The sequence below is a fragment of the Solea senegalensis genome, linkage group LG8 (genome assembly GCF_019176455.1).
Source record: "Solea senegalensis isolate Sse05_10M linkage group LG8, IFAPA_SoseM_1, whole genome shotgun sequence".
NCBI classification, from domain to species: Eukaryota; Metazoa; Chordata; class Actinopteri; order Pleuronectiformes; family Soleidae; genus Solea; species Solea senegalensis.
The window spans coordinates 6,772,903-6,894,247 of record NC_058028.1 but is presented as its reverse complement, the minus strand read 5'-3'; the positions used below and the strand labels follow the sequence as shown (position 1 = coordinate 6,894,247).

General features: G+C 40.7%; 12 protein-coding genes across 19 annotated transcripts; 6 read left to right on the top strand and 6 right to left on the bottom strand.

Annotated features, from left to right (window-relative positions):
- Positions 1-948: 948 nt before the first annotated feature.
- On the top strand, positions 949-16,540 carry st14a (ST14 transmembrane serine protease matriptase a). Its single transcript, XM_044032879.1, has 19 exons — positions 949-1,346; positions 5,065-5,224; positions 6,604-6,734; positions 6,847-6,917; positions 8,179-8,345; positions 8,439-8,474; positions 8,963-9,197; positions 10,225-10,367; positions 10,502-10,605; positions 11,251-11,363; positions 11,457-11,593; positions 11,677-11,781; positions 11,863-11,970; positions 12,502-12,618; positions 13,046-13,177; positions 13,350-13,533; positions 14,170-14,441; positions 14,838-14,974; positions 15,196-16,540. Exons 1-19 carry the CDS (start codon positions 1,305-1,307, stop codon positions 15,352-15,354), a joined length of 2,553 nt encoding a protein of 850 aa, XP_043888814.1. The 5' UTR covers positions 949-1,304; the 3' UTR covers positions 15,355-16,540.
- A 100-nt stretch (positions 16,541-16,640) lies between these two features.
- dhx34 (DEAH (Asp-Glu-Ala-His) box polypeptide 34) lies at positions 16,641-26,640 on the top strand. Its single transcript, XM_044032099.1, has 16 exons — positions 16,641-17,608; positions 17,690-18,001; positions 18,629-18,883; positions 18,973-19,075; positions 19,192-19,409; positions 19,497-19,671; positions 20,462-20,655; positions 20,736-20,837; positions 21,572-21,835; positions 22,028-22,201; positions 22,426-22,531; positions 22,707-22,813; positions 22,929-23,195; positions 24,099-24,290; positions 25,057-25,201; positions 25,290-26,640. The coding sequence occupies exons 1-16, from the start codon at positions 16,904-16,906 to the stop codon at positions 25,418-25,420; spliced, it is 3,450 nt and encodes a 1,149-aa protein (XP_043888034.1). The 5' UTR covers positions 16,641-16,903; the 3' UTR covers positions 25,421-26,640.
- A 3,924-nt stretch (positions 26,641-30,564) lies between these two features.
- spred3 (sprouty related EVH1 domain containing 3) lies at positions 30,565-38,635 on the bottom strand. The gene is made up of 6 exons (XM_044032100.1): positions 38,538-38,635; positions 35,288-35,453; positions 33,955-34,123; positions 33,791-33,852; positions 33,540-33,698; positions 30,565-31,942 (listed from the first exon to the last, which is right to left on the bottom strand). Exons 1-6 carry the CDS (start codon positions 38,546-38,548, stop codon positions 30,926-30,928), a joined length of 1,584 nt encoding a protein of 527 aa, XP_043888035.1. The 5' UTR covers positions 38,549-38,635; the 3' UTR covers positions 30,565-30,925.
- A 2,452-nt stretch (positions 38,636-41,087) lies between these two features.
- On the top strand, positions 41,088-45,943 carry psmd8 (proteasome 26S subunit, non-ATPase 8). The gene is made up of 7 exons (XM_044031323.1): positions 41,088-41,239; positions 42,724-42,796; positions 42,906-43,008; positions 43,107-43,272; positions 43,763-43,863; positions 44,231-44,342; positions 45,238-45,943. The coding sequence occupies exons 1-7, from the start codon at positions 41,135-41,137 to the stop codon at positions 45,373-45,375; spliced, it is 798 nt and encodes a 265-aa protein (XP_043887258.1). The 5' UTR covers positions 41,088-41,134; the 3' UTR covers positions 45,376-45,943.
- A 3,022-nt stretch (positions 45,944-48,965) lies between these two features.
- Positions 48,966-56,583, bottom strand: ehd2b (EH-domain containing 2b). The gene is made up of 7 exons (XM_044031653.1): positions 56,202-56,583; positions 54,635-55,092; positions 54,362-54,538; positions 53,281-53,378; positions 51,674-52,086; positions 50,824-50,988; positions 48,966-50,343 (listed from the first exon to the last, which is right to left on the bottom strand). Exons 2-7 carry the CDS (start codon positions 54,853-54,855, stop codon positions 49,789-49,791), a joined length of 1,629 nt encoding a protein of 542 aa, XP_043887588.1. The 5' UTR covers positions 54,856-55,092; positions 56,202-56,583; the 3' UTR covers positions 48,966-49,788.
- Positions 56,584-57,034: 451 nt separating this feature from the next.
- Positions 57,035-69,806, bottom strand: bicra (BRD4 interacting chromatin remodeling complex associated protein). Of its 6 annotated transcripts, XM_044031648.1 has the most exons (16): positions 69,727-69,767; positions 67,881-67,915; positions 67,215-67,260; positions 67,078-67,123; positions 66,527-66,592; positions 64,179-66,272; positions 63,812-64,000; positions 61,967-62,584; positions 61,391-61,583; positions 61,182-61,279; positions 60,930-61,064; positions 60,771-60,829; positions 60,530-60,678; positions 60,342-60,436; positions 60,141-60,261; positions 57,035-60,046 (listed from the first exon to the last, which is right to left on the bottom strand). In XM_044031648.1, the coding sequence occupies exons 3-16, from the start codon at positions 67,253-67,255 to the stop codon at positions 58,176-58,178; spliced, it is 5,775 nt and encodes a 1,924-aa protein (XP_043887583.1). In that variant the 5' UTR covers positions 67,256-67,260; positions 67,881-67,915; positions 69,727-69,767; the 3' UTR covers positions 57,035-58,175. The 6 variants fall into 6 exon arrangements, with proteins under 6 accessions (XP_043887583.1, XP_043887582.1, XP_043887584.1 ...); XM_044031647.1 differs by lacking the exon at positions 67,881-67,915 and having other exon boundaries at positions 69,727-69,806; XM_044031649.1 differs by lacking the exon at positions 67,881-67,915 and having other exon boundaries at positions 60,141-60,246; positions 69,727-69,806.
- Positions 69,807-70,662: 856 nt separating this feature from the next.
- napab (N-ethylmaleimide-sensitive factor attachment protein, alpha b) lies at positions 70,663-78,140 on the top strand. Its single transcript, XM_044032588.1, has 11 exons — positions 70,663-70,891; positions 73,700-73,779; positions 73,883-73,999; positions 74,306-74,352; positions 74,439-74,516; positions 74,632-74,687; positions 75,052-75,136; positions 75,242-75,346; positions 75,473-75,541; positions 75,675-75,725; positions 77,043-78,140. Exons 1-11 carry the CDS (start codon positions 70,794-70,796, stop codon positions 77,142-77,144), a joined length of 888 nt encoding a protein of 295 aa, XP_043888523.1. The 5' UTR covers positions 70,663-70,793; the 3' UTR covers positions 77,145-78,140.
- Positions 78,141-79,347: 1,207 nt separating this feature from the next.
- On the top strand, positions 79,348-84,344 carry b3gnt2l (UDP-GlcNAc:betaGal beta-1,3-N-acetylglucosaminyltransferase 2, like). Of its 3 annotated transcripts, none has more exons than XM_044032585.1 (3): positions 79,348-79,470; positions 80,047-80,201; positions 82,622-84,344. In XM_044032585.1, exon 3 carries the CDS (start codon positions 82,753-82,755, stop codon positions 84,004-84,006), a length of 1,254 nt encoding a protein of 417 aa, XP_043888520.1. In that variant the 5' UTR covers positions 79,348-79,470; positions 80,047-80,201; positions 82,622-82,752; the 3' UTR covers positions 84,007-84,344. The 3 variants fall into 3 exon arrangements, with proteins under 3 accessions (XP_043888520.1, XP_043888522.1, XP_043888521.1); XM_044032586.1 differs by lacking the exon at positions 79,348-79,470 and adding an exon at positions 79,536-79,888; XM_044032587.1 differs by lacking the exon at positions 80,047-80,201.
- A 2,239-nt stretch (positions 84,345-86,583) lies between these two features.
- On the bottom strand, positions 86,584-92,710 carry bckdha (branched chain keto acid dehydrogenase E1 subunit alpha). The gene is made up of 8 exons (XM_044032851.1): positions 92,375-92,710; positions 90,562-90,738; positions 90,381-90,467; positions 90,176-90,284; positions 88,769-88,930; positions 88,466-88,672; positions 88,231-88,372; positions 86,584-87,502 (listed from the first exon to the last, which is right to left on the bottom strand). The coding sequence occupies exons 1-8, from the start codon at positions 92,495-92,497 to the stop codon at positions 87,160-87,162; spliced, it is 1,350 nt and encodes a 449-aa protein (XP_043888786.1). The 5' UTR covers positions 92,498-92,710; the 3' UTR covers positions 86,584-87,159.
- Positions 92,711-93,409: 699 nt separating this feature from the next.
- LOC122773629 lies at positions 93,410-95,858 on the bottom strand. Its single transcript, XM_044032432.1, has 3 exons — positions 95,704-95,858; positions 94,711-94,870; positions 93,410-94,562 (listed from the first exon to the last, which is right to left on the bottom strand). Exons 1-3 carry the CDS (start codon positions 95,704-95,706, stop codon positions 93,778-93,780), a joined length of 948 nt encoding a protein of 315 aa, XP_043888367.1. The 5' UTR covers positions 95,707-95,858; the 3' UTR covers positions 93,410-93,777.
- A 455-nt stretch (positions 95,859-96,313) lies between these two features.
- exosc5 (exosome component 5) lies at positions 96,314-99,856 on the top strand. The gene is made up of 6 exons (XM_044031299.1): positions 96,314-96,448; positions 97,706-97,819; positions 98,301-98,422; positions 98,541-98,681; positions 99,308-99,397; positions 99,604-99,856. The coding sequence occupies exons 1-6, from the start codon at positions 96,352-96,354 to the stop codon at positions 99,697-99,699; spliced, it is 660 nt and encodes a 219-aa protein (XP_043887234.1). The 5' UTR covers positions 96,314-96,351; the 3' UTR covers positions 99,700-99,856.
- Positions 99,857-102,069: 2,213 nt separating this feature from the next.
- tmem91 (transmembrane protein 91) lies at positions 102,070-117,286 on the bottom strand. Its single transcript, XM_044031436.1, has 4 exons — positions 116,804-117,286; positions 108,823-110,421; positions 104,680-104,826; positions 102,070-102,921 (listed from the first exon to the last, which is right to left on the bottom strand). The coding sequence occupies exons 2-4, from the start codon at positions 109,255-109,257 to the stop codon at positions 102,766-102,768; spliced, it is 738 nt and encodes a 245-aa protein (XP_043887371.1). The 5' UTR covers positions 109,258-110,421; positions 116,804-117,286; the 3' UTR covers positions 102,070-102,765.
- Positions 117,287-121,345: the final 4,059 nt, after the last annotated feature.

Here is a 121,345-nt window from a genome sequence, read left to right as displayed (position 1 = left end):
GTCATAAAATGTCGGGGGGGAATGTAGTTGTGCAGGAAGTACTGAATTTCTTCATTAACAGATTCTAATGATTCGGTACACTGAAAACAACTGCTTCACTCGTCACTAATTTGCATATTTGTGTCATATAACACAATGTCTGGCCATGCCGAGCCTTGCTACTATAGTGGGAAAGTGCCATATGGAGTCTTCAATTAGCAGCAAAATTGGAAAAAAAAAAAAAGATTTTACCTACAGTGTGTTTTACACACTTGACCTTTAAGGTGTTTCAGGTCAGGGGTTTATTTTGAAATGTTTCAGGTGTACAGTGTACATGTCCTGACAAGATGTATCACTCTGCCTGCGTCAGACGCATTTATACATGATATTGCAAAACATGGATGGGTTTAAATTCCATGTAGACTGTTGTGGGGATTTCCTTTACGGGGGAGGATGTCCTCAAACAGAAACCTGTGTCTCATCATGACCAGGGTTGTAAAAAAAAGAATGGAGGTGAATGAGTCATCATTTTACTCCCCCCAAAAAAACCAAACTGTCAAACAAATCACATGACTGATACTAAAAATAGGCTACACGAAACCTTTACTAAATCGGTGATAGTTTTCTAAAAAGTGATGTTTCTTCCGTTCTTTTCTTTTACTTTTACAGTTTTTAAACCTGAGTGCAGGCCTTAATTGTGTCCCCCCCCCCCAAGCTTCTTCATATACGCAAAAACAAACCGTAAATGTATCTCACTGTACGCCTAAAAACGCAGTTACTGTTTGTTTGTTGATTTTTGGTACTTTTATGAATATTTTCTCCATGTGACTTCGCTTTCAAAAGGTCGCTCTCATCTGTAAACAGGAAGTGCTTGTAGCTGCGGGAGACACGCCCGTAGAAACCTGAAGCTCCCGGAACACCTTTTTCTTCCCCCCCGCCCCCCTCCTCGGCTAGTTTCCCTCCGTTGTAGTTACTGGTAACACGTACAGCGACAGGTAGGCGACATATCCAGGTGGGACACGCACCAGTGAACAGCTGAAAAAGAGTCTTCATTTAACAATTCCAGAGGACTGCTTCCCCCTCCTTTTAATCTCTATTATACACTTCTGTGTCGTTTTCTCTGAATTAATTGACAAAGAACGTTACTAATCTCTTGGCGACAACGGCCTGCAGGTGCACCTCGGAAAACAGCCTGAGGGAAGTTTCAAAACTACCAGAGGTCGAAGGAAATAAAAAAAAGACAGAGGAGTTCAGGTGGACGAGAAGAAGTAGATAGGTGTTTGTTCGTTTTTTAGTTTTAATTTTGTCGCAGGTGGCAAACCCTGATGGATTACATGGATAGTGGACTGAGATACACCCCAAACTCGGTAAGAAACTAGTGCCTCTGCACAGCCTATACTTTCTTTCTGTGAGATGTTTATTTGTTTGTGTTTGTTTGTTTCAAATGAAACGGTTAAGGCTCCGTGGGCCTAACAAGGACGATTTTAAAAGTTTCAAATCAGTAGATGTTGACAAGTATCATGATAAATTGAGTTTTGCTTCTTTTTGACAATTGTTGGTACATTTATTTGAGGTTTTACATATATGGACAGAAATACTTGTTAAAAGCCAAGTGTATAGTTGCTGATATGGGTGAAAATTATCTCCCACTATGTATTGTTATTGAATCATTTCCCAGCTCTAGAGTGACTTTAACACCGATTGCACATTTGTACTTTTAATCCATGAACAAACAACAAAAGATGACACAACATGTATATAGAACATGAGATATGGGGCGAAACATAAGTAAATAAAGAGACGATAAGTATAATAATAAGTCTTTAAACTGCGATAATGGGACCAAAGAAGCAGATTAAATGTGTATGTATAGGCAAATAGGTTTGTCTTAAAGCGAGCCACTGATGTAATTAAAGAAAAAAGAAACGACAAATAAAATCCATCCAACTTTCCCAGCAGAGTAAATCGATATGTTCTGTCACTTTGGCAAGCATATTTTACCAGACTGAAAGGTCTCCCACCCAGCATGATAGCAGCCTGTATCCATTTAATATTTATAATATTTCAGGGTAGATTGTCTCCCAATAACTAATGCAAAAGCAGAATTTGTGATCAAAAATTTGTATACAGTCGGGAACTTTTCTCCACACGTCCTGCACGTTGGGGCACACTGTACAACTGTAGAACATTCACTCAAGCAATCCCCAGTATGCAGGGTCACTTTTAATTTTAAGGTAGTTCAATTTAGAGGGTGTCCATTACGTTAATGCACAAATGTTAGATCAATAATTTATAGGCAAGAGAACTTTCTCACACCAGCTTTACACAGAATTAAAGTCCATCTACTTTAATCAAATTAAAATAGGTTGAGTATTGCAATTCTAGTCACATTACGTGTCAATCAGATTATAATTTCTAAAAATACATTTTATATATATATATATATATATATATATACATATATATGTGTGTGTGTGTGTGTATATAATATGGACTTTGAAGCCTCCACCTTAATATGTTTACACATTTATTCAGAATGTTTTACAAAAACGAATGACAATATTAAAGTCTCTGTGGTCATAATGTAGTTACAATCAGACTATGACCTGTAACATGTAAGCAGGAATATAAATGTAATCCTCCATAAGGAATTCATTCCAACATCATGACATGTGTATGTAGTCACTCTCAACGCACTATTGATTAAAGATCAAAACCAAAATGGAAAAAAACACAGCTTTCATTTCTTTCTTCTGAATCAGTGCAGATCAGTATCTGTGTCATAGAGTTTCATGTGGCACTTTCAAGGTGAACTCTTAAACTTGTTTTTCCAGCCATTTCTTCATTCTGTGCACCTCTAATTCCTGTGCTGCAAAAATAGTGGTGCACATTACAGCAGGCGTTTTCACGATGCATACTCGAGCCGTTTTTTATTCATTCACGTCATAGCTATCGTTCGCAGGGGAAATGGCAGAAATCGTCAGAAAACATTTAGTTTCGTGGTTAAACCTTCAACCCAATGCCCTTGTGTTTGCACCAGGTTTCTTCCCACCTGCAGAAAAGAGTCAGTAATAGTCAAATTCTCTGAATAAACCATTCTTGACACGGTTATTTTAACATATCTATGGAGAATGCATGTTGGGAAACCACTGAGCTGCTGCCTGAATTCCTCCAGGTTCCTCCACCCTGTTGCAACTTGTTCAGTTGAGTCCTCCTGTTGTGTTGACTAACAGTCATTCACTATACATGTATTCACGGTACTACAAGGCGAGGTTAACGGTGCTAAAGTCTGTTTATGGTCACTGACAGGAAAGCAGGGCATTGATTTGCGCATGATTGCATGACATGTATTTCTCCTGTCCTCAGGAATGAGAAGCTAAATGAGATATTTAGCTTATTAACAAGGAATATTATATGATTAATTCATAGTGTTATCATAATTAAATTGATTGAAACATGGGCAATCACAAAGTCCCCATAGTGTCACAAAATATGGACACTTTGTGGCTTATTTCACACTTCATTAAGCTTTTCAGGAGCTGTGACAGTATTTTAGCAATTCTTGTGTTTTTAATAAACAATACAGCCAGGAGTCTTTCATCTTGTTTATAAGGAGATGCAGTGTTATGGCATTTTTAAAATAGAATCTAATTTAATTGAATTTGCAGCTTGTAACCTTTGCCAACAATATTTGGTATACAAACAGGTCAGAGCACAAAACAGAGGACAGTTGTCAAAATGTTTTCCACGCTGCAGTGAGAATTGAATGTGACAAATGTAAAACTGTCTTGTTTAATTTTTTGAGGTGATTCAGCAGTTGCCATACCCTCATACAGTTAATGTGCAAGTCATTGTTAGTGTTGGGTTTAAACGGGTACAAAAAATCAAAAAGTGCCACAATAATTAGTTAGAATATTTTATTTTTAGAAATTGGCAGCCCTAAAATCAAAGACATTTTAAATCTTTGCAGTCTTTCTGTGAACTCTGCCATGCAGCCGAGCTCAGAAACTTGTTGTGTTTCCACTTCAGCTGTGTGAGTAGTTTGGTCACAGCAGGTTTGACAGGATTTTACATGGTGAAACCTTGGTCCTCCCTCCCCCCTCTCCCGTGTCTCCTCTTAAAGGTAACAACAGAGCTCTGACTCAGACTTGACGTTTCCTTTTGATTCATAAACGGCAACAAGTCACTGAAACTCTCCTCCGGGCTTTTCGTGACTGGATTTTGAAGGATGATTCATGACTATTTATTTTCCATATAAAACCACTTGTCCAGGACATTGGTTTGAGATTATACCAGCAGCTCATCTGCTTTAGAATAAAGCTGTGTAGTTACTAGTTGACCATAGGCTGAGGGCATTCCTTACATACACAAGTATCTACTTGCTGTCTGAAGCAGTCACTTATCTCTAGTTGATTATCTACTCGGGTAAAAAAAGCCACAGCATTTTCATTGTCGTTTTTACAAGAATAAAACTGATTATACTGTCGATATCGTAGATGAAAAAGCAGCTGCATGTCTAGAAAGAGCAACACATTTCTCTCACCCTCCTGTGAAATTGATTGACTCAGGGCTGCAACAATTCTCATTAACTATATTGATAACCAAATGATCAGTTTCAGTGTTTAGGTTCTCAGATTTTTTTATTAGATTGATTTGAAGTGAATGATTGTGGTTTGTGGAAAAAACAATACATTTGAGAACATCTTCATGTCACCATTTTCCGGAATAAAGAACTCATCGATATACGAAGAAAGCCCTAGTTTCAAACAATATATGGGGATTTAAAGCAACACCATGTGACATTTGTTGTAGCAAACACAGCAAAATGAAAGTCTTATGTCATGAGTAGTAGTATTAAACTTGCTGGGCATGATTCTGGCCGTTTGAGGTGACATCCATAGTGCTCTGGATGTGGCTGCCATCCACATTACCTCAGTTTGCCAAAAACATCTATGGCTGCTGCCTTCATTTTATTTTAAAAACTAAGACGCAGCATTTAAGCCTGGACAGGCGAAAATTGAGACCTTTAAAAATGATGAAAAAAAATATCAGCTGCATGATCTTGTTTTTCTTTCTCTCAACCAGGACAAAGACTGGGACACGTCTGTCCAGTTCCTGCCAGCCTCTGATAACAAAAAGCTTGAGAAGAAAAAGGGTCCGGGAAAAATTGGGGCTGTGATCGGTGTGGTCATCTTCGCTGCCGTGGTTGCGCTTATGGCTGGACTGCTAGTCTGGCATTTCCACTGTAAGTAGCCCTTCGTCTTGCCTCAGTCCACTGGAGTGATTTTATGTACAGACACAGAAGTGAAGAAGAGAAAGAAAACTGACGGTCACTGAACTCAATTGTGACACCGTGACACCAGTAACAACACTATTATTATGACTGCAATTATGAAACTGACTCGACAACATGTTGCAGATAGAAACTTAACTAACAGCGTTGAATTACAACACTTGAATTACAATTAAAGTGTGTCCATATAGGTTACCTTCCTTTATACTTGTGAACTAGGGATGGGCATTGTACCCAATCCCCTTTGCTCGCTGTTAATTGAACATTGTGATGAAATTTAAGAGGTTTCTTCAATGCATCTTCATGCCGCTCCTCTAAGCTCAACGCGCTGTGGACCCAGTGGAAGAGACGGAATTTGTTTTCTTATAGTTGAGAATTTCCCTTTGACAAAATTATATTATCTAGTGTTGAAGTTGCGTAATTTAAATTCAGTCTTATTTCGGCTGGACCGCTGACACTTCTTGAAGACCATGGTGAAGTTAGTTTGAAGAAATTCAGTGTATCTATAAACATAGGGCAAAAGATTCAGCTATCACAAAGAATTGCTTCATTTGAAGAAACATGTTGATTGTTCCTCCTTAGTTTTGTTTGGTTAAACACTTAACATAAAGGTAGATAATTTATCATTTTATAGTTTCTTTGTGTTGGGACATTATCAACTACTTGGTTTGGCAGAAAAATAAAGAAATGATAAGAGAACTGGTTACACAGTTGCAATGAGAAAGATTGCTGTTGGGTTTAAAGTATAATTTTTACATTTAATTTCCATTTAATTTCATGTGTGTGGTTTGGTCAATGTTGGCAATATTTGTTTATTTATTGAAAGTCATATTGTGATATTCAATGTTTCCTAGTATTACAACATCAGATGTTGTGTATCAACTTGCATTTGAAATTGCCCATACGGTTTTCGTTCAGACTAAATTGTTAGTCATCTTAGTCTAATTGGACAAAAAGTGTTTCAAATTAAATAAATTTTTCTTAGTCTGCGTTTTACTTAAATCTGTTGACAGGCTGTGAAAAACTAAATGATAATTGACTTTTGTTATGGAGGTAAAAGATGTAGATTAAAACAACCTGTGCATTAACTTCCCTTTACATACAAATATGCATGGTTTGAATGAACTTTGAAAGCTTCCTATACAACAAGTTTGAGCACCGTCTTTCCCTTTATTTGCACATGCAAATGCCTAAATCATAGGAGGAGATATTAAAGGTACATGCAAACATCAGAGGGACTGAAAACATCACACAGAACACAGAAGATAAATCTATTAAAGACTAGAATTTAAACTAAACTCAGAGGTAATTGTCTGTGTGTTTGCCGACAGTCCGTAAAGATGTTCGTATCAAGAGGATGTACAGCGGCTCCATGCGGATCACCAACCAGGTGTTTGAAGAGGCCTATGAGAACTCCAACAGCTCAGAGTTTAAGGCACTGGCAAGGCAGGTGATCACACAGGTGAGACCGCTGCCCACTTCTCTGCTTCACTGCTTTACATCTTCAGATTATTCAACTTTTGACTGAATTTAATTTAATTCATGCTCTGTTGTGGTTATGTTCCCGACTTCAGCTCAAAACCATTTACTCCAAGAGTCCACAACTGGCTAAATACTACGTGGGTTCCACAGTTCAAGCTTTCAGGTAAGGCAGTGAGCACCGTGTGTTTGTGTTGGTTTGTAGGATATCTTAAACTCTCATTTAAAGATCCTGTGTGTATAATTTAGGGTATATTTATCAACAGATATTGAATACAGTGTTTAAAATGTAGTTTTCATCAAACCAATATTGTACTATGAAGTCACATTGTGTGAAACGAAAGTGTTCCAGAATAAAGGATGATCAAATCTCATGTAAGGCCTCACCTCGTGTACAAAAGTTTGAAATCATTGTGGACTCACAGTGCAGTGTGTGGCTGTGTCGGAGTATTGTTATTGTTATTGCTTTTTGGTGGTGATTTTGAGGTTCGACCATTATTTCTTCATCTTATTATAAAGAATTGTTGTTATAATCCTTAATTATATTATGACTTGCAATATCATGGATGTATAAATGAAATATTTAATGCAATGTCAATGCCAATGCTTCTGACTGTCTTTGATCTTAGGTTTCAGGCATTTTCACATCTATTTAAGTCTTAAAAGTTTCTCCTCTGGGTCTTTTTTCTCTGATCCATCTATAGTGAATGTAGATGGATCAGATAATGACAAATGAGGGCTACTTAGATTAAAATCTCTTTTACACTTATAAGAAATAACAAAAAAAAAACATAAATTCAAATATTACAGACTGTAAAACCAAGCACAAGACAGCAGTCATTAGTCATCCATTTATCAGTTTGTGATATCTACCTCCTGTATTCTACCTTTAAATTTACCGTCACCTAAATTTTTTAAAGTCTTGTGGTTTTCATTACATTGGATTTACGTTTATGTTACACGGGAGTGGCCCCAGTCCACCAGTAGTTACTGTCATGTTTGTACAGTAGCCCAGAAAGGACAAATCATACACAGGTTGTCACAGGAAGGGCTTTTTGTTTCAAATGCTACAGCACAGTGTGAGGCAGAAGTTTTCAGATAATGTCACTAAACCTGACACACTGGTATGTAAAAAAATAATAATAATTGGAGCAGAACATTCTGATTTAATAGCACCTATGTAAATATTTTAAAACATAATCTAATAATGCATAACAGTACATTTGTGTGTAATAAAATCCTAAAAGCCAAGTTTAATTGTTGAGCTGTGAAACACAAAAATTTGATTTTGAAACGCAAAAAGGTAATTAATATAAAGTCATGTGTAAGTGAAATCAAAGGTTTCCCAGGCAACATTGCATCAGTTTGAATTTATTTTATTTTATTTTATTTTATTAATTAATTTTTCCTTACCTCTTGCATTCTAGTGAAGGAAGCGTAATTGCTTACCACCTCTCTGAGTTCAACATCCCTTCAGGCCAAGAGGCAGCCGTCGACAGCGCCATGGCGACAGTGGACAGGCTCGTGGAAAAAGAGCAGCGTGCGCTGAATAGACCTGGCAACGCTCTGGTCCTTGATGATGTGGTGTCTGCAGGTAGAGTAGAAGCAAATCTCATTTAACCTAATTTTGATCGAGGTATCAAAGGTATCAAAAGGTATATCAATAATGTCTGTGTCCTTTTCACAGCACTGGATACCCGTCTGGTTTCTGGATCGTTCAGCAGTAAGTGCTCAGTTTGTTTTTGTCATCAGTGAAATAATGTAAATAATGTTGTGTGAAATACCTACAGTACATGTTATTTCTCAGTTTTATATCAAAGCATAGTTTGAACTTAGGGCTGCAGAAATTAATACATTGAATTAACTGTTTTGATAGTCAATAATGCATTTTCTCAGATTTTTCAGCCTCATCAATGGGAATATATTCAGATTTCTTTGCTCCATATAAAAAAGTATTCATTAAAACTGAATAACATTGTATTAACTTTTAAGAACATTATCATTTCGATGATTCAAAAACAGCAATCATCATTTTATGGACCAAACAAATAATCCTTAAATGTAGAAATATAATTGTCAGATTCATTGATTATGAAAATAATTATTAGTTGTAGCCCTATTGCAATTCATTATAATATGAAACTACACATTTGAACCTCTATGCCTAAACTTTTGTGGTAAATAAGTTGTTTGACATTGTTTCTCTCTCAGGATTTTTGAAGTTTTCCGAACACACAAGGTCCAATTACATCGGGCAGATCCAATCCCCCGGCTTCCCCAACAGTCCGTATTCCTCCAACACCTTCATCCAGTGGCAGCTGAGAGCCGACCCAAACTACGTCATCAAGTTGGACTTCGACACCATGAACCTGGAGGACGACTGCAGGAACGATTTTGTCAAAATCTACGACTCCCTGGTGGCCATCGAGAGTCGCGTTATGGAGGAGTGAGTTTGGCTTTTTTGCTTCATTTGTTTACAGCTCTTTCCCTGATACACAGGTTCACTGTACATACATGAACTATACATGAAGCTGCAGATCACATGCCCAAAGTTCAGGCTTGTAAAAGGACTAGGAGTTAGAAATGTGAGAATGTGATTGGCCTCTTCAAACTAGGAAAATCACAAGCTGTTGAGGTCATGAAATTATTTAACATACAATATTTACATACAATAATTAACATACAAGTTATCTGCTTTAGTTTGTAATAACTAATTACAACACTAATTATTATAATTATAAATAATGTGTTGATTATCAGTGCATAAAGAAGAATAACATGCGGCAGTCAGCCACAACATTAAAACCACTGATCTTTTTGGCAGACAAACTTAAATCCATAGCTTTTTTTAAAACAAAAAAGAGAATTATAAGTTTTTTTCCCTGGTTTTATTTTTGTCAAAACAAACACATCAGCAAAACGTCACCATTAGGATTGCATAGATTAGTCGATTCTAAATCGATTGCTAAATTAATCACCAACTAATTTTTAATCTGCCATCGATTCAGATATTTATTAATTCTTATCATTATTATTATTCAATTATAAAAACAAGTTCTTTAGTTTTTCAGCATACCTGCCTAAATATTCAGGTTACTTTGCTCCATATAACATACAAGAAGTCATTAAAGCTGAATTATTTTTGTTTTGAAAATTTATCAACATTTTTCACATTTTATGGACCAAACAACTTATAGATTAATGTAGAGACAAAATTGTTAGGTGCAGCTCTAGTCGCTATACATGTTTTACATCTGTCCCTTATATGCTATGTTATTATATGGCATATCTAAACAATAAAGACAAATGCTTTCACCAAGGGTCAAGTGTTTTTCACAACATGGATGCTTGTTATGACACAACACAATATCAACTCTGAGGAAAACTACTGCTGTATCTCAAAGAAAAGGCCACACCATCCAGTCAGAAAAACAGTGCACATAGGAAATTCATTTTCATATTTTCCCCTGCAGGATGTGTGGATACTATTCACCCAGTGAACAACTCACATTTCTGTCCTCTGGTAACGTCATGCTGGTGACTATGGCCACGAATGATCGAGAAAATTACCCAGGGTTCAGAGCAAAAGTGTCACAAGTCCGCCGTGGAACTAAAGGTAAGAACTTAAGTTTGCAAGATTATTCACTCACTTTAGCCTGCGTTCTAAGACGTACCATCCATTTAACTATAATTACAAATACACTGTCTTTATTTATGATTTGTATTTGTTGTTTTTTTGTTTTTTTACAGGCACCACATGCGGTGGTCAGCTAACTGGCCAAAAGGGCACTTTCTCTTCCCCCAATTTTCCAAATTACTATCCTCCTCGTCTCACATGTCAGTGGTCAATTGAGGTGAGATGTCAGTCCAAACATTACTCTGCCATTTCCTGAATGTATTTGATTCCGATTCACAAGGTTCAGATTCAGTTTAATTTCTGATTTTACTCAACATTGATTCATTTAGAAATATTTCAGTTTCCACGCCAATTTCGCTTGGTTATAAAAGAGGTTTTCACAATTTGCACAAATTGTGCAAATTGTACAAAATTCACAAACTCTAATGTGGTGCATCAATAAAAATATTAACATTGGCTTTAAAATTGACCCATAGTAGTTACATTCATACACTCTTTATCTAAATGACCGCACAGTGCTAAAAAATCAAACTCAAAACCTTAAATACCAGCCTACATCCAGCAGAGGGCGCTGTGAGGGGAGCTTGTCCTGTAGCCGTTTCCTTCTCATTTCATCAGAAAAAGAAAATGTTCAGTTGTTTTGCAGTGACAATGGTGGACACAAACAAATTAACCATGGCACCAAATCATCAAAGCAAACAACTCTGCTGACTCAGCTGTTATCTTAGCTGTTACCAAACAGCTTACAGTTCTCGCAGAGGATATAGTCTCAAAGAATCTTTGTTTTGTGTCTGTTATTTATTGCACGTCAGGTCATTGCATATCCATTTTCTTTCTTAAATCATGTCTGTCAATCTTTCAGGTCCCTGCTGGCAAGTCAGTGATGTTGAAATTCAAAAAGTTCCTCCTGTCTGAGCCCGGGCAGGACAGCAGCAAAGGCTGTTATAAAGACTACGTGGAGGTCAATGGAAAGAAGTGAGTCCATGCTTGTATGTATAAAAATCAGATATATACGGTTTTCCCTTGAAGACTAAGCATTTCAATTGTGTTTGTACGCCTCACCCTCAGATTGTGTGGCGAACAACCTGATGGAGTATTAACAGAAACGAGCAAGTCAAACACAATGTCCGTGGTGTTTTACTCTGATTCCTCCTACGTGGACCGAGGCTTTGACGCCGAGTTTGAGGCCATCGATGTAAAAGACCGTAAGTGAATCAGTTTCTCCCTGATGACGATTGTTCACAACGTTAAGCAAAAGTGTATCTCATGTTCACTTTGTAATCTACAGCTTGTCCAAAGCAGTTCCAGTGCAACAACCAGCGTTGCATTAAATCTGAACTCCAGTGCGACGGCTGGAACGACTGTGGAGACATGAGCGATGAGTTAAAATGCAGTAAGTAAATCAGATCAGACTCATGATACTCATGATTTGATTTGTAACATTTCATGTTTTTAAACTGTGTTTTCCCTCCAGAGTGCCGCTCGGATCACATCAGTTGTAAAAATGGACTGTGTAAGCCGTCGTTCTGGAAATGTGACGGTATTGATGACTGTGGTGACGGCACAGATGAGCTCGACTGTGGTAAGAGAATTTATTTCACATAACACCGTGCAATACTTTGAGTTCAGATACAGATATAGACACATAAATCTATCCCTGATGGGAAGCCAGTGGACAAGTGGAAAAAGGAATTGGGCTTGCTTGGGTTGCTGCTTGAAGTTTATGGAGGGATTTTTGAGGGAGACCAGGGAGGAGAGAGGTAATATGGGACCATCATCCATATTTGTACAAGATAAAAATTGAGTCATGTACATGTACAGGATACATGTAGAAGTAATACCAAAATAAATAAAGCCATAGTAGTTCTGCTGTGTTTTTAAATGAGAAGTTACCCCTGCATTCAGCAGTTTAATGACAGAAGGAATTAATGACTTGGAGTAGTTGTTTGTCTTCCTGGGTGGCGGCAGGTAATGTCGTCCTGACAGCATCAATAAAAAGTCACCAGACAGGATATTATCATGATTAATGTTACATTCAGTTGTCTGGAGGACACATTTCTCACAAAGAGGTCAAATCAGCTTTCTCACATTTGCTTTTTTTTTTCTTTCGAAGGTGGATGCAAATCTGGACAAATCGCTTGTAGGAATAGCAAATGTGTCTCTGAGAAGAATCGCTGTGACGGTAAGGACGACTGTGGGGACGGATCGGACGAGCTCGACTGTGGCAGAGGTGAGACCAGTTTTGTCTCCTGAAAAGTCAAAGGATCAGTTCACACCACCTGAACACCTATAATGACCACCTATGAAGTTATAAAGCCTCAATTAGTGCAGCTAATGCATGGCAACGTTTTGAAAATCATCAGGGTGACAAATCAGAAGTGAGGTGCCAACAGGATGTAGATAGACCAAGAGAGGAAATGTTGATTATAGATTATGAAGCGTAGACAGTTTGGTTCAGTCTTAAATGGTTTGCAACGGCAATCCACACTGCTCTGTGTATGAACAGGTTACTGTTAACGTTATATAAAGTTATATTCTGTAGCTTGTTGTTGTTGTTTTTTTTTTTAAACTGCAGAATAAATGTGCACATTTGAGAAGAAAACGTATTTATAATTGTCGTCAAATTTAAATTCTTCTTCTCTCCTCTTTCTCTGTAGGCTCTGCAGACACTGACACACGCTGCAGTGAAGTAACCTATAAATGTAAAAACAACAAGTGCATCAGCAAAGTGAACCCAGAATGTGACGGCACACGGGACTGCGAGGACGGGTCAGATGAGGAAAACTGCGGTATGTCTGCGTCAGATCATAACTGAGCCATTATCTCCCGTCTGCATCGATTTGTTACTAGCGTGACAAAACAAACCAGAACCTCCGCCTGCTTCCTGACAACAAGCTGCTACAAGTCGGCGGTGTCGATGATTGATTCATAATGCTCTTTTCCTTGTTTGCTTTTTTTTAGACTGCGGGAGGAGCATGTTTAAGACATCGCGTATTGTGGGCGGTCAGGACACAGAAGAAGGGGAGTTTCCCTGGCAGGTCAGCCTCCATGTGAAAGGTTACAGTCATGCGTGTGGAGCTTCCATCATCAGTCCACGCTGGCTGGTCACCGCCGCTCACTGTGTGCAAGATGACGGCAAGACAAGGTAAAAACCTTTTTGTGCTGCACAATGGGATACACTCACTGGCCATTATATTAGGAACGCATGTTGGGATTGGCGCGTGGCGTTGTCATCTGCTGCTGTTAGCACTACTGCAATCAGAGACATATTATTTGAGTTAATTTTTAAAGTTACCGTTCCCTTTTTATCATCTTGAACTGTATTTTTACCCAAAGAACTATTGCTTATACCTAGAGTTTTATTATGTTTGAAAATCCTGCTAGATCCGCAGGTTCTGAAATCTTCAGATCAGCCATCTGCCACCAAAAACCATGTCACGTTCAAAATCACTTAAATTAACTTTTATTCGTCGCTCTGATGCTCGGTTTGGACTAAAGCAGGTTGTCTTGACCATGTGTAGTGATGTACCTAATAATGTGGCCAGTGAGTGTAAGTTAGGCAGTCATTCTTGCTCTCTGTCAATATAAGTGCCTTTATCCAGTAACTGTAAACAACACACAGAGCTTGGTCCATAGAGTTGTGATGCTCACATTCCCCATCTTAATATTTGCATTCTATTTATAATCTTTTTCCTGCTTCCTGATATTTATTGAATGGGCTTTGGACCATGAATAGTCTTAAATATCTTGTGGTCTTGGTTTTTTGTGCGTGTGTCCTCAGATACTCTCAGCCCGGCACGTGGGAAGCTTACCTCGGCCTCCACACCCAGCGCAAGATTGGAGGTGCGGTGGTGAAGAGGAACCTCAAGCAGGTCATATCCCACCCCAACTACAACGCATACACTTACGACAACGACATTGCCCTGATGGAGCTCGACAGTCCAGTCACCTACTCTGACTATATCAAGCCCATCTGCTTACCTGCTCCCCAACATGACTTTCCGACTGGTAACACTGTGTGGATCACAGGGTGGGGTGCCACTCGAGAAGGAGGTGAGTCCTGATAAAACAGTTTATTTCTCATTCTGCTGAATATCTTTAGCCAGTAATACTGAAATGACAGTTTGTATTTTTGGATTTGACCAGAAGTACAATTGCACCCCCTGGAGGTCAGATAGAATAACTCAAGTCTAAATTCATCACATGACCTAAATCTGTCCTTGCATTCTCTGCTTATAATTGTGATCATTTATTGTAACTGTATTATGCTTTGTTTACTCATGCTTTGTTATTTATGACTGATAACACACACACATCACTCCTCTGTGGACCTGTCAATGGAAAATATCACTCTTGCAAAGTTAATTAGGTGTTGAATGACCTGTAAGAGCCTTGAGCGGGCTAACGTGACATTTAGACCTAAACAGTGCTTGTGTGTTTGTGATTCAGGATTTGCTGCATCAGTGCTCCAAAAGGCCCAGGTCCGAATCATTAACCACTCTGTGTGTGATAAACTGATGGGAGGGCAGATCACCTCTCGGATGTTGTGTGCTGGAGTGCTGACCGGAGGAGTCGATGCTTGTCAGGTAAGGAGACTCAAACAACTTTGAATGTTCAGTTCTACTTCAGTGCTGTTTTCACAGAAAGTCGCAGACACAGAAGGTTGTCCATTTCTCCTGGTTTAATTCAGCCTGGACTGGGAAAGAAAATAAAAAAGTCAAACATCGTTAAAATAGTATCTGCATGACTTGACCGCGCTGGACCACCAGTAAAAGTATATATATATGTGTGTGTTTGTCTGTTTCAGGGAGACTCCGGCGGTCCTCTTTCCAGTCCATCCGGCAGTCGCATGTTCCTGGCCGGTGTGGTGAGTTGGGGCGATGGCTGCGCCCGCAGGAACAAACCTGGTATCTACACAACTGTCACCAAATTCCGTGGGTGGATCAAAGAAAAGACGGGAGTTTAGACGACTGTGAAATGGTCTGACAAGGCCAAATGTAAGGACATGAACACATGCTGATGAGGAGGCATCATACAGATTGTTGCCTTGAAAGAACACTGATTTGTTTTTGGGATTCTTGTCAACAGTCAATGTAGTGGCCCCCCAACTCCTTGTCTGGCTGGAATGGAAAATTGTTTCAGGAGCAATTGCAACACTTTTTCCACTGCAGTTTTTATGGGCAGGGTTTATGAAATGTGTAAATAAGTCTGTTATTTTTGTGATGAATTGTTGTTTTTTGTTGTTGCTGTTTTTAGTTTCTTTTAATGGAGAGCGAATGTTAGGTGGTGCACAGTAAATAGATTTCAGTTGTGATCGTGACACTCATTTGAAATATGCATCCTTTTACTCTGTTGTTTTATGGAAAGAAAAAATAATAATTTTTCTTACTGTCTTTGTTTTAAATTTTATGAATTGAAAACTAAATGACAGCAAGCTCCTTCCATCTTACCTCCTATGGCTTGGTATTTTATGCATTTTATAATTGATTTTTAGTCCAGCAAAAATCTCTGCCTGCCACTGGCCTCCTCAATATGGACGGTATTTTACCTTTTGAATGCTTTTCTATTGGCATAAAACACAGAGTAATGTTATGGGTTTTGTTTGAGTTGAATCGTTCGTGTTATTATTATGCAAATGTGACCTTTCACCCTAATATTAGAACGTCTGTCTTTTTAAATCTGTGTAAATGTGTACATGAGATGTTTTTTAAATAAAATATTTCTAATATAACTTCCAGCCTATGTTACATTTCTCTTTTAATAATGTTTTAAACAATACATTTCCATTGCATCTAAAATAAACTTAAATAGACATAAATATTTAAAGATTGTTTTAACTCTTTTCAAAAGCATCCAATATATAATAAACAATCAACTTGCTCATTATTTTTGGCTTCATTGTATATACATATAGCAACAAATGCAAAGAAACTGACCGTATGTAACACCTTTTAAAAATTCTGATCTGTACATATACCTCAACACAATCTCAAATTTAAGAAGCCCTATTAATGTATTACAATTCTACAATTCTTTACAACTGAATGTTAGACTATTTTTTTATATACAGAATGTGTGTTATGCTATTCTTGTTTTCTGTGTGATAATACTATGTTTGTTATTGTGTGGTTACCAATAAAGATTTATTAAAATTAAATAAATAAATATTTTCTTGAATCGACTCGAATCTACCTACCGGACGAATTTAGAAGACGGAGCGGAAGTGGTTCCACCGTATTATTGTTCCCCCGCCCTCCAGAAATCCTCAACCCTTTTTCAGTAGCGGGGATTTATTTGTCTTTTCTTACAGTGAGTGATAACATGTTATCGTACTAACTAGAGACAGTATTGAGATCGTGTTCTCTCTCTGTTTTATGGAAATGAAATGTGAAAAAGACGCGTTTCCGCTGTGAAAATTGAGCTTTTAATTTAGACACCGGCCAAGATTATGAAGTGTACGTGGAGTCGTAGTCGTGTGTATTTCGCTCGTGTGCGCTGAATAAACTCACGTGCGTATGGATTCAGACGGAAGGAGAGACAGGTGGGACTGGGACAGCCCGCATTGCAGAGCTCAGCTGGACGAGGTCTTCTTCCGCAAAAATGACTACATCCAGACGGGCAGCCCGGAGCACAGGGAGTTCTGGGCTTTCTTTGACCGCTTCCAGAGGTTTAAAACAAAGAAGGACATGTGTGGGTCGGTCGGAGCCAGGGGGAGAAATGGTGACAGGGACGAAGAAAGAAAAGTCAAGGGAAAGACTGCAAAGGTAGATCTGGGCCTTCCTGTGGAGTATGATGCTCGCTACCGGATCAACGTGTCAGTGTGTACAAGAGATATTGAGGAGCGAGTAGGTAAGTCAGAGCACAGAAGCAGGCAGAGATCTTCAGGACCAGGGGATCAGGAGATCTCGGATTGCCGCCTGGCTCTACTTCACTTTCTGGACTTCAACCAGAGGCAGAGTTTTGGCAAACTGGCCAAGCTTCGCCGGGAACAGAAGAACCTGCCCATCTTTCAGTATCAAGACAAAATAGTGGAGCTGGTGCGAAGACACCCCGTGGTTGTAGTGGCTGGTGACACGGGCTGTGGGAAATCCACCCAAGTACCTCAGTATCTCCTGTCAGCCGGATTCGACTACATTGCCTGCACACAGCCTCGACGAATTGCCTGCATCTCCCTCGCAAAGAGAGTCAGCTTTGAGAGTCTGAATCAGTATGGATCAAAGGTTTGTTAGTAAATGTTGGAACACCAACCAGATCACAGACATGTCATGCACTCATACCATAACCGTAGATTTCTGTTTCAGGTTGGATTCCAAATCCGCTTTGAGACGACACGGACCATAGCCACAAAACTGCTGTTCCTCACCGAGGGGTTGCTCCTGCGACAGATCCAGCAGGACAGGACTTTGGCTCAGTACCAGGTAGTGATCGTGGATGAGGTCCACGAGAGACACCTTCACTGTGACTTCCTTCTTGGGGTCCTGCGCACTCTGGTCGCCGAACGGCCAGACCTGCGTCTCATCCTGATGTCGGCCACCATCAACATCAAACTTTTCTCCCACTATTTCAGTAGTGCTCCTGTGCTGCAGGTGCCAGGCAGGCTGTTTCCTATACAGGTGAGCAGAAGGACGAGGATGAGAGCGATGTAAATAACAGGGTTAATAAATGTATGGCACCATTTTAAGATGGTACCCTGACTGATGGAGGCACCAAAATTGCCACAATTACTTCAGGTAAAGCAGTCAAATTTAGTTCACTCTTTGAAAGAATTTACATAGGGAGTCAAAATGACATCACTTTTTTGTTTGATTTAGGCTTGGGAGTTTATTAGTTGGTCTTAAAGGTCTAGTGTGTAAAAATCACAAGTGAAATTACTTTCATGTGGCAGAAATTGAAGTTTAAAACTATTATACTTTTTATATATAGATAGATAAATATATGTATATGTACATAAATGTAAATGTATGTAAATAGTATATATGTATATGTATATATATGTATATAAATGTAAATGTATGTAAATATTATATATATATATATATACACTATTTTTTAACAATAGCCCACATTGGACAAACTTATTTTTTAGTTTTGATGCCAGCTGAAGGCTACATAGTCTCATTTGTTGGCCAACATGAGAAAATTATGAATTGTGAAAAGTTGCATTATAGTGTTTTTAATTTATTAAATCATATTTTTTGCACTGCATCCAACATGTCCTCTTTTTTTCTCCCTTTTCTTAGGTGATTTACAAGCCCATTCCACCTGAAGAACAGGCCTCACGTTCTGAGAAACTGGATCCCAGACCGTACCTGCGCATCCTGCAGGGCATTGACCAACGTTACCCGCCAGAGGAGCGCGGCGACCTGCTCCTCTTCTTAAGTGGCGTGGCAGAGATTTCTACCATCCAGGAAGCGTGTCAGGTTTATGCCACACACACACAACGCTGGATAGTGTTGCCGCTTCACAGCACGCTCTCTCTGGCTCAGCAGGATAAGGCACGATAAGATTTGTTTGCATTACAGTTCACATATACAGCAACATTTGCTATTGGTTCTTAATTGTTTGTTGTGGTTTTTTGATTCAGGTATTTGACATCTCTCCTCCCGGGGTGAGAAAGTGTATCATCTCTACCAATATTGCCGAAACCTCAGTGACAATCGATGGTGTTCGCTTTGTTGTCGACTCAGGTATAAAACTAGCACATTCACAGCTGAGAATTAACCATAAGAGCTTATCATAAAATTGTAATTTCATTAACTTGAACAGCAACAATATAAGTAGATTTTGATTTGTTCTTTTCTAGGAAAGGTTAAAGAAATGAGTTTTGATCCTAAGGCCAAAATGCAGCGTCTGCAGGAGTTCTGGATCAGCAGAGCCAGTTCTGAGCAGAGGAAAGGTCGAGCCGGTCGCACGGGTCCTGGAGTGTGTTACCGTCTTTATGCTGAGTCAGACTATGACGCCTTTGCACCTTATCCCGTTCCTGAAATCCACAGAGTGGCTCTGGACTCCCTCATTCTCCAGGTCTCTGGGACAGCAATTCATTTTCAATTCAATATCTACCTCTGTAGTTAAATTCTAAAATGATTTGATCTTGTATTGCTCTTGCAGATGAAGAGCATGGGTCTCGGAGATCCGATGTCTTTTGTCTTCATTGATCCACCCCCAGCTGCTAGTATTCAGACTGCAGTAACTTATCTGAAAGAGCAGGGGGCGCTTGACAGTCATGGTGAACTGACTTCTATTGGGACGTTGCTGTCACAGCTTCCTGTGGATGTGGTCATAGGTAAGATTCACTGTGACAAAACCATTTATCCTGTTTGTTTATTCATAATTTATTTATTTATCTTTTTTTTTTTAAACAACAAAACATTTACTGAGGTGCATTTTGAGTGATTTAGTGAAGCTCATTTATTAGGCTTGTTCTCTTTCAATCATTGGTTTCACTTACAATTGCAGTTTTAACCTGCCAGCTTGTGGTTTAAAGGGATAGTTCAGGTTTTTTGAAGTGTGATTGTGTGAAGTATTGATATATTATCAAGATGCTGTATGTGCCATCGTGTGCTGCCATTTTGGTGCACCCACCTGAGATCCAGACACTCACTTCCAGCACCAGAGTCAATAGAGAAAATCAGCATGTTTACATCATGGCAGACAGAGGTTGTTAATCCACTGCTGCCTCAACTTTAGGTTCAAATATGTAATCGTGTGACTTTCATGGTTTACAAAATTACCAATTGACACACTCCTGTGTGAGTTTTCTCTATGAACTTCAGCCATGTTATCAGTTAGAGCAAGTGTCCGTGTCCCATGGGAAAACCTGAACTATCCCTTTCAAACTGGTATTGACAACCTTTTCAATCATTAATTTCATTATTCCTTGTTTAAAACACTACAGAGAAGAGGATTCCCCTCAATATCTACATACAGGCATATTTGTATTGACAACACCATTTCTGAGGAAAATCACCTGTGTCCTCACTGCTGTCTTTTTTGGACAGATACTAAACAAGAACAGCTTGGGATATAAACGTTGACTGTTGCCCCTCTAAATGTGTCTGTTTGTGTTCATGCAGGGAAGATGCTGGTCCTGGGCTCTTTGTTTAACCTTGTGGAGCCTGTGTTGACTGTGGCAGCAGCCCTCAGCGTTCAGTCACCGTTCCTGCGCAGCTCACAGAACAATCCAGACTGCGCCACTGCCCGCCAGCCCCTGCACAGCAACCAGGGAGACCCCTTTACCCTGCTCAATACCTTTAATGCCTGGGTGGAGGTCAGCAAAGGAAACGTAAAGTGGCTTTTTTAATGTCAGCATAGTAAACACAATAACGGCTCATTCTTTGAAAACAACAGGTAAAGGGGGAACGAGGAGGAGGCTCAAGGAAATGGTGCCGGAGGAGGGGCTTGGAGGAGCAGCGCCTGTATGAGATGGTCAACCTACGCAGACAGTTCAGGGTACAGACACAGCAGTTCACACTTTCATAGTAAAGCAAAGTAAAGCAAGTGTGAGGAGATAACTCCTCCTCCTATAACATTTGTGACCATTTTACTGACATTTTAATTTACAAGAGATACATCAATCAAAATTGAATTTTATGCATGTGTTATTTAACAAATCTAAAGTAAAAGACTGGAAGACAATTCAGCAAAATGTATTGGGTGACCCAAAAAATATCTCCCATGACACATCTGTGCGTCTTGACCGAGTCCCTGGTAATGATTGTGTTAGAAAATAGTGGCTGAGAATGTGTGGGAAAAATTACAATTTACAATGGAGAAAAGATTCTATAGGCGTGTGGAAAATATGTCTTGATGACACACAGGAGCCATCGTTAATATAACTCCTCCTTTAACAGTGTGATGAAATAAAAACTCTCAGTGACATTTATCCGCACTTTACCCGTTCACTTGTGTGCAACTGCACCTGCTCCTAATCTACTGCGTTCTGCCACTTAATTTAAAATTCCTAAAGATGAGGAAATGAAGTAGAGAAGAAGAACAGACTCTGCTGTGATGCTGATAGAGAAAGAATGATTTGAAACCTTATTTTAAAACACTTGGCGACTTTTGTATTCATCCAAATTTGGCGAGGTGATTTGTAAGTAACAAAGTCAGAATAGATATCTTTATCACTTTACTTAGACAAGAGTTTTTTTTTATTTTTCAACATCTTCCTTTGTGGTGAACAGGACTTGCTGAAGAGCCACAGCCTGCTGGAGTCGGAGAAAAATGCTGCCTCTGATGGCGATCGTGGGCAGCGCAGGATGAGGCTCACCGAGAGGAAGAAGCTGCATCAGCTGAAGAGAGATCACGAGCAGCAAGAGGGCAGCAAACGTAAGGTCCTAAAGCTGGAGGAGGGCCACGACGGAGACATGTCTTCAGGATCAGACACAGAGGAAACGAGCCGGCGCAAGAAGGACAAGGACGGGCCAGGACAGAATATGGACATTCAGGTTGTACAACAACATTAAAGAGTTGAATGAAATAGAAAGACTGATTCACTGTGTCCTGTCTAGACTGAGAAATGTCATGTGGGTTCTGGCAACATCACATCATATTATCTTTGTATGAAGAGTAAAATAGTTGGTTTTTTTTGTGTCATATTTGAGATACTGACCTTGATGATGATGTTTGGTCTGCAACAGGAAGTGAAGTTCAAGTTGCGTCACAACATATCTGAGCTGCAGGAGGCCGTCACCGTCAGTCAGGACATGTCCTCGCGCCACCAGGCCTTACTTAAGCTGCTGCTGTGCCGAGGACTCTACCCTCAGCTGGCGGTGCCCGACGAACACAACACCAACCGCAAGGACTCAGACCAGGTCAGGCTTCCTGCTGCACCTCTCACTGTATCGTCAAAGGTTTTAAAAGCAATCGTAAATGATGAAGATATGAGTCAAAAAACATGTATGTAAATATGGATTTTTTTAACAATTCTGCCTGTTGCTGCTTCTTCCAGAGACGATAAGGGTCAAATCCATGTGTGGTTAAAGCAGTTTTTTTTCAGTAGTGATGAAGAAGTTTGATTTCCTTTGACTTTGTGCAGGTGTTTCACACAAAGAATAAGCAGGGTGTGGTGATCCATCCAACCAGTGTGTTTGCCAGCGACCCAGAGGTCCTACTTGTCCCAGATGATGGTGTCAGCGAATTGGGTAACACCTCATTATTACTTCTTGTAACCGTGGCACCCATTTCATTCCCCTTGTTTGGTATCACAGCTACTTTTGGAAAGATGTGAAACCTTTATGATAACACTTAAAATAAAACAGATAAGTTACTTTCTCAACATTTATGCCAATTTCCCAAACCATTTTCCCCTCTCTGCAGGGTCTGATCGTAGGGACAGCAGCAAACATCAGCTGCTCGCTTTCGTCACTCTGCTCGAGACCAACAAGCCATATTTGTCCAACTGTGTGCGAGTTCCAGCGCTGCAGGTTAGTACCAGATGAGGGACATTTCTGTTTCTGTCCCTTTTAATTTATCCTGGATTAAAACCCCTCATCTTTTACCAGAATTCACAGTTTCTTTCTGCCTCTGCTTGCTCACCAGGCCCTGCTGCTGGTTGCCAACTCCATGGACAGCAACGCCGACTGTGCACGTCTCGTGATGGACGGCTGGCTGGAGGTGGAGCTGAGGCAGCCTGAGGAGGCATCGAAGCTGCTCTCCACGGCGCTCTCTCTCCGGGGTGAGTGGGAGCGCCTCCTGCTGGCCCAACTTGGACAGAGCACAGAGATGAGATCAGCAGCCCAGGGCGTGTCCCGTAAAACCATGGAGAAGCTGAGCGATCGTCTGGTCCGCTTCCTGCTCTACACTGAGGTACCAACACTCTCGATGGCTCAAATTTCTCATTAGAGCACAGATACCAGACACATCAACTGACAAGTTCTTTCAGTGAAAAACAGTGTAGGGTAAATTTAAATGCAGTTTTTTCTTACTTAAAATATGTTTTAAACTAGGGCTGAAACAATTACTCGATTACTAAATTAAACATCAATTATTTTGATAGTCAATTTATCAGTTTGAATGTTTTTTTTTCTTACAGAATTAAAACAAGTTTTTTGATTTTTTTAGCTTCTTTAATGTCATTATATTCTGGTTTATTTGTTCCATATAACAAAGAAATTATTCAAACTGAATAATTTTACAAGACGGAGAGCATCATCATTTCCAGGTTTGGTAAACACTGATAAACATTTTCTGACATTTTATGGACCAAGCAATTGCTCCATTATATAAGCGATTAGGAATGTAATCGTTTATTGCTGCCCTATTGTAAACATTTAATAAATACATATATGACAAATAAAAATAACACATTGATTGCACCACACAGGCTATTGTAGCCATTCACAATGGATGCTGTTCTTTTCCTCTACAGCAACTCAAAATAAACTATGATTGTTGGATTATGTTAATAGTTATCAGCGGTTATAGTTCAACAAGGGTTAGTTAAGTGGAATTGTTAATGGTGGGTCTAATATTTATTTTATACTCTCATTATACCTGCACTTATAACTCATAAGGTGTGATCTGTGTGTGTGTGTGTGTTAGTAGTTGTTTACTCCTCGCTGTAAAGATAACTTTTATCATCTTCCATAACAACCGGTTAACAACATCCTGTGTTGGGTGTCGCGCTCTCACAAAACTCTAACTCTCATCCATTTTGTCTTATTTAACATTCTACTCCCTGTTTCTTTTCACGTCTCCTCTTTCTTCCAGGTCAGTTACAGCCTGCGGCGACTCACAGCTTTCCAGACCCAGAACCTCTACATCGGGCCTCAGCCTGAGTCTGAGCTGTTTCAGGGCAAACCTCCTGATCTGAACTCACTGTTTCCAGGAGCAGAGGTCAAGCCACACCCCATCAAAGGAGGCCTGCGTGTCACCAGCTTCTTCACCTACAACTGTCTGGCTGTGAGTCTGTCCCTAAAGTGATGGAATTTTGAACTATAACCCACATATTCATGAAAATATCATCTATACGGAAGGTGTGAAAACACATTAAAATGAAACACTTGGTGCTGGGCAGGATTCATAAAATGATAAACCTTAGAACTTAGCATCATTGAAATAGTCTCTATCCTTCAGTTTTCTGCAGACAAAAACTCAAAAACAGGTACTTATTGTCCTTTTTCCTCAATCCTTAAACATCACCATGAACACGTTCTTCAGAAGTCTTGAATTTAATTTGGTTTTCATCGTAGAAGACTATTCAGACTAAGAGACTAAAGAGATCAGCTTCCTAATGCCTGAAATGAAACAGGGAGTTTGTGAATAAATAAAACAGAAATTGATCTTTTAAAAGGTTTACAGTGTAGTTTTAGTTGTGTGTAGGGCTAAGGATGATTTTTTTATAATCATTTATTCTGATTAGTTGTCGATCCTTAAAATGTCAGAAAATGTTAAAAATTGTTGATTTGTGTTTCTCAGACCTGTCACATAAATGTCTTGTTCTGTCCTCAAACCAAATGACTGCATTTGTTTGTTGTATGGAGCAAAGAAAGCAGAAAATAGTCACATTTTACAAGCTGAGAAATCAGAGAGCTTGTTTTAATATCCGTAAAAACCATTAAAAACCGATTTAGTAATCGATTTATAATTAATCGTTCAGTAAGAAGTCAAACGTGTTCAAGTGAATAAGGAGTAATTTGTCCTCCATCCTTGTGTTTTCCCTTTGCAGGACTCCAAGGATTTGTACAGTGAGTGTTTACGCACTTTCTGGAGTTGTCCCAACTGTGACCTTTACATGCCTCTAACTCCACTGGAGCGCATGCAGCACGAGGCCTCCTGCAGGCCAGCCGGAGAACAGCAGCAGACGGGGGAAGGTCAGGAGGTTTTTTCTTTTAAATCAGAATTAACTTGCACAAAATGATCACATGAACACCAACCGAGGGTGTGTGTTGTGTTTTTCAGAGCCTGCAGAGGGAAAGCCCGGCCCGTCGTCGGTGTCCAGTCTCAGCAGAGTTTACCACTGTGACGTCTGTAACAAAGACCTGACCCTCACCTCCACTGAGATCCTCAAACACAAAAGGCAGCACAAGTAGCTCACACCACTACACGACCACAGTTCTGCTGAGGATAAACTGAATTTTTTTTTTTTTTAAATAGCATTTGTGACACTCGCTCTTTCTTCTGTACTTATAAAACATTCAATTAAATTGCTGTCCCCTGCCCCTGGTGGTCACTGGATATATTTCCTGTTGCTTCCTGCTTGGCAATAATCAAAAAGTAAACAAGACAAGTGATGGAACAAGAGACTGTTTTTTTAAAATATAGAGTGAGGGTTTAATAATGATACAAACCCACGATATGTAACACCTCAAAGCAGCACATTGGCACAAAGTCAGAAGTAAGACAGCACGGAAGATAAAAACCTGTCTCCAAAAAATAAAGAATCAGAATAAATATCTCAATAAATAAATAAACAGGTAATATCTCATTAATTACTTTGAAACTAATAAATACGTACAGTTGGAAAATATGCACATTGGCAGAAATCAATAACGGAAAAAAAAGGAAATAGTACTGAATACAGAGTTACTTAGAAATCATAAGTTATTGATTACTCAAATCAAAAGGCACATTTATTAAGATGTAAGGATGGGGCCTGCAGTTGTGATCACATGACTGTCAGTGCTGTACTCTAACACCATTTCTGGACCAGGAGTAGCAAACTGTGTGCAATGGCTTTACTAGTTCTGTGTGTCTGCACCATCGAGTGAACGTGTGAATCTGTGTGTGTGTGTGTGTGTGTGTGTGTGTGAACGTGAACGTCTATGCAGTGCAGATCTGTGTGATTATCGCGTGTGTGTGTGAGAGACGTGGGGTTAACGTAGGATCAGGTGATGGCAGTCGAGTGACTGAGTTTGTGTTTCCTGTCCTTGTGACTGGATTTTTTGTTTGTTTTTTTTTAGGTTTTTTTAAGACGTTGGACCAACATTGTTGGCAGGCTGGCCTAGTACACAAGTGCTGAGTGTCCCATAGCGCAAAAAAGTCAAGGGTGGTGTTGATCAGCAGTTGTGTTTTCTCCACCTGTTCACTCACTTTAAGTCACTTTGGATAAAAGTTCTTGGCGAAACCTAAAAACGGAAATAATCTGGCGAAGCTTCTGAAGTGGTTCATTCTGCCTGTGACTTCAAGATCCTCCATTTGAGATATGAGATTATTGTAATAACTAGTAAACACTGGTTCCCCCTATGATTACCACTTAATTATTTGTACTAAAGGACAATGCCTTTTGGAATTAAAAGAGAAATTCCCCCCACAGATTCTTCTTATTCTTATTATGTCATCTGTCAGTGATGCTCAGTGCATTTCATTAGTTATTTTGTGGCAGTAAGTCATCATTTTATTCCTTTTTTACTCAATAAAGCTTGTTGCGTTCTACATTAACAAAGTGTCACCGATAACGACCGTTCTAACGATCGATTCTGGTCCTTTTAAGGAAAAAACTTTCTTTTTTCTCTTGTTGCAATTTGGTCAAACTTCCCCTCTTAAAGGTCCAGTGTGTAATATGTAGGGAGGGTTTGAATATATACGACCCATAAGGATGTTGTGGGTTTTCATAGCCTTGTAATATTCCTTTTTTAAATGTACCTGAGGCAAAGGCGCTCACTTTCTTGTCTCTGCAGACGCCCGAATGGACGCGCGCTTGGCCGTTTAAAGCAGAAGCTTTTATATGCAAACGAGGAAGAAGAGGGAAACAAGTCGGGAGAGAGGAGAGCGTTGTAAAAGACTGTTTACATCCTTTCTGGTACGTGAAGGCCACTGTAGTATCCTGGTACACTTTGGAGAGGGAGGGGTGAGCATTTAATCTTTAGACCATTAGATGCCAATATTATTTTACACATTGGACCTTTAAAAAAATAATAAAGAGTACAGTAGGCAGGAGTTTTTTTAGAATATTTCCATGGAAATCATTTAACTTGATGTAAATTTACACGTGTGCACTTTCTCTGACCTCTGTTTACGGCCTTTGCTAAATCTGACCTGTTACAGGAGACGTTGACCGATCACAGGGCAAAACCAAGAGAGAGGCACACTGAATGGCTCTTCTACTTTAGCTACTCTGTATATTCATTAGCAACACCAGCGAGTTCTTATCCACGCACGGAAATAGAACCTTCTCTGTACGATATTTTTCTTTTTTGTTCTTAAAAAGACAGCATTGTTTCAATAAATGTCTCCATACACACACACACACAAAACCCTCCAAAACGACTCTAAATGCAGTAGCACCGTGGGTTCTCAAACTGTGATACGAGCTTCCTGTCTTGGTACTGGAGTGGAGTTGAGTAATTTTGTCTAGAGTGTGTGGAAAATGAAACGTATACTAATAAAACCTTGCTCCATCTTAATCTAATGTCACCATACCACGTGAGGAAGAGGAAGATGATGAGAGAGTTAATTATCTTACTGGGAATAAATCTGCCTCCTGTGAAGAGGCCGTCGCTGAATTCACAACACTGTATTTTAAAGTTGGCGATAATGGTGTCACTTTCGAGCGCTCCATGTTTTCTCAGGTACAACAAGTTTGAGAACCAGTGCTGTAGTATATATGCCAGGACTGTAAGTGGCGCTGTAAGGAGAAGAAGATGTGTGCGCATGTGCATGAAGCTTGTCCACTGTCCACTCCAGTCTTCAAACACAAGAAGACAAAAGATGGTGACGGCGGATGCAAGAGGTGAGGCTGTGACATTAACTGTTTTCCACAAATAGCATTTTCCGGCTCCCAAAAATACTCGTTCACTGGGGATGGAAAAGAAACGAAATGTTACAAAATTTTGCTGAGAAAAATGAAGGGGGGCTGATGCCGATAAAAACCAAATCTGATTTAAACCTGGGATTAAGTAGGTTTTATATCATGGGGTTCTCAAGCCTGGTCCTGGGGAGTCACATGTTCTAGAAGTTTCCTCGCTCCAACACACCTGAATCAAATAAACGGGTCGTTATCAGGCTTCCGCAGTACTTGCTAATTAGCTGAGCATTTGAATCAGGTGTGCTGGAGCAGGGGAATATCTAAAACATGCAGGGAAGTGGTTTTCCCGGGACCAGGAACACTGATTTATCAATAATATACTGCATAAAGAAGCATCTTTATGTAGTATGAAACAACTAATAGTGTTTCTACTGTACATGTGATGCTAGTCCAGTACAGAGGACTTTCCCAGACAGGCTGTACGAGTCACATTTCATACCTTTGGTCTGACATTTGGTCTGAATTTTTAATACTGTGCAGAGGAAACAATCCTGCCTACTGTAGCTTTAACTAGACTGATTGGAGTTCAGAAAAATACTCCTCCCATGTGCAAAATCGACAAAGAAATGCGAATGACATCACCAGAAGTGTTTTCACAAAAATGACTTGGGGGGGAATTTTTTCTGTGTCCAACTGTACATTAAGAAAACAAAAACAAAATAAAAACCCACATTAGTATTTAGCACCCACAGAGTGTCGGGGTGGGAGGGGTGGAGGATTGTTTTTCGGCCACTTCACAGACTGTTGAAAGGCAGTGGGGAAAAGTTTGGGGGGTTTTGGGCGTAAAGTAGCAGCTTTTAAAGACAAAAACAAACTTCATACTTAAAGCAACATTCAGCAAACAAAGACCTTCCCTCTATTTACCTTTTTTCTTCCTTTTTTTTAAAAGTGATGTGTCTCTTTTTCTTATCACAGGGTCAACAGTCTACAGCACACACTCGTCGGTGTCGCACACACGTTTATGTTCCTATTCATCTTTTCTGCTCGATATGGAAACACAACAACACACTACAGTATTCAGTTCTCAATTTCTACTTCAGGTTTCTTGTTTGTTTTTTTTAACGTGACTGGTACAAAAATACTTTTTTCATTGCACTTAATTCTTGTTGTTAAGTTTTATGTCTTTTTGGTGGTGTCGCATTCAAAGGCCCTGACACATGTCTGGATTAGTTTGCATGGATTGTTGTTTCTTTGGGGGACGGACTGTTTGCTCGTTAGGTAGAATAATACACTCATTCAGAGGCCTCACTTTTAAGCAGCACCTTGACTGATTCAACAAGTACAATGTTTCTATTAATAATGTAGAAAATAGAAGGAAAAATAATTTGTATGGAGCGCCAAGTTGCTCATGTTCAACATTTTGCCTCATTTTACCCCCAAACAATGCCAAAATGAGCTTTAGTTAACTTTATTTAAGCCAAAGGTCACAAACTCATAAATTGATTTAGTTATTTTTTTTAAATAATAGATTCATTTTGCATCATAAATACATTTTTATCGTGAAATATATCTTGTTTCATGTCAACACAGACACTTTTATTTTGAAATTCTGGCCCCTACCGACCAGACTAGATGCTCGGTGGCCCCCAAGGTCATTTGAGTTTGAGGCCCCTGATTTAAGCCACTTTTAACTAGATTTAACTAAATTCTTAACATAGTTTAAATCTAAATGTAGAATTCAAAGATTAGAATCTAAATGTTTAGAAAACATGTTTAGAATACCGCATGGCTCACAGCTCACCTCATGTCCACTGCTCACAGTGGGCGTGGCCTGAGAGGATAATACTGGAGCATAAGGCTCATTTAATTTAGATTGAAACACTAGAAGTACTTTTCCTATTTGATTATGTTTTTATGTTATTCGTGTTTTTAAGTTTCAGTGAGTTTAAGTAAATCTGGTTTAAACAGTGATTGGAGTTAAATGTGCAACTTTACAAACATCATTTGAAATAATCTTCTTGCATTTGGTTACAAAGGACCATTAACGAATCACACTTTGACTTTTAAGTCTCTGTGGTTGTCATTGCAACTTCCCTTAACAATAATTGTCCCTTTGCGTTTTGATAACCTGTCATCCGCTGTGGTCCACTGCTCTGTCATTGTTTTAGATGCTGATACTTGCTTTATTTTGAAGACTGCGCTCACTCTCTCCTCCTCCTCTTTCTTTTGACCAGGCTTTGAGGAACATGTGAGGTAAAAATTAGAGGTAAAGGGTGATATTTCTTCATCTGACATGAAACAAATAACTTGCCCAAGAATCTTTGTGTTCGTGAATACGCGTTGGTGTGTGCCACTGGGGGTGGGTGGGTGGTTGTTGGTAGTGGTGGTGGTGGGGTTCTGTCAATGTTTTACATTTAATAAAATATACCAATTAAAGTTATTACAATCATATATATAAACATCTTTTGTTTTTGTGTTTTTCATCCTAAATTAAAAAAAAAAAGTCGGACATTTGAAACAGTGTACACATCATCTTTGCTCCTGCCACTCTTCCTGTCGTTAAGTCTCTGACTGCTAATTCTAAGGCTCCAGATGACTCCCACAGAGCCTGGTCTGAGTGCAGCGCACCGTCAGCAGGTATGGACCAGTGAGGAAGGCCCCAGGTTGAAAAGAGAAAGAGTGGAATGCAGTGGAAGGCCCAGGGGCTTTGGAGGGAACATGTGAGAGGTCTGGGTCTACTGAGAGCACCGTCCCACTTTTTAGGCTCCACCTCCTGCATCACTACAGATGCTCTCTCCTTTTACCCAAACCCCCTTAGTCCAGGGAACCCCTCCCACCCCCAAGCCTGGCCTCATCGGACCGCCTTGTGCTTTCCCCCGCAGCAGCCACACCTCTCCCCACACCGCAGGCAGGCGCGCAAAGGCAGGTAGCAGCACATGCAGGGCACGAAGAGCGACAGGGCCAGGAGGGCCAACCAGCGGGCACAGCAGAGGGGGTGTGGGTGGCCCCCCATCGAGTCATCACATGAGCAAGGCTCCCAGAACTCTCCCTCAGAGTCCGACATGCAGTGGTAGAGCAGACTCTCTGCACACCACACACAGGTCCACTGGCGCAGGCAGTGCAGGGCCGGGTCCGGGGCGTCTCTGCAGCGGCCCCGCCCATTTTCTGAAGCGCTGAAAACAGAGCGGCAGTACACACAGCGAGACGAGCATGACGAAGAGGCCTGAGGACACGGGCTGTCATCGTCGGGGGAGATCACGCCTTGGTCACCGCTGCTGCTGCTGGCCCCTCCTCCTCCTCCTCCTCTCTTACGAGTCCGTGAGCGGGGCGTGGCCACGGAGGTGTGGATGCAGCACGGGGAGGGCGAGCCTTTGCCCGTCTCCTGGGGCGAGCCGGCACCTGAGGACACGCCTGACACAGCGTTGGGCATGGACATGCAGGTGGGCGACGACGAGGACAGTCGCTGGGAAGCTTTACTGTCCAAGCTCACTGTCACGTCGCAGCCCGCCGTCCCCACACCTGTCAACTCCTTCTCAAAGCGAACCACACACAATTCTGACTTGTCCTGGTGGCTCCCTCCGCTACCGACGACCACGCCCCCAGTCAGTCCCCCGACCATAGTCCTGGTGGCCCCTGCCCGTCGGTAATCCTCATAACCTCTAGAACCCCACAGGTCTTTGCAAGGGTCCACGCTCCGAAGGTCCCCCTCTTCCAGCAGAGAAATTGTAGGTGAGAGGGGGGACAGAGGCGAGGAGGCTGGGGGACCCACAGGAGGAGTAGGTGGAGCAGGAGGTGGGGGTGGGGGCACCGGGGGATTCAACACAGCCGTCATTTGAGGGAGCTGGTGCTGTCCCGGCCTCGTGTGGATCTGTGGAAAGGGTATAGGATTACAGAGTGAGTCAGGAACAACATGTACTGTGGCAGCGGTTACAGAAGGTTTTTACCTCAAATGGGCGCAAATAGAAATTTAAAACTGGATAAGATTTCTTTCCATGTCAGATGGTCATTCTGAAGGCTGAACAAATGTGTCTCTGCTGTATGTGCAAAGTGAAAGGGACATTGTGGAAAAATGTATGGTATTGTCTCATGAAACTACCAGTATATGTTGTCAGACTTAAAAGAAACAATCTGAATCTGAATCAATCTGAAATACTGGCTTCAGTCAATAAATTCACAATTTAAATTTTCATTCACAGTTGATGCAGCTCATAGCACTTCGACGCGGGGGTCATCAGGAAATTAGTCAAACACAGCAAGCTCCAGCTGTGGATCTCAAGCATGTAATGTTAGCAAACCTAAAAAGCCTCAATACCCCTCTCAAAAACATCTCAACCTGAGAAAAAACTAAAAACTGCTTTAGGATTGGATTTAAAAAAAATTTGGCCAGTATTTTAAGTCTGTGCTGATGTAGTTACTATAACCAGCCATTTCTGGCCCTCATTAACGTCCTGGTGGCAGACGTTTGTCTTTACTCTAAGCACACAACGCCGTTGTTTCTTCTATTGTTTCTGCCGTGCTTTGTTTGGTTGGTGAAACGTCGCCAGTGGGTGCGTTAGATTGGTCAAACAGACTCATGTGACCGCACGCTAGGAAGAAGTCTCTCTGACAAACCAAAACAAATAGATAAAAATAAAAGTAGCAAGTGGAGTGTCACTCAATGTAGCGGAGTGAAAGTAACGTTTCTTCTTCACAAATATACAAGACAACTCTTGCAAGTACAATTTATCCAAAAGGTTATTAAAGTAAATGTAACAGAGTAAATACAGGGCGTTACTGCCCACCTCTGTTAATTGGATGCTCTAAATGGGAGTGCGCGAGTAAAGGGTTGTCCAGGGTCGATGTGTACAGGGTGGGACCCCCGCCTTTCACCCTGTGTCAGCTGGGATTTGCACCAGCAGCCCGGGACCCTCATGTGGAGAATAAAGTGATAAACAATAGATGGATGTTTCAACATTTTCTGTTTTAATTCTCCAGTATCCATCCATCCATCTTCTACCGCTTTATCCTGTACATCCTGGACAGGTTGCCAGTCTATCACAGGGCCGAACCAAGAGACAAACAACCATCCACTCTCACACCTACAGTCAATTTAAAGTGTCCAATTTATCTCCATATTGCATGGTTTTGGACTGTGGGAGGAAACCAGAGAACCTGGAGGAAATCCCCACACACACGGGGAGAACATGCAAACTCCATGTAGAAAGACCCTTGTTTCCGACGGGGTCTCGAACCCAAGAAGACCCAAGAGAGTGCTAACCACTACACCAACTGTGTGGCCCTTATCCAATATCAATCCAGTTATTTTGGCCAGTATATGACCAGTTACGACAATGATTGTTGTATCGGCTCATCCATAGATCCTTCAGTAACTTCCCGTCAACCATTGCTCTCCAATATTTACACAGGTTTACATATTTTACACTTAGTTCCTTTGAAGGTGGCGACAAAGAAAAAGCATGTGCTACCTGAGCAGGTGTCTGAGTGGTTACAGCATGGCTGGATCCAAAACTAAACTCCTCCGATCTCACGAAGCAGGTCGACGACGACTCACTCGTTACTATGGTGATGGGCTTGGGAAGCATCTCCTTTCTGCTGTTGGACGACGACTCACTTCCTGTATGGGACTGGCAGAGACTGCACGTCATCCAACACGTTAAAAAACACCGATAACTGCGTTGACTTTTTTCGTCAGACAGAAACCGCTTTCGACACTCACAGCTTGTCCGTCGTCCTCAGTGTCGGCCTCTTCTGGCGTGGAGGATGAGGGAGAGTCAGAGCCTTGGTGAGCAGAGGAGGAGAAGAGAGAGAAGGCTGAAGATTTTTCAAAGCTAATCAAACACAGCGAATGAAAAGCGTTTCCTTACACTACTGTAACTCTACCTCTGTCGAGCTTGTCGATGACAGTCTGCAGCCCCTTCTCAAAGGAGATGGCGTCAGCAGGACTCTGGAATGTAAGGCCAAACTTTCGATCCTCTACTCGCCAGTGATGGAAGATGGGGTTCACCTTATTGTACACTAACCCCCTCTGCACTGCACACTCCAACACCGGCTGAAGAACACAAACGGCAGCCACAGTGACATAGTTATTGTACCCTCCAAAGACATGCAGCGTCCCTCCCTGAAACCCCCACCCTCACACTCCACACGCATCTGCACAGTGGACAGTTATCACCAACACGCAGTCTTCTATAAAGTACAAGTATCTTACCAGAAAATGACTCTGGTGGAAGTAAATGGTTTGTATTTATATAACACTTTTCTAGTCTTGATGACCACTCAAAGCTGCTTTACACTACAGTTTTGCCATTCACCCATTCACACACACTTTCATACAGTGCAGCTACGTATGAGCAGCACATTTTCCATCACTCATCTTTCATACCCATTCACACACAGCCGTCAGGTTAAGTGTCTTGCCCAAGGACACATCGGCGTGTAGGCTAGCGGAGCCGGGAATCGAACCCACATCCCTTGCGTTGAAAGACGACTCGCTATTACTTCAGTAAAAGTCTTGACATTTACTGTACTTGTAAGGAACACTTTGCTGATTTGCATTTAGATTTGTATAACTAGAATAGGGGTAGTGTTTTTGAAAAATTGTGCTTCCCAACCTCAGTTTCCCTTGAGTTGAGAAATGTCTTCGTTCTTCTCTTTGTTACGTGCCCACCAGTGACACTTGGTCCTGTTAGCGTAACTGTTAGCAAAGATGGCGGACACTCTTTACATTCTGGGATTGAGGTCCCGTCCCCCTACGAGTGGGTCTAAAATTAGCGTTGCAGTTTCAATCCTCGGACCAAGGCTCGGACCAAGTGTCACTGGTGGGCATGTAAAAGTAAGTAAGTTTTAGAAGTAAAAGTATTTAAAAAGGTGAGGAGGGCAAGTTGTCTTTCAACTGGAAGGTTGTAGGTTTAATTCCTGGTTCTGCTGGTCTACATGTGTCCTCGAGCAAGACACTTAACCCGATGTTGCAGCGTGTGAATGGAAATGAAAGATGTGTGAAAGGGTGAAAACTGTAGTGTAAAGCAGCTTATCAAGACTAGAACAGCGCTATATAAATACAGAAACATAATACCAACTCTTCTTCTTATGTTCTTATTTGGTAGTAACAAGTAACAAAGATAGTTAGAGGAAATGTACTGGAGTAAAAGTAAAAGTTGCTAGAAATACAAAGTATTGTTACATTACAACACTGCCCACACGCGCACACACTCACCGCTCGATCTCGTAGCCGCTCCCCACGTATGATGTACTCCCTCCGTCCCCTGCCTTCGTGGCTCCGCCCCTTACATATGACCACATGACTGAGGCCGCCACCTCCAAGGGGCACCCAACCGCCACTGGAGTCATCACGTGTCATCACCACTGCACGAACACGCACACTATCAGGAGGAGAGTGAGCAGAGCGCCCCCGGGGGCCGATTAGAGAAACACAGTGACACAGAGACCGACTTCCACAGCCAGAGCACAAAAAGGAACACGTACTAAATTTCACTGAGATGACGATAACGTGATTAAATTCACACAAAGATGATGGAACAGACAACTTATCATAATGATTTTTAAATCAAAATAACACTCACAATAATCTATAGTAAAAACGGTTGATGTAAAAACATATAATAAACAATATAAACGTAGAGATAATGTGGTTGTTTCAGCCACTACATATAAAACTGGTATGTTTTTTGTAAAATCTACACATGGTTTTAACTATATATGAGTTTCCATACCATCACAAGTCTTTGCTGCAACTGTAAATAATGCTACTTGTGTATTTTTCACTGGAACTCAATGGCCACTTTATTAGGTACACATGATGTTCAGCTGCTATATCTGGTTTGGACATCAAAAATAATTCTTCATTTCGTTTGTTCTGGTCTGCGTTTGGGTCTGTGGCCAAAAACAAAAACCAATGAGATCAGCCACTTTATTTGGTACACCTGTTCAACTGATTATTTCAACAAATATCCAGTCAGCCAATCACAAGCCAGCAGCTCAGTACATTTAAGCATGGAGACAACGACCGGCTGAAGTTCAATCAGAGCATGACAATGAGGTAGAAAGTTGATTTAAGTGACTTTAAATGGAGATCCAAACCTGGTCCTGATCAGGCAGAACCTCATTTCTGAGGAACTGGTTACGTTTAGGGCTAAGATTTAAATTGTGACTATAGGTTAAGGTTAAAGTTATGATTGGGCATTAACTGGTTATGGTTAAGGTTGGGGATGACAGTTTGTTTAAGGTTGTTGAAAGGAATTAAATCAATGAAGTGTCCTGAGAAGAATAGTTACGTAAGCGTGTGTAAGTCACTTTATGGGGAAAAAAATTGTGTCCCGTAACATAAATTATTACATTACAAGATTGATTTGATTGGTTAGGATTAGGATTAGGATTAGGTAGTAATAGTAGTAGTCATAAATGTATGTAATAAATACAATACTACTGAAAAATATGCTACATCTCCCATTCAAATGCTGCTGGTATTTATGGTGTTAAACCATCTTTTTATTGTTTTGTTTTTTTCATATATATCTTAGTTTCCTTTAATCCAGATTATTCTAAATCCTGCACAGTCATATCCTACAGGGCTACTGTGACGACTGCACATGTTCAAACAGAAGCCTTAATTATAATAGAGAAGTTTAAAACCTAAGTTATCTGGTTAGTTCAACTGTCACTCAGCAGCTACATGAATGATTGAATAAATGAAACCTATATTCCCTTCTTGCACTGTGAGCATACAAACATTTCAAAAATGAGACAACATTGGAACATGGCATGATTTTAGAAATATCTAAATATCTTTCTTGTGATTTCTGAAATCATGCTAAGCTTTAAAAGTTTAAGAAAAAAAAACATAATTAAAGCACAGCAACAGTTCATGAAGGAGTATTAAAAAACACATTATATTAAATAATTATCTGACATTTATCGCGATAATTATCAATATAATTGCGATTATATTTTTGGTGTCTGGTCTGAAGTGTGTTGCCCTTTGTGAAAGCAGATTTTAGCCACACTAAAAAAAAAAGGAATGGAAGCAGAGGCAGCACAGAGAGAGTGAGAAGGAGGGAGGGAGGGAGGGAGGAAGAATGAGTGTTTCCCAGATAGAGATGTATCAATGAACGCACCCATTCTCCACCAGAGGCCCCTGAACATTCCTGCAACAACAAAATCAAACTCTGCCCTCTTTCACTCGTGCACCAGAATAATTCAGCCACATGTGAAGCACAGCTGCTGCTGTTGTTGTTGTTGTTGTTTTGACCAAATTGTTTACTTATTTATTATGATTGTCATGCAGACAGACGCTTCTTTTCTCCATTCCGCCCCTGCTGACCGCGCTCATTAACACACCCCGATATCATGTTAGGGTTTTTTTTTTATGAATGGGACACAGGAAGACGGGGCTCGATTTATACATATATGTGTGTGTGTGTGTGTGTGTGTATGCACTGTGCTTTACATATATATATACATATATATATATATATATATATATATATATATATATATATATATATATATATATATATATATATATATATATATAGGCCTATATATACACATTATTATATTTAGATAAGTATTATGATGATGAGGCCTAAGTGCACACACACACACACACAAAGGAAGAAAAAAAGGGAACGAGTGGGTGAGAGAGGATGAAGAGGAAACGAGAGATGGGGGGAGGGGGTCGATTAGAAAAGGGAAGGAGGAGAGGAGGGGGTGAGGTTGAGAGAGAGAGAGAGAGAGCGAGGAGAGGAGGAAAAAAAATCACATTTCATTCATAAAGTTTGGCTTTAAAAATCATAATGAAACCCCGAGACACGTTGATAAAAATCACAACGCCTCCATCCCTCCCTCGTTTCACTGTAGCCATGTCTTGAATGACGCGATGCTGGAGCCAAACTCGCCATATTTCGCCTTTTTTTTTTCTTTCCCCTCAACCTCCACACACTTTACACACACACGCACACACGCACACACACACACACCACACACACATATTTAAAATATTATTATTATCACCAGCCACGCAGTTCATGTTTAAAATGACTACATATGTATATATGATGATATAAAAACAGAGTGGATTCATTGTTGTGTTTAATGCTGTGCGTAAAGGTGTGTGTCAGTGTGTGTGTGTGTGTGTGTGTGAGCTATGTAAAAGCACAGATAGATGCACATGCAGGTGCTTCACGTTTATCACACAGTGGCGTGAAATGAGGGTGGATGCTGTTGATTCAAGACGACGTAATGGTGTTTTTATTCTCTCTCTGTAGAGCAGCGGCTGTGCTGATGTTAGTGCATGATGCTGCTGCTGCTGCTGCTGCTGCTGGGTTTGGTGGAACACTGATGGCGCTGCTCTCCTCTCTCCCTCTCTCTCCTGTCTTGTCTCGTGGCGGATGTGGTTGAATATAGAAAATATCTGCAATGTTAAAAATGAAAATATAAGGACTTACTCGCCCTCCATGGCTCGGTGTTGCCCGCCGCTTGCAGCACAGCAGCCCACCCCAGGGTCTCTCTCCTCTCTTTCTCTCCCTCCCTCTCTCTCTCTTTTTTATCCTCCTTTCAGGAAACACTCACTCACATTCTCTCTCTCTATCTGCTCTCATTTTTCCTAATCTTCCTCCCTCTCTCCTCCTCCTCCTCCTCTTTCTCTCTCCACCTTGATGTCGTTTCGGTGTATCAGGATAGGCTTGAGGTTGCAGCAGCCATTTTCCGCTGGCAGCATCCTCCCTCCCTTCCTCTCTCTCCCTCCCTCTCTCTCTCTCGCTCTCTCTCTCCCTTATCCCCTTCCTCACTCTACCTGCCACTGTGCCAACACATCCGCACTAATCATTGACAGCATCGTGGCTTTAGGTTTGTCCGTGTGTGACCATGTGATTTCAGATTGTTCAAACTGAGTTGCTGATATGTGCAGTGACGTGGGTGGTAGATAAATAACAATGGAAAATAATAATATAATTATTATTATTATTGTTGTTGTTGTTGTTATACAAAAAAACTAAAAACAAATGACCCCCAGTTGCTCCATTCATTATAAAACAAATCCTACAGTAGAACAAAAACACCACTGGCGTTTCATTTGCACGCTCGTTTGCGTTTCCATTCACAAAACTATACAACCTATATCACAGTGTTTGTGCTGCCACAGTAAATGATATTGTTTCCTAACAACGTGTATTATAAAGTTTTTCTCTGTTCAAAACAAGGGAAAAGGGACACAACCAACTGTTCCAACTGTATAGGATCCCAGTGTTTCAGCACCATGGACAGCAGTGTCTCTTAAAGACACAGTAGCTAACGTTTAATTTTTTATTTTATTTTTAAAAAAGAATGTGAATATCACTGAATCTGATATGAATGGGTTACTAATATGAATATGAATGAGTTACTAAAATAAAAAAAACTATAGCTACAACCCTTTGAGTATAGTGCACATTTTACGCTTTTCATTCTTAATTTTTTTGGTGATAATTTTGGCTTCATTTTGTATTTTTTGTGTTTGTGCATATGCTTATGTATTACTATTTTTATTTGATTGTGTTAATTTCAGCTCAGCTCCTAGAGAAAGGCTGAAATACACTGTGTAAAAAAACAAGAGTTAAACTCATACTGTTAAGTACAAAAAATGTCCCTTTGAAACCCATTCAAACTGCAGTTTTTTGAACTTCCATTAAAGTATAATACATGCATTTTATTATATTCCGGGTGTCAATCTGGGCTTTCGTTTTAGGAAGTGATCATTTTCAGTGCTCTCCACCAGATGGCGTCATTTAAGCCATATTCAGCATGGGTGGGGAAAAACATGCTATTTCCACGAGATGGCACTGTCATAAGTGTTGCTGCTACTTATTGATGTACCACTACTATTTTGCATGTGTTATTTTGAAAATAATTCATATTTTCTGTTTTGTTTTTTATTATTTTTAACTAAACACGTGATGACAAAAAACTGGCATTTAAGGGGTTAAAATCTTTAAAATAGGAAGAAGAATATTAAATAAATAAACAGTATTTGAGCAAATTTTTGTGCTAGTGGTATGTGTGTGACTAAAATTAGACCTGGGCCTGAGGATTAGGTCACTCACCTTACACAGAATCAACTTCCTTTTCCGAGCAAATTAAAGTAGACACTGAGCACCGTAGACATTGAAGTATTTTGCTACAAAATATAAAGATATGTTCATCATCTCAACACAAATTAAAAAATTACAAAATAATATTCTATATTTGAAATATGTATTTCTTTAATACATGCATCATTAATACTGGGGACATTTTCTTTTGAATTTGGTAGATGTGATTTTCTATGTTCTGGTGCATTTTTGAGATGGCCAGCTGGAGAAGGGCAATACATAAATTTGTTCTAGCTAAACCAAAAACAAAGTTGTAGGATAAAAAACATTCAACACCTAAGTCATGAGTTGTGCAGTTAAAAAAAAATCTAGTGGGGAAAAAAAGATTAATTTATTTCCCAGGTTTGGTCATTCCACTCTTTTATGCCTTTAATGTTATTCTAAATCAAAGTAAAATGGTCCCACAACTCGTCTTCCTACCCTTCAGGATGTATTTAAGTTAAAACAGCTTTAGATTAAACAATACGTATTTTAGGAATCTCACATAGCAAGCAAGTCCACATCATTTCCAGTGTAAAAATGAGACGAAACACCAGAAAGAACAGGTAGTTTTATAATCTTTTGTTTTGTAATTTGAGAAGCAAATAAATACAAGAATAGAATAGAATAGAATAGAATAGAATAGAATAATTGTGTTCTGGCTGCAAATGTTTGTTGTTGTTTTTAAAAAATGTACAACGTGAGGGTTAGCAAAACAAGCATTTTTAAGAATAATGTTAAAAACACTATAAACAACTCAACAATTTAAGCATGTTGCACAAAAGAGGAACGAATTATCAAACAGAATCAACAGGAAATATGTAAACAGATATAAACTGGTTTGCTTCCTTCTTCACACTCCATGGCAACACGAGTGTTTCACGACAGTCAGTTTAACGTATTACGGTGGCCGGTGTCGTACATTTTGCAGAATCACCATGGCGTTGAAAGAGACCGCTGGACTGTACGAAACACTCAAAACAGAGTGGAATAAGAAGAATCCAAACCTGAGTAAATGTGGCGACCTTCTGAGCAAACTCAAGGTAAGGTCCCTCGTCGATTATCGTCTTTGTTTGGTTCAACGACGAACCAGAAGCAGTCGGTTTATGAAGCGCTAGCGCTAGCATACGTAGCTAAGCTAACGTGGCTAATACTGCGTGTAGTTATTGTGTTTGGTAAACTATATTAATACCTCCTATAGTCATGTTATTACAACAGCAATGCTAAGTTGTCGCCGTTTATGCGACGAAACAATGAACACATTTAAAGTAATAGTAAACAAACAAAACAAATCATTTCAGTCAGTGTTGCTAACACGATAATGTCAATTCATTATCAAGTTAGCTTGTACCTGGATGTGACATATCAACATATCGGCTATATTTATTTTGTTATTGTTATAATATCCTAAATTTAAACACAAATTTAAAATTGCCTTTATAAGAACGTCCAGGTCAAAACAAACGGCACTGCATATAAGATGAGTTAGTCCGTGATTAATCCTGCAATGGGAAAGAGTACAATGTCATAGCAGCTAGGACAGTAAAGATAAAGGTAATAATAAATAATATAGATGCATTTTCACATCTCCGAATGTACAATAACGAAAAATATCTACAGTAAGATTTTAAAAAGGTAAAAAATAGAATATACATTGTAGACATTTCATAACATTACTGACTGATGAATTATACACATTAAAATTAAATACAAATTAAATGATTATACCACTAAGTATTACTGACATTTTCATTAAATATTGTACTTACCAAGGAATATAATCCTTAAAATACCAAAATGCAAGCCACTTTAATAGGCACACAGAGTACATATTAAATTGGCAGGTCTGCTTCAGTGTTCCATGTGTTGTGCATCTTGAAATGCACTTATTGTAAATTTCTTTGAATAAAAGTGTCTGCGAAATGACATATAATGTGATCATCTGCATCGTTATTTCATAACTGCAGCTTACTGGATGATGGATCTCTTTTTTGGACCATTGTCTTTAGTTCATTTGACACCAACAAACTTGCCATGTTCAAATTCACTTTAATTATATTTCTTCCCCATTTTGATGCCTGGTTTGAACTTCAGCAGGTTGTCTTGACTTGATGTGTACACACCTAAATGCATTGGGTTGTTGCAATGTCTTTTGGTGATTATATATTTGCATTAACAAGCAGTTGATCAGATGTACCTAATCCAGTAGGCAGTGAGGGCATCTTTATCTTAGATTTAGCATGTAATTAATGGTAACTCAAGAGACCCAGTACATTACATTACATTACATTACATTACATGTCATTTAGCAGACGCTTTTATCCAAAGCGACTTACAAAAGTGCATTTAAACATTTGGGTACATATAAGAGCTAGAAGTAAGTAAGAGCTTCAAGTAGAACAAACTATTAAGTGCTAGTCATAAGTGCGATGTACAAGTTTTTTTTGTTTTGTTTTTTTTTTGTTTTTTTTGTCGTCTTAGTACATGTGACATGTTGTAGGAAATAACACCAACTGTCTCTTTACAGGTTTCATTGCTGGAGCTGAACTTTTTACCTACCAGTGGGTCTGCGCTCACCAAGCAGCAGCTCATTTTAGCTCGTGAGTATAGGTGTCAAATTAAAGTTTCATTTATGGATCACTATTCGCCTAAGGAAACAAAAATCAACAGCAAAACTTTCATTAAATCAAATCAACGTCTGTCTTCCAGGAGATGTCCTTGAAATTGGAGCCTTGTGGAGTATCCTGAAGAAGGACATCCCATCCTTTGAGAGATACATGGCTCAACTAAAATGTTACTACTTTGATTACAAGTAATGTCCCCTTCAGATTCTTTTTTTTTTCATATTGTGTGGATGAATGTTCTGGTGTTTTGTTCACTTATTGATGTTTCTCTACGTTTCCTTTAAAGGGATGAGCTGCCTGAAGCTGCCTACATGCACCAGTTGCTTGGACTGAACCTTCTCTTCCTGCTCTCACAAAACCGAGTGTCTGAGTTTCACACAGAACTGGAGAGACTGAGCGCAAAAGATATTCAGACCAACGTGTACATCCGACACCCAGTGTCCCTAGAGCAGGTACTGCACTTTATCCAAAGCCAAAGCAGAAAGCTTTGTTATCGCTCTGTAATCATTCAGTATCATTTGGGGCTACAGTGATTAATTAATAGATGAGTAATTGATTACAAAATAATTTGACAGATATTTTGATAACCATCAAATCAATTTGAGTGTTTCAGAGTATTTTATAAATTAAGTCCTCTGATTTCATGTTCTTAAATGTGATTGTGTCCTAGTTTCGTTGCTCTACATGAACTGATTCTTTTAGAATTATTTATGGAAAAAAACCCTCATAGTTGCAGCCTTAATACGTTGATTACATGAATGTGCTGTCTTTAAGATTTTGTATTCACAAACACTGAAAAGTTGAAATGAGTAATTTGAAAATACAATAGTCCCTCAGACTTATGCCTGGTCTGTAGAATCTATATTATACTGACACAAAAGCCAGTCATAACTTGTGTGTTTGTGCCACCTTTAATGTATTATATCTTCTTGGTCATTTCAGTACTTGATGGAGGGAAGCTACAACAAGGTTTTTCTTGCCAAAGGCAACATTCCTGCTGAGAGCTACACATTTTTTATAGATATTCTGCTTGACACAATTCGGTAAGTATACATGGCAATTTCTACCCGCCTTATAGCAATGTAGTAATTATTTTTCCTTGTGAAAGAGTTGTTTGGTCATTATGTTATTTTAAATCCCATAGTATGATATGGTTTTAAAGTTGTGAGCTAAACACTTCTCTAACTTAATGAGAAAGTAATTTAAGATTCAGGCAAAGAATTGCTTGTCTGTCTTTTGGCACTGACCGTGCAATGATGGTGAGGAAAGTAGATTTTAAATTAAGTCAGATTTTTAGGTGTAATCCAAAAGACTACATAGAGACCTGATGAACACATGGTGTTTTATATTTGTCTATTTGTTGGCTTTTAAAGACGACTTCATCTAAATGTGTGACCTTTTTAATTGTAGTGATGAGATCGCAGGATGCATAGAGAAAGCATACGAGCAGATCCAGCACAGTGAAGCCACCCGTGTGCTCTTCTTCAGTTCCCCAAAAAAGATGACAGAATATGCCAAGAAGGTATGTATGTTTTAATTTGATCAAGAAGCAGAGGTGCAGACCTGATAACTTAATCTTTGCGTTTTGTATCTAAAGTTACATTCAATCCCAATGTTGGTAGGAGCAAAAGTGTCTATGACTTAAACAGGTAGCAAAACAAAATAAGCGTATAAAAACAAGGCAACAACAAAGAAATAAAAATCAAATAGTTAGGTCAAAATAGGCCAAAAAGTGTACAGAATGACATCTCTCTTCTCTTTTATTCAGTCATTATTACAAATTATGCATTTTTGTTCACAGGTAAATGTTGCCAAGTCACTAGAACTTAATTTTTCATCCAAATATTTTGTTTTTGTTTGTTGATTACCTGTTTTTAATGAAAAATATTGTATTATTATTGCATTGCAATGCAGGAGAGACAGATGATTAGCATTGTTTAATAACTGGTTATTCAAATTAAGCATTTTTTAGCTGCAACTAGCGATTCTTTCCATAATTGAGTATTTGTTTGATCCATAAAATGATTGTGTTTCCCAAACTGATGATGTTCTCTAGTGTTTTGTTTTGTCCACAAACCAAAATGATTCAGTTTGAATGATTTCTTTGTTAAATGGAGCAAAGAATCCAGGGAATATACACATTTAAGAAGCTGAATAATCAGAAATAGTGTTTTAATTAATAATAAAAAACCTCTAAAACCTAATAGTCAGTGATCAAAATAATATATTAATTAAGCATTCGATACAAAAACCATTAAAAGTTGCAGCCCTACTATTATTTGTTATCATCAAGTAAACAGTTATATATGAGACGACATAATTTATTGACTATCGTCCGCCCTGAATTCTAAAGATCAGCAGTCGACCTCTACTCTCCAGATTCTCACCTACGAATGTGCTTGTTCCCTCTGTTTCAGAGAGGCTGGAGTTTGAGCCAAGACGGCTGTTACTCTTTCACCAGTCAGCAGCAGCGGACAGAAGAGGTGACCATCCCCTCGACTGAGCTGGCACAACAGGTCATCGAATATGCACGACAGCTGGAAATGATTGTGTAATCCACCCCCAGGAACACACTCAGCTTTGTACAGACACACTCTGACATACGTGACGCCGAGCCACTCAAATGCAGCGTCCCTCAGTGGTTGGATTCTTATTCATAACTCGGATACATCCAGCGTCTGTTTTCCCATTTTCTTCTGCAGGTCTTACTGTCAGGCAGTTGGCTGTCATTTTAAAACACAGGGATCAAAATTAAAGGTTTTACAGGTGACCAGTCAGTTCAGCAGTTGCTACATACGAGGATTTCCATTTAATAAATACTTAAAAATTCTTTGAAAGTTTCTTACAACTGCACCTCCTGACTTTACAGCGTCACACAAATCTATCAACACAAATTCAAGCTCTCCTTTTTTTTGTATACAAAGTTCACTTTCTCGTTTGTAGAGCTCACACAAATGTATCGCCCTTGCCTTGTATCCTAGCAACTGACTTTGAATTGCCATTGAAGTTTGAGTGTTTTCTAAATGGTAATGCCTCTTCCTCTCTAGATGATGGTTTGTAATCTAGTTGATCTCACATAAAAAAAAAGAGTCTTTGTCTGCAATAAATGATTCAAAGACTAAACTGTTTGAATGACTCGTTCTTTATTTCACATTATTTAATGCTACTACTCCTTGTCCAAGAAAGAAAGTATTTTATTTTGAAAGGTTTTTCGTCCACTTGGGGGCTGATGAAGCTGCAGATGTTACTGTGGTGACACGAGGAGACTCACATTTGATATTTGACCACTCATAAACCATGAGGAAGTAGTGGGCAAAGATTTAGTTTACTGACTTTAACCAATGAGTGTGTGTGAATGCACAAGTACAATGATGTGATGGCGTTATATATGGAACACTTGAAGCCGGTGCAGTGTCACAAAGTTTGTTTTTATAGCCTCAAAATGTTTGTTTCCACCCCGGTACAGTATTTCCAAAGAAGGATGTTGACTTTGTGATTCATTAATGAGCTCAGTTTTGAATACTCCTCTAATTAAGCTGAGTGAACCTGAGGAAGCCACAAGGCACGTGGTTCACTCATGAATAAAACTCAGCAGAGCAGTCGGCTTTTACTTTTAAATGCTCATGTTTCTGTTAATGGTCCAGCTCTTGTATGACTTTTTTGAGTGATTTTGGTCGACATACTATAGTTTGACTTTTTGGTGTAATTTTGGAAGACTTATTATAGTTTGACTTTTTTGAGTGATTTTGGTCGACATATTATAGTATGACTTTTTGGTGTAATTTTGGTCGACATACTATAGTATGACCTTTTCTGTCAAAATTTGGACCACATACTAAAGCATGACTTTTTTGTCACAATTTGGCCCACATACTAACCTATGACTTTTTTGTCACTTTTTGACGACATACTAACCAATGACTTTTTTTTCACTTTTTGGACCACATACTAAAGTATGACTTTTTTGTCAAAATTTGGACCACATACTAAAGTATGACTTTTTTGTCAATTGTCAAGTATTTTGATAGTTTGAAGCTTTTTTCATTATTAAACAAGATTTCTGATTGTTTCAGCTTCTTAAATGTGAATGTTTTCTTTGTTTCTTTGCTCCATATTACAAAAAAATCATTGAAAGTGAATCATTTTGGTTTGTGGACAAAACAAGACATTTGAGAACCTCATTATTTCCAGGTTTGACAAACACTGATTATCGTTTTCTGACATGTTATGGACCAAGCGATTGCTCGATTCATCGAGAAAATAATCAACAGATTAATCGATTACGAAAATAATCGTTGCAGCGCTAATCATATGAGACGGTTACTATCTAGCACAATATCCAATAATTACAATTGTATAAAAGTAGACATTGTCAAAACATTGGGGCAACAACAGTTGACATTAATCATTTGTTTACAACAAACAAACTAAATTAATATTTTATATACCGTTTAAACAATTTATCTAAGAGATATTAGCTCAGTAAATGTGATTTTTTTGGGGGGGGGGTTTCATTGTTACCCTGTGACATATCTTTGTTCACAATGAGACACTCAGAAATAAGGGTGGACATTTTACACAAATCTAATTAAATAACTAGAATATAACATATTTAACAATTAGGAAAACATGCAATGAAGTTGCATATAAAAAATCTGAAGACATGAAGGAAAACGTACATTGTTTGATCACTAATTGTTCCCTTTGTCTCGATTAGGCTTAATACGATTTGAAAAATGCAGCAACAGAGTAGAAGTGACATTTGTATAGTTTGTTACATTCAGATGATAAATATAATATTGTTCAAACTTTTGATGTTTAATTAATTCTGTTCTACTTCAGTATGGGGAGCTCGTGTATAGACTTGATTAAATGAGACTCACAGCTGCTGCATGGCTCCAGTCTGCCATCTATGGCTGGACAGTGGAATGTGCAGTTTTCACTGCACGGCTGCCAGAAATCCTCCTGCCTCCACCAGATGTCACAACACTCCAGAGTCGATGACCTACAGTATTTTTATTTTTTTTTTTGTCCTCTTAACTCCAGGTTTGCTGTGAGGAATTCCCCATGTAAGCGTTGAGTGACGTAAGTGGAGACCCCGGTTTATGTTGAGTAAGCTTCATTGTTGGGGATGTCTGTCTCCGGTGTGTGTGAGGGAAGGGGAGGAGGAGAGGGGTCCCTCCTCTGCATGTTTAACCCATCACCGTGGCACCACTGTTATATGAGCATCAGATGTTTGAGATGGTTTATGACTCAGTGCTGCCTAATTACGTAACAGCTGGGCATTGTTCGGCTCTCTGAAATGTCGGGTAGCTCTGTGAGCAGTGACTTAGAAAGACAAGAGTAGTCGAGAGCCTTCATTTCCACATAAACATGTCGGCCGCACTGTTGTCACTGTACTTCACTTTTCTTTTTTCAACCTCCCACTTTCATTTTTTCCAGTGGTAAATCTTTAGTAAAGCAGAATCACACTCCAGTCCATCGGGGAATGCTGCTAAAAGTCTCTCAGAAAGGTATAGTGTCTAGATTCTGTGCATGTGCCTGAGGAACCTCAGTAGACCCTTGGAAAGGGGATATTAATAACGCTGAAGGCCCTCCCACCACATTCTTCACAAGTGAGTCACTGTATGCCAGTGAGCTGGGAGGAAAGAGCTGGTTTGCCTCTGTTTCTCATTTGTATTTCTTTCCATGGAGGAGTGGAACAAGAAGGCGGGGAGGCCACCCCTTCTTTCGCAAATATCTTGGAAGCCCTGTGTGAAGTGCACGCATCCCTACACGGGACACATACAGTATTTGTGCTCAACACCCTGTAGTTTACTCAGGATGGAGCCAAAAAAAGATTTGCACAAGGAAGCTACAGTGAGAGTTGTGAGCGTAAAACCAACCAGTGATGGAAGAGGGGGAGAGACTGAGAGGCTTTCAGATGGTGGGAATGAGAGGGGAAGTGAGGCTCGGAAAATGGTGGTATGGGGATTTGGCAGGCGAGAGTGTGAGTCACTGTTTATCTGGTCTGTCACTGAGACCAACTGAGCTCCATAGAAAAGAAAAGAGCCAAATTAAAACGCACCCGGCTGTTATTTCTGCACCGTGAACTTTATGTCGAATAGTGTTTCCTAACTGTTTCAAAACAACGGCGGCTACGGGACACAGTTGGAAAACTTTATTTGGTTACAATAACAGTTAACGTTGGTGGAGCTGTGTACAGTAGTCAGCAGTATATCAATCATTCAGTCTGGTTGAAAGGTTAACCTCAGCGTGTACCAAGGTCGCGCTCCTGCACATACGAAACGACAGCAACAATTACAAAAATAATAACAATATATAAAGTACGCACACACACAAAAAATATAAATGTGGCATGTAAAGCATCAGAGTGAAACGCGTTCAGGTTATTAGATATGTGCTGCCAGTTTGAATTGGAATTGATATCATACAAATCATGTGAATACAATTAGTTTGTGTAAAATAGTTTTGTTGACGATCATCTCACTGGAATGGTCAGGTCTGAAGTAGCATAATCTTGTTTGTGCCGCTCCAGTCTGGTCACTGCAGTGAGTGATGGATTCAAAGGTTTTTGTGGTATTTCTGTGAAAGCTATATATACTGAATACTGCTCAGCTGAGAGGGCGCCAGCTTTTATTCACCTCTGCTCAGCACACACAAGATGATATATCATTTAAAAAGTGCATAATAAAAAGCAAACTCTTAGGAGTCAAAGGGGGAGAAGCAGCCAGACCCATGTGACTTCTAAATACATAATCTGTTTTTTTTTTTTGTTTGTTTTTTTGCAAAGAGCCCTTGTTACAGTCTCAAGCATGGGACTAACACTTGAATACAATATTTCCATTGTACGAGGCCAAAATCAGTCAAAAGCATACAAAGCTTTTGACATGGGTCGAAAAGGAAAACAACAGCAAAGCAGAAGTGTGACAGCCAATTTAGAGAGTAGAGTCTCTGTCAGCTCGTGTCTATGCATCAGAGCCCTTCTGTCTGCGTTTGGACGGCGGGACCAGACGGTTGGGCAGCTCAGGTGGGAGACCATGGCCCTCGAGCTTGACCTCGATCAGGTGGCCAGCCAGGGCGAATTCTTCGTCATCCAACATGCCATCCCGATCCACATCTGACAGCTTCCAGATGCGGCACAGCACCGAGTTGGGTAGGCGGGAACTCACCATCCAGTTCTTAGCCTTGGTGCCGCTCAGTTTCCCCTCGTTGGGAGCGAGGTTGTAGAAGATCTCGTCGTACTTGGGCTTGTCTTTCGTCACCACCCAGTCCTCGTCCTCCTCCCCTTCACACAGCTCTCCGTTCTCCTCGGCGAAGGGGTCGCCCTCGCTGAATGGTCCGGTGCGGGTGCACAGGAAGGCTCCGCCCTGCACGCCCAGTTGCTCACCTGCTTCCAGCTCCTCCTGCCTCAGGAGGGGCATCAGCTTGGCGATGTCAGATGCCAGCAACTCATCCAAGGCCATCATGAGGTTGGGCTTCAAGGATTTGAACTTGGTGAAATCATGAACCATCAGTTGCTCCTTAAAAAGGGCAAAATGACAAAATGTTGTTGTATAGTTGTCTATTTTTATCCGTTTGTCTTTTACTACTTTTATTACTACCGGGTAAATATGTAAATCATTTTATATTAAGTTACAAATGCAGGACAAGGTAATGTGCGAAGGTTAAATCAATGTTTCAAAGGAGCTGCCCAGCAAATAACACAATAACACAATAACAACAAAGACATTGCATTCTTCTATGCTATTCTATATCCTTGGGGTGGGAACTGCAGTGTAAAATCACAACATGTTCCTTGATAAACGGCCCACGGTGACATCATGACACAGCTATTTTGTGATAATAATAATTATATAGAGATACATCACCGTGCCTGAATACAAAAAATAACCTCCTGAAAAAAGTAGAACGCAGGTTTTGGAGGCGTTACATACTGTACTTTTTACACATTTGCCTCGCAGATGTACTCAGTAGTGAAAACCATAAGGACTCAGACTTACCTGCATCTTAGTACAGTCTGGGAAGTCTCCAGGAGAAATGTTGTGCTGCAGCTGGATCTTGGAGAAAATAACTGGCAGCTGGTAGATCAGATTCTTCTTTTTATTATCCTTTCTGAAGAGAGACGGCATCTCCTGCTTCAGATAGCTGATGATGTGGGCATGGACCTGGGATTAAGAAAAGAACAGGAAAGGTTTCTTTAATCATTAATGCTACATTACTATACTACTTTTAAGACTTTTAAGATGTTGATAATACTTAAAGGTCCAGTGTGTGATACTTTATTGGCAGTTGAATTGAATGGAACACAACTGTATACTTTAAAATAAAAAAATGCTTGGTTTTTGTGGCCATATAATCAGTTATTTATATGCAAGGGTCACGCTCAAGAGGCAACCAGTTGTGTCGTCGCCCCTAAGGATTTGAACTTCGCTTTTAAAGGCTCAAGATTCACGATTTGACAGAAGTTTACACCTGTCACCTGTAACCAGACACCTGTTGGATGATACCAGCTGTAAATTACACTGGAGATAAAGTGTTGCACTTTATCATCTACTCAAAAACATTCGTCATTTTCCCTTAGACTTCCATTCAAACAGATCTATTTTTACAACCAGTGGAGTTGCCCCCTGGTGGCCATTCAAAAATATTCTTACTTACTACCAAAAGACTAGCCATCTTGTGCAGCCATGTTTCTACAGTAGCTTGAACAGACCAAACCAGCCAGAGTGAGTATTTTAAATGTTTTGAACCGTATTTCCCTGAAGGGTGAGCAGTCTCACCATTAGATGTCACTAATTCTAACACCCTGGACCATTAAAGAATACATCTGTGACATGCATGGTTACACACCCGGACCAGGCGCGCCCTCTTGACCAGGTCGTTGAGTTTGCGTAGGGCTGCGTTGCGAGGAAGGTTTTGGATGTCAGCAAACAGGTCCTCCTCCTCCAGCTCAAACAGCTTGCGGTTGTCCGTCACCATCAAGGGCTCGGACCAGAAGGAGCCGATGTAGACGCGCAGGACCTCCGGGGTGCCAAACACTTTGCCCAGGGACCACATGAGTGCACCGTACACCCGCATCAGCTGCTGGGTGCCCACCATGTCTGCCTTGTTGAGCACCACACGCAGTTTGTCCTCGTTGCCCTTCAGGGCACTGATGGCCTCGGAGAACTCGTCCGATATCTCTAGTTTATGGGCGTCGAACAGCAGGATGATGCGGTCCACGCGTTCTGCAAACCAGCGCAGCACAGCTGGGAAGTCGTAGCCTGTTTGGTTATGAAAAAGGAAAGTGGAGAATGTAAAAAAGAAATAAATAAATAAATGTGCATAAATGTCTCAGACAAACCAGGGCAGGATTAGGCCGGGGCGAGAGGAGCTGGTACAGAAGGTCAACACAGACACAAACCCTTCAACTCTTCTCTGTGTATGTTAAACCTACTAAAACTGCTTTACAGTCAGTTTAAGGTTTTAAGTCAACAAAAAAAGTCACCTGTGTGGTGATTTCTTCATCTGTGTCAACATGACCATTCTCCAAAATTGCTTGCTTTGGTTTGAGCTTGACAAGGTTTTCAGGTTTTTAAATATATCTGCATTAAAAAATTCAGATGCGGATACTTTGGATGAACCTACTGCTTGAGTAGTTTGCAAAGAAATAATTTGGAAACCACAAACTAGACGTCGAATGGTATGGGTTTCACTATGGCCATTAAAATCTGCAACTGATAGCCGATATATGATGCCAATTTTTAAATAAACTAAATGTTAAAGTAATGAAACGGGTCAACAAAGAATTCACCTTTGTCAAATAAACCTTTGAATGAGTATTTTAGCAGAATGTTTACGTTTCAGAGATCAGAATGTGTAAAATTACATTTAAAATAAGTGATTAACGTACAGTTACGTACAATATTATTAAATATGTGACAAAAATCTGCCTCTACCGCACATATCACCCTGTCCACCTCTGTTATATTGTGGTGGAGGATAAAAAACTCACAGACAAAATGTCAGCAGATAAAACCAAAAACCATCAGTGTGGCTGAAAGCCGCAGTCTCCTTCATAATATGGATTCACTCGCTGTTTTGACTCGTTAGTTGCTCATGCAGATTGACATGAATGTTTGGGTTATTTGAAGAGTGGATGGACAGAAAAAATGGGGGAAACCTACAATGAGATGATGGTGATAGTTACTGCATTTCTGTGAGGTTCACTCCTCCAGATGTGCTGACAGAGTTTCTTGTCAGTGTTATTTCTGTTCCTGATTAGGATTTTATGGCTGCTTAGTGCTCCACTGACATGTTCTCTTGCCCTGCTGCTGCCAAGTGTTATTGTGACAGAGCAAACTGGTCCCAGGAGTTAGCCAGGCGTGGCAAGGAGATGAGTTTGTGAGTTGACGCTCGGGGATGTGTGTCTCTGCAGCCCCCCATATCCCTCCTCTCACCTTTGTTACCTCCCTCACCTCGGCTCACTCTCTGCTTGGCCCCGGACAGGATTCCCGGTGTGTCAATAATGCTGATGCTCTCCAGGACCTGGTTGGGCATCTGGGCGCACTGGAACCTAGTAATTTCATAGGAAAACAGGAGAAAAGGCACATGAACGATGACGAGACACAAGTTCAGGAAGGTCACGTTTGTTTGGAACACCGCCAGTGTCGCTTGAAAAGAATGTGAATCATGTGCAAAATGGTTAACTCTTATCAAAGAGGCTAATGTGATTCAAGGAGCAGATTGGACGCTGTCCTCTCCAGGGTCCCCTCCCCACCCCTCACTCTGCAGGCCATTGTGTGCTAGTAGGCCTCTCATTGCTCTGGGCTTCCTGAAGGAAAATGACCACTAGTGCCAGAATCAAACAATAAGTCCTGCTAACGATGTGTGGCTTAGAACAACAACGACGCTTCCTGTCACTTATGAACTTAACGAGCCCACTGGCTCGCAGGACAGGAAGTCGACGCAAAGAGGAGAGACGCAAACACGGTCGCAAACACACCCTACAGAGGGACGGGAGGGGGGCTCTGCTGGAAAACTGGCATCACAGCTCCATGTTGGAGATTCATTAGCAGGAGCACTGCAAGTTCCTGTTCCTTCTGGACTGCATGTCCGTGCTACTATTCCCTTATATGACCTTCTTAGTTTAAAACCGTGGAAAAATATACAGTGGAAACCTGGGAGTCAAGAACGTAACCTTAGGTGTCAAGGCTTTCTCTTACAGGCCTCACACAGTCCGTGACTTCATGTGTTTGTCTTTGCCCCGAGAGCCAGTGGAGGCCTCTGACCTCAACTTTGAGCTTGTGTACATCGCAGTTCCTCTCCGAGTACATCAGCTTTCACCAGGCTCTCGGGTGATATCGCTCCCTTTCTCAGTTTTTCCACAAATAAGCCAAGCGCCTCCCTGCTCTGAAATTTGGCACAAGGTCTTGAAATTCCATCGAGCTGAAAAACCTTCTGTTATCACTCCTTCCTTGTTTGGACTCCCTCTGTTCATGTCGTGCTGATCTGTATCTGGCTCCCTTCATGTTTATGTAAAAGCCCAGCTGCTCTCACCTGTTGAGGAAGGTGTTTCCAAATGGATTTAGTTTGCGGAACGGCTTGTTGGGGTCCACAATGAGGGCGTTCCCGGGGATGACCCCCTCCACCTCCCCATGCATGATGGCAGTGAAGCAATCCGTGGTAGGTTCAGGTCCAATCCTGCTTCCAGGAATATCCTGCTCCAGTAAATACCTGTCAGCCACACAGATAGCTTTTATATATTCACTCTTTAAATAAATGTAGCAAATAAAAGGCAACGGTTGATGCAAATGCTCTAAAATGACTTACTTGATGAATGTCGTCTTCCCCGTAGAGTACTGCCCCACCACCAGCACCATAGGCTTGTTGTCAAAATCTGCATCCTCCAGACTGGCGGAGTGGAAATCATGGAAACCGTAGTACTGCTCCAGAGGCAGCAGCTTCTTTCGATACAGAGACTTTAGGCCTTCTGTCACAGTGCGGATCACCTCTGGTGCCTTTTTCACATTTTTCCTCCCCCAGCGTGACATGTTGATAGACTAATGTGATTGTGAGCCTCTTACAAAAATCAGAGATCGAGCTGGGTTTGTTTTCTGGGGCCGTATTTCCTGTGTCTGAGCCCTGGAAAATCTTCAGGTGTTTCCTGTATATATGTGACCGCTGCTCTCTTGTCCTTGAAATCTGCTCTGCACACGACGCAGGGAGCCACAGGGGTGATGCCTCTTTTGAAGTCTGGGTCTTCCTTTTTTGAAAACAACTTTTATTCCCTGGAAAGACAGAAAAGGAGGAGAGAAGATCAAGTGAGATTAATCCAGAGGGCAAAACATTTCTCAGTTTTTAGTGAAGCTGGTGATTGGGATCTGCCGCAACCTAAAGTGAGGAAGAGTAAGCCTCAGCCCAACAAGAAGTTGGCCACACATTGTCAGTGCATGCCTGGAAAAAAATTTAGTGTTCACGTTGGAAAATTCACAAACCCAGCCCTGCGTGAGGGATCGCACAGCTCATTTCTCTATAGTGAAGTGAGTAAGACATTCCTCTTACCCCCCTCCTGCTGGAACATAAAATATGTGCATAGTTCAAGTGAGGAAAAGACATCTTAGTTTATACATGGAAAAAAACAATTTAACCCCCAAGTAGCGGTCTTTCCTTTCCACTGGAGGCTTTATACACACAAAAGTGGATCAGGAATTGAAGTTGAAGCTCAACTTGACACAAAAGACTCAAGAGTGAGACACGCATCAGCAGATGGTAACTTGTCTTGAAGAGCTTCTCGCTGAAGAAAAAAAAAACCCATCTGAACACAGATTAAAAGAAATATGCCCACAGGAGAGAAAGCAATGCTGTACTGACATGTCACAAGACCTGTGTGGACAGAGTTCCTATCAAAATGGCGAACCCCAGGGATCTACATTAAATGCGTTTTGCCCACCATTTCATTATAATAATAGCGTGCCAGAAGAGCTGCGCGAGTTAAAAACTGACTTACAGGCTTCCTGTAACATTTAATGGTTTGGTTGACGTTGACATTTACTGAAGTTAAAGAAATTCTCTGTGGGTTTGTGCACCACAACTGGAACAGATTTGGACGTGGAAAAAGGAATTCATCAATTCAGCCTGCAGGAGCAACACGTACAAGAGGGTATTACTAAATATCCAAATGAAGAAATGGGGTGGGGGGGTGTTCACCAGAACTTCTGACAGTTTATAAAAAAGTTTCAGTGTATTCAATCCTCAGTTATAACCTATAATCTTTACTCGCCACATGCCCACAATGGCTTAATTTGCTCTTCTGCATCTGAACCTGGATATACAAGTTAACGTTCAAACTCAGTCTGATCATTAAATCCAAACATAAAGCTTGAAAAATAGTATTTACCTCGTTGCTGTGGCGCACAGACTTCTTCAAGCACTGTAAACCTCTCTCCTGCTCCCAGGAGTGTGGAAAATATTTTGACTGGAGGACACAAAAGCAGTCAGTCTTCTGGTGGAGTTGCAGCTACTCGCATGGGTGTACACCGAACAGCAAATAGAAAACCTCGGTGGAGTGTCCAACGCAGCACAGTTTTACAGAGGATCCTTCTTCTCCAGGGGTTTTAATGTATTTCAGATGAGCTCCAGATCTGGCAAAGGTCTTTACTCTCTCTGCCTGCTGCGAGAGCACACAACTCACACAGACTTCACAAACGTCTCAGTGCTGAATGCACCTCCTCCTCTTCCAGGGATGCCTGGCAACACTGTGGGCAGCACTAACACTCTGCTCAGGGCAGGGATGAGCTGTGGTCAGAGGGTGTGGAGCTGGAGGAAGGGGGGGGGATAAATAATTTGGGTGGAGTCTTTATTTTAACATGACATAACCTCACAGTCATCACTCATTAATTAGGATGATAAACACAATCTTATGCTGCTCCCTCCAGCTGTGGCTTCTTATCTCCTCCACATTTTTTTTTTCTCCCTACTGTAACACTGATATGTTTACAGATGTGATGGTTCAGTTTGAACTCTCTTGCTCCTCCCCATCGCTTCAGCTTCACTGATACGCACAAGTTTTTACTTCCATGCACCACCTGCTGGTGGTCTGATGGAGGAAACACCCCCACCATCCCCTCCTGACTGTCATACCGTGCTCCAGTCACCATTAATCATTCAAAGGAATGTATCCAGGAGCTTCGGAATCACTGTTTGGAAAAAAAAAATGACACAAAGCTCTGCTATGTTTCATAAAAGAAGCAAGGTTTAATTTACAGTTTTACTAAATGTACATTTCTTAAAAAGTGTCATTATACACAATAAATACAATACAAAATTAATCTGTAATACTATACTTCAAATTCTCTCACCGTCTTTTTGTACAATATTATTGTTCCTTTTTTTTCCATTTCAATGCTTGTGCTGTGTTTGGGTTTAAATTGTCCACCAGGCTTTAAAAAACACACAAACACATACACACATACACACACACTCACTCACAGGAGGCAGGGGCACAGTTGCAGAAATATGAAACAAACAGACTTGAGACTAGAGAAAAATTAACAGTTAAAACTGGCCTGCCCCCTGCTGACTAAAATGCATAAAGTCCTAAACTGGCATCACAAGTTACAGAAGGGCAGGTGTGTGTGTGGATGCGTCGGAAATCAAGACCTTGGAAAATCATCAGACATTAAAAGCAGTAACTAAACTGAATTTCCTTACATGTTCTTTACATCTTGACACAGAATCCACGAGCAGTGAACAGGAAAACAACTTCACAATTTTTGTAAATTATGTCATCGACAACCTTTTATCTAATGTGATGTCTACATTAATTATTGGTAAAAATGGATGATGGGGCGACTTGATTATGCCAGCTGAAACAAAGCAGTTGCCTTGTGAGTGGTGTAACCAAGCTTGAGTTTATTTATTGTTTGAGGACTCTCTCTTGATAAGAGTACAAATCTGATTATATTCTCTCAGCTGCAGGTAAACAAATAAGGCAGTCGACTGCTAAAACAACCTGATGCTCACTTGGACACTGTTCAGATGAGATGAACTGGTGCTCATGCCACATGAAAGGAATGTATGAATTGAGAACAGCAACCTCTGATAATTTTATCTTGTTTCGCAAACTTGACGGGTCACAACCGTGTTTTTTTCTTTTTTTACCTTAGATCGCACACACGCTTCTTCCACCGCGGGTCTACCTCAGACTGTAAATGACAAAGAAATGTCAGGACAATTCAAATGGACAAACAAAGCCAACACAGCTTGGCAGAGTAGTACAGTGATACTGTTTTCACAGTGACCCCCCCTTTCCCTGCCTCCAAGTCTGTCTCTTAGTTCCCACTCGTTAGTCCGGCCTGGGGCTGAGGGGCTGTTATCTACTTTGAGTCTGGGGTACCAGGCTGCCGTTGTGGCCACGACCACCGACCTGAGGGTGCTGGGCCAGGGAGGGGGACGAGGAAGCAGAGGAGGGGGGTGGGACCGAGGGTCTGTGAGACGAAGCTGCCGAGCCCCCTGGGCGCTGGCTTTGGTGTTGGTGGGACCTGTTGCCCCCTTTGATGTGGTGCCCATGGGCAGCGGGCTCCTGCTGCAGGTTCAGGATGCTGTCGATGGCACACTGCAGGTGCTCGTTCAGAGAGTCATCCGGGGGACTGCCGCTGGAGAAGCTGGCGTTATCCATGTCGGGAGAGTCTGATTTGCAACGTTTGGCAGGAAGTAAAGAGTCTCGTGTGAAAGTGGACTCTGGGGAGGGAGGCCCAGGGGCATGCTGGTCCATTCTGAATGTCCCACCTACTCTGTGTCTATTTTTCCCCCCTGCCCGCTTGTACTTACTTACATCAGTCTCTTGGTCTTTGTTTTCCTCCACTCTCTCCTTTGCCACTTCCTTTTCCAGGAGGTGTGGGAGGTGATGGTGTGTGGGTTTTATCCCACGGTTGAACACTTCGTCCACTTCGTTCAGCCCCTGCATTGCACTCCCTAAACGACTCCTTTCATGGCCCAACTCCGTGAGCGTGTGTGAGGCCTCCCTGCCTCTTTTCTCCACCTTCACACTGGCTATCACTGTCCGCTCTGAGGGAGGAGATGAGGCCTCGTGCCTGGGGGGAGATGGTGTGGGTCTGGGGTAGGAAAGATTCTCGTCTCCTCCCCCAGGAACACCAGGTCTGACCCGGGGACTAATGTTTTCCCGGTATGTTTTTCGAAGGGGAAGGCGACAGGTCGTCGGTGAGGGATTGGCAGTGGAGGCGGGGTTATGTTTGATCCCTCCTACTTCGTGATGATCCACAGTCCCATTCATTTGAGTGGACGAGGAGGAGGATGACGACCAAGTATGAGAAGAAGAGGTAGAGGAAGATGGGGCTGTGTTGGGAGGGAAATTACCTCTCAGTGTTGGGTTACACTGAGGGGTCGTTATTGAGACTGGTGATTCAGAGGAAGCAGTGCATATGGGGGACTGAGTTCTGATGACTGTAGTAGAAGGAGTAGATAAAAGAACAGACTTTGGATGTGGTAGAGCAGGCTGAGGCTGGGATGTGGACTGGCTGCTCAGCTGAGGTTGAGGTGTGTGCACTGGGTCTAAGGCCGTGTTATGGACCACCTTACTAAAACCAGTTTGGTCCTGCTTGATCTTCAGCTTCAAGCCAATTCTCCTGCGAGCCTCGTAGGTCTTGATCGGCGGTTTGCTGGTTCTCTGCGGGAGAGCATCGTCATCATCAGCCGCTTGAGAGTTGAAGGACGAGGATGAGAAAGAGGAGGAGGCTGCTGGCGTGCGACTGATGGACGAGCTGTGGCTGGTGGGTTCAGCCACCAGTTTGCTCGCGCCTGCAGCTGGAGGTGGTGGACAGCTGCTCGACCATGACACAGAGGCTCCACCTCCACCTTGCTTTATTACCAGTTTAGTAGGAGGGAATGGGGTGACAGAGGTGGTGGCAGGAGGAGCAGGAACTGGAGCAGAAACTGGAGCAGAAGCTGGAGCAGAAGCTGGAGCAGAAGCTGGAGCAGAAGGTGGAGCAGACACTGGAGCAGAAGGTGGCGCAGACACTGGAGCAGGAGTTGGAGCTGCGGTAGGTGCAGCAGGAGGTTTGTGTGTGATGTTTGGAGGAGGGACTGTGGCCGGAGCAGCAGGTGCAGGAGTGGGGGCGTCAGCAGCAGGTACAGCTCCACTCCCTGAGGTTTGCTCAGCAGAAGAGGACTTCTCTTGGGATGAAACTACTCTCTCCAACAAGCGAGCGTTTGCTACGAACTCCTCTGCAATGACATTTAAGGAATAATATTAGCACATACGGCAAGGTAGATAATGGCAACAATGTATAACTATATGTATAAGACTATGCTATTGTACCTGGTCTTTCCTTGGCCAGAATCCGGTCCTGATTCAATGCAACCTTCTCCTCCTGAATGAACATTCGGTCAATCATCACCATCTCTGCTGAGGGGCCCAGTCTCTGCTCAGGTTTAAAGGCCAAAAAACATCAGTTCAAAACCAGTTCAGAACAAGTGGAACAAGAAATGTTGTGGTGAAAATGTTGATTTATAAACTTACTTTTGACTCAGCAAAGAGCAGGTAGCGATATTTATCCAGCATAGCCTGGGTCCTTTTCAGCAGCTGACAGGAGACTCTCTCAAATTCATCATCCACTGTGCACAAGAGAGCCAAAGTATTCACGAAAATCTTGAAATGAGGGGAAATGTAATTAACTGTGTACTACCTGCAGCTATAGGGCTCACTACCTTTTTGATAGTCTTGAGAAGAGATGGCAGTTCCCTGGTAGAGGTGGTAAGGCAGCAGTCTGTGCAGCGTGTCGTCAAAAGAGTGGAAAGGTGCACTGTAGTTTGGGTGAAGAACCGAACCCTGCTGTTTCCTCACCTGTTCTAGAATCCTGTAATAAAGTGTAGACAAAGAGTTACTATTTAAAAGATACGTGCATTTTTAGACAGTTAAAATAACATTTTAAATGCCTACTGCACACACTTGGCTTCTTTGCTGGGCTCTGCACTGAAAGGCATCTTTATTGTTGTTGTTGTCGTCGTCTGTAACGAGAGCAAAGATTAAAATCAGCATTCAAAGCCTTTAGACTGAAGCTGAAAACTGAACAGTTTCTTGATCTAAAATAAAGCAAAGCTTCCTTACCTGAGTTTGTGCTGGAGCTTGGGGCTGTGGAGCAGGCATTTGAGTCAGACTAGCTCCTAACACTTGTATCTGCAACCCACCTTTCCCCAGAGTCATCCCTCCAACTGAGCTGATCACTCCTGGCTTTGGCTGAACCTGTGGGAACAGTTGGAAAGATAATTAGGCACAGACGTAATAGAATTTGAAAAGTGTCATTTTGAAATTCAGTGTAAAATTGACCCTTAGAGTAAAGGACTTTCTAATGTTGCGTACCTGTGCAGGCTGGGTAAGGCTTGCAGGAGTGACAGTCTGATTCACCATTGCTCCAGCTGGCCCTTGGGCTCCTGAGAATACCTTTAAGTCACTTGATGCTAAAATAAGAGCACACGTCATTACAAAGAGAAATAATAACAAAGGGTGTACAAAGACTTCCAAGGTGTGTTCAGGACCCTGTTGCTTAGCTTCAGTGAATCGTGTCTAACCTGTAGCAGGAGTTTTTACGAGCACTGGTGTCGACTGCAGCACAGAAGGGAGTTGAGCAGGAGTTCCAGTGCTGGGTGTTGATGCAAGCACGACTTTATCGACAGGCACGTCTTGCTGAGAACTGAACTGACTGGGAGCTTGAGCCTGGGGTTGTGCAGTCTGCTTGACCTGCAGGAGGATATTCTGCTGGACCTAAAAACATAAAAAGTACATGAGGAACTCTAGATTAACCTATTTATTTTCCAGGTGCCTATGCAAACGGATTTGTACTGATGGGCCATCTGCATAATTAGTTTATTAAAAATTCTCTAAAAAGTCATGAGACTTTGCTGAGATGGCTTACATTTCTGATTTTAGCACACTAAACTGACACAAATCCCAATTGACAACTGGATATCCATGAATCAGATCAAAGGGACAAAAAAGAAATTCACTGAATGAAAAAAGAGTCACTGCATCTTGGTAGTCTGAACATAGCCACACATACATGCATTTACTGGCAGAAAGATTAGTCCACTGTTCAACCATGAGAGGAAGAAAAAGTCAAAATATAAAATAAACCTGAGGTGAAATACCTGGTGCAGTTTATCCAGTAACTGTTTCTGCTGAGGTGAGGGCTGAGCGATGCCTGACAAGGTCTGAATCTGCGCTCCTACTAAGTGAAGGTGGTGCTGCTGCTCTGTTGTCAGGCCCTGAATGGGAACCTGGGCTTTCACTACAGCAGTAGCAGCAGTGCTAACAGGAGGCGAAGTAAACTGATGTTGTGCGGGTGGTGCAGGAGGAGGCTTGGGTGACTGTGACATAGGGGGCATATCTTGTTGATAAGGGGCAGGCTGAGAGGGTGGCCGTGGCTGAGTCTGAAGCTGCACTTGAATGTGCGCCTGCTGAAGCTGTGTTTGCTGCGGCTGGCCTTGTGGAACTGGTTGGGGAGACTCTGTAATCTGGTTATGAACAATAAAGAGTGGAGGGTGAGATGAGGGCGTACAGGAGCGAGAAGGAGTTTGGGACTGTGGCTGAGGCTGAGAAGTAGGACGTGACTGCTGTTGATGGTGTGGAGACTGGATCTGCTGGCTCAGAGTCAGAGGGGACTGGGAAGGTTGTGGTCTGTCTGCCACAGGGGGAGCTGTGGACAAGGCCGTTGATGGGGACATACCCTGGATCTTCAGGGGCTGCTGATGTCCACCGGAGGGTATCTGAGGATGTGGAATCACAAAATATTGATATGTGCAACTGACTCAAGAATATAAACAATCCTTAAACACAGGTGGAAATCAGGATATTAAGCAAAGAAAAAAGCATCACATGCACATATTATAGTAAATGTGATTTATGGACAAGATTATATGCTATCTACTGTGTAAAGCAGGGCTGGGCGACAAGGATATACCACAATCTCATTTAGAATATTTTAGGCATCAATTTTTAATACTATGACATGTCAAATGTATGAAAGTTTCATTTGGAAAAAAAAACCCAATTATTTTTCACACACGTAATACCACAAAAGAATTTAGAGCTATCGCCAAACCCCTAAAAGAACTACACAATGAAAATACAAAAGCAGTACAAGTAGTAGAAGCCCAATATTCTTTTTCTAGCATTTGAGGAGGATTACACATTAGGAGAAAAATAATCATTTGGTGAGGCAAAAAGAACAACATTTGACAAAAGCAGGAGGTAAAGATCAGCAGGTCTGTGTGATGGTTAAGTAGAAGGTGATTTGAGGGCTTAGGGATGGGAGTCGGGTCAGGGTAGCATTTAATTTGGGTGTGGGAGTCATTACAGTGATCGGACTAGGAATTACAAGGGGTAGAGAGGCACTGTGAGCATATAATAGTGTAAATGAGAAGTGCAGGGTTGAGAGGTTTGGTGTGATTGATCAGCAATAGGTGAGTGATGTAGCAGATGAAGGTGAGTTTTACTGAATTTGATCGAGCAAGGTGAGGTGAGTTAATCAGTTCTAGTAAAAGGGTAAAAAAAACCAAAAACATACACTTTAGTCATTCTGCAATTAATACTGAGCCCAGTGTTTGGAGTTTGCAAAAAAATATATAGAATGAATGAAAAACAGCAAATTAGTAGACTTGAGTTAAAAAAATGGCACTTGATTATTAGTCTCAAACTGGAAAGATTTTAAGTTAAATATTGACAGAAAGTGGCTGAAACACAATACACATGTACAAGAGGGATGGTCATGCTTTGACACACACTGTAGCAATATTAAAAACACACAGAAGCTGCAAGCAAATTAGTAATTTTGCTAATAAAATAAAATAATATGCAACAGTGAGGGCCAGGAAAGCAATGCGTAGTGCAAGGAGAGGTTCAGAGCAGTGATAGGGAAAAGTAAGATACCCTAATGTTGTGGCAGCAGCAGCGGCAACAAGTGGGTGGGGCTTAACATAAAGGGGCATTTCTACCTGCTTTACCACTGCTGTCATGTGGGAGGGGCCAGGGCAAGGGCTGTGGCTCTGACCCACCCAAGAGTCAGCTAATTGACTGTCATGGACAGCGGGGGCCAGAGCAGTGATGTTGTTGCTGCTGACGATTACAGACGCTGGTACGCCCACAGAGGGGGTTGACTCATTCTCTGTTTGGTGGTGCTGCTCCTGATAGGTGTACATTTACCGTTTCAAGATGAAGGAGGGAGGGAGGGAGGGAGGAAGGGGATGGGGAGTAAAATAGTAAACCAAAGAGGTCAGACCAAGATATCACACCGTGCAATGTTATGTATTTTTAAAGACAATGTTAACAGCAGAGCAAACATTCAAGGAGTGAAACACTGACCTGTTGCAGAAACATTTGCAGAGACTCCTGGCTCAAGATCATGCTGGAGCCCTGGTTGGTGAGCAGTAACCTTCCTGGACTGTGCTGAGCCTGATGGGGGACCAGCCCCACTGCTGTGACAGGCGAACTGGTGGACACCGACATGGACGGAGAAGAGGAGGGTACTGTGATCGTCGTGGACACAGAGGAAGCTGGCTGCATTGTGAGGATGGGGGACTGCTGTGGAACATGCTGCTGAGTGGGATGAGCAGCCTGGTCTGTGGAGCTTCCCAGCACAGTCACACACTCTCCAGTCTGGCCTTGACCCATAGATGCTGCACCAGTGCTGCTGCTGCTGTTGGGGACCCCACCTGGCTGAGGTTGCAGGGCTGGCTGAAGTGTGACTGCTGGGCTAAGTCCCTCCACCTGGCTCAGCATGGTCAAGGAGTTCTGGATTGGCATGCCTTGTATGACTGTCTGGGCATGACCTGAGACAGTGTGTGTCTGTGCCAGGCTTGGACTCTGGGCTAATGTGACAGGCATCTGAAAGAGGGTGGGTGTGCCCATCTGGCCAGGCTGGAGCTGTATGGGTCCAGAGAGGATGTGGGCAGGGTGGCCCTGTGAAGTCAACACCTGACCTAAGTTGATGTTCTGGTTTGCTGTTAAAATCTGGTTTGCAATGAGCTGCCCACCAGGACCTTGGCTAGTTATGATGTGGCCCCCAGGGTGCTGAGTCAGAATCTGGCCACCTGCCTGAAGCTGTGGCAGGAGGAACTGATGATTTTGACCTTGCAGGACAGTCTGAGGGGGAATAACGATGCTACCTGGTTGGTTTAACAAGTGTACACTAAGGGGCTTGCCGGATGCTTGTGCTGCTTGTTGCTTGAATAGCGTTTGTTGAAACTGGGTGCCTTGTGTTGTGGCTTGAGTACTTAGGACAACGTTAGAGCCAGGCTTTCCCGTCAGGAACGCTACATTCTGAGCAGCAGAAACTGGTAGCTGCTGCAGCCCTAGAGCCTTGTGGGCATCGTTTTGCAGGGGTTGGGGTGCTTGCTGTGGCTGCTGCTGTGGCTGCTGCTGCTGCTTGAAGAGTTTCGGTTGGATGGCTCCCCCCTGAGGGGGTTTAGGTTGAATGGGTGTTGGTGTGCGTTGTATAATCACATTCTGCATGATTTGGCCTTGTGTTTGAGTCTGCTGGGGTCCAATTCCTGAACTAATGGTGTTGCTGCCAAAACCCAAGAGCCCAGCAGGAGCAGTCATTGTACCACCACCGCTGCTGATTGTGCTGCTGACACAAACGGCTGGTCCATTTAAAGCAGGAGATCCTAAAGTGGCTTTATTACCTTGGATCAGAAGTCCGCCTCCTGAGCCTCCAATCCCCGGCTGAGTACCAGAACCTGATACCTCTGGCCCAGACTGATGTAGCTGGTATCCACCCATGGCTTTAGCCAGGATTGGTTGTCCAGACTGATTGATAGTCATGACTGTGGGCTGACCCACAACCTGAATTTGTCCGATACCCAGATGTCCAGACTGACTCCCATTAGGAAGAGCTTGGAGACTTGAAATGGGTTGAAGTGTCACATTTCCCAAGCCCACAGGCTGCATAAATGGCTGAACACTAATTGCCTTGTTCATGACCTGGGATTGGAGCTGAAGGCCCTGTTGAGCAAGAACTGACCCCAGCATGTCAGCTGTGGCATTGGGGGGAGTAGCAGTGGCGCTTGTGGCTGACCCAGGGAAAATTGCCGTTGCTCCCCCAACACCAACACCTAAGCCTACACCAACAGCAGTTCCTCCAGCCCCAGAGAGGCTGGCATCAGGTAGCGTCTGAACCACCTGTGTAAGGCCTGGAATTTCAAAGGAGCCCAGGTCCAGCTCAGCCTCTGCCTCCTGTAAGCTTTGCTCTGTGATATTGGCTTCTGCCAAGCTCTGTTGCAGGATGTCACATGGTTCATGATTTGTCCCAATGCCATTGCTTCCACCATCACCACCTGGGGATCCACCCAAAATGTCTTCATCCTCGAGGAAGTCCAGGTCGACACTGACTCTGGGCAGGCCTGCCGGTTCACTGGCCGACAGCTGGGCTGAGGGCTGGACCTCTGGAACATGGCCCTTAAAGGAAAGGAGAGGAAACGGGGAAAAGGTAAAACCAGAGAATAGATGGATCTTATTGGCGAGATGTAGATGTGATGCCAAGAAGTGTGGTATAGTTGACACGGATTTACAGACACCAAAACCTCTTGTCAAGTCGCACAGCTTCAGAAGTATAGGAATGTTAGTGGAAAGGGAGGGTATTTGGATTAACATGCTACATAGATGGAGAGGAAACAGGAGGAGGAGGATGAAGATTGGGGGATTTTACTCACCCCAGTGGTAGAGAAGAACGAGCTGGAGGGGTCACTCGCACCATCCAAAAGGTCGTCAGTGTCCAACTACAGACACCCACCCAGGATAGGACAGACAGAAACCAAAGGCACCCAAACCAGCAGGCAAAAGTCACCAGGACAGAGAAATATACAGACCATCAAACAGAGGATGGGGGCAAGGAAAGGACAGAATTGTAAAGAAAAGGCATAAAGATAAGCGACGAGGGGCACAAACAAAAGGAGTGACACAGAGCTGGGAATCGTTAGTATTAGTATTTCTCATTTTGTGAATTAGCCTAACAAAAACGAAGGGAGGGTGAGACCATACAAAGTGTAAAGAGAAAGGACAACCATGAAGCAATGGCACTAGTATAAGAAAATTAAAATGAAGGCAGCAAGGGTCACATGTGTGATGGTACAGCAGTGTGAAAAGCTTTTTTATAATACGCAAAATAAATACCCATCGCAAAATAAAAATAATTAAAAGGAAGATGGTCACAACTAGGAACCACATGACTAAGTCTTCAACTTTGTTCCCCTCCTATACTCACATGGGTCTCAGATCCATGAAGAAAGTCATTGAGAGCTTCTGGGTCACTGCAAAAAAAAAAAAAGATTCAAAACATGACAAATAAGATGACTCATATTGTTTTCGCATATCACCAGAAACCAATTTAGCACTGCTTACCAAATTACATCGAGAAGGCACCTGCCGTCTTCATCATCCATGACAACTGATGAAAAGATGAAAATATTAATTTATTAAGTCATTAATACACTCACAGAAACAGCAAACAAAAAATACCATTAATTAAATACAAGATATTTTCAGCTATCCGTCCGAGCACTGTGTTCTATGTCCAAAGTACAGATCACACTGATATATTTTAGCACTACATTTAATAGTTTAATTGATTAAGTGCTAATGTATTAAAAGGACTGGCAACATCCAATAAGTTAAATGATCTGCTAACTTAATGTCAAACTGAGTAATTCTATATATTATACTATTAACATTCACTTAATAGGCAATAAATGAATCCCACACTTTTAGCATGGATTGCTCCTGATAGGTAATGTCCTTCATCATAACACCCTTTACATTACAGAACCACAAAAACTTTATCTTTAACTATAAGACTGTCCATGTAGATAGTTTCTAATGTATACGGAAAACCAACTTCAATAAACAAAACATTTGCTTGTGCTTTTTAACAACACAGTTAACTGTGTAATCAAACTACACAGCAATTACTTTATAGGGCACATACTATATGGGACAGCATAAGGGCAAGATGATTCCTTAAACCTTCACACTGGAGTATTTCCTTGTTACCTCCACTATAGTCATTACCTTATAGACTGTGTTGGCAGGTGAGCAGCATAACTCTAAAAATAAGGAACAAACTGTGATGAAATCTTCAGGGTGTTTCAGATACAGTAATTTTTAAAAACCAATTATTGACCATGCAAAGTAGGAGAGTGTATCGACAATGTAAGAAACTGAGCTGTCTTGTCAAAAATGTGGGGGATTTCTCTAGTTTTAAATTAAACGCTTGTCCATAGAAATACCCCCTGAGCAAACAGACACAGGTAGTTATTTACATTAACATTAGGGATGCATGATATTGGACTTTTTGCCAATATCCAATACGCCAATATATCAGCAGTGCTTGGGCCGATAACCGATACAGATATATAGTATGTCTTTGTTTTCGCTCAACTGCAGAGGTCATTTAGTCTCTTTTGTAGTGAATTTAACATAATATTGTTCATATTCATGTTGCAGCAGATGTAGATATAAAATAACTTCAGTGTGCAAAATAAAATGCTTAGAAGAAAAAAAACAAGTGTGGAGGTAGCAGCCTATTTAGTCATATTGGGGGATCTTGGCATGTTTGCGATATCCATTAATATATTTTAAAGCCAGTATCTGCTGTTACCGATATTGAGCATTTAAACTTAAGTTAAAAAGAAAATGCGAAAACTAAAATAAACAAATGTTTGTGATCAGTGTTTTACCCACATATGGTTTGTGAATCAGTTGAATGCTGTTAAAAGTCTAAGATATGGGTCTGCACAGTGGCAATGAAATTATATTGGGACTTGATCAACTACATTATCACCTGCAATTAGTGAGCTTAACAAATACAGAAATTGAGTTTGAATCTCAACACACTAGCCCAACTTACTCATCAATTACAACATGACATATCGTACATAAATATACTCAGTAACAACAAAACAAGCATATGATACGCACACGTCAAGAAACCAAGGAGCAGAAAATTTTCGATTTGCAGTAAGACACAGCGGATGGAAGAGGATAACAACCTGAAAACGCGCGGTTTTTACTCAGCCTGGAAACATTTCGAGTGCGGAGTATCGCTAGATTAAGTAAAACTCTCAAGCACTGAACTTGTAATAACACAGACAGTAACCGTCGAATACTTGAAAATATATTTTACCCGGGTTATGATGAAGACACATCCCCAGTTACCGCTCTAAATTAACAGCGGATTGTAGCCATTACTCGGGTCTGAGCAGAGCCAGTGCGCAGGATATGAATGGAGACGCTGCAAGCGGCTAGCTACATGCTAGCTGGTGTTTTCAAAAGACTTTCCATGCATGTTTTGCAGATACATTTCAATGCAGACTGTTTAACTACCACGCGATTGACTTAAGAGTCCACTCTGATAAAACGATTAGTTTCAAAAAACAGTTTCGCCCCCGTTAACAGCGTTTGAACGCATCTTGGTTGAAATTCGTTAGCCTAGCGAGCTAGGCTGCTAAGTCAACCAGCTATCAACAATATTCAGTCGTATAGCTAGCATGAGCCTTTGACATTCAAAACAAACAACCGACTGACTCATTTTGAACACTCGTTTAGTACCGGGGCGCCTCAATTCGACCGAGAAAACGCAGCATTCTGTGATTAGAAGTGTTATCGCAATGGCGTAGCGAGCTATGTGGTTCTCCTTGCAAGCAAAATATGAGTTAATGTTGGAATACTCTTGGATGAGGGGGGTATGCTTGGGAATTCGGTGGAAAATGACTGTGTTTGCAGGTTCGTGCAGAAACGTGGCGCTTCGATTGCGGTGCCGGTGCAGTTTGCGGGTTGCCCGCAGTGCATGAATATCGCAGGTTTGTTAGAGTTACTCGGATAAATTGAGAAATATGCAGTTTTATGACAAACTCACCCGAGACGATAGAGGTGCAGGCAGCGCGGGGTCTCCAGGACAACCTCGCACGGGCTGCTGTGCAGGACCCAACTACAGGCAGGAAACAGCAGACTTCCGTTTTGCCTGACTGAAATGCCCCCTTCTGTATTTGTTTTTTTTTTAAAGTTTGAACATTTAAGCGTTTGAATTAACGAAAAAAACGTTTATACCAACAACGATAATAATAATGAAAATATTTTTTTATTGTAAAACAAGGAGACAAAAAACGACAACACTAACAAAACACAAAGAAAAGCTCGAAAAAAATTACAATTGTACAAATTGCAATTTGTACATTATGTGATTATTAAGACTTCATTTGGTGCATTCTTGCTTAACAACTAAATGTCAAGGGAACGCTATCCGTACATAACGTTAAAGCATTGGAAATGTATTTCAACAATTCAGTGCATTATATATACCATAGTAATGTAAACTGTTATTACTATAATTACAAACGATGACAAACTAACAAAATGAGCAGATAATGCGACAAATTATCCACGAACCATCAAGCAAAGCTGCCGTTAGAGTTGTGCAGTTGTTGTTTTTTATTTTCAGTTCAAACCAACTTTACATCAAAGGACACTGACTTGCTATACTTTCTTAGTTTCTCATACACTCGTTGTCGTGTGTGGGTTTTAGAATGTGTTGTAAGATACCTTTGTTGTTGTCGGAAACTGATCAGAACAGATGTTGTTGTGGTAAAAAAAAATACTGATATAATATATTGTTTGTAAACACGTGTGCCGTATGTACATGTTTACCGTTTGGCTTACGCGTAATTCAGGTCATACTGTGGTTGGTTTATCACGGCTAGTTATTTGATTGAACAGCAAATTATTTAAACCTGGGGGATGTGAACTATTCAAAGTTACAGACACGCACTTGAATGCAGCATCTGTGTGTTCAGCGTGTCACGTGAGTGATGATGATTTCGCCACTGGTGACAAGACTAATCCGCTGCCGCTAGCTCTGGTTAGCAGGTTTGTTGACTTTCGTTTGTTCCTGTTTTTTCTTCTCTGAATCGGAGCAGCGACATAGAAATGGAACATACCGGGAAAGAAAAAGAAGCGACAAGCTTAATGGCCGAGGCCGAGAAGAAAGTACGGTCATCGCAGTCGTTTTTCGGGTCGATGTTTGGGTGAGTATGCTGGCTAGCCACTGTTAAGCTAATTTTGCAAAGCGAAGGGGCCAACGAAGCGGAAGGTGGATTTATCTGTCAAAACACACGACTAAACTCTTACTCACACACTCTGTGCTCTTAACATCACGTTACCATTGCGCTATATATAACGTTATACCATTGTAATTAGTGTTACATAAGTGTTTAGCGTTATTTCACTGCAGAATACGTATCCTGACACATACAGTTAGGAGCTTCACTGAGGTGTGTGTGTACATATAAATATATATATATATATATATATATTGCAGTGAGCGGACTTCAGTTACATAGTTGAGTTGCTGCTCTGTCTGTTTAAACGGTGATCTAAAAGTGACTCACATGCCATGTGATAATATCATTAACATTCGATAATATTCGATAACATTAGATAATATTAGGTGCTGCCACATTTCCTCTGGAACACTGCCTGCCAGGGAGATTTGTAGCTGTGGCGCCATCACCTGGGGGATTTTTGTAAGCGTTTTAACCCTTCTGGTACAGTACAACAAACCTATTCTCCAGTACACTGTAAAATATAGTCACAATTCTTTACAATTCTTTAATAACATATAAAGTGTGCTCCCTAGACATGTTATGTGTTTTTGGATTTTTCATCTTTGGCAGTGTTGATGCAAAATTTGACAAGGTTGTGTATTTTGGGATGAATTTTGATATTATTTTAATACACCCTGGAAGCAAAATGAGGAAGTCTGTGTTCCTTAGCCATTTTTGTGTGTGCCACTGACTCCCATTGAAAATGCATATTTAGAATACACTGCCATTTCAATTTAATTTTTTTTTTATTCCTCTGTGTTAAAATCCCTTCAAAAGTTCACGTTTTTATTGTTTTCCACTAGATAAAGTATGTTTATTTATTTCGGTCATGTCAGTTAGATAAATCATCATCACCCCTTAGTGTAGTCCACACAACCGAAACAATTTTTTATTTTAATTTTTTATATGACATTTTGACAAAACATGTTTCAGCATCAGGTAGCACTCAAGAGTCACAAAATGATTCAATCAATATATAGCAGATTACGTTTGTTAATGAAGTTGTCTAGCCTATCGTTAAATAGTTTCTCCAGAATTTTTGACAGTTGTGGTAGTATTGAGACTGGTCTGTAATTAGTAAATTTGTGTATGTCCCCTTTCTTGAACAATGGCACTACTTTTGCCACTTTCATTTTGGTGGGAAATGTCCCAGTTTGAAATGACAGGTTGCAGATATATGTTAGAGGTGAAACGATTCCATCTATTACTTTCTAATATAACTTCATGTCGAGGTCATCTACATCCGTGGATGTTTTTGCTATGCATTTGTTGACCAGGTGTCTAATCTCTCTGTCCTTCACTGGGGTGAGAAACATTGTGCTGGGGTTTCGGTCAGGAATGTTCTTCGCCAGATTCGGCCCCACATTGACTAAGAATTCATTAAATCTTTCTGCTATGATTTCCTTGTTATCTTCCTTCGTGTTATTGTCCTTTTGAAATAGAGAGGATAGCTAGGTTTTGTGTTTTTGTTTTTGATCACATCGTTTAGAATATCCCATAGTTTTTTAGTATAGTTCATGTTTTCTGCTAGCATATTACTGTAGTATTCTTTCTTGCAATCATTTAGGATGCTATTTAGTTTGTTCCTATATCGTTTGTATCTAGTTTCTGACTGTTCCGTCCTTAATCTCATGTATTGTCTATACAGTGTTTTTCTTCTTGCAGGTATTTATCAATGTTTTTGTTAGCCATGGTTTCCCCTCCTTATTGTAATTTGTGGGTCTTTTCTTTACAGGACAGTGTCTATCATACAGCGTTTTAAATATTTGCAAAAAGGAATCGTAAGCGCCATTTACATCTGTTTCTGTGTAGACAGCTTCAGACATATTTTGTACAATCTCATACTCGATGTTATTGTCATTGAACAGGGCCACTCCTCCTCCACCTTTGTTTCTTCTGTTAACATAGACAAGTTTGTATCCATCCAGGCAAAAATCTGTGCCTTTGTCTTCATTAATCCATGTTTCTGACTCCACAATGGGGAATGGGGAATTAGGGAATACCTACAACACTTCAAAAATGTAGTTGAAGTTGGTGCATAGGCTCCTGCTATTGAAGTGAATTAAAGACAGTTTCCCATCCATCTCAATGCATTTGTTAAATTGGTCTTCAGTGTAGTACTGGCATAGATGATTATGCGGGTCAATTATTTCATTTGGGTCTGTTAAGGTGTGGTTCACATGTTGATTTTTTTAGTCAGCTCCACATGTTCATGCTCAGCGATCCTCTCTGATACTTCCATCATCTTTTTAGTCTGTGTAATAACCCTTGACCTTTGCTGGGCTGTAGTTATGGAGTAAGTACTTGTTTTATGTAATGTAAATCTACCTTGACAGGAATATTTGACATATGAATATTTGTTTTTTATGGTGAGGAATGAAGTCAATAATGGTATTGATAGGTGAAAAATTGATACATTAATTTATGTTTCTTTGTCAATTTCTAATACAGCATTTTTGTGTATTAGGGGCACAGGAGTAATTTATTTACAATCTGACTTTGCTGTATGTAGTGGGAGTGAGAGTCAGATCAACCTTTATTGTTATTCCTTTGTATTTAAAGTATACATTTGAAAGAAATGTTGTTTCATGATGAACCAAGGTGCAAACAAGGCAACTGGCGTCTGCCAGTGGAAAAACCCGAAATAGACATTAGTGCTTTGTGTCATGGTATTTGAGATTGATTTAACAATCTTTGTGTAGCTGATTGATTACATGTGTTATCACACAGGGGTTCCTCCAAGCTTGAAGAGGCCTGTGACATGTATGTGAGGGCAGCCAACATGTACAAAATGGCCAAGAACTGGTGTGGTAAGAATATTTCAATGTGAACGATTACGAACAAGTGTTACGTTCATCGTCTCTTCTTTTGGAGATTTTCCGTCCTATAATGTGGGGACGTTTTCCTTTTCAGCTGCAGGAAACGCTTTCTCCCAAGCCGCCCGCCTTCACCTGCAGATGCAGAGCAAGCATGACGCAGCGACAAACTACATCGATGCCGGGAACGCCTTTAAAAAAGCAGATCCACAAGGTAATCATTACTCATCACCACCACAGAAAATATAAGTGCTGAAGTTCATGTGTGTCGTACCAGTTTTTCTTTTATTTCACAAGCTGCAGTGGACCATGCACAGCAAATTTTGTGTTGAATAAAGTTGTTCCTGATGAAGGATGGTTGTTACACATGGGGAAAAGAGAGTACACTGTGTTACACTGTGGAAAAATGTGGAAGTAAACCACAGAATAAACTGTTTTATTCAAATGTTTAACAATCATTTACAATTGCAGTGATATTAAGTCTGTGTGATGTATATAACATCATTATTTTTCCCAACAGAGGCCATAAACTGCCTCAACAGAGCTATTGAGATATACACCGATATGGTAAGTAAATGTTTTAGAAATGGAAGCGTAAGATGTTTAGCATCTGATTTACAAAGGTTGATCCCTCCCCTTTATTTTGGATCTAGGGCCGCTTCACCATTGCAGCCAAACATCACATCACCATTGCCGAAATATACGAGACAGAGCTGGTGGACATTGACAAGGTCAGAGGAAATGTTCTGTTTTCTACTGTACATGTTGATTTTTTGTGGGGTTCCAGAGTTAATGTTAAGCATTGTTCAAGTTCTGCTTACACTTTATTTCCCATTTCCATTCCAGGCTGTCGCTCATTACGAGCAAGCTGCAGATTATTACAAAGGAGAAGAGTCCACCAGGTGACTATTAAAACATCTTTTTCTCTCCTTTTTATTCAGGTGTACAAATATGATTTAAAATATCACATATATATAAATAACTAATTCCCTAAACCAATTTCTTTAAAAATATATAATAATCATACTCGTAAGTATCATAGTCACTCTAATAAGAATTCTGTTCTATGGTTCTAAAACATCTTGAAATTAGACCTGCAACTTATTTCATAACATTTAATTAATACAGATCAGTAAAAGGGATTTGGTAAAGGAATGAACTAAAATCCTGTTGTGTTTGTTGTAAGGTTGCGTTAATTTGTGCTCTTTGATCTCATTAAATGTGTTTTGGCTGAGAATCTTTTTTTTTTCCCCCCCTCCCTCTCAGTTCAGCAAACAAGTGCCTTCTGAAAGTAGCAACCTATGCAGCTCAGTTGGAGCAGTACCCAAAAGCTATTGAAATCTATGAACAGGTGAGATGATGCAACCTTTTGTTTTTACTTTTGTTTTTACCACGTGATCTGTCACCAAGGGCTGTAGTAACAAAACAAACCTGTGATTGGTCCTTTTTCTTTTAGGTGGGAACCCACGCAATGGACAGTACGCTCCTGAAATACAGTGCCAAGGATCACTTCTTCAAGGCAGCGCTCTGTCACTTCTGCATAGACATGTTAAATGCAAAGGTTAGCCTTGGCATGGAACCTGTGTCCAGACAGTACATACACGGCAGATGTAGCATCACCTGCTACTCTAATAATAATAACAATAATAATAATAATAATAATAATATTCCTCCTCTTTTCACTCAGCTTGCTGTGCAGAAGTATGAAGAAATGTTTCCAGCATTTTCAGACTCGAGAGAATGCAAACTGTTGAAGGTTGGTATTGAGGCTTTTAATCCTTGAAACAATAACACCTTATAAATCTAGTCCAGGAGGTTTAACAGTCTGACTGAATGCTGCCTCTGTTTTCCTTTTACTCTGATCTCTGTCCTTGTTTTTATCTCACCAGAAACTTCTAGATGCCTATGAAGAACAGAAGGTGGATGCCTATACTGATTCAGTGAGTCAGTCAAATATAGCTGAATATTTTTATGATACTGTGTTTCTGGGTCTCTGATTACACACTGATGGGATACCAGTAAAAAGTATCGATTGGTGATTAAAGTCTAAAAGATTTTCTTTTATAGAAGGCAACAAACAAATGCATGGAAACTATATCTTGTCTTTTCAGACAGTCTTGTCTTTTTATCATGACTGTGAATCAATTTAAAATGAAAATTTAAAATCCCCAAACACTGGGTCGGAACCCACAGATTCAGTCCACAAGCAAAATTTGCAGAATTGTCCCAACCTTTAAGTTTAGTTTATCTGTATATTTTTTTTAAAGAACAAGCATAAAGAGTTTACGGTAATAAATAGTTTTTATGCATCGCAGATAGTTAGAACATTTTAAAGGGAAAAAGAAGAATCTATCATGAGGTCATGGAATAACTAGAAAGATGCTGGCTCCCCCTTGTGGCATTGTATGTTGTTGAGGTGGAAAGCATTTTTCAACACCCTCACATGAAATATTACCTTTTTTTTTTATTCACAATACAACTGTGCTTTTAACAGTGATTTGTCATAAAATCATATTTGGAAAACTGTAATCATAACCATAAAAAATCCACTGGTTCAGTATTGGTAATATTCACTACCCTTAAGGAAATTTTCCCTTGATGATCTTTTTCGTTCATATTTCAAGAAATGTCTTCATCCACACAACTTCCCAGAAATCCTCTAAACACTGTAGTACATCTGCCAAGCCTGTATGTGGTGCTGTAACGCTGCCTAAAACAGAGGAGATGTTTAGCATGCATGCATTTTTAATCTATTACAATGTGTACAGTCACAGATGGAATGAAGCCAGGGTGAAATAAATGAAAAGTTAGGATGGCATTTTGACATTTTACTGTTTCCCAAAAATAGCGTTTTAGGGCTCCCCACATGCCACTTCCTTAAATAAGGGCTACAGGAGGCACTGGTGCCAGTCCATCACACGGCCACATATAGACAAACCAGCATTCACTGTCTATTTAGCATGTTTTGTTTTTTTTCCTTATCCCCAAATTTGTATGTGGATAAAAAGCTGATTCTACTGAACTTGTTTTTGTGTTTATGGCCCCTGGAACTCTCTCCCTTTGGCTCTTAGACAAATCCCACCCCTCCCTAATTTTAAATCATCAAACCTTGTTTGTTTTTTTGGATACAAATTATTCTTATTTGTTGTTTTATATCTTCATCACTTGTTTTTTTTTAAAGATTGCACGCCTTTGTCACATTGTTAAGAAGTTTTGTATGAATAAAACTGATTATGACATTGTTATTCGTGTCTCAGGTGAAGGAGTACGACACCATCTCTCGGTTGGATCAGTGGCTCACCACCATGCTGCTGCGCATCAAGAAAACCATACAGGACGAGGAGAGCGACCTCCGCTGACTTCCCTCCATTCTCGACAAACAACCTGCATTCTTCGTTTTGCCTCGAGCCTGCCGCTCCCACTTAATTCTTTAACCATTATCCCTTATATTCCTTCACAGACAGTTCTCCTCCTACCATCTGCAGTATGCCTTTTTTTTAATCTGCTTGACTCAAACCTCCAACGATGATGGTCTTTATAGTTCTGAACACTACCTTCCTGAGTGCACATTGCACACATTATGTTAGATATATTTATCTTTATGATTCATGTGTTGGCTTAGTATTAGTTAAAATTGACATAATTGGGCTGCAATACCAAATACCAGCGTACTTGCAATATAAAGGCTTTATTTTATTTCCGTTAGTGTATAAAGATGAATGGGAAGATGCCAACGTGACCCCGAGACCTGCAAAATCTATTTTCCACAAAATGTGCATTAGATTAAATGAAACAGACCAAAATGCCATCACGAGGACTAAAGCAGTCGTGTTTATTCTTGGTACAGGGTGTCTCGAGTTCACCGAGTACCTCACCTGCGCTCCTCCTCCCTGCACGCTGAGAGCCCGGGAGTCCCTGAGGTTATTCCATGGCAAATAATTCCTCTGCCTTATGTTCTCAGGACACGAAAAGATAGATATGATTTTAAAAAAAAAAATCACTATAATATTAACGACTGCTTTTATCAAGAGTTGTTGATTAATTAGCAAATGAGTTTTCGTCATTTCCATTTAAAGTGCTTTTATTCCACAAAAGAAGACCCTTTGGAAGACATTTGCATGGTTTGGTCTAAATGGAGACGTTTTTGGTTATTGTCTGATTTGTTTGTTTTCTGTTTATACTAAACAGGCTGGGAAAAAAAGAGGCCTGCACAAGATGCAATACAGTGAAGATAAGAAAGCTTTACTGATCTGAACACTGTGCCCATGTATCCTCTGGATGATTTTGGTCTTAAATAATTTGTATAACAGTGATGTTTCCTGCCAATAATAAAATGAGAATTGTTGTGGAAACTATCAGTGAGAAGAGAAATAATGCAGTCTTTCAGTCAGGAATGGTCTTTCTTCTTTTAATAAGCAAACAATGTTGATTACAGAGAATTACTCAGCAGGACAAATACAGGCTCTACCGCAATGACTCAATGTTCATGTTCACAAATGCACAGTCACTCGTTATAAGTGGATGCGTGTGACACAGTTGCACATTGCTGCACAAGTTAAGTCACTGGAAATATTATCAGGTTAAACGAGTATAATGAGTACATTTCAACTTCTGAATGATACAATTGGCCCCATCAATCCTCCCTTTGGTCATACTATGACCGCACACACAAGTATATTCACATGTTTCATAACATCAGCGAATACAATCCAGTAAACACTGATAAATAAAAGACAATTAGCTGTTGACGGAGCAGTCTTCCTCATATCTTCAAAATGACAATGATCAGAATTGGAAAAAACGTGGTCAAACACGTTCTGCCTAACACCCACACTCCTCCCTTACCCAAAGAAGTTCCCCGGAATCCCGTCCAAGCCTGTAACCCCTCCACAGGTCCTTCGTATCCGCCACAACATCATGAACAGCTCCTGAAGAATCCGGTCTCTAGGAAATTAAGCTCTACTCATGCTGCTGTAACATGAAACATTCGCGCTAGACTCATTTTATCTCACACGTTTCAGTCTGCATGGCGGATGAAGCTATTGATGCAACGTTCATGTGTCTCTTTTCAAAACTGTTGATAACGCAGCTATATCTCTTTTTGGCGACGATACAACACATTTTCCAGAAGTTTGATCAAGTTGTGACGCACAGCTATAGACCAAACTGCCACAAACAATAGAAACTGATTCAGGTAGTGGTTTATTCATGAAATTGAGATGTACACCCTGCAGTTTGGATGGAGTGTGCACTTCGGCACAATTGCCTATGTCAAAGCCAGCTATTTCCCAAAGATGGACACAGTGTTTGACACCCATCAGAGGGTGGACAGGAATTGGGTGTTGGTTGGTTGTACTTTGTTTGGTTATCGTTACTCTGAGGTCCAGATGGGGTGATGCTGGAGCCGTTGGCTATTTTGTCCCCAATTAAAAACAAGTATTTAAGCAAAGTTGAACAACTCACCAATAAATGATACAATTTCCATATCAAGAATAAACCTGTATGGGTAAAGCAGTGTACTGGGTGTGGCCTCTCTGTGCCTCAGTCTGCCTGTACATGTGTTCATATCACTTCCTCCGCTGTACAATGAGGATGACAGCAGCTTTGTGAACCTGTCAGCAGGACTCTGGGACTCCTGGAAACCCATGTGCTCTTATTCACCTCTGTGTCTTCTTCTGGGTTTTGGTAAGTACTTTCTTTCTTTTTCTTACTTCTTTTTTATTGTAAAGCGGTGAAGTAGAGCAGACTCTGCCGAGGTGAAAGATGGAAAGCGGTAAGTGAAACCTGCAGTGCTGGTTTGTGTCGTTGTGTCTCTGGTCGTTAGTAAGGCTATTAAACCACATTTGAATGAGTCACACGTTGCACACTTGCCACAGTCGTCCTGTGAATCTGTCTAACACGTTCAAAAGATCTTGTATGAAATAGGACAGCAACACGCACACACACGCAGTTCATGATTCAACAGACCTCAGGTGCATTCATTTATTTTTCACCTGTGAACTTCCCCTAGGGGTTTTTTTCTCTCCTTTGGTTTTTGGACTAAGCCTGTTTGCCTAATGAGACACTGGAGAGAAGGATGTGGCCATGAGTATCTCACCAGAGTGTAAGATAATATAACCTCAGGCAAATTCACATTTGTTTTTTTTATTAAAATAAAGCATCAGCTCTACATTTTGTAAACATCAAAATGATATTATTTGCCCTGCCATCATTACCTTTACCAATGAGCTTCCTCAGTTTTGTTTTGTTTTCTCCACACAGATTCACACAAAAGGTGTATATCAGTGTCTTCTTAACATCGATCACAAAACAAAAGGAGCTCCATGATGCTGTTTTCATTCAGGAGACACAAGAATGGACACCAGTAGATTCTTAAATTTTATGATGTAACAGGGACGTCTGCAGCACTCAAAAAGGTAATAAATGATCACCATATATACATATTGTTTTTTTTTAAGAAATGACATGTGAGGATATGACCGTCATCGGAGATTACACAGATATGAATGAGAATGGGGATATTGCAAGATTGGATCAACATGGGATGAGTTTCGTCAAAGACGTGCAGGTGCACAAAAAGCTCCAAGTCACATTTAACGACGCACAAAGGATATTGAAGAAAACAACCTATTTGACTGAGAGTGCAGGTTACAACATTGTCAAAGCTTATCTATGCCATCACTCAACTGATCAGTGTTGAGCTATTTTATTGTCTCTGCACGTGTGTCACACCTATTCTCGGCCTCGGCCGACTACAGCCAGGCATTTCCTGGCAATCGTCAGCACACTTCGGATCATTAATGGCACTTTTGCCCATCGCGCAACCAGTTTTACAAGAATGCAGCAGCTGTTTTTTAATATATTGTCATTGTGCATATCCAAATCATTGTGCACCTTCCCACACCTCTAGAAACCAACTTCTGAAACTATTTTCTCACGATTTATTTGTCCAACGGCCTTCAATGCATCAATTTGTGACTGTGGTAACTATTTCCTTCAAAGCATAAATGCAGATACCAGTGGAATGTTTCCATTAAAATCTTATCTAGATCAAGGGCTGGGGTACCCCTGAGCAAGGTACCCGATCCCCAGGTTAGACATACACTGATCAACATTTTCTGACATTTTATGGACCTAACAATTACTCGATTAATCGGGGGGGGGAATCAACAGATTCATCGATTATGAAAATAAACGTGTAATCATATTGACCTCAGCTACAGGGGGCCACAATGGGAGGGTTGTGTCAGGAAGAGCATCCAGCGTGAAATCTCTGCCAAATCAAATTGATAAATAAAGAAACCCAAACTCACTGAGCTTAAGATTCATTCAGACAGAAACATGTCGACACTTTTTGTGGTCTTCTTCAGGGGGGTTTTCCTGTTTTATACAGGATGTCAGACAGCAGCAGACAGTAGTATCTGACAAACCTTAGTGTCCTGACTGAGCTCACGACACAGTATATTCTCATTAGACTTGTGATTATCAAGCAGTCACAGGGTCACACGTTTCCTAAAATACACTTTAAGGATTATTTTATGAGTTTTAAATGACTTGGAAGGTCAGCTCCTGCAGACTCTTTTATATCCTTTATAGCTCTAGCGTTTCTGTTTGATGTTATCTTCTTTTCTTTTTTTTAAACAAGGCTTCCATTGTAAAATACATGCAGGACCTCACGTGACCTCAGCCTAACCTTAAATAATTAACATGATGTGACCGTGTAAAGTCCCCACAACATTAGTAATACCTGGACCACGCACCCACACACACACAGTCAGAAGAGCAAACAATACAATTATTTCAAGGATAAAGATACAGATTAAAATATTACCGTCATATGCACGATAAGCAAACAAAGTTTCTTTGCTGTCCACAATGAATGCCAAACTATCTAAAGTCCAAGTTAAAATAATACGCAAATACAAATACAGCATGTTGTACGACTTTGAATCTATACTTGATATAAAAACATTTTGTCCATTGATATAATCTGTAAGCAAAAATGAATGACTTAAATGATTAAAATCAGGTAATTTTTTTGAGAGGATATAGGTAATTATTGACAAAATCCCCCCAAAATATAGGGATATAGTCTCTTATTAAATAGCAACAGACTGGACCAGCCATCTGTTTGAATACCTGTCATGGTCCAGAAGCCACTCCCTCTTTCTAAAGGACAGACACCAGATGTTGACTGTGAAGTCAAGCAAAAGCCTTTAAATACACAGTTGTGTGTCACCATGGCCAAGGAACATTTGAAAAACTCCCTTCACACACAACAGGAGTTATTTTGTCAATGAAATACAAAGAATGAAAAAAAAGAACTGCAAAAACATTTCCCATAATGATTTCCCACCGCTCTAGTTAAAATCTAGGGCCACACATTTCTTTAGAACATAAGTTCAGTTTTTCCTTTTTGTTGCTTACACTATATATTTCTTCTTTTAAATTCTCAATTCAAATGATAGTTTGAAGTTTGTTGTTGAATATATATTATATATAGTGTCCTGTCTCCTTTACAATTGCTCATGTTAATACCTTTTCTAAAACGTTTGAAAAAACTCCCCTGATGTTTAAAAGATGCTCTAAGGTAACATACAGTAAAATACTGTCATTGTTTTTTTGTGAATGCCTCTTTCTATTGCGTCGCTACATAATACTCTACATAAATGTTAACAACGTGGGTGAATAAGGTTCAATAAGTTTACTGTGTGATATCATCTCTATTATATCAAACAAGGTCTACCACTGCACCACTGTTGTTCTTACTGAAGCTGATCTATTATTACTAACAAGTTTTGTGTTAAGTCCATGTGTTTTTTTTTCCTGTTGGCAGGTTCAGGAGTTGTGTCACCTGCTGGGTGTGTAACCCGAAGACAATAACACCGCGCCGACATCGTCCTCCCTGAAACACAATCCTTCCTTGGAACTGCACACCACACAACTTGGCTTGCTGAGCTTAAGGCAATGGGGCGTATTCGTATGGTCACTCTGATGGCAATGCTTATCACTTTATTCCTGATCTTTTACGCAAGTCTTCACCTGGAAACGTCTTCCAGTTACAGGACTGAACAGAGATATATTACTCGCAATTTCCTGGACAACAATTATGAAATGGAAGCCACCTTAGAGACAGAGAGCACCACCCAAGCTCAACCCAAAGTCTACAACGTGTCAGAAGACTTCAAAAAGCTAATACCTGACAATAAAGCGTACTGGAACCGTATGCTGCACTTCGGTCTCAGAAGCCAGGATAACGGGAAAAGCCTTTTCAAAGACAACATGGACTGCAACAAGGCAAATCGAGAGCATATGCAGCTCAATCTGCATGACATCAATAACTACCCTGCCTTATTCCAGGACTTTTTGTTGCTTATGAACTGCAGGATCTTTCCAGTCATCATCAATCCGCCTGCCAAGTGCATCTCCAGAAAAGGGGATAGAAAGGACAAGACCACCCTGCTGTTGGCCATCAAGTCAACCCCTTGGAACTTTGTGCAGAGACAAGTGGTGCGGGAGACATGGGGACAAGAGATAGAATATGAGGGAGGAGTGATCGTGAAGACACTGTTTCTCCTGGGTACAACCTCGCAGGACTCACCTGACCTCAGCTCACTGCTGTCATTTGAAGCGAAACGTTTTGGGGACATCTTGCAGTGGGAATTCCAAGAGTCCTTCTTTAACCTGACACTTAAAATGAACCTGTTCCTCCGCTGGACACAGACAAACTGTCCTCATGTCTCCTTTGTCTTCAGCGGGGATGACGACGTATTTGTCAACACCCCAGCTTTGGCCTCTTACCTGCGGTCTCTGAAGCCTTCTAAAGCAGACCAACTGTACGTGGGACACATCTTAAGTAGCGCAAGTCCCATAAGAGACCCCAAAAACAAATACTACATTCCCATGAGCTACTATGATGGCCCGTACCCTCTATACGCTGGTGGGGGTGGCTTCATCATCTCTGGAGCGTTGTTGCACCCTCTGTATTTAATTTCACATGTGATTCCTTTCTTCCCCATCGATGACGTCTACACAGGGATGTGCACTAAGGCTCTGGGAATCATTCCCGAGGAACACAAAGACTTCCACACCTTTGACATCAGGGAGCAAGACCGCGAGAATCTGTGTGTGCACAAGAAACTTATTCTGATCCACCAGCGCTTGCCAAAGGAGATGAAGAGGCTGTGGAGGGGCATTCACAGCCCCTTGTTGACGTGTTGAAAAAGGTGCCGCAGTAGCAGGAGGATGGGCAAGTGGTCGTTTTGCAAAGGCGATCATGAGAGATGAGTTCAAGTTATAAAACGGGTGAATGTCATCGAGAGTTTTGGTCCATCATTTGTCAACTGTTGAGGTGTTAACTAACCCCCTAAACCTGAGGTGTCAAACCTGCGGCCCACGGGTTTATTTACAAATATAAATTTATAATGTGAGTTTTTTTGTTGTTGTTGTTTTTTTCAGTTATGTTTTTTTTTTTTTTTCGTATCATAGAAATTCCATGTCAACTCAGGCACTTTTATTTTGAAATTCTTAGCAAACAATTCACACAATGAGCATACGCTGAGAGAGGAAGAAATCTCAGACAGAACCAGACTCAAAGATGTGCGGCCATCTGCCTCGACTGATTGGGGTGAAAGGAAAAATGGGGGACAGGAAAGAGGAAGGGCAAGAGGGATGTAGGGATGTGAGGTAGAGACAGAAGAAAGAGACCAGGAGCAGTTGTACCAAGTTTTAAGTTTAGACAAGGCAGTCCTGAATCATAACATGTTTATAGTACTAAAGTGTCATTAATTTATTGTTTGAGTCAATGATTGTTGATAAAACGATGTGCTCCGGTCATGCAGGAAGTCCTGAACGATTCTGTGAACCAATGTTTTGAATGAACTGATTCTAATGATTCAGTTACACCGAAAACAACTGCTTTACGAGTCGCTAGTTACTCGGCTGTGTGTTTGCATCGCGTATATAAAACAACGTCACGGCAGTTTCACGTGGCCGACGTCGCATGAAGACTCGTACTCGTGCCGTTCTTGTGATCGCAAATGTGAAGACTGGGACAGACGCGCTCAATTCATAGGTTTCAAGTTCACATTTAAAGCTTAAACCCAAGCGAACAGTACAACATATCTGAGCACAAAAAACAACAACAACCTCATACACATCTTTAAAATAATTAAAATTATAAGCAATAAATAAATAATGAATGAACTGTTCCATAGTTCATAGTATCACTTCTCATCACTGTTCACGTTTACTTGGTATTGAATTATCTCGTATTTAAAAATACGAGATAATTGCTTTTATTTATATTGCATCAGTGATGATAATGTTCATAAAGTTGCGGCTCCTTTTTGAACATATGCACCATGTGAAATATCATTTGTGCTACTTGAATGTGTAATGTTTTGTCGTGTTTCATTGCGCTCCTCGTGTTTCATTTTTCCTCGCCTGTCGTTTGTGTACATATTTTTCAAACCTGTGAAAGAGCTTGTCAGCTCGGAAAACAACTCGCATTACATTTGTCATTTCACTCTCTGCTCTTTTCATTGTATGATGGGGTTGAAAACAAAAGGACCAGCACCAAAGGGACTAGCAGCTGCACGGTCATTCATACAATGCTACCTCGTCTTGCAGTTATCTTTTGTAAATATTGCTTTGCAATGTTTTTTTTTTTTATAAAGTGGCTTAAATTTAAGGAGGTTGGCTTGTTTTTTATTCTTCTTCCTCAAAAATTAAAATAAACGTAAAAAAATGTTTGAGTTTATGATGTGACAATGATTTCCCTTCCAAAAAAGCTTTTCTGTGCACAGAATTTGCATCATGGCAGTGATTCAGTATTACAATTTTTCTTGTGACTGTAATTATTTTGTAACCCAAAATATTTTGAGCTGAAAAGGAGGTGTGTAGTAGGAACAGGTGGATATTGTATCTCTTTCGGAGTTTCCCCCAACCATTTAGTTTTGATTTACAAACCACTTCAAAATGATTAGATGAGACAGATATGGCTGTAAATGAGTTACTACATTACACACACACACACACATGGAGCACATGTGTGTGTAATATAGTGACTCATTTGACTCAATTGCTATTGATTTTGTAATTTGGGTCACGGGAGTTTACCATCGTTGAAAAAGCGGGTTCCCCATAAAGTTTGTGAAGAAATATAGTGCTTCATAAACGTTATTAGTAATTACCAAATAATGTTTACACCTGTATGTAGAAGCTCTTTAACCAAAATTATATTTTTAATGCTAAAAAATAATTATCATCCATTTTTAAATGCATAATTGTGTTTTTACAAAAGAAAAACCCTGTAAAACTAGCCAAGCACATCAATATTTCTTGATGAAGATGTCAATGTTACGCTTGATAAAAAGGTGAATTCCATTCGTTATTTGCCAAATAAATTTTAATAAATGTTTTTATGACCGGTGGTCTAATATTTTTTTTTAAGCACTGTATATCCAAGGTATTAAAACACCTTCACAAGACTGTTTATAATAGATTTGCCTATCATCTTTAAAGATGCATTTTAACATATTGTGATTGATGCACAACTGGATTTAGATTTTTCCAGCTTGTCATTTGAACATTTAAACAGTTCAATCTACGAACAAAAACACATTTACAGAGTGCTCATCTGGACGTTTTCTCCAAAATGGAGAATTTAGGTTTTATTGCCTGTGATGGAGAGGAAACCATGCAGCCCGTCAAAGCTTTCACTGTTGGGACATAATTTGTAAAGTTTGTGAGCTATGAGCCTCAGGTTTAGGTTTAAATCAAAACAAATAAGAAAACTTAGGTTACCATAGTTTATTTTCTACAAACACCAAACATGTAACAGGAGCTGGGTGGCTGTACAGTTCTGAGATTTAGTGTCGTAACATGATACAAACCCATCAAAAATCTGTGCGCTTGAAACCATTAAAACAGGTTAAGTTAGATCAGTCACCTCAGAGCTACACAAGGAAACCTGGTCAACACCATATACACTGAAGCAGAACAGTACAGGGGGAGAAGCGTATACAACACATGTGAATCTCCACCGCTTATTGCTTGACTTGTGTGGTTAGTTTTATCTGTATAATGTAGTCACACTGCAGCAGAAACACGTGTGGATTTTAGAATGCATAGAAAATAGGAAATCTAATAACCGAAGGCACCAAAACCCAGAGGTATGAAGTACAATATTTTTCAGGAAGCACGGTCTGCAGAAAGAAATGGCAGATTCTATCAAAACAACGTCTTTACAGTCGTTATTCAAAAGGTGTGCAACATCTTTTTCTCGTCTCACCACCAAACCATTTCTGAATTATTTCACCACAGAGCAAAACACCAACAACAACCCTTCCCCAAAATTCCTAGTCAGGGCCATTATTTATCATACAAGTCCAGCGGGTAGTGCTCTTTGTACTGCTGCACGTGCTTAAACATGGCCTGTCTCTGCTTGTCCAGGCTGGGCGTCATCTCATGGTACACGTCTGTGAACATTAGTTCCGGATTCGGCTTCAGGCGCTTCTCGGCCCTCTCGAACGCCTCCATCACCTTCTTGCGCGACTGCTTCCTCCAGGTCCTCTCGTCATCTTCGCTCCACCAGCCGCGGGTCGACATGTAATGCCTGAGCCTGGAGATGGGGTGGTCCTGCTTGTCCCAGTAGTTCACCTCGTCCACCGAGCGATAAGCCGAGCTGTCGTCGCTCGTGCTGTGGTGGCCAATTCTGGAGGAGAAACAGAATTATCTTTCTTCAATCAACTTTTATTTAGATTTCTTTTTTATTGTCATTATTCTGCCGTCTGTTTTTTGTGAACAGAGTCGATCTAATACTATTTGTAAGCTATGACCTTCATCTGGAAATGCTCTCTGTCAAGCAGCACTCTCAGACCTGACTGAGGGAGTATTTGTGCGTATACTAGGGGTGTCACGATTCTCCACATAGGGCAATGTTATTGATGTGGGATTGGAAAGATATGCCGCATTTCCTCTACATGGTCCCAGCACGGCTCGGTTGGTTTTTCATTACAATATAGTACCTCCTCAACATGGGCGAAGTCATCACAGCACGGCTGCATGAAACTGCCAGGACTTGTATACGCGGCCCATACAAACTAGTAACTTGTAAAGCAGTTGTTTTCAATGCAACTGAATCATTAGAATCAGCTAATTGATAATTGAGCATCAGCTCAGCTCGCTTGGAACCCGGTCTGAACAGGTACTAAAAAAAGTAGAGATGTGCTTGTGGAAGCGAGGGGGGAACGGAGCAATTGTCAATAACAATAAAACTGTCGGTTTTGGATCCTGTTGATTTTGTACCAATGAGGAGAACCTTTGTTATGTTACTGTTTAATTTGAGGAAATTTGAAGAGAACCAGGATTTTACTTCTCAGCCCATAAAAGCAAAGGCAAATGTATCCGACAGTGACACAACAGAGCCGTCAAACAACTAACCTGTAGGTCATTGCTTCTATGAGGAAGGGCTGGTTCTCTGCCACAGCCCGGCGCCGAGCTTCCTTTGTGGCGTTGTACACAGCGAACACATCGTTGCCATCGACGCGGATGGACAACATGCCGTAACCCGGACCACGAGCAGCTGTTTAGGCAAGAAAGACAAAAATGTGGAGTTCATAAGAGTAGCATAGGTCCTGAAATCAGATTCTACAGAAAACACACCGCGGATTCTTACCAATGCCGTCTCCTCTGTACTGTTCGTTGGTGGGGGTGGAGATGGCGTAGCCGTTGTTACGACAGAAGAATATCAACGGGCACTCAAGGGTGGCAGAGAAGTTAAAGCCAGCGTGTGCGTCCCCTTCACTGGCCGCTCCCTCTCCAAAATAACAGATCACGGCACGGTTCATGTTTTCTCTCTTTACTGCGTATGCAGCTCCAGCCGCTGAAACAGAACACATGTAACCATTAATATACCCAATATTATAAAAGCTATTGATTAGGTTTTGGGAGTGGTTAACGCCACACATGTACAGCTCACCCTGAGGAATCTGAGTGGCCAGGGGAGACGAGATGGTGACAAAGTTCAGGTCTTTGGAGCCATAGTGGACGGGCATCTGTCGACCCTTCCCCAAGTCATCGGCGTTGGCGTAACACTGAGCCATGAACAGATCCAGGGGAAACCCGCGGTACATCAACACTCCTGCGGGACAGAACACAAAATGCAGTGTTGTAAATGTTAGCAAGAGTGTTGCACTTGCTTGGGATGGGACGATACCAACTTTTTGTGTCCAATATCGATAACGCATAATTGAGTATCTAACTATTCATCCATTAGTCCGAAGCTGTTAACAACACATTTATGCTGAGCCGTTTCAAAGACAATTCTGTGTAACAGTAACAAAAATTGTTTTCATGCCCAGCCGCTTTGCCCCACAGAAACACATTGTAGTCATTTCCACCACCTCACAGCTGCAAACCAGTAATTCTAAAGAAGGGACTCGTCGGCATGTGGACGAGCCAGTTAGAAGATGATCTGCTCTAGTGACAATGAACAGAGTACATAGAGACCCCATCTTTATTTAAGGACATATTTCACATTCAACTCCACATTCTGTGGTCATGCTGAAAGCCTGTTTGCTTTGCTTGTGCTCACCTTAAACATGGGTGCGTTAGGTGCACTTCTTTTATACCAGACAAAATTTCATTCTGACAAACTCGTTTAGCAAGAAAAAAAAACCCAGGACAGGCTTCTATACACTTCTGTCATACTACTGTGATGTTAAAATTTAAAATTAAGTGTTTTTTTTTTGCATCACCTCGTCCCTGACAAATAAACAAATTAATAATAAAACATGAGAACAAGAACGGGTAGTGACCTTTAAAATATTTAGATTATAGGTTGTAGAATTCCATTAGAATTCCATTATCATTACAGCATTACACATTTTGTCAGTTCTGAATTACGTGTTTACTTTTTTGACAATGCCCGTGACAGAGGAGATGCTGAGATTAAAGTGTGTCAGATTAACATGGATACATACTTTATAATTCCAGTGTCAGTTCATTCCTTTGGAACACAGAGAGTCTCTGCAACTTCCTCCTGCACACTGATGTCAGCGTATTAATAACTGGTGAATCTGATCACTGAACATGTTTACAGTTTCATCCAAACAGCAATGACATGCTGTTGCGAACTGCTGTATGATTTCTTCAGACTATGTGTCATTACTGCGACATAGTGCATGAGATTAAACTGTACTCTCCGTACTCATCCCCTCTCTGATGTGTGATCAATCAATAAAGTCAAGTTTCGACTTGTTGGGAAATGACAGGGAGTTGCCATGGAGATCCCAAACAGACATCAAGTGGTAGAAATTGAATACCCAATGTACCGAGTACTGAGTCAAATAAAATTATCCAAGTACTTGAGTGGATTGATCCTTACCAGCTTCTCTGTATTGACCAAAGACAAGGTCATTCTGGTCAAGAGCAGCAGCACTTCCAATGTGTGTCCCTTCCTCGCCATAGTTGGTCATGTAGAAGGAGATTCGACCCTGGAGCAGATACAGGACAACACTTGTTTTTTTTAACAGTGGTGTTGATTTTCTCTGGTTTAAAAAGGAAGTGCAAGGGAAAAAAAACAACCATACCTGTCTCTGAGACTCGTACAGAATTCGGTCCATTGTGTTCAGCATAGTCATCTTCTGATAAAAGTTCAGAACCGTTTCTTTAGAGAGCTGAGGGGAGCAGAAACAAAAACACTATGAACTGCAGCTGATGTTTAAGTGCCATTACTAACACTAAGGTGAAAACAAGGCAGGGTGATTGTACCTGAGGGTCTTGAGAGGGGTTTATGATATTTCCCTGCCTGTCCATCACCCGATACACTGGGATCCCAGAGATGACATTGGGCTGGATGAACTCAAGCTCATCCACAAACTCAGCTGATGCTCCAGGGAACTGAGGCTTTTCCAGTGATGAGTCAAAGGGTTCCTGTTGGTGCACCGCCTGACATATGGAATAAAACCAATTGTATATTTACAACCGATAAGGCTTATTCTATGTCTGACGCCAGTTTTGTTTGTCCCACATATTATATTTAATATAATATTCTTTTATATTTATATTCTTTATATTCCTTTTTTCCAACATCTGATAAAATGCAACTGTTTAATTTTAACAAATAATACAAAATAATAAATAAAATTTTAACTTCTGTGATGAGTTATTGAACAACACTAATGGTTTGTTTCTCTAATCACATTGTGTATTTCCAATAAAGCACACACACGCAAACACACACCCACACCTGTTAGTAGTAAATATATTAATGTATGTGACTCTACAGTGCTGATACAAATGTGGTCACAGTTCCGACCACAATAGTTTTTTATTTGCAGTACAACAGGAAGTAACCTCAGGTTAGCAGTGTATTTTTCTTGTGAGAGAAAAACCCTTCCAAATCTGCAAAAGACAAGTCATAACTAAAAATACAACAATCATGTATTTATATATTCTTGTTACATTTATTAATCCCTGGTTAAAAGTGAAACAACTTTTAATCAATTACTAATTCAATTGGCAACTTTTATTTTGATAATCAATTAATAGTTTGGGTGTTTCAGATTTTTCAGCTTCTTACATTTTTTTCACTGGTTTATTTGTTCCATATAACAAAGTAACACTTTTTGGATTGAGAACAACATCATATCCAGGTTTGAAAAACACTGATGAACATTTTTTGACATTTTACAGTCTAAACTATTACTCAATCAAGTAAATAATCAACAGATTACTATCTACATATCTACCTAATGTAGATACAATTATGACTTGAAATATACATAAAAAATAATGTACATGACTTTTTTAATATATGAACTATATTTTTCTACTTATGTCCGTACATATTATTTATTTGCATTATATGGAAATTGTTTTTACAGTAACCGGTTGGCATCGCACACAGACACAAATAACAGCAACTTATAATAGAAAGCAAATCTATATACAACAATGAAGACAAGTGAAATGTTTCTATTTCTGAACATGACATTGTTTTAGTAAAACTTCAAGTAAAACTTTCAGTTGAGCTCACGCCCCTTTCTTCGACCAATGGGATAGTAGCTAGCTGACTGTAGCCAAATAGCCAGCTAAGCTTGACCACAGTCACAACAGGAAGTGCAAGGTCACACTGTGCGTTATATTGTTAAACGACCCAAAAAAAATTGAAACTCAAGATTAAATACGTCAAGTCGCACAATCCAAATGTAATTACATCCACGTATTTTGCTGGAGTGTTGAGAGCTAAGCTAACGAGCTAAGTTAGCTCCTGCGCCACGCTGAAGTTCGTTTCTGATTCGATAATCTTAAGGAAACTTGGGACATTTACAAATAAACCCTTCTTAGCATTCGGGTTATGACTAGAATCAGCTCTTATGTTTAAAGATAGGTGTGTAATCATTTTAAAGACATCAAATGCCGTTTAAAGCAGTTTCGGTGCTACGTATGTCTGTGTTTATTGACGAACGAGACAGAAGCCGACTTCAGCGTCTTAATCCAGCAGCTAAAGCGACCTTCCACGTTATTCGGCTAACGTTAGCTCCGTAGTGCTACAGCCGCTTTCCCTCCGTGTTAAACTCACGCTGACTCTGAAGGCTCTGTGCTGCTGCAGCAGCCTCGCTGCCCTCAGTCCTGCAGTCTGACGAACAGCGTGGGAACACAGTCCGTACATTTTGTGGATGCCGCTCACAGTCACCGCCGCCATCTGCACAGGCCGCAACAGTCGATGCCTTTATTCAGTCGCTTCTCTTCGAAGCTCGTCACAAATGTGTCTGTCAGACTCTTCGCTTAATATCACAATTACACGACACAATGAGCTGGTGTCGACCGTTCTGTCACCTTTCAGCTTTAGACACCGCTACTCCATTCACACTGTACTTCACAGCTCACCAAAGTGAAGACTTCCGGTTAGAACTTCAAAATAAAAATCCAAACGCGTCGTTCTGCGAATTGGCGATCATCACTGTCCATATCAATGACCATTACATACATCTGTAAAGTCATTTAAAGCCGTAATTCAATTGTGACTAGTATTAATTAAAATTGTAGATGTAACGTCATTCTTGTCAAAACTAGTTTCAAACATTTGCAATTCAGTTTTTACTAGTCAAAATGAAACAATTTTGCCATTCAAATGTATGGGGTTTATCATAGATGTATAGCAAAAGTGACATTCTGACTGAGTTGAGAATATCCCGCCTACTGATTAAATGTTAAGACTGCTTGCCATATCACGGAATATTCTCGCAGTGTGAAATATAGGAAAAAAAGGTCCAGTTACAAAAATAAGCATATTTGCCAAATGTTTTGACAAACTTGTATCCAGGGAGTGTTTCTTGAACGTTGAGCATGCTGATTTGAAGTGAGTCAAGCTCTTGATACTCTTTTTTGTAGCCATCCATGTCCCTCTTTTATAACAAACAAATACATGATTGTCAATAGATGTTGGACTGAAAGACTTTAACACTTCCATTGCATTGCCTGTGCCCACAAATATAGTATATGACTGTTAGGGTAAAATAAACAGTTGTGTTTTTTTTGGGTAAAATTACACATATGTTAAACCTACCAAAAATGTATATAGCACTTTTAGTCAGAGAACACACAGAACTGGAAATAACCTTCACTTTCAGGTTTATTACAAAACAATATCAAGTAAAGTTCATAGATCATATAGAAAAATGGACAGTTTTAAGATATTCTGGTTGAGGCCAAGCAGGGAGTAACAATTTAAAGAATAGCCACCACGGGGTGACTAAAACAGTTGCAAAAATAACTTTATTTACAACATCAGTAAACATTTTCCTGAGGAGTTAATGGTCTCCTTCCATAAAATATGTACATTTTGTGCCCCATTTAGAAATAGACAGTTACACACAGCACATACGAGTGGGCACCAGCATGACTGACAGCTCGAATCATCCAATAGATTCCTGGTTACAGGTGCCGTCTGTGAATATCCGTTGCTCTGGTAGTTGGCGCAAACTACAGCCACGTAAAAAGTTTTTTCTGGGTTTGTAAAAGGTGCCATTTTGCAATGTCCTTGTGTGGGCAGGATGTATTTACCTTTACGCAGGGGCAATGCCATGTGTGTTTTTTATTGTCATACGTCACTACAACCCTGCCTAAACTGCAGAAGTGAGATATTGTGGGCTCGTGCACAGAGAGACAAATCTGGTCTTGAGAACCATCGTGTTCCACCAACACACACAAAGCTGCATGAGCTTCCTCTGCTTCTTTTTGCCTCTTTTTGCAAACTGCCACTGTGGACTTGGTGAAAAACTTGCACTCCAACAATTCCTCAAGGACCTCATGTTTGAGTATTTCCTCAGTAGCAGTGTTGATACCGTAATTGAGTGAATAGCCCAGGTCGACTGCTTCCTTGGGTGGAGGCTCCGACGGTTTGCCTGTGGGTAACTGAAAAGATTTTTCTGACAACGTGAGCAACTGGGGTGATGGTGTGGAAGAGTGTGCGTAAAAAGGCTGTACACTCACTGATGTCACGGATGGCGGAAGGGTGTTTGAATGCTCTACACTTACTACAGGTGCAACAGAATCTTTGAGGGGCTCCGAAAGAAGGAAGTGACTAGGAGGCAAGGACAATGAGGATAGTAAAGCTGAGCTGAGGTTAGCTGGTGGTGGAGGTGAATTTTGACATCTAGACAGATGTGAATATAGGTCTTCTTTGCGTAAGATTGTTATGGCACAATACAAGCAGTGGTAATGACCCCTGTCCCGGCATGGCATGTTGCATCTGCAGATTAACGTATCTGTAATGGAACAAGAATTCAACATAAAACAAAAATGTACTTTACATCCAATAAACACTCACCAAGCTCATCTACAGACCTCATTATACCAGAATTCAAATCTATGCTAAAGGAAAAAATTTTTAAGAGATACTTCTTGTCAACGTACCCTGGACTTGCACTCCCATTTCAATGTGTCGATTCACATGCCTCTTACTCGCCTTGTCCTTTGTCGTCCTGAACCTTGGACACAGAGGACAACCAAATAGTGACGGTGTGATGGTTGTTCTGTGGAAAGTAGCTCCTTTTGTTAAGATGGAGAAATGCATCTGAGGGGGGGGACATTTTTTAATTAATTCACTTACTGTTAATCAACAGAATTATAGTCTTTAACAATGTTAGAGGTTGATACAAAGTATAAGTAGACATCAGTGGTTCTCAAACTTTATACCAATTACCACCTGAGGAAATAGAGCTCTCTGAGTAAACATTATCTCCAACATAACAGTGGTGTAAATAGGCCAAGTACTCTTAATAGTACCAAGACAGAGCCCATATATTTAACGCACCCAAGCAACAAACTACAGTTTTTCCTTGCTGATTATAAGGTTAAAGGTTGTTCATCATAACACATTTTCCAATTCCACAAAACGTATTGTTGTCAGATACACAACCGTATACAAAGCAGCAACTCCTCTTATTATTTAACAGTCTAAATCAGTGCTTTTCAAACTGTTTATACCAATGTATTTATTCAATTATCGCCAACGTTAAAATACAGTGGTGTAAATAGGTTGAAGAAAGTCAGCTACCGACTTTTCACAGGAGACAGATTTAATCCCAATAAGATCATTTGTTCTCTCCTCATCATCCTCTTCCTCACATACTTCAGACATTGGTATAGTGAAATTAGACTAAGATGGAGCAAGAGATAAGGTGATGAATAGATGTGTGACACGACGACATAAACATAAAGAAAAGTACATGAACAAATATTAATCAACACACCAAGACTAAACATACAATGATATTTACAAAAATGTGTGTATTTGACCAATAAACAGCGAGGAGACGTGATGACTAGGAGTACTGAGACGTGAAGCAGCTAATACCTGCCACAGCCTCGTTTTTTCACAGTCAAGACCACTTTAACGACACCTACCATGGTGGTTACTAATTCAGGCCGAAATTCCCCAAAAAATAAAAAGTTGTCCTTTTCCTTAAACACGGGGAAGTTATATCATAAGCTTTGACTGCAGGAAGTACAGATTTCCACCATCTTGAATGAAGCCAAGTCGCCGAAGTAAAGTCTTATTTTTATTTCAATTCCGGCAGACGAGACGCTGAAAAGGGACAATATTGCCCTCTTCAGGTTACTTTATACAGTTAACGCCCAATAAAAGAGCAAAGTCAATGAAGATGAGATTGTTTAATATAAAAGAACCACACGTGTGCTTTCAAAAAGAAACACAACTATGTTTTATCTTCTCAAATTAAAAAAAGGAAAGCAGGAGAAAATGCATTTTCTGTTGAACACGCCTGGCAACAAGGTAGAAATGACGAGTGCAACAGTAAAATCCCGGCTACTGTTTGGTTCTGACATTAAATCTACAGATTAATAACTTGTAATAACAAATGAAAATTGTCGTTTTCAAACTAACGTTTACACTCCTCACCGCTTGATGGCGGTAATGCGCCAACACGTGACATTTGGTTTAAAATTCCACGTAGAAGAAGAGGCAGCAGCTGTAAACATTTGACGTCATCAAGGCGCGGCGAGTCCTCATTTCCGCTCCACGGCGGCGGTGTGATGGAGGCGTGCAACACTTCAGATGTGACTCTGAGAGCGTTTGGCTGTGAACACAACTTACTTTCTCGACCCGATGGTTCAGCGTCTTTCGTCCAAGGTAACAACAGAAGAAACACGAGCTAGAGTTTGAAACTCCCCCAAAAAACAAGCACAACCTGTTCACCGAACTCTAAACCGTATCCATCCACCTTTCTATCCATCCATCTATCTATCGTCATGCGACTAACGATTATTTTCACCATCGATTCATTTATCCATTATTTTTTCTCGATTAATCGTTTGGCCCATAAAATGTCGATCTATGTTTCTCAAACCAAGAAAGGATGATGCTCTCAAATGTCTTTTAGTCGAAAACCAAAAACTATTCTGTTTTAATGATTTCTTTGTTATATGGAGCAAAGAAACCATAAAATATTCACATTTAAGAAGCTGAAAAATCAGAAAACTTGTTTTAATTCCTTCAAAGCAATTATTCGATTGTCAAAATAGTTGACGATTAATCTATTAATAATCGATTAATTGATTAATTGTTTGAGCCCTAGTCATGTTGTATAAAACTCTGATAACTTGGCATGGATCGGGATATTTTCGGTCTGACACTGACCCTATACAGTTATTTTACTCGTATAGCATCAAAATATAGGAGAAATATAAACATTAAGATAAATGAAATTTGTCTAGATGCATGTGCAGGGTCCAGAGCTAAAAATAATGTAAAGATTAATCAAGGTCCGATACAGTTATTTTTAACGCCACAAAGCTGTCAGATCCAGATTTGGTTATTTGTCATATATGCAGGTTTTTCACACAGTCAACAATGTATTGAAATGATATAGACAAAAATAACCAATCATTTCACTATTCACAACACTAGAAAAAACTGCAAATGCAAAATTTAAGCAAAAAGCATAAAAAAACACTTGTCCTCTGTTCTGCATGTCGTGCCTGCACTGCAGTACATATCCTAAGGGAGAATAGTGTATAAACTAGATATTAAATCCATAAAATAGGAAATAGAGAAAATTACACTTTTCAAATAAACTTTTAGATAAAAAAAAGGTTTAGCTGCAATCATCTAGTTTATGAGAACACTGACTGAGACAAGAATTGGCCAGTGCTGATTATTAAGATGAAAAAAATTAAGGATTTCATCTAATTATTGTAACTATTGTTTCCCAGTGCCATCCGTACACTAGATATTTGGCCCATCATCCTCACCTATAGCTGCATCTGCCGTGAACGTCCCCGTCTGTCTAGACATTGTTATTATTATTATTGTTATTATTATTGTTGTTGTCTGTATCATGTGGTTCAAAAGATTTGTTGAATAATGACCTCTTGTTCTTATCTGAAGGAGACACGAGTGTGTATGCTGCAGTGTACGGACCAGCTGAGGTCAAAGTCAGCAAAGAGATCTATGACCGGGCGACATTGGAGGTGTTGATACAGCCTAAAGTGGGATTACCAAGTGAGATGCTTGCTTATCCTCATGCAGATTTATTAGTTTGTTTGTAGTTGAATTTTGTCATGTGGGTGCTTATTATTTAAAGTCCTACTCAAGACACTTAATACAATGTAATAGGATAAACATTTAATATTTTGTTTGGCAGGATACTGTGGTTACAAAACATTGTCAATATACATAAATAATAATTATGAATTTTTTACACAGTGAGGGAGTAAATGTTTCAAGAAGCCAAAGACTCTTTGCTTATCTTCTTCAAGAGCTGTCAAGAGCTATATCATAACAGACCACAAGGTGTAGCAGGTTAGCCAGTAGATTTTCAGTTTATAAATTGTCATACAGTGTTCTGTTCATATTTTTTTCTTAAACGGAGCAAAGAAACCAGAAAATATTTGCTTTCCAATTAATCAAAATATTTAGTGATTCATTTAATAATCGATTTACTGCTGCAGACTTACAACCACGTTGTTTCTCTCTGTCCCAGGTGTAAGGGAGCGATCGCAGGAGCAGTGTGTGCGAGAAACCTGCGAGGCATCTCTGCTCCTGTCACTTCACCCTCGCTCCTCCCTCACCCTCGTTCTTCAGGTGTTGCACGATGATGGCTCGGTATCCTTCGCCAAAGCTCTTGACCTGCTCTATACTGTGAAAGCTCACTTCTTATGTGCACTTTAGAGCACTGATATGTTCTAGTGACAGTGTCCGTTCTTCCTTACCCGTTCTCCAGCTCTTGTCTTGCTTTTTGAACGCAGCCTGTATGGCGCTCATGGATGCCGGTCTGCCTATGAGCTGCCTCTTCTGTGGAGTGACGTGTGCCATCAGTGCAGACGGTCAGATCATCACAGACCCCACTGCTGCTCAGGAAAAGGTCAATCTGATGCTCATGTGACTATTAAAGCTACAACTTTTCTTTTCCAAATGCTCTTTAAATAGCACATGTAGAAAGATGGCTTTGAGGAACCACATATGTATAGACAGCAACAGATGAACCACATTTTTACATCATAAATACATTTATATTGTGAACTATTTTTGTTCCATATCAAAACAAACTTTATTTTGAAATTCTATGACATGATAAATATTATTTTGATAGGACCAGCCTACTACTGACCAAACTAGACACTCAGTGGCAGCCAGGTCATTTGTGTTGGAGCCCCCTGGTCTAAAGCCTCATCACTGCTCAGTATTTAATGCGCAGTGTGATGTATTTAAAAAAAGTGTTTTATCATCCAATTGCATGACCTATTGTTTTTCATTACCCCAGAATGAGTCTTTTATATTCATATGTGTAACTGAAGACTACATAGATACTTCTCCAATGAGGGAGGGATGTTCAGCTTCTACACACATATCTCATATCTTCATTCACAGTTCAACCTCCTAAATCTGAAATGAGAGCTGGATTTGACTCAATATACAGTATGCCTTATCGAGTTGGGCACTTTTCTCACCGTAAACACTCACTGTTCCTCTTGTTTTCACTGTCTCTAGGAAAGTCGAGCTTTGATGACCTTTGCAGTTGACAGCAGAGAACGCAAAGTACTGATGTCGACAACCAAAGGATCATTTTCAGTCCACGAGGTAAATGCGTTTATTAATATTTCTTAATTATGACATTTGTTTAAATCAAACCTCTTTGCCATCTCTTAACTTCTGTTCCTGTTCGAGGTGCTTTCTTTGATTTTGTTCAGGTCTGATGATGTTGGTTATTTTTTACATGTAGTGACATCACAGACTGTTCTTATTTTGTCCTTTTCTTTTCATGATTATTTTCTCTTCATCTGCAGCTGCAGCAGTGCATAGCAGTCAGCCAGAAAGCATCAGAGAAGATGTTCCAGTTTTACCGGGACTCTGTCAAACGGCGATACTCCAAAAACCTCTGATTATGAATGAGCTTTTTCTATTTTCTTTTTTTCCACTGATGTTGTAATAAAATATTTACCTCAGACCACCTTTTTGCGTCAACTGAGCCGGTGATTTCACAGGACACGCGACATTTGAAATAAAAGAGCCAAGAAATAAAGATGAAAGTCAAACAAGTGCATTTATTAGGTGATTTTTTTTTTCTCAGTTTCATATTTACATTAAACACAAGGATGTGAACCAGGAAAGAACTCAGTCTCTTGTGTTGTAACAAATCTCTTTTGCTACCACCTTTAACCTTTATTTGCTGCGTCCAGTCATTAAATTTCCAGGTGACACAAAGTGAGACAAATCTGACCAGACCCTGTTTAACGCCAGCGTGATCAGTCAAGGTCGTCCATATCAAATGTTCCTGTATAAATCTCTGAATGTGGGAACCCGGCTGTAACAACAAAAGGGATTTTCTCTACATTCATAAATATATTTTTGTTTATTTTATGTGAAGGATTGTCAGACCTGTTACGACATCGTGTGTGTGGATCGCAGCTGCATCGCATCAACACTGATAAAATGGACAATGTCATAGTGATCTACCAGCACAGTCATGATACACGGAAACAGAAAAAGCAATGCAGTGATTTAAATTGTTCCTATGGACTCTACAAAACTATACATCTACATCATAGAAAATGTCTACATTTACCATGTGGCCACAATAGTTCAAAAATGTATTTGTTGATGGCACATTTAAGCTCAGAGTTTTCGTCTTTTTGTTCTGTCAAAGCTGCTCTCAGTGATTCAGGGATTGAAGCTCAGAGCAACAAAACGCACCATGCAGAATTCCGACGGGACCAAAAACGGAGATTTTAATGACTCATGCATTGCAGGGCCAAGCAGTCACACTTTAACTTTTTCTAAACATTTCCTTTTTTCCCCTCACCAATGACGCCTTAAACTTTGTTTACATGATTTCACATAACAGGACTGTACTGCACAAAGCAAGTTCCTGGAGGATTCCAGGAAAGGGAGGCTTTGAGAAAACAGCAGAAGCTATATTTGTGGAGCAGCACATTTATTTCTATTTATGGAAAAGCTTACAACAGGATTTTCCTCCAGAGTTTCTCCAATATTTTTGGCACTTTTTCTTGCAGATCTGCAACTTCTATCTCGTATTTCTTTTTACCAGCAATTTAAATGCAGAGCACTGTATTAGGGTATTTTTATATTTGAAGCCAGTCACACCATGACTTAGCATTTCATTTTAAAAACCTTCAGTTATTTTTCTTTTATATATAATGTCTAAATATACATATATACTTTTCATTTATTTTTGTGTGTTTCAACAAAAAGATTCCTATTCGACTTGGCATGGACAAAGCAGAGTCAAAGTCTCTTCTGCAGGTGAACGAGGATGTGGGTGATTCATGTACAGTGTGTCACTGCTGGTCCTTCGCTCCGGCCAGAGCAGGGAACAGAATATTTCATCCATTCCATTATGAGTTTTAAAAATAAAGCTCTGAGGAGCTATAAAACTAACACCGCAACGTTCATCCTGGTGCTGACTGAGGCTCTCCAACAGCAAAGTCCGTCAGGATTTAGCCACTGCACCGTCCTTGTTCTGACCTTCCTGTGAATCTGCATCACTGTAAATCCCCCTCCACTTTCCAGGCAGCTGAAGTTAAGTATCTCCCTCTGCCTCTCCATCGTATTATGACATCTATAGTGTTAAGTTAACATCTGCATTTGCAGTTTTTTCCCCCCCAGTTATGCTTAACATGTGATAACGACTATAACACAAAAATAACAGAAAAACAGGTCATTTAAAGCTACAGTGCGTAACATTTGGTGATTTCTTTTTGTTGTTTAGCCTCCGTTTGGTGTTGGTGAACAGAAACAATGTAGCGTTGTTTGTATGCTGCATCCTTCATTTGAAAACAGGCTCTGGCAAGCAAAACTAAATCAGACCTGACTGAGGGAGCATCTGTGTGTATACAGCACCACTGTAGTGGCACTGGCGGAGTTGGTTGAGCAGAAGAAACTTTTCAGACAATACAACACAACCTTTTAGCAGCCGCCTTGCTCTACTAGCACAATGTTGCTGTTGCTTTCATCTGTTTCTTTATGAAATAAACTGAATCACTTCCGTGCGCAGCAAGGGAATGTTGTGGCGCTTTTCCACCATAAAGTTGTAGCACGGCACGGCTCCAAGCGGTTCCGAGCAAGCTGAGCCGCTACTAAAATGTGAGGTCGACAGACTGCCGGACACTGATTGGTCAGAGAGTGTCGTCACTGGAAGAGTCATGAGCGCGACGAATCAAATGCCGAACTGTAGATCAGCTAGAAAGACTTAAAAATCCTGAAAACATGCGTTCATCTCCAACATTTAGCAACAACATTTGTAAAATCTTAGTATTTAACAGAAGAGTCTGGTGTATTTTGCGTCAGCGCTGCCGAAATCTGGTGATCGTGAGCCACATCACAATCCCTTCTGCTGTATTTTAATTCAGCAGTGTCAGAGTCAACTGATTCAGTACACTGAAAACAAGTGCTTTACAAGTCACTAGTTTGTGCAGCCGTGCTATGATGACTCCGCCCACATTGAGTGGTACTATAGGAATGAAAAGACGACCCAAACCGTGCCGAGCTACAACTGTGTAGTAGAAAAGTGCCATTGTTGAGCTTCACAAGGCCTGAACACGACGACACTGGGAAATCATGTGAAGCTGACTTGATCAGAATTGTGTGAACCCTTCGGTTTGATGGTTACAGATGTGACTTGAACGTCAATGGACACGTGTTTGCATTTAAAAAGTTAACGCACTATAGCTTTAAAACCTCGGGTGACAATAAACAACACTTACAGACTGAAACTTCTACATGGAGTTTTACTGCGTAATGTTCAGTGATTCATTCTTGTGCAAGGAACATCCTCTTTGAGTTGAAAGGTGACCTGATCCATTTAGACGTGAATGTGATCTCCACTGCGGATTAATGATTTTTTAATGAGACAAAAACGGGCTATTTTACAGGTGACATGTTGGCTTGTGTGGATAATGTGCACGAGAGTCGCAATCCTTGTGTGCCCTTTATGGTGGTTTTCCAGACAGGTAGGAGATGAGTGCAGCGATGGCACAGATGTACGTGATGATTCCAAACACAATGGAGAGCACGGAGAGCCACAGAGCCTGCCGTGACGCTGCATTGGCCCCGTGAAAATCCCCCTGAGCCGCTGCCTTGTTGGTCTAAGAAATGGGGGAGAGAGAGGGAGGAGTGAGATAAGGATTAGAGTCATGGGAGGGTGGAGGGAGAGGAGAGAGGACGCAGCATTTGTCATCATTTGTCAGTGTCCTCCATGGCCTATACACTTTCCTCTTCCACTCATTCCAATCACAAGCTAAACCCATATTACGCTCCATCTCTGAATTACACCCGACGTTTGTGCCTCATTCATCACTTTCCCCCTCCGTCCCTGCTCGCTCCCTCCCGTCTATGTCTTTGACTCTGACCTCTGTTTTCAGTAGCACTCAACAGTATTGGAAATCTATCACCTTCGGGCTCCTTGTTATGACTCTAATTAAACCTTAACGAAGGCTATTGATCTGATCAGAAGGCCTTTGCATTTTGCTGCCAGTTAGCTTTGTAGCTTTGCTTTTATAGGATTCCCCCCCCAGCACTACTGGAATGATGCCGTGTGAAACTATAGGCCTCTGGTGACATAGGTGTTCTATTTTTTTTTTCCACACTGCCAGAACTAACAGTGAGTGATGATTTGGTTTAGGCCAGGGCTCTAAATGTCAAATGACCTGGGGGGCTAATGAGTAAATATATTGTGATCAGCAGGGAGCTGGTCGAGTAAAAAACTACTGTTCAACTGTTGGTCTTCACAGCGTTTCAAAATAGGTCTGTTTTGATATGGACTGATAGTTCGTTTTGTTGCATCATACTTCTACAGCCTGTTCTCACTGTTGCCCTCAGGAAAGAGGTACAGGTCCATGCAAGCCCGTATCTCTAGGTTTGCAAACACCTTTTATCCAAGTGCAATAAGAGTGCTTAACACTAAGTAACTCTTCCAATCTGTGCAATATTCTAACACCTCGTACCCATGCAATATACACACCCCACATACATCCACTCTGCTGTACAATGTACTGTATCATATACTGCATATTTCCCTTACTGGCTCCCACTGTAAATACTTTATTATTATAATTTTTTTTTTTTTACATATCCTTCTAATTTTGTCGAAGGTGTTGGTGCACTGTTTCGTTCTTTCTTCTTTTACTCTTGTCTCTTCACTTGCACTACTAGAACTGTCCTTTAATCTCGTTGTACACTGTATAATGACAATAATACAATAATGTAATGTCATAAAGGTGATTCTGATTTATTGGCAAAAATGAAACGTACAACTAATAAGTATGTTTGCACAAGTGTGTCCTTGCTTTAAAATACAGTAGAAAGGTTTTCATAACCTCAGAATGAATGCCTTGTATTTGGCATCCGTTGGGAATTCTGGGAACAAATGTTGGCAAATGGTTGTGAATGTTTTTGCGTCATGGCACTGATATTGGCAGGTTTATAAAATGAAATATTAGAGACTGAATATGAGAAATATTTAAGGAAAGTTTGCCCAGTTTTCCACAATGTCAATTTTACAACTCCATCTCACATGGTTAACAATTACTTGTCCTGAATCTAGATAGATCAAGATCAGAATCAAATGGATCCTTTGGCCAAGACCTAGAAAACTTTCAAGTTTTGTTGCCCACAGCTGACAAATGTGGATAAAAACACGTCCTCCTTAGTGGAAATAAACAAATTGATCTGAATCATGCCACAAAACATCATACACACACCATTTAAAAAGATCTTGTGTTTCTACTGTGGATTGTTCAGCTCTGTCCTGTTAAAGATCTCATGTTATAATCATACAACAGCTTCATAACATGTACCCTTGCACAACACTGGGGCTATTTTTAGTCGTGTGCCCGCATGTGTACCTTCTGTGAAAGGTAGAAAGCAGCGATGCCCAGGGGCCAGAAGCAGCAGAGCATGGAGAAAAAGGCCAGACCCAGATAGTCCTGAGGGATCATCAGAGGGAAGTTGCTCTCACTGTCTGTATCACTGAAGTCATCAATGGACGAGTCCTGGGATTTAAACAGAGTTGAGATCAGGTCAGAGTGTCTGGCAAACGCAATCACACATTGCTCGCAGTGTCTGTTCACACTCGTGAGTCTGCTTGTGTTTGCCCATGTGAAGTTTGTCTTTGAAATGTCTATGTTCACAGGGGATGAAAAAAGTGGGAGAAAAAGCAAATTTCCTTTTTATAGCCTTTCAAACTTATGACAAAACACTTCGTGAACGGTTTCCTTTTAGCATGTAATTTAAATCCAATGTCTTTGCTTGTCAATTAAAAATGTAGCTTAAATATTCTGAGCTTGATTATAAACTAAAAAAAAAACAAACCCAAAAACTATTATTTTTAATGACCTCAAATTGTCCATCTGCAGTAGCTGCATTGTCCACCAGAGGGCTTTGGCCCACACTGTTTGAAAGGTTTAGATTCCACAACAAATGAAACTCTCATTAAGACAGTGTGACTGAATGGGGTTAGCCTGGATGTAGGAAAGCTCTGTTGACTGCTGATTCAGACTGTTGAATCAGTTTGACTGTTGCATTAATCAATTCATGATTAATGCAACAATGTGAAACCGTTGCATATTCAGTGTGATGCTGCTTCTCCCTTCCACCTCACTGCTTCTTTTTAAAAGTGTATGTGAAATGATTGTGCATTGTCCAACAAAGACACTCCTGTAACATTTGAGCTTTAAATACCAGTGCTAATCTACAATTAAATTAAGTTTAATTTGATGCCATTGGATAATTCTGGAACATGATCTCATAATATGCCTGGAGCATAAAGCAGTTCCCATGGCAACACGAAGCAAAAAGCAGCACAGATAGTGTCTGTCTCATCAGTAATCTAATACGACATTGTTCAGATTATGTTTACACAAGCTTCCGTTCATATTCTTTATGACTCACATCTACTGCTGTGAAAACTCTAGATTAAGATTCAGAGGTTTTTGTTTCTCCAGGTGGAAATTTGGTTTGCAGTGGACGGCAGTAAACAAACAAAAAAAAACCCTGCCACCTGGCACAAAGGAAATTTTTAATCTGTTGCTCTCAACCCTGATGTATCACTTCTCAGAGATAATAAAACTAATTGCTCAATGATTTGAGTTGGTGATCAGAGCGGCACAAGGCTGACCTTCTCAAAACCAAAAGTCTTCTCATAAATGTCAGCTGCCCATGTGTTCATGTCTATTTGTACAAAAAAAGTAGAACACAATTATGTTGCATTTAAGGAGCTGATCACTGAGAAGAAGAGAAAAAAAAAGAGGCTAAACACAGAAACAATCAAACACATTTCTTTTCCCCCATTTGCACAAGTTCTAAACTAAAGGGATGGCCACTCTTTCAAGAGCAGGAACACAGTGACACTGGCTCTGCTTTATAGAGTGGGTCACGCCTACTTCACACATGTGCTGACAATCAAAGCAATCACCCTCCCCCTGTTGTGAGGGAGAAAACAATCAGCGGGTATATTTGACATTTTAACATGTATATGTATGTATTTAACATGTCACTGGTTTAAAAAACAACAACAAATCCACCATAAAAACATTTTAGGTTATGATCAATGTTCAGCCCATGTGGTTAAAACTGCCAAGTTACCACCTCTTTCTCTATCATATGAAAGGTATTTATGACATGCATACTAATGTTGTAACCTTGTCTGCACATCTACTAAGAATTATTTCTTTTTAATATTGTGATTTTATGTTTGTTTGAAAAAAAACCCCAAACTGATCGTTTGCTCCCTCACAACAGGTGGAGGTTAATTATTGCGATTGCCAGCACATGCGTCGAGTAGGAGTGGCCTAGGTTATAAATCAGTGCCAGCGTCAGAGTGTTTCTGGTCTGAAAGAAGGGCAGAAGGCTGAAATGCTGTTACTGTAGTAAAGAAAGAAAGAAATAAATAAGTGTGGGGTTCTGACTGCTTGAACTTGATAAAACTTTTTTGTGTTCTATGTTTTTGGGGGTATTTGTGGTGATTGTGCAGGGAACTGGTTGTTTTTTAAACTTAGAAAACTCCATTCCTTCACAAACTACCGCAACTCAACTCAATGTCTTACATTGACACCTAAACTCTGAACTGGGAGTGACAGACGGCACAATTAACAGGGAAAAATAGCATGCTATTTTAAATTATTGGCATTAACTTGGAACCCCTGTATAAGGGTTTTTTGAGGTTGCCCCAGCTTTCTGAGTTGGAAATCTAACTGAATTGAGTGTTTTTAGTTGAAACTACTGACAAGGAACTACAACCACCATCATTAGCGATGGGTGGAAGTCAGTTACTGAAAATTACCTGAGGAGTACTGGGATTAGATTTTTTGTGTGAAAACTTCTGACTCTAATTCATTTAAACTGGTCTTATGTGTTATATGTTGGTTTTTTTTCGCCCCAAAAACTATTCAAAATGTTTAAAATCTGTGATGGAGTCTGTGATATTTGGAAACACGTCACAGCTCAAAGTTTCACTTGGCTCATTTTTATTAACAAAAAGAAAATAATACTACTTTGACTCAACAAGAATGTCCATATAAGTTTTCCCACAGCAATTTACCAAGTGTTCGCCTAGCCCCCAATTTTTGGTCATAATCTGATTACTATCAGAATGCTGTGTCGATGTAATCCCAGTCATTTTGCTCTGATGTCTCTTGGGAAGGAACACTACTGAGATTAACATCTCTTTTGCTTCATTTATGGCTCCATTTACTATTAATCATCCTCATGAGTAATCTGGACCATGGCCGGTCTTTGTCTTTGGTGTTTCACGGCAGTTTATATTCTTAACAATGCATTTAATCTTTGACAACCTTTACCCTTTTCCTTATTCCCTTTGCCACTTCACCAGTTTAACAAAGTGGTTGTGTTGTGCCTGTTTGAGGTCACGACAAGGTTTCACTGCCACAGGCCTTTGCCTTCTGCATTAGTGCCACACAACAAGCTTTCAGAAAAGGGAAAATAATGTTTGTGCTGTTCTTTTGCCCTTGTGAAGAAAAAGTTTCTGCCGTGTGTGTGTGTAAAGCTGCTGTTTGCCTGCGTGATTGATTTGTGTTTTTAATCCAAGTCAAAACAGTGAGGCATCATTGTACTTTAATTTGACTTTGCTGTGAGACTTTAACTTACTACCAGCTTCTTATTTGTGACATTTACATGTATAAGTTCACATTGATTCCCCCAAAACATCACATGACCACCATAAAGTTGTCTTTTTTTATTTATAAAAAAAAGCTCATTTTCATTTCTCTCCAGGGTGGCCTAGCTCGCTGATCTATGAAATAGACCTGGCATCCTCTGCATCCTCTGCATCGCTACTGTGGTGTCATTACCTGCGCGGCAGCAGGAGATGAGCTTTATGTAATCTGGCTTTTTGACAGTAAGCGTTCAATTTGCTGCCTACCCCTGAAATGCACCGCTCGTAGGTCTATTTTTAAGTTTCTCTCTCATTTACAGAATCTGCTCTGAGAATGAGGCGGTCGAACTCCGCCACGACAAAGGACGTTGCTGAGATGTGTTCAGATCAGCTGTGAGGACATTGATGATGAAACGAGTCAAATCAAAATTGCTTCCAATTATTTTTAAAAGAAAACCATTCCTCTAATTTAGCCGTAGACGGTATATAACAGTGGGGGAAGTCTGTGGTTTGGAAAACTCTCATTTTGAAGCCTCAAGATTCATGATTTGACAACATGACCACTTAAGTGTGCCATACTTATTATACATTATTGAAAACTAATGGTTTAGACCATTAACTCCTCAGAAAATGATTTACTGACACTATAAATCAATCAAGAAGTAGAGACTGCAATAGGCTTTGGATAGGCACTGTTGGACACAATGTTCTTTTTTTTACAATGAGTGGAGTCGCCCCCTAGTGGCTAACTTGTATTCGACTTCCTAGGCTTCATTTCAAACCAGAAGACTTTGTCCACTTCTGTCTAAAGTTAATGTACTCAGGTAATCTTGGCAATTTTTGTTTGAGGTTGAACAATGTCAGTGTGGAGTCTTACGTCAGAGTCAGGAAGCAGGTCATCCTCATCGTCCATGCTGTAGGACATGCTGTGGAAGTCCTGTGCCTCGGCCAGCAGCTTCCTCTCCAGCGTGGAGCCAGGCCGAATGTCCACAAAGGTGGTCTCCAGGTAATCTTTGCTGAGCAGGGAGTCCGTGTGGCCCCAGATTGGAGCTGGTGGGTAAAAAGAATCCAGTGTGCGGGGTAAGGAACAAGGGTCCAGTAGCTGCTGCTGCTGAAGCTCAGGAGGATGTCCACAGTAGCCTCTCCATGCTAAGGGAGGATAGGCTCTGTCCTCCTCACACTTGACCAACATTCCCTTGAACAGAGGAGCCGGGGCCTGTCCAGTCCCGGGCCCAAGCCCTGGAGCGGATGCCCGGCTGTTATTGGGATTTTCTCCCAGAAGAGGGTGCTCCAGCTCATTCTGATTCTCCATCCCTCTCGGTTAATTCCAACCACACAAGCGGCCACCACATCAACAACCAAATGTAATCTGCAAATCAGTCTGCAGCTTGTCTCCCTGAAGAGCGTCCGATGGGCTTATGCAGAGGCAGCTGCTTCTCTACTGATAATCCATCTTAATCCTATTCTTTCATTTTTGACTTATCACAGGCCTTTGTCCAGAGGCCTGCAACACAGGCCAGGTTTATGAGAGCGAAAATGTCCTTAATGTGCCACGAGATGATGTGCTGGAGTTGTGTGGGTGAATTAAAGACTCCCCTTTTTTCTCCTCACATGTAATAAGATATTAGTTCCAGGACTTGGTGGCTCATGATTTGCCCCATGTCTCCAATTTTACATGATTGAATGCGTTAGTGTTCATGAATATGCTAATACCAGTTACTTCCTCTCTCATATTATATGAAAATGCCAATTGAGATGATAGAGGTCCCTGATTAGCCCCAGTAAGGAAAATGAAAACACTGGGCAAAAGGATTTCACTGTAACTGCCCTCAGGATCAAACAAAAAAACAAAAAACGTCCACTGCAATAAAATATGAATAAGTGTCATAAAGTGTGAAAGCTCGGGATGTCAATCTCTCCTGTCAACAGATTTGAAAGGAAATAAGCAATCACACATGAGTTGAGAAGTTATTTAACAAAATAAGACTTTTAGTATGTTTTGTCATGTACTTTTTTTTGTTCCTTATCATGAGTCGGAACAAAAGTTGCAATGACTGTGTTTTCGAAAACAGACCAAAGGCATCAGGGCTTTTGGATGACGGGACGGATGCTCAGTGGGGTGTTATGAAGCTTGAATATGCACAACCTCGGGCAGCAGTCAAACTAGTGGCACACTGACAGGATTGGGGCCATATTTGAGGGCAGTTAATCTGTAAAAGCAATGAGGCTCCAGAAATAGAATCCCACGGTGCAGATGGGCAGGTCAGCGGACATTGTTGTTGCTGCAGGAGCCGATAATGAAGAAATCAAAGCTCTCTGCTCTTGATTTATGGCTGTGGGTTTGCCGCCTGCCACAGCAGAGCTCCTTGGGGACATGTAATTTTAATGCTTCCCGTCCGCCTTAAGAGGGTTTCATTCAGGACAGAGGAGCAGCCGGGCGGCTCACGACACACTTCTCCGAGGAGGACGATGAAGTCTATTGATAAAAAGAAGAACAAGGTCACACAATGATTTTTACACTTCAATGTCCAGTGTGTAACATTCACTGACCGGTATTGAATAAACTACTCATATGTATGTTTGTTTAGGTGTGTAGTCACCTTAAAATAAAGTATACAGCTTTTATATGTATTTTAGGCAAAGACCAAATGGACAAAACTGCTGGAGGCTGTGTTTTCATGTTTTATCATGAAATCCTTTCTAGTATGCACGGGCCACCATAGTTTCTTGTCACACTTTGGAAAGGAAGGAGTCTCACTATTAGATGTCACACATTCTTTCCCACTAGACCTTTAAGCCTCTTTAAGTCTTTGCACTCAGTCAGTGCATTTGCATGTATGTTAAAAGTCCCATTTTAGTCAGACTAAGACAATCATTTGGTTTTCTGAATGTCATGTAAACAACTCAGATAGTCTTAGTCGGACTAACATACCTGGATTCATAGCCCTATTACGCATATATACACTTAATCAGATTGGTGTTCTGCACCTAAATTTCCTCCCTGGCCTTTGACCCGGAAGTAGAAGCAGACGACGTATTAACTGCAGTTCTGTTGCCGGAAAAGAACAAACGGAGAGAGTGAAAGCTGCCCATTGCTGACTGCTTTTTGCTGCTTTCAAAACTCTTTGTCAGACAGAGGTTTTATTTTTCTTCATGCACATATACATGCATCACTTGGGCGACTCCACTAGCTGCAAAAATAACATCGTTTGAATGGAGGTCCGTGGGAAGAGGAGCCCGTTCTCACATGATTTATGACGTCCTGAGGAGTTAATGGACTCAATCAGGTTTCAGGTCTTCAGAACACGATGTAAATTATGATCCCATTTAAAGGAAAATGGATGGCAAACCATGGTACCTGCTTACAGGTGACCTCTGTGGGGACCCCCTGTGTTTAAAAGTGCCATGGCACCAGTTAAACTGGAACCTTGAGGTTTCAAAATTGAAATTTAGTTTGCAATTGTCTATTTTTACATAAAGTTTATGAATGAATGAGCTTAGGACATACAATATTTCCTGTGCTGACAAGACCATTTTTTAACAAAATTTTAAAATCTGACTAAAAGTAGTTCTGAAAAGCAGAAACGGGAAGACAACATTGTTGTTTTTATCTTCTTAGTAAATCTTTCGTCACTGCTCATCAATGTCAAATTTTGAATCAGAACTTTCAGCTTATTACTGATACATTTGCATGATAGGCCTTGGCATCAAAACAATAACAATTATCAAATTCATCCCAATCTATCTTTCTATCACATGTATTCCATTTCCTCCCAGTATCTGTTCATGTTTAATCAGTTTCATATAAACAGGATCAGTTCCACACTCGGGAATTTTAGCTATGTTAAGTTAAATTAAATGAACGTAACTTAACGCCCGTGGGAATAAACTGAAAAGCTGTGACAGTGAGTTGACATATACAGAACACACCTAGTGTGACTCACCTCACATACCAATGACTTTGTGGACTATAAGAACATTTTAAAATTAGACCTCAACTGAGAGGTGGAGGAGAAATCTGCTGTGAGCTGACAAGTGAGGAAAAGAAAAAATAAATCCTGTGTTGTGCTTTAAGGGGCTTTTCAATCCTGCTTGGAATGAGAAGGAGTCACTTCAACCCATACTACATAATATCTCATCAGTAAGCATTCATTCTGCATGGCTGAGTGCTTCACAGGCTCGAGATCAATCCAGTGACTTGTTACATGCTTCAGAGCACAGGGAGGGAGGGAGGGAGGGAGAGAAAAAATAAAAAAAATAAAATATAAAAAAGAAAGCTGGAATAATTGGCTGGAGTGGAGCTGAGACCCCCTCGTCTTCTCTTTCATGGAGGGCTCGTACCTCTCGCGCTGAACAAGCCGAGTGATCGTTCAACAGCTCGGAGCAAACGCGCATGTGGACGCACACATTTTTGTGGCACCAGCCTCTCTCTCTCCTCTGTCCCCCCCCTCCTCCTAATCACTGCAGCTTCATTCCAGGAGAGGTGCACTCAGCTTTATTACACTCCCCAACACCACCTCCACAGCCCCACCTCTGCCCATCCACCATAAAAAGACTTCTGTCAGCTGTATTATAAGCCTGCCTCTTTTTCTGATTCTGCAACGCTCATAAAACATCCAGTCAGGTACAGGGAATGTTGCAAGGACGCCACCGCAAATCACCACTGACACTTTTACAAGAGCTCCTCGTCCCTTTCTCCCTCTCTGCCTCTTCTTTATTCTAGTGCTCATACAAAAGCTCACAACAAATCTCAGCTCCCTTCATTGCTTCCATCCCTCCTTTTTTTTTTTTATTATTGTTGCTTATGATCCGACTCCATTCCTCTCCTCCATAATCCAGCCAACACTGTCAGGAAAAGCCAGTGTGCAAAACTGAAAACTTGTCTTGCACTTGCTGCATGACACAAATGTGAAATGTTGCCCTGAACCCTGTTGCTGCTGCTGACTCTGAACTGATTTCCAGTGACTCTGCAGTCTTTTTTGCACACACAAACTGATTCTCTATCTCACAGTGCACACACACACACACACACACACACACACACACGCATACAAACAGAGCTGGAAGTAATTGCTGCAATACTTCAGCTGATACGGATCGAGGAGATGCAGATACAGTGAAAGCACTTGTAGAAAAGGGAAATGCTGGCAGTGGAATACTGGAGCTGTGGAAGCCTGCAGGTTCGAATGAAAACACACGATGAAGAGCAGAGATATCAGGCTGATAAGAGCAGAGCAGTCTTTGAGATATATGTGAGATATGCCAAACAAAAAATGTGGATACTCAAGTGTCATTTTAAATGGCTTTTCTCACACTTTCCCTCCCTCTCAATCACTTTCTTGAAGGGGGTAAAACTGCAACAGAAAAGGCGACATAGTGAGCGTCGCACAGCTCGTGGAGCTCAAAGTAACACCATGTTCCTATGGAAACGCATTCACTGTGGTGGAGTGCAGTGCTCACTGCAGGAGAAATGAAGCGGAGGCTAATTTGCCATTTTCAGTGCTGCTCCTCTGCTCGGCTTGATAATAACTGGATGGGATAATTCCGGCGTGTAGCCGCGTTTTTCCACGTTAGACAGCAAAGGACAGATGATTTCAACAGAACCACTACGTGATAACAAATGAACCTCAGCCGTGCCAGACACTGGGTTTACTTAAAACCCCTCTGTGCTGAATGTGTGTGCGACAGCAGGAGCTCATTAATCATTCCACGATATGCCCTGCATTGACCCAACACACACAAGCACTCACACACAGACACTGGTTTCCATGACTTCAGTGGACATTGCATTTATTTACATTACAACCTAACCCTCACGTGTCTATGGGGACTTGATTTTTGTCCCCTAAAAGAAAGGCAAGTCCCCATAATGCTACTGTGTAAACAGGTCCCCACAACATAAGGAATACCAGGTAAACACACATGCACACACTGGTTTCCATGACTTCAGAGGACGTTAAATCGACTTAAATTCATTTCCTGGAGACTTACTCTCACCATAACCATAATTACTACTGGCCTAATCCTAACCCTGACCCTAACCTTAACCTTGATTTCTGTCCCCATATATGTGGCTGTGTAACACGATTTAGGTCCCCACAACATAAGGAATACCACGTTACACAAAGCTATTCTTAAGACACTACATTGACTTCCATTCATTTGAACAGCCTGAACAAAGCGTTAAATGTAACCTTAACCATAACCAGTTAATGCTAAAACCTACAACCTCCCTATATCCTCCTAAACTCAACCAGTTCCTCAGAAAATGAGGTTTGACCGGATTGTTTTTTTGTCTGGTTCTGACAAGATCAGTGTTTATGCCAAACAAAAGCTAACAAAACACAAGAAGACACACATTCAGTCAATTCATTCCCTCACTGAAGCCACACGTGCACATAGAATCTCTGCAGCTTTGCGCATCATTCACTTTTCATCGACCCTACACACACACGCGTCACCCACTCATCTATAGAAAAACACACTCTTTGCACAGCTGGTGCTCGAGTGCAACGAGGCCTGAGGAGCGACACGTTACCCATCTGTGATGTGTTTCAAACGGCTGCAGCATCTCACTGCAGCGTGTGTTTTATATGTTATACATCCAGTGTGATTTTACGTGCATCTGTGAGCATTATGGGACACACTGTACAGGAAGTGTATACTGTATACCTCACTAACACAGTATTGTGTGTGTGATCTGCAGCTGCTGCCACTCAGTTTATTTTATCCTCCAGGGTTTGTGTGTGTGTGGAAGTGCACTAATTGTATATGCCACTGTGTCAAAACACTGACAATGTAAGGTAACAATTGGAGATTCCCAATAACACACTGTACCCTGTACACAGAGACCCTTTGTACAGACAAAATGACAACAATATGTCCTAAGACTTCAATAAAAACACACGATACAAGCATTTTATCACACAATACTCATCATCATCATGCGTTTTGTCAAATATATTATGATGAAAAATGAAAGTTTCACTGCACTGAGCAGTGTTTATTTACCTTCTGGAAACAAAGGTGTCAACCTATGGAAATAAATAATAAACGGCTGATGCTGATTATTAAAAAATGCTAAAAATACACCTAATTTCAAATGCATATTCATTTCTAGAATACATTTTTATATAGTGTGTATATATAATTAGCTGCTGTGCGTATATATGAAAAACATGACATTTGTAATAAAAAGCCAGCATGTTGCCACACGACTCACGTTGCTAAGCATCAAGCCCACTTTATCTCATGTCTAAAACACACACAGATTATTTATTTGAAATTTTTATTATCAGGTTGTCTTCATTTTATTTAATGTTCTGTTTAGTGTTTTTATTTTTTTATTGTTTGCGTCATACCATCATAGTTGGTGGTATAAACATACAACCACAATGATGACAATTCCGATTCACAAGATAAAACGGAAATGTTTAGAAGGATGGAAAAAGATGTAATTTTATGAACCTAAATTGCACAGCTAAACGTTTTTGCCGTCACTTAAATTCACACCATTGATGAAACCTGAAAACCAGAAAAACACCAGCCTGTTATTGTTCTTATGTTACTTTAATTATAATAAGGTGTCATTAGTGGGGGAAAAAAAACAAAAAACTGGTGTAAATGTGTGTGAACGCTGACAAAGCTGCCAACACACTCGGTTTACGTGTCACGCCTCTAGACGTGTAAACCGTGTTTACATCAGCTGTATTGAAGAGTGTGTTTTTCTGTTGTCGTGGCAAATTATCTGTTCTCACACACACCTTGAATAAGCCAATGCCCTTTTTTTTAAAAAAAAGGACTGTCACTTTATTTTATACAAATAAAAGGTTTTCTTTACTACGTTAAGAAGAACTTGGGTTCGGTTGAGATAAATTTATTGTTAGCTCATTTCCCCCAAAACGTTGAAATGACGACGTCCACAAATGTCATGTTTTTTTTCCACACACCAAAGATTCACTTTTCATGTTTTTTTCATGAACAAAAAAACTGGGGAAAAATAGTCACATTTAAGACTCTGCCTGTGCCAGCTTTATAAGATTAGCATTAGAGTCAATGCAATGTCATCACAAGGGACCAAAGTGTGTGTGTGTGTGTGTGCTGCTGAATGAGGTAATCAGCCTCTCAGGTGTTATACAGGATGAGCGATGATGTAAAACAAACATGGTCTCTCACCGTCATCATTAGACAGTTCACGGTTGACACGCGCCGATAAAAATAGGACGTGTGTTGAGGAATGCAGGAGGAGGTTAAGGTTGTTCGGAGGTTTCTGGAGAGATTGCTGTGAGGCTGCCAGCAGTAAATAAATATACAGTGCAAAGATAAACAATAGAGCAGAGCAGTGCATTTGTCATGGGGGTGAATGAGTGGGTGGTGGTGTTGGTATTCTGCTGCTGCTGCTGCTGATGATAGGGTTCTACTCCGTAGCAGTATGTCCTTTATTGTACTGCATATGCTTTTTACAGGTGACATCAAGCTCCTTTTTTTACATTTCACATTTGATATTGTGTTTCAATTCACCATTAGACCTGTGAATCAGTAATTGAAAGGTTTCACGTGAACACAGAGCGTTCATTTATCATTCAAGACAAATTACTGCTGACGTGGAAGTCGAAACTTGAATATTAAAGAGTTATTATTTTAATAAGCGGAACAACTTTCATTATACAGTGGGACGAAAGGAGGATGATAGATAAATAGATGGATGTATCCAATTATCAAAGCATAAAGACTTCAGTGTTTTCTTAAATACATGTTGAAAACCATTCTGTACATACATCCTTGCCTTAGAGTACAGAGAAAATATTTAAAAGATAATATTTTGTAATATTAATATAAGCATTTGTGTGTTGTCTCACCTTTAAAGATCCTCTCCCCCTCTCCTCTCCGTCCTGTTGTCCTGAGTCCCTCTAGGACAAATTGAGGGAATCCACAGTCCACTGGAGCGAGTGCTTTTTTTTTTCTTCTTTCTTTTTTCTCCCTTTCTTACACACTGACGGCGCTTTCACGGCGTGGGCATGTGAAGCAAGTGCGTGTAATTAGATTTCAAATGCAGGTTCCGTGTACATCCTACACGCTGAGGGTTGAGCTACAGTCATTCAGGGGAGCCTAACTTGTCAGCATCCCTCTGTTAAAGCTGTGGTGCTGATGCTGCGGCTGTGGATGCAGGAGGAGGATGATGATGATGATGATGCTGCATCTACACCTGTGAAGCAGCAGTGTTGCTTAAAAACCCTCTACACAACATCCTGCCTCTCCTCTTCTCGCCTCCTCCTCCAGTGTCATTAATCCTTATTGCAGCTGCAGTGTGTCTCACACTGTCACCTCTCTTCTCTCACTCTCAGCTTCCCTCTGACTTTCCAAATACAGCTGACTGTATCTCCTCCTCCTCCTCCTCCTCCTCCTCCTCCTCCTCCACCACTCACTCTACTACCTTATTATTCCAGCTGAAGCTCTGGGTCCTAAAGCCTGTTTCCTCACTGAGTGTGTTTGCCGGAAATGTCCTTACAAGGAGAAAAATAAACACGCAAAGTAAAGGCATTTTGCCTTTTCTTACTACTTTAAGAGGATTAAAAAGGTCAGGGCTTGGTTTGGGTTTTGAATTAGGATTGAGGTTAAAGCTGCAGTGTGCAAGATTTGCTGACGATGTAATTATTCTGCCTCTGTTTGGTCTTCATGAACAGACATGCTGAAAACGGGCCCTGTCAAGCAATACTATCAGATCTGACTGACGTTTTTGCGCTTCAGTCATTCAGCTGTCTGATTAATCACTTCCTGTGTGCAGTGCAAAAATGTCAAAATGTCAAAAAAAAGCTGATTGGCTTAATCCACATTTTGAGAAGTAATTTGACAATGATTGGAGACTAACAGACATGTTTTATTTAAAAGCTACACACTGAGGTTTTTGTCGTAACTTAGTGCCATGGATGTGCACAGACTAGAGCCTCTTGACAGCCATTTTCTGTTTTCTACTTTTATATTTTATTTATTTATATGGCCCAAAGCTTTAATTCTTGATTAAAAATGTCCAATGATGGCCCAATAATAGGTTGTAATTACTGTGTGACAACATTACGTTTGCATGCAGTAACTTTCTAAAAGATGTGTATGGTTTATTGAGGTTAATACAAATGTAACGAAGTACAAGAACTTAGTTTTTTCAGTCAATTATGAGGGGTGGCCCTTTTTCTCCTTGAGCCCCTGCCCCTTGAAATGTCTGTGCACACCACTGAATGCAAAGACAGAAACGAAAAAAAACGTCGACCAAAAAAAAACCAGAAGCTTTGCTAACAAAAGCGGTTTATGGTGTGTGTGTGTGTGTGTGTGTGTGTGTGTGTGAATCTATGGTTTTCCAGTGGAGAGATAAAGGGAAATGCCCCCCAGCAAGGATGACTCCACTGTGTGTTATGGCTTCACCCTATGACCTAGTTTGGTCTTTTTGCACACCAACCTCTCATGAAGCTCTGCAGTCAGAAATGACTCCAGATACAAAAAAAAAACAATTGTCCCCGCCTTGGGCTTGTGCTCATTTAGCCTCTTTTCAGCAGGAAGGCAGTGAGATAAAGCTCAAGCATTACTGGACACCAGCAATCAATGAAATCCTGAGGGCTTATGCTGAGTATTTAATGAGGTGCACTGGTCTTAGCGCGAATCCCTGTGCTGCCAGATATGATTTAACCTCTGGGCTGTTTTTGTGTTTCTGTTGTTTGGGTCTTTGCAGTCGCTCCACACAGCTGCAGAAAACCTGCCTGATCTGATGCTCCATTTGTCTCAGGCTCTCAGAACGACGAGAGGCCTCTCAGTCCATCATGATGTAGGAATCGATACACTCCTCCTCCTCAGTCTGAGCACATACAAGCCATCACTCCATTTTCCATCTTTTTCCCCCCATTTCTTTGCTCTTTCTCCCTCTCTCTCTGCCTCTCCCTCCTCTTTCTCTCTCTGTGTGTCCATCCCATCATCATCTCCATCCTCATTTGTTTGTTTCACTCAGGAGCTGAAGGAGGCAGAGTAAAGGTTCGGGGGAATGAGCTAAGAGGATTGATTTTGTGGGAGGAGTTAAACAAGGGCACTAATGATAATGCATAGAGTACGAGGCTGATGTTTTCATGTCTGACTTGTATTGATCTCACACTGATTATGACGAACCCCAATGACTGGAAAAGGACATGAATCAGCCTCTAATGTGGTTAAATGAGATACAATTTTGGACACTTTTACAGCACATTTCAAGTAGCACATTTTATTTTTGTGTTTACTGGAAATGATCCTGGAGTAGCTTTCTCATACAGTCACATTCTGTGTGACAGAAAATGCAACCTTGAAGAAAACAGTGGAAAAACACAACAACTAAATTTTGCTTTGCAGATTTTAATTTCATTTTTTTTTTTTTTTACAATGCCTAAACCACATGTTCACTGATCCAGTCTGTGGAAGAGTTTTAATAATCTGTTTTTCATTACCAACCGAGCCACAGCTGCAGTTCACCTTAGGATTTCTATTTGAGTTTAATGTCACTTAATGAAGAGTTTGGCTGAACCAGTCTTCTTCAGATTCAGTTATTTGAACATTAGGTTCCTGCTGGTTTACTGGTCTAAGCGTCTAACTGGGACTCAGCAGATAGAGCTGCTGGTTCGATCCCTGTGTAGTGAAAGCTCTGCAAATACAAAACTGTAATGTGAGTTATTATCAAGCACCAAATAATATACAGTAAATGCAGCACATTTAACGTTCCTGGAATAAGTAATATTTAGTCTTTTTGATTTGATGCTTGGATACTTGGATATAAAAATACTTTTTTTCATGTAGAAAATCCTTGGGTCCTTGAAGGTACCACATAGGGTTCCTTGTCTGTCTGTGTGTATATTTCAATGAATATCTTTAAGAATATACAAGAAAAACACAAATAAAATGAAAAGAACATGAAAGAGCAGTGTTTTGAGGGTCACAGGTCTCTGCCGATTGATCACATTTCATGATGACACTTTCTAAGATCCCGCTGTAACGTACACTAATGTGATTTTGGATGTCTGTGGAAGCTACTTTGCCCTGTAAAGGTCAAAATGAGAAAAAATCTGCGTCCTCGACCATCCAGATCTCCAAAAAGTGGTTATCGAACCAAGATCTGTCTCATATTACACCACTTGTGTCTGGTGCTCCTCTGTTGAGGGACGTGTCACTGGGTGAGAATAAGCCTTTTATTTGCTGACCTGTCCATTTATTTTCTACAAGCTGATTCGAGAATAATCAGCTGATGTTGGGGTTGAGACAAATTAGGTGAAAAGACCTCCAGGTGACAATAGACAGAAACATTTTCACTGCAATCAGAGCTCAATTACAAAAACACATAAAAAAACCCAGCACAAGTAAGACATTATAGCAGTGGCAGCAGCACTTTTACATGGATGGCCTCCTCAGCAAACCTTGTAAGGGAAGATGGAGGATGGGGGGGGGCTGTAGCATTAGTAAAAAGCCTGAGGTGGTAAGTAGCTCAATAGGGAAAACACAGCTAATCCAATATCACTGTGGAGGGGAAACATAATCACTTTAGTGCTAGAACATAATTATAGCGAGAAAGTGTTCAAATCTGCGTGGGATAGGTTAAAACATTACGTTTCATTCGTACACCTCAGATACATGTTGATGAGTGCAGTATGCTTCATCCTCCAGTCTACACTACCATTAGTTTTTTTCCCCTCCTGAGGAACATATGGATATTTGACCAAGATGTAATCTATTATCCTTGTTACAGAGAAGGGCTGACAAGAGATACTGTGAGTGTGCCAAGCACTTTTGCAGAAATGCAAATGCAGCAGCTCAATCTCCAGTCTGCTCTGCACGCAGCTAACGATGGCCGATTTGTGCACGCCTCCACGGAGGAGCTGCAGCCCCTGCGCTCCAGTCCTTTCCTGAAAGACACTCAGTGGCTGTTCCATTTTATCCGCTGCCGCCCTCATTAATGTTCTCACTCCACTCTGTGTCTCTAGAAAGGCTGAATTATTTATCTTACACAAGGAAAGAAAGGCTCGGCGTGTGAGTGCAAGGACAATGAAAATGGAGAGAGCTCAGCATTGGACACAAACACGCCCACACAAACAGTCACATGTTAGGCACCCTCCCACCCCCACCTCCACTACACATGCAGGTATGTAACATGGACACATGTGGTTTGAATGATGCCTGGAAAAAATATACTCTCTCGAGCTGCATCGGTTATTTGATTGATAGATCGATGAATCGCTTTAAGGTTTTTTTTTGTTTTAAATAATGAAAACAAGCTCTCTGCTTTTTCAGCTACTTAATTGTGAATATTTTCTGGGTTCTTTGCTCTAAATAACAAAAAGAAATCAAGACCAATGAATAATTGGTTTGTGGACAAAACAGGATCATCATTTTTCTGC

Excerpts from the sequence above, each read along its gene's own strand:
- dhx34 (XM_044032099.1), top strand. The coding sequence starts at position 16,904 with ATGGATTCAGACGGAAGGAGAGACAGGTGGGACTGGGACAGCCCGCAT. Across the intron at positions 20,656-20,735 it reads CCTTTAATGCCTGGGTGGAG|GTAAAGGGGGAACGAGGAGG; the intron begins GTCAGCAAAGGA and ends TGAAAACAACAG. Across the intron at positions 21,836-22,027 it reads GACAGAATATGGACATTCAG|GAAGTGAAGTTCAAGTTGCG; the intron begins GTTGTACAACAA and ends GGTCTGCAACAG.
- exosc5 (XM_044031299.1), top strand. The coding sequence starts at position 96,352 with ATGGAGGCGTGCAACACTTCAGATGTGACTCTGAGAGCGTTTGGCTGT. Across the intron at positions 98,423-98,540 it reads TGTTGCACGATGATGGCTCG|CTCTTGTCTTGCTTTTTGAA; the intron begins GTATCCTTCGCC and ends CCCGTTCTCCAG. Across the intron at positions 99,398-99,603 it reads GATCATTTTCAGTCCACGAG|CTGCAGCAGTGCATAGCAGT; the intron begins GTAAATGCGTTT and ends CTTCATCTGCAG.
- b3gnt2l (XM_044032587.1), top strand. The coding sequence starts at position 82,753 with ATGGGGCGTATTCGTATGGTCACTCTGATGGCAATGCTTATCACTTTA.
- tmem91 (XM_044031436.1), bottom strand. The coding sequence starts at position 109,257 with ATGGAGAATCAGAATGAGCTGGAGCACCCTCTTCTGGGAGAAAATCCC. Across the intron at positions 104,827-108,822 it reads ACCTGCTTCCTGACTCTGAC|GACTCGTCCATTGATGACTT; the intron begins GTAAGACTCCAC and ends TTTAAATCCCAG. Across the intron at positions 102,922-104,679 it reads CTTTCTACCTTTCACAGAAG|ACCAACAAGGCAGCGGCTCA; the intron begins GTACACATGCGG and ends CCCATTTCTTAG.
- ehd2b (XM_044031653.1), bottom strand. The coding sequence starts at position 54,855 with ATGTCACGCTGGGGGAGGAAAAATGTGAAAAAGGCACCAGAGGTGATC. Across the intron at positions 54,539-54,634 it reads GGGAAGACGACATTCATCAA|GTATTTACTGGAGCAGGATA; the intron begins GTAAGTCATTTT and ends TGTGGCTGACAG. Across the intron at positions 50,344-50,823 it reads CAGACTGTACTAAGATGCAG|GAGCAACTGATGGTTCATGA; the intron begins GTAAGTCTGAGT and ends GCCCTTTTTAAG.
- spred3 (XM_044032100.1), bottom strand. Across the intron at positions 34,124-35,287 it reads AGCGGCTACGAGATCGAGCG|CCGGTGTTGGAGTGTGCAGT; the intron begins GTGAGTGTGTGC and ends TGTGTTCTTCAG. Across the intron at positions 33,699-33,790 it reads CTGAGGACGACGGACAAGCT|TCCCATACAGGAAGTGAGTC; the intron begins GTGAGTGTCGAA and ends AGTCTCTGCCAG.
- LOC122773629 (XM_044032432.1), bottom strand. Across the intron at positions 94,563-94,710 it reads AATGGGAGTGCAAGTCCAGG|ATACGTTAATCTGCAGATGC; the intron begins GTACGTTGACAA and ends GTTCCATTACAG.
- bckdha (XM_044032851.1), bottom strand. The coding sequence starts at position 92,497 with ATGGCGGCGGTGACTGTGAGCGGCATCCACAAAATGTACGGACTGTGT. Across the intron at positions 88,931-90,175 it reads TGGTCAATACAGAGAAGCTG|GAGTGTTGATGTACCGCGGG; the intron begins GTAAGGATCAAT and ends TCTGTCCCGCAG. Across the intron at positions 88,373-88,465 it reads GTACAGAGGAGACGGCATTG|CTGCTCGTGGTCCGGGTTAC; the intron begins GTAAGAATCCGC and ends TTGCCTAAACAG.
- bicra (XM_044031647.1), bottom strand. The coding sequence starts at position 67,255 with ATGGATGATGAAGACGGCAGGTGCCTTCTCGATGTAATTTG. Across the intron at positions 66,273-66,526 it reads CGTTCTTCTCTACCACTGGG|GGCCATGTTCCAGAGGTCCA; the intron begins GTGAGTAAAATC and ends CTTTCCTTTAAG. Across the intron at positions 61,280-61,390 it reads CGTAAAAACTCCTGCTACAG|CATCAAGTGACTTAAAGGTA; the intron begins GTTAGACACGAT and ends CTCTTATTTTAG.
- psmd8 (XM_044031323.1), top strand. The coding sequence starts at position 41,135 with ATGGCGTTGAAAGAGACCGCTGGACTGTACGAAACACTCAAAACAGAG. Across the intron at positions 41,240-42,723 it reads ACCTTCTGAGCAAACTCAAG|GTTTCATTGCTGGAGCTGAA; the intron begins GTAAGGTCCCTC and ends GTCTCTTTACAG. Across the intron at positions 43,273-43,762 it reads ACCCAGTGTCCCTAGAGCAG|TACTTGATGGAGGGAAGCTA; the intron begins GTACTGCACTTT and ends TGGTCATTTCAG.
- st14a (XM_044032879.1), top strand. The coding sequence starts at position 1,305 with ATGGATTACATGGATAGTGGACTGAGATACACCCCAAACTCG. Across the intron at positions 8,346-8,438 it reads TGATGATGTGGTGTCTGCAG|CACTGGATACCCGTCTGGTT; the intron begins GTAGAGTAGAAG and ends TCCTTTTCACAG. Across the intron at positions 14,442-14,837 it reads GGGTGCCACTCGAGAAGGAG|GATTTGCTGCATCAGTGCTC; the intron begins GTGAGTCCTGAT and ends TTTGTGATTCAG.
- napab (XM_044032588.1), top strand. The coding sequence starts at position 70,794 with ATGGAACATACCGGGAAAGAAAAAGAAGCGACAAGCTTAATGGCCGAG. Across the intron at positions 74,353-74,438 it reads TTGAGATATACACCGATATG|GGCCGCTTCACCATTGCAGC; the intron begins GTAAGTAAATGT and ends TTTTGGATCTAG. Across the intron at positions 75,347-75,472 it reads TAGACATGTTAAATGCAAAG|CTTGCTGTGCAGAAGTATGA; the intron begins GTTAGCCTTGGC and ends CTTTTCACTCAG.